The sequence below is a fragment of the Salvelinus alpinus genome, chromosome 4 (genome assembly GCF_045679555.1).
Source record: "Salvelinus alpinus chromosome 4, SLU_Salpinus.1, whole genome shotgun sequence".
NCBI lineage: Eukaryota > Metazoa > Chordata > Actinopteri > Salmoniformes > Salmonidae > Salvelinus > Salvelinus alpinus.
In genome coordinates, this window is record NC_092089.1 from 46,868,524 (window position 1) to 47,012,702 (window position 144,179).

At 41.6% G+C, this 144,179-nt stretch overlaps 2 protein-coding genes across 6 annotated transcripts; both read left to right on the forward strand.

Annotated features, from left to right (window-relative positions):
* The first annotated feature begins 12,890 nt into the window (after window positions 1–12,890).
* LOC139573760 (cysteine-rich venom protein-like) lies at window positions 12,891–21,777 on the forward strand. Of its 2 annotated transcripts, none has more exons than XM_071397576.1 (8): window positions 12,891–12,978; window positions 13,298–13,397; window positions 15,376–15,476; window positions 15,738–15,828; window positions 16,157–16,299; window positions 20,516–20,604; window positions 20,728–20,810; window positions 20,984–21,777. In XM_071397576.1, the coding sequence occupies exons 2-8, from the start codon at window positions 13,334–13,336 to the stop codon at window positions 21,109–21,111; spliced, it is 699 nt and encodes a 232-aa protein (XP_071253677.1). In that variant the 5' UTR covers window positions 12,891–12,978; window positions 13,298–13,333; the 3' UTR covers window positions 21,112–21,777. The 2 variants fall into 2 exon arrangements, with proteins under 2 accessions (XP_071253677.1, XP_071253678.1); XM_071397577.1 differs by having other exon boundaries at window positions 12,951–12,974.
* A 1,197-nt stretch (window positions 21,778–22,974) lies between these two features.
* On the forward strand, window positions 22,975–85,681 carry LOC139573761 (inactive phospholipase C-like protein 2). 4 transcript variants are annotated; one of them, XR_011674652.1, is made up of 8 exons: window positions 31,015–31,369; window positions 32,005–32,452; window positions 64,324–66,807; window positions 69,871–70,074; window positions 76,172–76,247; window positions 81,129–81,238; window positions 84,109–84,818; window positions 84,991–85,681. XR_011674652.1 is itself a non-coding variant. In XM_071397581.1 (8 exons), exons 4-8 carry the CDS (start codon window positions 64,375–64,377, stop codon window positions 84,313–84,315), a joined length of 3,030 nt encoding a protein of 1,009 aa, XP_071253682.1. In that variant the 5' UTR covers window positions 31,015–31,369; window positions 32,005–32,452; window positions 42,681–42,750; window positions 64,324–64,374; the 3' UTR covers window positions 84,316–85,681. The 4 variants fall into 4 exon arrangements, 3 of the variants coding, with proteins under 3 accessions (XP_071253680.1, XP_071253682.1, XP_071253679.1); XM_071397581.1 differs by adding an exon at window positions 42,681–42,750 and having other exon boundaries at window positions 84,109–85,681; XM_071397579.1 differs by lacking the exon at window positions 31,015–31,369 and adding an exon at window positions 22,975–23,201 and having other exon boundaries at window positions 84,109–85,681.
* Window positions 85,682–144,179: the final 58,498 nt, after the last annotated feature.

Here is a 144,179-nt window from a genome sequence, read left to right on the forward strand (position 1 = left end):
ACTGAGTGTGTGTGTGTGTGTGTGGGGGGGTGGGGGGGTGGAGGGGTTCAGGGATTAAATATGATTTAAACGGGGCGATCAGGGATTGGTACATCCATTTTAGGACATTTAAATGAATATACTGTATAGAGTCTTGAAGAATAGAACTTATAAAACAGATTGTGATTTTTTAAAAACTGTTTTACCACATCAGGACCAAAAAATACAGCAATTTCCTGAATCTGAAAACGAACCAGTTCTTCCATGGCCTGCATACTCACCAGACATATCACCCATTGAGCATGTTTGGGATGCTCTGGATCGACGCGTACGACAGCATGTTCCAGTTCCCGCCAATATCCAGCAACTTCGGACAGCCATTGAAGAGGAGTGGGACAACAATCGACAGCCTGACCAACTCAATGTGAAGGAGATGTGTCGTGTTGCATGAGGCAAATGGTTGTCACAACAGATGCTGACTGGTTCTGATTCTACTTCTTTTTAAAGGAATCTATGACCAACAGAATCATATCTGTATTACCAGTCATGTGAAATCCATAGATTAGGGTCTAATGAATTTATTTCAATTGACTGATTTCCTTATATGAACTGTAACTCAGTAAAATCTCTGAAGTTGTTGCATTTATACTTTAATTCAGTATATTTAGTTCAGACAGCATACATTGTATTTGCTGCATCCCAAAAATGTATTGTATGTAGAGAGTAACACCCAGCTAAATATACAAACATCACACGTGTTCTTTACAGAGATGAATGAGGGTAAAGGTGATATGACATTGAAAGTGTGTTGCAGATAAAAAATGTAAGAGGTTATAATGTTTTGTTACAGCCTCTAACCTCACTCACCATTATTCACTAAAAAGAAACCATGGCATTATCAGGATTCATTTAGAATTGTTCAGGGACTAGATCAAGTACTTTCATTTCTAAACTGTAAAACAGATATGCATGAAAATAGCCACAAAAAGGTGTCACCATGAAACAGTTGATCAAAAATCCAAAATGCAGAGCCACATTTGACATTTCTGCTTCTGTCCAAATACATATGGAGGAGAGTGTAGCTGCCTCATCCTTTCAATACGTGAGAATGCCCTCTAGTGTTTATTACTGAAGGTACAGCTTCACATGGCTCAAATATTCAAGAGACACTGGACACTGAGGATAGTTCAATATCTATAGGTCAAGAAACTGTGAGTGTGCGTGGGGGGGGGGTTCAGGGTTTAAATATTATTTAAAAAGAGGCAATCAGGGATTGGTACATCCATTTTAGGACTTTTAAATTAATATACTGTATAGCCATTGAGTCTTGAAGAACTTAACTTGGATTGTGATTTTATTTCAAATGTCTTACCACATCAGGACCAAAAATATAACAATTTCCTGAATCTGAAAATGACCCAGTTCTTCCATGGCCTGCATACCCACCAGACATGTCACCCATTGAGCATGTTTGGGATGCTCTGGATCGATTCGTAAGGCAGCGTGTTCCAGTTTCTGCCAATATCCAGCAACTTCGCACAGCCATTGAAGAGGAGTGGGACAACAATCGACAGCCTGACCAACTCAATGTGAAGGAGATGTCGTGTTGCATGAGGCAAATGGTTGTCACAACAGATACTGACTGGTTCTGATCCACGCCCCTACTTAAAAAAAAAGGAATCTATGACCAACAGATGCATATCTGTATTCCCAGTCATGTGAAATACATAGATTATGGTCTAATGAATTTATTTCAATTGACTGATTTCCATATATGAACTGTAACTCAGTAAAATCTCTGAAGTTGTTGCATTTATACTTTTATTCAGTATATTTAGGTCAGACAGCTTACATTGTATTTGCTGCATTCCAAAAATGTATTGTATGCAGAGAGGAACACCCAGTTAAAAATACAAACATAACAAGTGTTGTTGACAGAGGTGAGTAAGGGTAAAGGTGACATGACATCGAAAGACATGACATGGTTGCTTGGTTTCGGCATATTCTCTCATCTCTCATCTGAAAATATCCTCAAATAAAAGGTGGCATTCTGTACTGTCGCCTCATATGAAAATATCTGTTTTACCGTTTAGAAATGAAAGCACTTTATACATCTAGCCCCCCCATTTTAAGCCAAGTACTGTATTTGGACAAATTCCCTTAGTGTATTAAAATAGTCCAAAATTATTTGGTCCCATATTCCTTGCACTCAAGAACTACATCAAGCTTGTGACTTTACATTTGCAGTTTGTTTTGGTTGCATTTCGGGTCAAACTTAGCCCAAAGGAACTGAATGGTGAAAAATGTATTGTCATTCTGGAGTCACTTTTATTGTCAGTAAGAATATAAGATATTTCTGAACACTTCTACATTACTGTGGATGCTGCCATGATATTGGATAATCATGAAGGAATCGTTAATAATTATGTCAGGATACAGAGGCACAAAGATCACCCCTCTGCAAAAAAACCCACAAATGGTCAACTCACATTATTTGCAATATGAGAGGTTAGCATGTTTTGTTATAGCCTCTAACCTTCTCACTCACCATTTTTCATTCAAAATAAATAATGGCATTATCAGGATTCATTCAGAAGTGTTCAGGGACTAGATCAAGTACTTTCATGTCTAAACTGTAAAACAGATATGCATGAAAATAGCCACAAAAAGTGTCATCCTGTTCTGTTGCCTCATGAAACAGTTGATCTAAAATCCAAAATGCAGAGCCACATTGGACATTTCTGCTTCTGTCCAAATGCATATGGAGGAGAGTGTAGCTGCCTCATCCTTTTAATAAGTGAGAATGCCCTCTAGTGTTTATTACTGAAGGTACAGCTTCACATGGCTCAAATATTCAAGAGACACTGGACAAATGGAACTGTACAGTCTGAGGATAGTTCAATATCTATAGGTCATACAGCTGTGTGTGTGCGTGGGGGGGGGGTTCAGGGTTTAAATATTATTTAAAAGGGGCAATCAGGGATCGCTACATCCATTTTAGGACTTTTAAATTAATATACTGTATAGCCATTGAGTCTTGAAGAACATAACTTGGATTGTGATTTTATTTCAAATGTGTTACCACATCAGAACCAAAAATATAACCATTTCCTGAATCTGAAAATGACCCAGTTTTTCCATGGCCTGCATACTCACCAGACATGTCACCCATTGAGCATGTTTGGGATGCTCTGGATCGATGCATACGGCAGCGTGTTCCAGTTTCCGCCATTATCCAGCAACTTCGCACAGCCATTGAAGAGGAGTGGGACAACAATCGACAGGCCACAATCAACAGCCTGACCAACTCAATGCGAAGGAGATGTCGTGTTGCATGAGGCAAATGGTTGTCACAACAGATACTGACTGGTTCTGATCCACGCCCCTACTTTTTTGTAAAGGAATCTATGACCAACAGTTGCATGTCTGTATTCCAAGTCATGTGAAATCCATAGATTATGGTCTAATGAATTTATTTCAATTGACTGATTTCCTTATATGAAGTGTAACTCAGTAAAATCTCTGAAGTTGTTCCATTTATACTTTTATTCAGTATATTTAGGTCAGACAGCATACATTTTATTTGCTGCATCCCAAAAATGTATAGTATGCAGAGAGGAACACCCAGTTAAATATACAAACATAAGTGTTCTTGACAGAGATGAGTAAGGGTAAAGGTGACATGACATCGAAAGACATGACGTGGTTGCTTGGTTTCGGCATATTCTCTCATCTCTCATCTGAAAATATCCTCAAATAAAAGTTGGCATTCTGTACTGTCGCCTCATATGAAAATATCTGTTTTACCGTTTAGAAATGAAAGCACTTTATACATCTAGCCCCCCCATTTTAAGCCAAGTACTGTATTTGGACAAATTCCCTTAGTGTATTAAAATAGTCCAAAATTATTTGGTCCCATATTCCTCGCACTCAAGGACTACATCAGGCTTGTGACTTTACATTAGCAGTTTGCTTTGGTTGCATTTCGGGTCAAACTTAGCCCAAAGGAACTGAATGGTGAATAATGTATTGTCATTTTGGAGTCACTTTTATTGTCAGTAAGAATATAAGAAATTTCGGAACACTTCTACATTACTGTGGATGCTGCCATGATATTGGATAATCATGAAAGAATCGTTAATAATTATGTGAGGATACAGAGGCACAAAGATCACCCCCCCCCCCCCCCCCGCAAAAAAAACACAGAAAATGGTAAACTCACATTATTTGCAATATGAGAGGTTAGCATGTTTTGTTACAGCCTCTAACCTTCTCACTCACCATTTTTTCATTCAAAATAAACAATGGCATTATCAGGATTCATTTAGAGGTGTTCAGGGACTAGATAAAGTGATTTCATTTCTAAACTGTAAAACAGATATGCATGAAAATAGCCACAAAAAATGTGACACCCTGTTCTGTTGCCTCATGAAACATTTGATCTAAAATCCAAAATGCAGAGCCACATTTGACATTTCTGCTTCACTGTCCAAATACATATGGAGGAGAGTGTAGCTGCCTCATCCTTTTAATAAGTGAGAATGCCCTCTAGTGTTTATTACTGAAGGTACAGCTTCACATGGCTCAAATATTCAAGAGACACTGGACAAATGGAACTGTATAGTCTGAGGATAGTTCAATATCTATAGATCAATAAACTGTGAGTGTGCGTGGGGGGGGGGGGGGGGGGTTCAGGGTTAAAATTTTAAATATTATTAAAAAAGGGGCAATCAGGGATTGCTACATCCATTTTAGGACTTTTAAATGAATATACTGTATAGCCATTGAGTCTTGAAGAACATAACTTGGATTGTGATTTTATTTAAACTGTCTTACCACATCAGGTCCAAAAATATAACAATTTCCTGAATCTGAAAATGACCCAGTTCTTCCATGGCCTGCATACCCACCAGACATGTCACCCATTGAGAATGTTTGGGATGCTCTGGATCGATTCATACGGCAGCGTGTTCCAGTTTCTGCCAATATCCAGCAACTTCGCACAGCCATTGAAGAGGAGTGGGACAACAATCGACAGGACACAATCAACAGCCTGACCAACTCAATGCGAAGGAGATGTCGTGCTGCATGAGGCAAATGGTTGTCACAACAGATACTGACTGGTTCTGATCCACGCCCCTGCTTAAAAAAAAAAGGAATCTATGACCAACAGATGCATATCTGTATTCCCAGTCATGTGAAATCCATAGATTATGGTCTAATGAATTTATTTCAATTGACTGATTTCCTTATCTGAACTGTAACTCAGTAAAATCTCTGAAGTTGTTGCATTTATACTTTTATTCAGTATATTTAAGTCAGACAGCATACATTGTATTTGCTGCATCCCAAAAATGTATTGTATGCAGAGAGGAACACCCAGTTAAAAATACAAACATAACAAGTGTTGTTGACAGAGGTAAGTAAGGGTAAAGGTGACATGACATCGAAAGACATGACATGGTTGCTTGGTTTCGGCATATTCTCTCATCTCTCATCTGAAAATATCCTCAAATAAAAGGTGGCATTCTGTACTGTCGCCTCATATGAAAATATCTGTTTTACCGTTTAGAAATGAAAGCACTTTATACATCTAGCCCCCCCATTTTAAGCCAAGTACTGTGTTTGGACAAATTCCCTTAGTGTATTAAAATAGTCCAAAATGATTTGGTCCCATATTCCTTGCACTCAAGGACTACATCAAGCTTGTGACTTTACATTTGCAGTTTGTTTTGGTTGCATTTCGGGTCAAACTTAGCCCAAAGGAACTGAATGGTGAATAATGTGTTGTCATTTTGGAGTCACTTTTATTGTCAGTAAGAATATAAGACATTTCTGAACACTTCTACATTACTGTGGATGCTGCCATGATTATGGATAATCATGAAGGAATCGTTAATAATTATGTGAGGATACAGAGGCACAAAGATCAACCCCCCCCCCCCCCCCCCCCGCAAAAAAAACACAGAAAATGGTAAACTCATATTATTTGCAATATGAGAGGTTAGCATGTTTTGTTACAGCCTCTAACCTTCTCACTCACTATTGTTTATTCAAAATAAATAATGGCATTATCAGGATTTATTTAGAAGTGTTCAGGGACTAGTTAAAGTGATTTCATTTCTAAACTGTAAAACAGATATGCATGAAAATAGCCACAAAAAATGTGACACCCTGTTCTGTTGCCTCATGAAACATTTGATCTAAAATCCAAAATGCAGAGTCACATTTGACATTTCTGCTTCACTGTCCAAATACATATGGAGGAGAGTGTAGCTGCCTCATCTTTTTAATAAGTGAGAATGCCCTCTAGTGTTTATTACTGAAGGTACAGCTTCACATGGCTCAAATATTCAAGAGACACTGGACAAATGGAACTGTACAGTCTGAGGGTAGTTCAATATCTATAGGTCATACAACTGAGTGTGTGTGTGTGTGTGGGGGTGGAGGGGTTCAGGGATTAAATATGATTCAAACTGGGCGATCAGGGATTGGTACATCCATTTTAGGACATTTAAATGAATATACTGCATAGAGTCTTGAAGAATAGAACTTATAAAACAGATTGTGATTTTATTTAAACTGTCTTACCATATCAGGACCAAAAAATATAACAATTTACAGAATCTGAAAATGACCCAGTTCTTCCATGGCCTGCATACTCACCAGACATGTCACCCATTGAGCATGTTTGGGATGCTCTGGATCGACGGGTACGACAGCATGTTCCAGTTCCCGCCAATATCCAGCAACTTCGCACAGCCATTGAAGAGGAGTGGGACAACAATTGACAAGCCACAATCAACAGCCTGACCAACTCAATGCGAAGGAGATGTCGTGCTGCATGAGGCAAATGGTGGTCACAACAGATGCTGACTGGTTCTGATTCTACTTTTTTTTAAAGGAATCTATGACCAACAGTTGCATGTCTGTATTCCCAGTCATGTGAAATCCATAGATTATGGTCTAATGAATTTATTTCAATTGACTGATTTCCTTATATGAACTGTAACTCAGTAAAATCTCTGAAGTTGTTGCATTTATTCTTTAATTCAGTATATTTAGTTCAGACAGCATACATTGTATTTGCTGCATTCCAAAAATGTATTGTATGCAGAGAGGAACACCCAGTTAAATATACAAACATAAGTGTTGTTGACAGAGGTGAAAGATGGTAAACGTGATATGATATTGAAAGACATGACCTGGGTGTTTGGTTTCAGCATATTCTCTCATTGCATTGTAAGTGTGTTGCAGATAAAAATTGTAAGAGGTTATAATGTTTTGTTACAGCCTCTAACCTCACTCACCATTATTCACTAAAAAGAAACCATTTCATTATCAGGATTCATTTAGAAGTGTTCAGGGACTAGATAAAGTGCTTTCATTTCTAAACTGTAAAACAGATATGCATGAAAATACCCTCAAAAAGGTGACACCCTGTTTTGTTGCCTCATGAAACATTTGATCTAAAATCCAAAATGCAGAGCCACATTTTACATTTCTGCTTCACTGTCCAAATACATATGGAGGAGAGTGTAGCTGCCTCATCCTTTTAATAAGTGAGAATGCCCTCTAGTGTTTATTACTGAAGGTACAGCTTCACGTGGCTCAAATATTCAAGAGACACTGGACAAATGGAACTGTACAGTCTGAGGATAGTTCAATATCTATAGATCAATAAACTGTGAGTGTGCGTGGGGAGGGGGGTTCAGGGTTTAAATTTTAAATATTATTTAAAATGGGGCAATCAGGGATTGCTACATCCATTTTAGGACTTTTAAATGAATATACTGTATAGCCATTGAGTCTTGAAGAACATAACTTGGATTGTGATTTTATTTAAACTGTCTTACCACATCAGGACCAAAAATATAACAATTTCCTGAATCTGAAAATGACCCAGTTCTTCCATGGCCTGCATACTCACCAGACATGTCACCCATTGAGAATGTTTGGGATGCTCTGGATCGACGGGTACGACAGCATGTTCCAGTTCCCGCCAATATCCAGCAACTTCGCACAGCCATTGAAGAGGAGTGGGACAACAATTGACAGGCCACAATCAACAGCCTGACCAACTCAATGTGAAGGAGATGTGTCGTGCTGCATGAGGCAACAGATACTGACTGGTTCTGATTCTACTTTTTTGTAAAGGAATCTATGACCAACAGTTGCATGTCTGTATTCCCAGTCATGTAAAATCCATAGATTAGGGTCTAATGAATTTATTTCAATTGACTGATTTCCTTATCTGAACTGTAACTCGGTAAAATCTCTGAAGTTGTTGCATTTATACTTTTATTCAGTATATTTAGTTCAGACAGCATACATTGTATTTGCTGCATCCCAAAAATGTACAGTATGCAGAGAGGAACACCCAGTTAAATATACAAACATAAGTGTTCTTGACAGAGATGAGTAAGGGTAAGGGTGACATGACATCGAAAGACATGACGTGGTTGCTTGGTTTCGGCATATTCTCTCATCTCTCATCTGAAAATATCCTCAAATAAAAGGTGGCATTCTGTACTGTCGCCTCATATGAAAATATCTGTTTTACCGTTTAGAAATGAAAGCACTTTATACATCTAGCCCCCCCATTTTAAGCCAAGTACTGTATTTGGACAAATTCCCTTAGTGTATTAAAATAGTCCAAAATGATTTGGTCCCATATTCCTTGCACTCAAGGACTACATCAAGCTTGTGACTTTACATTTGCAGTTTGTTTTGGTTGCATTTCGGGTCAAACTTAGCCCAAAGGAACTGAATGGTGAATAATGTGTTGTCATTTTGGAGTCACTTTTATTGTCAGTAAGAATATAAGACATTTCTGAACACTTCTACATTACTGTGGATGCTGCCATGATTATGGATGATCATGAAGGAATCGTTAATAATTATGTGAGGATACAGAGGCACAAGGTTCAACACCCCCCCCCCCCGCAAAAAAAGCACAGAAAATGGTAAACTCACATTATTTGCAATATGAGAGGTTAGCATGTTTTGTTACAGCCTCTAACCTTCTCACTCACTATTGTTTATTAAAAATAAATAATGGCTTTATCAGGATTCATTTAGAAGTGTTCAGGGACTAGATAAAGTGATTTCATTTCTAAACTGTAAAACAGATATGCATGAAAATAGCCACAAAAAATGTGACACCCTGTTCTGTTGCCTCATGAGACATTTGATCTAAAATCCAAAATGCAGAGCCACATTTGACATTTCTGCTTCACTGTCCAAATGCATATGGAGGAGAGTGTAGCTGCCTCAACCTTTTAATACGTGAGAATGCCCTCTAGTGTTTATTACTGAAGTTACAGCTTCACATGGCTCAAATATTCAAGAGACACTGGACAAATGGAACTGTACAGTCTGAGGGTAGTTCAATATCTATAGGTCATACAACTGTGTGTGTGTGGGGGGGGGGGGGGGGGGGGGGGGATTAAGTTTGAGGACCTTAATCAGGAAAGATCAAGCTTCACTTATCTAAAAACAACTGAACAAACTGGATGGAGAACAACAAAAAATGCCTCAACCTTCAATATATAAATGCAACAAAAAAATGACCTACAGAAATACTTCTCACCAAAGGAGATTTTGAATGAGGAAGTAAAATGTTGTAAATACATTTACTATTGCCAAGTTCCTCCAACCTGACTTCACGATGAATTGTGATATCCTTCTACCAATCTTTTTAAAAACTATGTGACAAAAAACAAGATTCTTGTGAAGGTCTAATTACACAAAATTAATTATCGATGGCAATTGATTCCTTTCAGATGGGGAAAAGCCCTAGCCTGGACATTCCAATAGAGATATAAACATTTTATGAACTACTGAAAGATCCATTACTATCATGTTTTAAATTACTTATATATAAATGGCAAACTGTCCGACACACAAAAAGAGGGACCGATCTCTCTCCTACTGAAGCAGGAATCAGGGTGGCAGGACAAAGTACAACATTTGTGATTGCATGAGGCAATGTAGCATTCCACCATTCACATGCAATCACAAACTGGTTTGCAGCCCATCCAAGAATGGTTTCCCTTTTCCTCCCCACCTACTCGCCTTTTTTTCTGCCTGGAGGTGGAAAGAGTATGATCATCGGCCACATGACCAAATGTCGCTCCTGGATAAAATGGATGCCTGCTGCAGAGACATATCAGCTGAAGACTGCCAGGGGTGGATAAGGCATGTCAAGCATTTCTATCCAAGGTGCATAGCGAGAGACGACATAAGATGTGATGTGGACGAGAACATGTGGCCAAATGCTGAAGATCATATAGATTAGAACAGGACTGTGCATTTTTGTGTTTTTTTTCCCTCTGTGCCTTTTGTACTGTAATTGTGTTTTATTTTTACACATTTGGAACCAAAGGCCATGTATGTTGTTTTTTTTGTTGATCACTGGCAGCAATTTCATGTTGCTAATAAAGATTTTACTGCAGAAATTCTGTCACTTACACATTTTTTTCTACTCTACGTTCTATAAAGTAAAGATGACTCATTCACTTTTAGATAGTATGTTCCCAAAAATGCACACGTTCAACACTCAACCAAAAAATGTAGTGGTTTACAGTAAAAGGAAACTGAATTATAAAAAACGATGGATTTTGTATTGTCTATTGTATGGAGGTAGAACTGAAACATGAAAAGTAATGCCGTTTTTGTAATGCCATCAACTGTTAGTATTTTGAAAGTCGCTGTGCTATGATTGCCTGTATGTTCCTCTTGGATAGAAAACATGTGTAAGTGTTTTGACAATGATTAGATAACAAGTCGGGTTTGCCGTGTTTTGACAGAGTTAGTGTATGTAGAGAAAGTTTTTTTGTATTTTGAAATGTAGAGTTGGTGTTTAAGGAACAAAATGTGGTTTTGAGCAGAAAATGTACTATTTGGCTAATTGTGTGATGTTGCTGTGTTAAGACTTTAGAAAAAGTATCTTAAGTATAGGTAAACGCTTGTCAGCAATTGTAAAAAACTGTAAATATTATTTAAAAGAGGCAATCAGGGATTGGTACATCCATTTTAGGACATTTAAATTAATATACTGTATAGCCATTGAGTCTTGAAGAATATAGCTTACAAAATGGATTGTGATTTTATTTAAACTGTTTTACCACATCAGGACCAAAAATATAACAATTTCCAGAAGCTGAAAATGACCCTGTTCTTCCATGGCCTGCATACTTCCTAGACATGTCACCATTTGAGCATATTTGGGATGCTCTGAATCGACGCTTAGGACAGTGTGTTCCAGTTCCCGCCAATATCCAGCAACTTCGCACAGCCATTGAAGAGGAGTTGGACAACAGGCCACAATCAACAGCCTGATCAACTCAATGGGAAGGAGATGTGTCGCACTGCATGAGGCAAATGATGGTCAGATACCGACTGGTTCTAATCCACACCCCTACTTTTTTTAAAGGAATCTATGACCAACAGATGCATATCTGTATTCCCAGTCATGTGAAATCCATAGACTAGGGACTAGACTAATGAATTTCTTTCAATTGACTGATTTCCCTATATAAACTGTTACTCAGTAAAATCTAAGTCATTGTTGAATGTTGCATTTGTACTTTTATTCAGTATATTTAGGTCAGACAGCATACATTGTATTTGCTGCACCCAAAAATGTATACTATGTAGAGAGGAACACCCAGTTAAATATACAAACATAACAAGTTTTGTTGACAGAGGTGAATGATGGTAAAGGTGATATGACATTGAAAGACATGACCTGGGTGTTTGGTTTCAGCACATTCTCTCATTGCATTTAAAGTGTGTTGCCGATTTAAAAAATACTCTTCTCATAAATCTACCTACCCACTTTCTATGTGCCCTCTAGACATACTGTATTTCAGCCTTTTAGGGATAGAGGGAATCGGTTTGGAAAAAACTAATTACACCTTGATTATGACAGGCATTTGTTTATTAGCAATGATACACAGTCAATTCAGTGATTTATTTGTTTATTAATAAAAGTTAACGAGATCTTGATATAAAGTCAAGTCATAAGCATAATCAAATAATCTTATTGAGGGTGGCAGGTAGCCTAGTGGTTAGAGCATTGGGCCAGTAACTGAAAGGTTGCTGGATTGAGTCCCCGAGTTGACAAGGTAAAAATCTGTCGTCCTGAGCAAGGCAGTTAACCCACTGTTCCCTGGGTGCCGTGGATGTTGATTAAGGCAGCCCCCCACACCTCTCTGATGCAGAGGGGTTGATTTAAATGCGGAAGGCATTCAGTTGTACAACTGACTAGGTATCCACTTTATTTGTTAGGGGCCTTTCTGACCACCCATAGTCACCTTGCATCATGATAAGGTGTTTACAAAATGATATCCAACTTTATTATGTCAATTGCCAACAAGTCATGCATTCCATTTTTAAAGAAATGCCTTCTGACCTCAGAGCAGATAGTTATAATGCAAAGGATAAATCCTTCTATATTGACTGAATTTATACAACCGGATTTGGTCATACACACTAAACAGTCATTATTGTGGCCCAGACACATTGGCTAGACAGACCCCAAAGGCAAAGTCTTCAAAGGCTAATTAATCTGAAAAGTGCAAGCTAGAACAAACTCAAGGAAGACTATTTGCCATTGTGAGCTCCCTAATTGGTGTACCATTCCAAACAAAGAAATGCATCCACTCATATGCAGTCAACGCCATCCATAATGGTTCTTTTATTTACACTAGTATTTACAGAGCGCTTCTCCTTTCTTTGTGGAAGCCTGCAGAGTGGAGAAACTACACCCCATGCGCTTACAAATTCATATTTACTTCTGTCAGCTTCTCAATGCTGGTTTCTGGATGCATTGTTGTTCTGCATCCATTGTGTAATATTGACAGCCTCTGCATCATTAGTAGTGAAAAAAAAAGGTGAGCCTACCACAGTCACGAATACAGCCCGGCGTTGGCCCTATAAAAGGAAAAAGAACAGCACCAAGTGACACTCAACCTCTTGAAGACCCATGAGTAGGTAAGCCTCTTCGCTCTGCAAGAAGTACAGATCTTTACAGCATTAACTATTCGAGAAAATGCAAGTTAAAATATGATCAGTCTCCGTGATGTGCAAAGGCTAGTCTCTTGATTCTCAAAGGACTGTATATTTTTATTGTTTAGTACCTTTTTCGCTTATGGCTATCAATGTGAATATGTTAGTGAGAAAAGACATAAGTTGATGTTAAAATACGGTAACAAAAATGCAATAGATGCTATCATACAGTTGTGCAAAGGTTCTGACAACAGGTCAGCTAAGGCAAGGTACTCCATACTGATCATGTGGATTCTTATTCTAGATAGGTGCAGTCTCTCTCTCCCGGATTTCAGGCACAATGTTTGCGTTATTGGTTTGCATCCTGACACTGCATGATGTGTACTCTGCGTGCAATGTGGTAAGTACTCCTACTAATTACTGAAAAGAAAACCACATATGTAATCTGAAACAGTACATTAGATGTGAGGCCAATTACATGTTAAAGTATTTATGAAAGGTCTTACTCTGAAAGCTTTTCATTCTTTCCCTTGAGCCATCTCCTACTGCTGTGCCCACAGTCAAGTAAGTACAATGCCTTACGGACATTCTAACGCAGTGCCCAGTGAAAGTCTACACACCCCTTGCACAGTCTCCGCATTTTGCTGCCTGAACATTTAAAAAGCCATTCATTTTCATATGTTCCCCAACAGAGCTACACAACCTACTCCAGATTTTAAAAGTGGAACATTTTATAGAACATTTTCCAAATCAATTCTAAATTAATTGAAAATGTCTTGATTGCATATGTCTTGACTCCCCAGAGTTCATACTTGGTTGAAGCACCCTTGGCAGCCCTTAAAGCATTGAATCATTTTGAATAAGATTTGACCAAGAAAGTCTATATACAGTGTGTGCAAAAGGCATGAGGAGGTAGGCAATAAATAGGTTATAGGAGCAAATAATTACAATTTAGCAGATTAACACTGGAGTGATAAATGAACAGATTATGATGTGCAAGTAGAGATACTGGTGTGCAAAAGAGCAGAAAAGTAAATAAAAACAGTATCGGGGATGAGGTAGGTAGATTGGGTGGGCTATTTACAGATGGACTATGTACAGCTGCAGCGATCAGTTAGCTGCTCAGATAGCTGATGTTTAAAGTTGGTGAGGGAAATAAAAGTCTCCAACTTCAGCGATTTTGGCAATTCGTTCCAGACGGCTGCACAGTACTGTCTTTTATCGATGGCGGTTATGATATCGTTTAGTACCTTGAGCCTGGCTGAGGTGCACCCGTGACCGGCTCGGAAACCGGATTGCACAGCGGAGAAGGTAAGGTGGGATTCGAAATGGTCAGTGATCTGTTTTTTAACTTGGCTTTCGAAGACTTTAGATGGATTTAGGTCTTAATTCAGGATTGAGACTGGATCATTCAGGAACAAGTAAACACCTCTTGGAAAGCCACTCAGGTGTGTCTTTGGCATTAAAATAGTTATAATTTTCCTGAGGAAAAAAAACTACCTCAGGGTTAGTATTATGGTGGCAGATGTTAAATATGTTATAGGTATTGCTTGTCATCTGCAGCCCTTGGGGAGTTTGTCAATTTCAAAATAAATATGAAAGCCGCAAAGCCCAGGTAAACATTGACAAAAGAAACCCTCCTCAGTCTTCTGAAAACCCTGGGATAGAGTTGTATTTTTCAGTGAGACAATTATACCTAATGTTATGTGAGACACACCTGAATGGCTATCCAAGGTGCTGTGTTGCCGAGTGGTCTGGACTCAGTCCTGACATAAATTTGCTTGAAAAGAGGTTTAAATATGCTTTCCATCAATGATACCCAACCAAATTTACTGAGCTTGAGCAATTTTGACAAAACATAATTGGCATATGCTGCCCTAAGTGTTGTGCAAAGTCGGTAGAATGGTATTCTAAATGATTTACATATTTAATGGCTGCTCCACCAAGTATTAACTCTGGGGTGTGAAGACATACGCAAAAACAAAGCACCTTTGTTTTTTTGTTGTTGTGTGTTTACATTTTCTATAACTTTATTTTACTTCAGAAAGGTGAAGTAGGTTGTTGAGATCTGTACTGTAGGATCATTTTAAAAAATCCCTTTCAATTTCATGCAGCAAAACGTGAAGACTTTGCAAACGGTGTGTGCTTTCACTATGCTCTACCAACATGATTCTAAACTAATTCAACTGGATTTAGTCATCACACACAATGTTTATTCATCACGTGCTGTTTTTCAAAAGAAAGTGGATTGATTTGGGACTCATAATCAATACGTTGATAGTTGCTTTGTATTATGGTTTAGTGAAGAATTTACCTGTGGGGTAAGTAATGTGCATATAATCCCACAATATAATGTGTGTGTGTGTGTGTGTGTATGTATAGAAATTTGCCCAGACAGCACAGTAGTTCAGGCTGACATCCTTAACCAGCACAACGCATTCCGGAGAGCGGTTACGCCAACTGCTAGAGACATGCTCAAGATGGTATGCTTTCATGATTCATATACTTTCCATCAGTAACAACCTCAGAATCAATGTTTACAACATAGTATCCCCCAAAATCCATCGTAAAGAATATAATCCCTGATATGTAATTCATAGAGCAGCCCTATGGTAAACCTATATGGTTAGTTTATGTACAGGTAGAGAAAATACAGTGGCCACAAAATACTCCATTGACACTAGTATGTGGATGTCAGTCTTCTGGATGGCATTATTCTAGAGCTGTTTGTATCTGATCTGCAGAACTGGAGCGAGGAGGCAGCGGCCAGTGCTCAGGCTTGGGTTAACACCTGCTCCATGGCTCATGGCCCACCCAGCAGTCGCATGCTTGGCGGTACGGTTTCCCCTTTGTCTCTCCTGGACATCTCCTGTTTTTCCCCTGCTGTAGAGCAAACTAAGACAAATATATTTTATTGATTCATGCAACTCAAGACTTTCGCTGCAATGGTATCAATGTGTGCGCAATCTTAAGATCAAATATATTTTGAATGTCATGATTTCTTATCACCAATGACTATGGTAGCTTACCTGGTATCTTATATTTGTTGACATCTTAAATCCTGCATTCAAATACATTTTAGTCAACTGTTCCAGTTTAGTTTCACTGTTACACACCTACAGTATATAGTCAACTTTTCCACGCATGCTTTACTTATGAACAGACTACGAAATGGGTGAGAACCTCTTCACGTCCTCCGCTTCTAAGAATTGGACTGCAGTAGTTACAGCCTGGCACAGTGAGGTCAGAGATTACTCCTATCCCAATGGATCTCTCAATGGTAAACCCATCGGACACTACACACAGGTACCATTCATCTTTTGTGCAGATATATTATGACATGAAGTGCCTTCAGAAAGTATTCAGACCCCTTGACTTTTTCCACATTTTGTTACGTTAGTCTTATTCTAAAATGGATTAAATAAAACAACTGCCTCCACACACAATACCCCATCATGACGAAGCGAAAACAGTTTTTTTGAAAATGTTGCACATTTATTAAAAACGAAAAACAGAAATACCTTATTTAAATACGTATTCAGACCCTTTGCTATGAGACTTGAAAACAGGATGCACCTGAGCTCAATTTCCATTGATCATCCTTGAGATGTTTCTACAACTTCATTGGAGTCCACCTGTGGTAAATTCAATTGATTGGACATGATTTGGAAAGGCACACACCTGTCTATATAAGGTCCCACAGTTGACAGTGCATGTCAGAGCAAAAACCAAGCCATGAGGTCGAAGGAATTGTCTGAGAGCTCCGAGACAGGATTGTGTCAAGGCACAGATCTGGGGAAGGGTACCAAAAAATGTCTGCAGGTCTCCAAGAACACAGTGACCTCCATCATTCTTAAATGGAAGAAGTTTGGAACCAACAAGACTCTTCCTAGATCTGTCCGCCCAGCCAAACTGAACACTCAGGGGAGAAGGGCCATGGTCAGAGAGGTGACCAAGAACCCGATGGTCACTCTGACAGAGCTCCAGAGTTCCTCTGTGGAGATGGGAGAACCTTCCAGAAGGACAACTATCTCTGCAGCACTCCACCAATTAGGCCTTTATGGTAGAGTGGCCAGACAGAGGACACTCCTCAATAAAAAGACACATGAAAGCCCTCTTGGAGTCTGCCAAAAGGCACCTAAAGGACTCTCAGACCATGAGAAACAAGATTCTCTCGTCTGATGAATTGAACCCTGTGGCACCCCTATAGAGACTGCCAGAGGCCCGGACAACAGGCCCTCCGATTTGACACACTGAACTCTATCAGAGAAGTAGTTGGTGAACCAGGCGAGGCAATCATTTGAGAAACCAAGGCTATCGAGTCTGCCGATGAGGATGTGGTGATTGACAGAGTCGAAAGCCTTGGCCAGGTCAATGAATACGGCTGCACAGTATTGTTTCTTATCGATGGCGGTTAGGATATCGTTTAGGACCTTGAGCGTGGCTGAGGTGCACCCATGACCAGCTCTGAAACCAGATTGCATAGCGGCGAAGGTATGGTGGGATTCGAAATGGTCGGTAATCTGTTTGTTGACTTGGCTTTCGAAGACCTTAGAAAGGCAGGGTAGGATAGATATAGGTCTGGGTCAAGAGTGTTTGGGTCAAGAGTGTCCCCCCCTTTGAAGAGGGGGATGACTGCAGCTGCTTTCCAATCTTTGGGAATCTTAGACAACACGAAAGAGAGGTTGAACAGGCTAGTAATAGGTGTTGCAATAATTTCGGCAGATCATTTTAGAAAGAAAGGGTCTAGATTGTCTAGCCTGGCTGATTTGTAGGGGTTCAGATTTTGCAGCTCTTTCAGAACATCAGCTGACTGGATTTGGGAGAAGGAGAAATGGGGAAGGCTTGGGCGAGTTGCTGTGGGGGGTGCAGTGCTGTTGACCGGGGTAGGGGTAACCACGTGGAAAGCATGGCCAGCCGTAGAAAAATGCTTATTGAAATTCTCAATTATAGTGGATTTATCGGTGGTGACAGTGTTTCCTGTCCTCAGTGCAGTGGGCAGCTGGGAGGAGGTGTTCTTATTCTCCATGGACTTTACAGTGTCCCAGAACTTTTTTGAGTTTGTGTTGCAGGAAGCAAATTTCTGCTTGAAAAAGCTAGCCTTGGCTTTTCTAACTGCCTGTGTATATTGGTTTCTAGCTTCCCTGAAAAGTTGCATATCACGGGGGCTGTGCGATGCTAATGCAGAACGCCATAGGATGTTTTTGTGTTGGTTAAGGGCAGTCAGGTCTGGAGAGAACCAAGGGCTATATCTGTTCCTGGTTCTAAATTTCTTGAATGGGGCATGCTTATTTAAGATGGTGAGGAAGGCATTTAATGTTTTACCAGGCATCCTCTACTGACGGGATGAGATCAATATCCTTCCAGGATACCCCGGCCAGGTCGATTAGAAAGGCCTGGTTTACTGAAGTGTTTCAGGGAGCGTTTGACAGTGATGAGTGGAGGTCGTTTGACCGCTGACCCATTACGGATGCAGGCAATGAGGCAGTGATCGCTGAGATCTTGGTTGAAAACAGCAGAGGTGTATTTAGAGGGCAAGTTGGTTAGGATGATATCTATGAGGGTGCCCGTGTTTACGGCTTTGGGGTGGTACCTGGTAGGTTCATTGATAATTTGTGTGAGATTGAGGGCATCAAGCTTAGAGTGTAGGATGGCTGGGGTGTTAAGCATGTTCCAGTTTAGGTCGCCTAGCAGCACGAGCTCTGAAGATAGATGGGGGGCAATCAGTTCACATATGGTGTCCAGAGCACAGCTGGGGGCAGAGGGTGGTCTATAGCAGGCGGCAACGGTGAGAGACTTGTTTTTAGTGGTGGATTTTTAAAAGTAGAAGTTCAAATTGCTTGGGTACAGACCTGGATAGTAGGAACAGAACTCTGCAGGCTATCCTTGCAGTATACAGGTGTGCCAATCTTGTAGCGTCATACACAAGAAGACCCGAGGCTGTAATCGCTGCCAAAGGTGCTTCAACAAAGTACTGAGTAAAGGGTCTGAATACATATGTAAATGTGATATCAGTTTTTCTTATTTGATAACGTTGCTAAAATTTAAAAAAAAGAAAAAGTTTTTGGTTTGTCATTATGGGATATTGTGTGTAGATTGATGAGGCGAAAAAAACAATTTTATCAATTTTAGAATAAGGCTGTAACCTAACAACAACAAAAAAGTCAAAGGGTCTGAATACTTTCCAAAGGCACTGTGCAACATCTGATCAAATCACAGGTTCTATAGGCCCATTTATAGAGAAACAGTCTGAGGCCGATATAAAAAAAGAACAATAAGTTTAATGAATCAGGTATAAGTTTGCTTGTTTAAAAAATGTACAGTAAAACAATGCGAAAACACACCTCCGTTCCTTTCACTGGATAGCTCAATCATTTTCTAAATATCTACAGTGCTTCCACAGAGACAACTGACCATGTTCACAACGGACCGAAAACAGTGACACACAACTTCTGCATGAAAGAAAACAGCAGTTAGCCACTGCATCTACACAAACACTAACTATTTTAGAAATACAAAATGTATTAACTTAAACAGTCACCTTAATGGAGGACAGTTTCAATATACTGCTTGGACCCCCAATAACGTCTCTCCAAACACATCAAAGACAACTGCAGCGGCATAACTTTCAAAGTAATACATGTGCTGTCAAATTTGAATAAACAAACACCGATAGAGAAATAAACATACTTTCTGAACAGATTCGACCACACCCAAAACAGAGTGCACAGCAACAACAATATACAGTCTTAACACTGTATAGTGGACCCGCAATGAACTATGGGGTATTTTTGTCCACCACTAATTAGGGTCAGATAGGAAACACACACCAAAACTACAGTTCATATTCTGTCACGTATATTTTCAGGGATATTTAATCGCATATACCTGTTGACAGCAAAGGAGGATACTTACAAAATAGATGACTAACTTATTGACATTTCTTTTGGTAGCAATTTCAGTCATTGTATTGTACATACACTGAGTATACCAAACATTAGGACCACCTTCCTAATATTGGTGCACCTGGCACCAATATCCCACAATCTGGTGCACCTGGCACCAGACCCCATTCCCATACCCCATTCAAAGACACTTAAATCTTTTGTCTTTTCCATTCACCCTCTGAATGGCACATACACAATCCATGTCTCAATTGTCTCGAGGCTTAAAAATCTGTCTTTAACCGATCTCCTCCCCTTCATCTACACTGATTGAAGTGGATTTAACAAGTGACATGAATAAGGGATCATAGCTTTCAGCTGGATTCACCTGGTCAGTCTATGTCATGGAAAGAGCAGGTGTTCTTCGTTCTTAACATTTTGTATACTGTATATTGTTATGGACCATTGTGCTACACCTGCAATAACATCTGCGAAATATGTTTATGCGACCAAGAAAATGGGATTTGATTTGCTATGCTGTATGGTAGTCAGAGAGGTGTGTAGTTACCGACAAGTGTCATTATGGTTATTTGCCAATGAAACTCTGATAACACTAAACTGTGTTTCCTTTCATATAGGTGGTTTGGAACAGTTCATACAAGGTTGGCTGTGGTGTGGCCCTGTGTCCTGGCTCAGTCTACTTCTATGGATGCCAATACTACAGAGCGTATGTTGCACCAATCACACCCAAAATGCACCTAACACCTGTGTACAATTTCACCCTATTTACTGTAACTGGTAGTGGAAGTTAGGCATCATCCAGCGATTATTTCAATACTTTGGTTAACAGGGGAAACTACAAAGGAGTGGCTCCATACAAGGAAGGAGCTACATGTGCTGACTGCCCCGACTCCTGCGAAAATAAGCTTTGCAGTAAGTATCAGACAGGATGAAAACACATGCGTGCCGTCTAAAATCTTACCAGCAATGTTAGTGATGCCTTTTAAAAACATGTTCACACGGTTCAATGTACAATAATCGCCAAATGTAAACTGTCAATATGCAATGAATTGACTGCCAATGTTTCTTCTCATGTTTCATTTCAGCCAATCCCTGTCCTTACGTAAACAAGTATGCCAACTGTGCCGCCATGAAAAAACAAGCCGGGTGCAGCAATTCTTTGGTGTACGCCTGGTGTCCCGCCCTCTGCCAGTGCACCTCCAAAATCACATGAAACCACCAGAACCTCTTCAAAATGGTCCACTGAAAGATAACTTTGAATGATTCCTCTGTTGTTTCCTTGTCTATGAGAAGAATTTAAAAAAACATAAAACCTGGTTGATCTATCTACTGTACTTCTGGTGAAGTCAGTTCATTTGAAAAATACTAACTATCACTAATAATATCTTAATTATCACTGTAGGTCTAAGGTACAGTTAAAACATTATTCTTATTCTGGGGGTAACATAAGGTGTCTAATCTATAGTAACTAATGTTAGTTGGAAGCATAGCAATTTATTTTGTTCCCTTTTATTGATTTCAATGTCTTCATACCAATTTGACCCCCCAAAAAAATCCGTATTTGATTTGCATGCAAGTTGAATAAGAATATCTTCTACATTTTGAGAAGGCAATATTTCCATCAGTTACTGTAACAGTGAACATTTTGATAATTACATTTCTGCTAATAAACTACACAGTAATATGGTTATACAGAACTGTAATACCTCAACACATTTAACTTTAAGTTGATTCAGGGCATTATTTTATGTTTGATGAAATGCAAGGAATGCTGCTCATTATTATTATTTTTTCTATCAACATTAAATGTTTTCACATGATAGAATTATATAACCCTTATTATTTTCCTCAATCACATTAAAATGATCATGAAGATTAATTCATGGACTCTGTGTTAATGGTTTTACAACCCCCAAAGAGCAACATCTTCTTATGATTTTAAATGGGCAACTGAGGTGATGGAAATAGATCCAAAGGCCTCAGTAACAAGTCACTATCAGATAGTCAGTGTCACCACCAGATGCCTCTGTTGTACAACAGTAAATTCTGTATCAGAATAACATGACTATCTGCAGGCTTGATATACACCGTCCCTTCTCATGTCTCTTACAACATCCTGGAACTGATCAATATGTCTTTTTAACAATTTATTTATGTGAACTAATCCTTAATCAGAAAAAAGACACATGACTTTAATAAGAACCCTGAGAAGGCAACACAAGGTGGAACTGGTACACTGATATAGAGGTAAGGTATTCTGCAGTATATTTAACGTCTGGAAATTGATGCAAAACGGTTAAATTGAACCGTTTATGGTCATGTCTCATGTGTAGGCTACATAAACTTCAGCAATGCATACCCTCCTGCACATAAACTCAGACATGGTTAACTTTGACTAAAATATTATAATGTAAACTGTAAGGATCCTTTTTGAATAGCTAAAGAGAATAAGAGCTGCTACAAGCAAAACAATGAATTATACTGTTATCTGTTTCAATAACTCTATAGGCTATGCTATTGAAGGAACATATAGTCTTCTGTTGATAATTGACATAAATACAGTATATTGATAACGTCTCAGATTGACATTTTTCAGACCGTAAAATGCTATATTTTTACCCAGGAAATCATTTGGATTGACACAATCTAACATCTTGAATTAAATCCAAGATCTTAACATTTGCTGATTAACGTCCCATGCGAAAAATGTATACTTAAATATACAAAATATTCTAATAATAAGCATCAAATACGAGATTTCTCTTGTATATCTTAAGTATACTATAAATATAATATCATTACACTTATCATTACACATGTATTAAAAGTCGTCAACCTCCAATACACTTATTAAAAGTATAGTTTAAATTAATTGTTTTTCAGTCTTTTAGTATACCATATATTCAATATCTTTAAACTTAAACACACTCATTAAAACTGTACTTCAATTTGAAACGCTTGAATTGTGATTTTAGTATATTAATTCAAAATACACCTGGTTGTTTTTAAATTGAAGCATTGATTTGACTTAAAAGACACACCCTCGTCCACTTACCCTCGCCTTATGCCCTTGGAGGAATCCCTGTTGCCATCTTGGCGGGTGGTCCAAATGATTAGCCAAGCAAGGGAAGTTTGCAACGTAAGGCCCTCAGCCCTCGTTTTTAGTTGGCTTTGCGAGTGTATAATTATGTTCAATACAGGGCCTGAAACTTCCCATAATTCAATTCGCAACGATTGTACATCCGCTAAGAAAAGTCAGCGAAAACTTAAAAACAACATCAATGGAGAAGTCAACATACAAGTGTAAGTAAAAATGAATGCAAATACTGTAAATTAGAAATTGTGCTATTAATGCACATGAAGGCACAAACACGTCTCGTAAAAAGTATGTTTTTGTTTGGTTATGTTTTTGAAATTGTAGAAATAAAAAAATGTCCTTCAGAAGTTCCAGCTAGGCAGGCTAACGCCAGTTAGATAATTAATTTGCTAATTTGTAGGTGTATATTAATAATTATATATTTAATATAATGCAATCATAATTGAATGTAGAGCATATAAAGCACCCACAAGTTACCGGTGGCTGAAAACACAATCATCGCTGGATGAATGAGTGACGAATTTCTGGCCAAGGGTGGTCCATTTAAAAAACATTCCTGCCTCCCTCACCCTGCGTGTATACTCGTCAGACGCCATGATACATCATCAGAAGTGTCCACTTCATTTGAGGGCTGAGGAGATAGGGTGTGTCTTTTAAGTGTTCGGAATGCAGCCAAGGTACAGACTCGGGAGAGGCGAAGGTTGAAAGCCAAGCATCCTCCGAAACACAACCCTGCTTCTTGACACACTGCTCGCTTAACCCGGAAGCCAGCCGCACCAATGTGCGATGGGACAAGGACATCCCAGCCAGCCAAACCCTCCCCTAACCCGGACGACGCTGGGCCAATTGTGTGCTGCCTCATGGGTCTCGAACCCGGATTGAACCCGGATCTGTAGGGATGCCTCTAGCACTGCGATGCAGTGTCTTAGACCACTGCGCCACTCGGGAGGCCCCGCATTGATTAAATGTTTCGTTAAACTCTGCTTGTGAGTGATCAAGTACACTATAAGTGCCTTGCAAAAGCATTCATACCCCTTGTATTTCTTCACATTTTATTGTGTTAAAAAGTGGGATTAAAATGTATTTAATTGTCATGTGTTATAAAATACTCTAATGTCAAAGTGGAAGAAAAATAAATAAATACATAAGATGAATACAAATTTGATAACTAAAATATAGTCATTCAGCCTCTTTGTTTAGGCAAGCATAAATTAGTTCAGGCTTAACAAATCACAGAATATGTTACATGGAGGGGTTGATATGATTATTTTTATAACTAACCCTTCCTCATACGACATATGTAAGGTCCCTCAGTCAAGTATTGAATTACAAAGACCAGGGAGCCGTTCAAGAGCCTCATAAAAGGGCAGTGATTGCTAGATCGGTAACAATATCAAACCAGACCTTGAACATCTCTTTAAGCATGGTCAAGATATTAATTATGCTGTGGAATATGTATTAAACCACCCAGATACATTAAACATACAGTCGTCCTTCTGAGCTGCAGGACAGGAATGAAACTCTTCAGGGATGTTACCATGAGGCCATTGGTGATTGTAAAATACTTACTGAGTTTAATGGCTGTGATGGGAGAAAACTGATATTGTCGTGACACAATAATTATTTAAATGACAGAGTGAAAATATTAATACAAATATACAGAATATTCCAAAAAATACATATTGTATGCAGGCACTAAAGTAATACTGCAAAAAAAACTAAACGCTAGGCGTTATATTTGGGGCAAATCCAACACAAACATCATTGAGTACCTGACGCCTTATTGTCAAGCACGGTGGTGGCTGCATCATGGTATGGGTATGCTTGACATCGGCAAATACTGGGGAGTTTTTCCTGGATAAAAAGAAACGGGATGGAGCTAAGCACAGCCAAAATCCTAGAGGAAAATCTGCTTCAGCCTGCTTTACAACAGACACTGGGAGAGGAATTCACCTTTCAGCAGGACATTAACCTTGTTAGCAGCATACCACCCTGCATACCACTGCTGGCTTGCTTCTGAAGCTAAGCAGGGTTGGTCCTGGTCAGTCCCTGGATGGGAGACCAGGTGCTGCTGGAAGTGGTGTTGGAGGGCCAGTAGGAGGCACTCTTTCCTCTGGTCTAAACAAAGATCCCAATGCCCCAGGGCAGTGATTGGGGACACTGCTCTGTGTAGGGTGCCGTCTTTCGGATGGGACGTTAAACGGGTGTCCTGTCTCTCTGAGGTCATTAAAGATCCCATGGCACTTATCGTAAGAGTAGGGGTGTTAACCCCGGTGTCCTGGCTAAATTCCCAATCTGGCCCTCAACCATCACGGTCACCTAATAATCCCCAGTTTACAATTGGCTCATTCATCCCCCTCCTCTCCCCTGTAACTATTCCCCAGGTCGTTGCTGCAAATGAGAACGTGTTCTCAGTCAACTTACCTGGTAAAATAACGGTAAAATAAAAACCTACAATACAAGGCCAAATCTACACTGGAGTTGCTTACCAAGAAGACAATGAATGTTCCTTAGTGGCCAAGTTACAGTTTTGACTTAAATCTGCTTGAAAATCTATGGCAAGATTTGAAAATTGCTGTGTAGCCATGATCCCCAACATCATGACAAAGCTTGAAAAATTATGAAAAGAATAAAGGGCTAATATTGCGCAATCCAGGTGTGTAAAGCTCTTAGAGACTTAACCAAGAAGACTCACTGCTATAATCGCTGCCAACAGTGTCAATACATACTATAAACTCAGGGAGCTGAATACTTATGCAACTAATATATTTTAGTTATTTAATTTCGATCAATCTTTCAATAGAAATAGATAGAAATCTTCCACTTTAACATTAGAGTACTTTGTGTAAATTGTTGACAATTAAATCCATTTGAATCACACTTTGTAACAACAAAATGTGAATAAATCCAAGGGGTATGAATACTTTTGCAAGTGCCAATAATTAGTTTTGAAGTACTTTCCGAATTCCTGTTCAACTGTTTTATAAGGGCTAACGAGTGGCGCAGTGGTCTTAGGCACTGCATCTCAGTGCAAGAGGCGCCACTACAGACCCTGGTTTAATTCCAGGCCAGATCACATCCGGACGTAATTGGGAGTCCCATAGGGTGGAACACAATTGGCCAAGCGTCGTCCGGGTTTGGCCGTCATTGTAAATAAGAATTTGCTCTTAACTTACTTTCCTAGTTAAATAAAGGTAAAAAAATACAAATTAAATAGCTGAGTAGCTGCCATGGTCAATCAAGGTAACCTTTATATAGCTAATGTGATTAATAAGCAGAAGTGTATTGAAAAACTATACTTGAAACATTGTAAAACACAGGAATTCTAATTCAAATACCGTTTAAGTATATTTCTAATTGTCAGAAATACTGTATACATAAAATGTACTTAAGGTGTATTCAAAGTATATTTGTTATATTTATTTGTTTATCTAATATACAAAGAATATACTTAAGCACAAGTTTCCCAATTTAGATAATTTAAAATGTAGTTAATATACTAAACGCTAATAAAATTGACATTACATTACATGCAATAAATATTTAATATTTCTCCAATTTAAATATACTTAAAATATGTTAACGAAGTATGATATTAAGTATATATATATTTTTTTATTCTCGCTTGGGATGTCTACCATCCCTTGTTTTCCTTGTATAATTCAAACATTCCTTTTTAATGTATAACATTCTACAACATATTTGATGATTTATAATTGATAGGAGATGCAGAGAGAACCTAGATCGTAACCTATATTGATTTGTCTGGTTAAATTTGTGCCAACGGAGCTGTTACTTAGTGATGTTTCAGGTTCACCATGTGTTTTGATCAAATCAAATGTATTTATAAAGCCCTTCTTACATCAGCTGATGTCACAAAGTGCTGTACAGAAACCCAGCCTAAAACCCCAAACAGCAAGCAATGCAAGTGTAGAAGCACGGTGGCTAGGAAAAACTCCCTAGAAAGGCCAGAACCTAGGAAGAAACCTAGAGATGAACCAGGCCAAGAGGGGTGGCCAGTCCTCTTCTGGCTGTGCCGGGTGGAGATTATAACAGAACATGGCCAAGAGGTTCAAATGTTCATAGATGACCAGCAGGGTCAAATAATAATAATCACAGTGGTTGTCGAGGGTGCAACAGGTCAGCACCTCAGGAGTAAATGTCAGTTGGCTTTTCATAGCCGATCATTCAGAGTATCTCTACCACTCCTGCTGTATCTAGAGAGTTGAAAACAGCAGGTCTAGGACAGGTAGCACGTCCGGTTCCATAGCAGCAGGCAGAACAGTTGAAACTGGAGCAGCAGCACGGCCAGGTGGACTGGGGACAGCAAGGAGTCATCAGGCCAGGTAGTCCTGAGGCATGGTCCTAGGGCTCAGGTCCTCCGAGAGAATTAGAGAGAAAGAGAGAATTAGAGAGAGTATACTTAAATGCACACAGGACACCGGATAAGACAGGAGAAATACTCCAGATATACAGACTGACCCTAGCAGGCGGGATATAACCCCACCCACTTTGCCAAAGCACAGCCCCCACACCACTAGAGGGATATCTTCAACCACCAACTTACCATCCTGAGACAAGGCAGAGTATAGCACACAAAGATCTTCCCCACGGCACAACCCAAGGGGGGGGGCGCCAACCCGGACAGGAAGATCACATCAGTGACTCAACCCACTCAAGTGACGCACCTCTCCTAGGGATGGCATGGAAGAGCACCAGTAAGCCAGTGACTCAGCCCCTGTAATAGGGTTAGAGGCAGAGAATCCCAGTGGAGAGAGGGGAACCGGCCAGGCAGAGACAGCAAGGGCGGTTCGTTGCTCCAGTGCCATTCCGTTCACCTTCACACTCCTGGGCCAGACTACACTCAATCATAGGACCTATTGAAGAGATGAGACTTCAGTAGAGACTTAAAGGTTGAGACCGAGGCTGCATCTCTCACATGGGTAGGCAGACCATTCCATAAAAATTGAGCTCTATAGGTGAAAGCCCTGCCTCCAGCTGTTTGCTTAGAAATTCTAGGGACAGTAAAGAGGCCTGCGTCTTGTGACCGTAGCGTACATGTAGGTATGTACGGCAGGACCAAATCGGAAAGATAGGTAGGAGCAAGCCCATGTAATGCTTTGTAGGTTAGCAGTAAAACCTTGAAATCATCCCTTGCCTTAACAGGAAGCCAGTGTAGAGAAGCTAGCACTGGAGTAATATGATCAAATATGTTGGTTCTAGTCAAGATTCTAGCAGCCGTGTTTAGCACTAACTGAAGTTATTTATTGCTTTATCCAGGTAGCCGGAAAGTAGAGCATTGCAGTAGTCTAACCTAGAAGTGACAAAAGCATGGATTAATTTTTCTGCATCATTTTTGGACAGAAAGTTTCTGATTTTTGCAATGTTACATAGATGGAAAAAAGCTGTCCTTGAAACAGTCTTGATATGTTGGTCAAAAGAGAGATCAGGGTCCAGAGTAACGCCGAGGTCCTTCAGTTTTATTTGATACGACTGTACACCATCAAGATTAATTGTCAGATTCAACAGAAGATCCCTTTGTTTCTTGGGACCTAGAACTAGCATCTCTGTTTTGTCCGAGATTAAAAGTAGAACATTTGCCTCCATCCACTTCCTTATGTCTGAAATACAGGCTTCCAGGGAGGGCAATTTTGGGGCTTCACCATGTTTCATCGAAATGTACAGCTGTGTGTCATCCGCATAGCAGTGAAAGTTAACATTATGTTTCTGAATGACATCACCAAGAGGTAAAATATATAGTGAAAACAATAGTGGTCCTAAAACGGAACCTTGAGGAACACCGAAATTTACAGTTGATTTGTCAGAGGACAACCCATCCAGAGACAAACTGATTTCTTTCCGACAGATACAGATCTAAACCAGGCCAGAACTTGTCCGTGTAAACCAATTTGGGTTTCCAATCTCTCTCCAAAAGAATGTGGTGAGTGTGATGTTAGTGATGTTTCAGTTTCACCATGTGTTTTGATCAATGACGTAAAGTGCATTCGGAAACTATTCAGATTCCTTGACTTTTCCACATGTTGTTACATTACAGCCTTGTTCAAAAATGTATTAATGTTTTTTCCTTATCAATCTACACACAATACCTAATAATGACAAACCAAAAATAGGTTGACATTTTTGAAAATGTATTAAAAATAAAAACTCTTACATTTACATAAGTATTCAGACCCTTTACTCAGTACTTTGTTAAAGCACATTTGGCAGCGATTACAGCCTCAAGTCTTGGGTATGACGCTACAAGCTTAGCACACCTGTATTTGGGGAGTTTCTCCCATTTATTCTCTGCAGATCCTCTGGATGGGGAGCATCCAACCTGGAGCAGCTATTTTCAGGTCTCTCTAGAGATGTTCGATCGGGTTCATGTCCAGGCTCTGGCTAGGCCACTCAAGGACATTTAGAGACTTGTCCCGAAGCAATTCCTGCATTGTCTTGGCTGTGTGCTTAGGGTCATTGTCCTGTTGGAAGGTGAACCTTGAGCGCTCTAGAGCAGGTTTTCAACAAGGATCTCTGTACTTTCCTCCGTTCATCTTTCCCTCGATCCTGACTAGTCTCCAAGTCCCTCCCGCTGAAAAACATCCCCCCAACATGATGCTGCCACCACCATGCTTCACCGTAGGGATGGTGCCAGGTTTCCTCTAGACCTGATGCTTGGCATTCCGGCCAAAGAGTTCCATCTTGGTTTCATCAGACCAGAGAATGTTGTTTCTCATGGTCTGAGAGTCCTTTAGGGGCCTTTTGGCAAACTCCAAGCGGGCTGTCATTTTTACTGAGCAGGGGCTTCTGTCTGGCCACTCTATCATAAAGGCCTGATTGGTGGAGTGCTGCAGAGATAGTTGTCCTTCTGGAAGGTTCTCTCATCTCCACAGAGGAACTCTCGATCTCTGTCAGTGACCATCGGGTCCTTGATCACCTCCCGTACCTAGGCCCTTCTCCCCTGAGTGTTCAGTTTGGCCGGGCGGCCAGCTCTAGGAAGAGTCTTGTTGGTTCCAAACTTCTTCCATTTAAGAATGATGGAGGCCACTGTGTCCTTTGGGACCTTCAAAGCTGCAGACATTTTTTGGTACCATTCCCCAGATATGTGCCTCGAGACAACCTTGTCTCGGAGCTCTACGGCCATTTAATTTGTCCTGATAGTTTGGTTTTTGCTCTGAAAAGCACTGTCAATTGCGGACCTTACATAGATAGACAGTTGTGTGCCTTTCCAAATCATGTCCAATCAATTGAATTTACCACAGGTGGACTCCAATCAAGTTGTAGAAACATCTCAAGGATGATCAATGGAAACAGGATGCACCTGAGCTCAATTTGGAGCTAAATTTCGAGTCTCATAGCAAAGGGTCTGAATACTTATGTAAATAAGGTATTTCTGTTTTTTATTTGTAATAAATGTACACAAATTTCTACAAACATGTTTTAATTTGGTCATTATGGGGTGCTGTGTGTAGATTGAGGGGCGAAAATATTTTAATCAATATTAGAATAAGGCTGTAACCTAACAAAATATAGAAAAAGGGAAGTGGTTTGAATTCTTTCCGAATGCACTGTATATAAACCCTGGATGGCAAATACTATGTATTGGCCAATGAGACTCTTTGATGCCACTGGTCGGCCATATTGGCACTCCACAGAAGAAGGAGTCCTCCAACGGAATGAATGGATTTCTACAGTATTTCAGTTAAATGTATCAAGGACAGAATTACATGCATACGTATTTTGTTGTTGTAGTGGGGACAGGAACATGAGTACTTTCAAAAATTATACTTTAAAGATATATATTTTTTTATATAACGTATGTTTAACTCACATAATATAATTGTAAAGTATGCATTAATGTGTTTGCAATAGAATACACGGGGGGGGAAAGTGTTTAGACATTAATAAATGCATTTCTATAGCTTCCAAAATATATTTTTTCTACTGTGGTGGGTGCGTGCCAAGATGTAGGCGCGGTGGCTTCAAAACTGTGCCCGGTGCTGTCTTCTAGTGTAATTAAAGCACTGGTTTTGATCGATGAAAGCAGTTTTCATGTATTTCAATAAGACATACCTTTTTCCATGAGCAAGGTTTGATTGACAGAAGGTTCGTTGTCGTTGCTGCCTGTTACAAGTAGTTCGTTCACCTTTCGACTTTTGCTTAACGGGTAGCTCGCTAGATAAATATTTAGATAGCAAATGTATTGACAGTTGGGTTTAGTCGGTGACTACTTGCTAACTAACGTTAGCTGCATTGCAAGCTAGCTAATGCAGCAACTGGTGGTGATGCATGGACTGAACAGTAGTCTCGTCGTTGCAGCTGGATAGCACAACAGAATGGAACTTTGTTCTCTTTTGACACGACTTTATCAAGCAAGGCAAGTGTGATAACATGAAATTATGTTGGCATGTGTGGCTGTAGAACAGATACATGTGAGGGTTAGTTAAAACAAATATTTTGCTGTAACGTTAGTGTTAGTTTGCCAGGTTAGTTAATGTTAGCTAACTATTGGCAAGTTGATTAAATGTGGGCTAATTTGTCAGTTAACCTAACATGACTGAGTAAGGACGTATAACTAAGTTGGCTAGCTATAACTAAATTAGCTCTAGTCCAGATATACAACACAGCAGCTAACAAACAAGACACTTCTATCCCAAACGATCGCAAATATGGCTAACTTGTTGACTAACGCTAATTTACTAACGTTGCATAGCTAGGGAGCTAACTATCGAATGACTTACCAGACATAATTTTAAATGAGACGATGTAGCTAGCTAATGCATCCATTATGAAATATAACTTTGCAATTTTATACAGACAGCTTTGCAAATTGAAAATGCCATTGAATGCAATTGCACTGTTTGCACGTAATTAACTAACGTTCGTCAGCTAACGTTACCATTCAAAGTCACATTATTAGACATCGTGTGCATGCAATTTCAGATCATGTCTAGCATTGAACAGTTTAATCTATTGGTATTCAATGTCTCTTGTTTATGTTTTGTTTTACAGAGCACAATCCATGGAGCACGCGACATTAAATACCAGTCAAATATGGACCGAAAGATGATACGGAACGTTTTTGTGCAGTTATAACGAGGTAGCTAGCTAGCAAGCCAGGACATTGGGTAAATACAACAGCGTTGCAAGTGAAACACCTACATAGCAGCTTGACAGCTACGCTTGGTTTGTCTGTGTGCGTGGAGTGCCTATGGCGGAGTTTGGAGAGAACGGCGGCTCATCTCCATCGAATACTGGGGATTCGGTGGCTTTGCCCAGTGACAAAAAAGACGGGAAGACGCAGTGCGAAGTATCGGTCTTCAATGGGGACTGTGGGATACCGGCAGACATTGTTGGATCAGAAACGTTACCTGACAGCCCAGGGCTTGAAACGGCCAACAACTCCTCTGTCGGGTTGGATTCCAAACCCGGAATACCACGCAGGAGCAGCATTATAAAGGTAAATCATATTTGTATGCAGATTTACACGGATTTGAGAACACAAAAAGAGATCCATGGTTGTCTAGATTGTTAGCTTAGTGGATGCATCCTTAGATTTGATCTTCCACCAAGTGTACATGTTATGCACATTGGTTCAGCAACCTCGATCAAATGACCACTTGCAATCCAAAAACCACTGTTCACACACACATTGACAATGCAAACAGTTAGGTGAAAGTAGAGAGAGGTCTTGTCTGAATTTCATTGCAAGTGCCAATTCACCATTCAGAGAAAATTAAGTAACTTCTGTGTTGTCAGCTCATGGTAAATATCTGCACTATTTGACTGAATTCTGGATAGGCTACTACTAGGAGGGGATAAACCTACATTATCAGATTGAATGCTTTTGTTATAAGATAGCCTAGGCCAAGTCCTCACTGACTAATGAATGAAATTGAAGATGGGGGACTAATAAGCACCTTAATATGAGGACATAGGGAATTAGTATGGGACAACAATGTCTAGGCTACAGGCATTCTTACAAAGACGTTCTGTTCTGTTGGAAAGAATTGCTTGAATGCTTTGCATAAACTGAATTTGGAGAGCAAAGTGATCCGTTTGCGGCATCTTTCAAACAGCAATTTTGAGTGCTTGACGTTTACCATATGTTGCCATTCCAAATTTGGGAAAGTCTGGACCAATTCCTGTGGTTAAGAACAGTTTCCAAATAAAATTGGTGCCATTGTTGCTTATGAACACATTGGTTTGGTAAGCAGTTCATCACGAGACAAGGCTTTTCCTCATTAAGACCTCTCAGCTTTGAATTCCGTTGTCTTCATTTAGATAGTGTTGTCAGTTGGCCTCAATATTAGCCAACAACAGATGGCCTCATGAAGGAAATTATGCATTCACCGATTTCCTCATATTGACTGTGTTGCAGGGTTGTTTTGTTTTCCCTGAAAGTGAAGGCTACAAATCCCTAAATAGGCCTACAAATTGCATTCAATTGAAGCCTAGGTCTTGCAGACTGAGGCGATCACATTGCTAAACTCACAGCTTTTTTGTATTTCTCTTATTGCTGCTCACTAGGCAGGTTTCCATTGCTTTTGTTGAATAAACCTGGGTCAATGTCGCAAAATAACATTGTGACGTGTAATGGAAACGGCAGCTATTGAAGAAATGTTCTAAAGATCAACAACATTTTTATCCATTCAACGGGTGGATTTGTCTTGTCAAACTTTCTTCATTGCAAGAAATGATGATGGAAAAAGTTTTTCAGAATAAATGAATAATTTAAGGGACTCTGGGCACGTGATGTCACACGTTACAATAAAGCTTCACTACACATTTTAATTCTAAATGTCTACTGCTTGCAAAATACATTTTTTTCAACTATAAAAATGTTTATTTGCAGAACAAGGATTGTCTTGACTTTCAAGAATGCCTGAATTGTTTTGCCTTTTCTGGTTGGCTGGATGCAAGTTTTACAATCCAATTATTTCAGCTCTACAGGAGTGCACGTTTCACAATAGCACAGACCATGGCGATATGTTGGCACATGAGAATTATTAGAATATGGCAAAGATTAGTAAATTCTTGCATTCTATCCATGCTGGCCTTTGCGGGCTACCTGAGACATGAAACATACTGTAGGTGGGAAGGCATACAGACTGTCACATTTATTAATGCGCAAATTCCCTAAATGGATAATGGAAACAGTTCAACCACTTCATTTTTTATTTGGCACAAGGTTTTTGCCAACATTGTAATTTTGGGGGGAGGGGGTTGACGTCATTACGGTCTGCTGTTTTTGTCACAAGACAGTTCAGTAGAAACAAAGGCGGCAGTTGCAATTTCTATGCAAACTTTCTAAATGTCAACAACAAAATCGCTGGACAAGTTAATGGAAACGGCTTATGTAGGCCTAGGTCTATCCCATATTGCTATGCATCTTTAGATTTTTAAGCTGGTTATGGCTTACACTCTAGCCCAGGGATGAGCAACTCCAGTCCTTTGTGGCCTGATTGCTTTCACATTTTTGCCCCAGCTAACACACCTGACTCCAATAATCAACTAATGATCTTTAGTTTAGAATGCAATTAGTTTAATCAGATGTGTTTGCTAGGGTTTGGGGGAAAAGTGACAACCACTTTGGCCCCTGAGGACTGGAGTTGCCCATCCCTGCTCTGGCCTTCTTAGTGATAAACTTATCATATCTGCAAGTCAACTGTGTAGCCTTATGAATGGATAGTCCACACTGTGACTAAAGTTGCATCACTATCTTTAGATCAGCAAATTTCTGGACCAACTGTAGATGAGGCTTGTACTTGTTATTGTCCAAAATATCAATCAACTATGTTATTCATTGTGAGCCTTTTCATTGTGTTATTGTTGATTTGCCAGCAATGAACACGATTCTTTCCAGTTAAGCTCTTTTCCAAGCCAGGTTTTGTGGGCAGCACTTTCTTGGCACATTGAAAGCGTTGAACTTTGATGCTCTCTCTGCCTGGAGATTGATGGCGGTAATATTGACATTTCTGCCATGTAAAGTTCCAAGTAATCTCTCACCACACAAGGACCTGTCTCACTTCCCAGCTGTGAAGAACTATTTATTTTATCTGATGTCCACTCCTGTGACTCAAGGTTCAATATCCTCTGTTTTAATAGGTCAATTATGTCTATTGAAATGTATTGGAGAGCAGAGAAATCTGTATTTACCCCCCCCAAATTTACTGCACATACTTTCACTCACCAAGCTCTTGGTTGGTCCAGGAAGCCCACATTTAGGAAACCTTTTGTGTCAACAAACCTCTCATTGCTATTGAACAAAGCTTAATGCACTTGTCGTGCAAGAACTGACTGGTCCGAAGGTAATCTACTGCCAAAGGATCCAGTCAGCAAATGATCACATTTTAATTTTATTACACCTTTATTTCACCAGGTAGGCCAGTTGAGAACAAGTTCTCATTTACAACTGTGACTGGCCAAGATAAAGCAAAACAGTGCGACAAAACAACACAGTTACACATGGGATAAACAAACGTACAGTACAATAGAAAAATCTGCATACAGTGTGTGCAAATTAAGTAATGAGGTAAGGCAATAAATAGGCCAATAGTGGTGAAGTAATTACAATTGAGCAATTTACACTGGAGTGATATATGTGCAGATGAGGATGTGCAAGCAGAAATACTGGTGTGCAAAAGAGCAGAAACACAAATATGGGAATGAGGTTGGTTGGATGGGCTATGTACAGCCGCAGCGATCGGTAAGCTGCTCTGACAGCTGATGCTTAAAGTTAGTGAGGGAGATATGTCTCCAACTTCAGTGTTTTTTTTGTTGCAATTTGTTCCAGTCATTGGCAGCAGAGAACTGGAAGGAAAGGCGGCCAAAGCAGGTGTTGGCTTTGGGGATGACCAGTGAAATATACCTGCTGGAGCGCGTGCTACGGTCGGGTGTTGCTATGGTGACCAGTGAGCTGAGATAAGGCGGAGCTTTACCTAGCAAAGACTTATAGATGACCTGGAGCCAGTGGGTTTGGCGATGAATATGTATCGAGGACCAGCCAACGAGAGCAAACAGGTCGCAGTGGTGGGTAGTAGAGGTCGACCGATTAATCGGAATGGCCGATTTAATTAGGGCCGATTTCAAGTTTTCAGAACAATCGGAAATCGGTATTTTTGGACACCGATTTGGCCGATTTTTACACCTTTATTATTTAATCTTTATTTAACTAGGCAAGTCAGTTAAGAACACATTCTTATTTTCAATGACGGCCTAGGAACGGTGGGTTAACTGCCTCGTTCAGGGGCAGAACGACAGATTTTTACCTTGTCAGCTCAGGGGTTTCAATCTTGCAACCTTACAGTTAACTAGTCCAACACTCTAACCACCTGATTACATTGCACTCCACGAGGAGCCTGCCTGTTACGCAAATGCAGTAAGCCAAGGTAAGTTGCTAGCTAGCATTAAACTTATCTTATAAAAAACAATCAATCAATCATAATCACTAGTTAACTACACATGGTTGATGATATTACTAGTTTATCTAGCGTGTCCTGCGTTGCATATAATCGATGCGGTACATATCATTGCTCCAATGTGTACCTAACCATAAACATCAATGCCTTTCTTAAAATCAATACACAGAAGTATATATTTTTAAACCTGCATATTTGGCTAAAAGAAATCCAGGTTAGCAGGCAATATTAACCAGGTGAAATTGTGTCACTTCTCTTGCGTTCATTGCACGCAGAGTCAGTGTATATGCAACAGTTTGGGCCGCCTAATTTGCCAGAATTTTACGTAATTATGACATAACATTGAAGGTTGTGCAATGTAACAGGAATATTTAGACTTATGGATGCCACCCGTTAGATAAAATACGTAACGGTTCCGTATTTCACTGAAAGAATAAACGTCTTGTTTTCGAGATGATAGTTTCCGGATTCGACCATATTAATGACCTAAGGCTCGTATTTCTGTGTGTTATTATGTTATAACTAAGTCTATGATTTGATAGAGCAGTCTGACTGAGCGGTGGTAAGCAGCAGCAGGCTCGTAAGCATTCATTCAAACAGCACTTTCGTGCGTTTTGCCAGCAGCTCTTCGTTGTGCTTCAAGCATTGCGCTGTCTATGACTTCAAGCCTATCAACTCCCGAGATTAGGCTGGTGTAACGATGTGAAATGGCTAGCTAGTTAGCGGGGTGTGCGCTAATAGCGTTTCAAACGTCACTCGCTCTGAGACTTGGAGTAGTTGTTCCCCTTGCTCTGCATGTTGTCGATGTGTTCCTGGTTACCTGGTTCGAGCCCAGGTAGCGGAGAGGGAAGGAAGATACTGTTACACTGGCAATACTAAAGTGCCTATAAGAACATCCAATAGTCAAAGGTATATGAAATACAAATGGTATAGAGAGAAATAGTCCTATAATTCCTATAATAACTACAACCTAAAACTTCTTACCTGGGAATATTGAAGACTCATGTTAAAAGGAACCACCAGCTTTCATATGTTCTCATGTTCTGAGCAAGGAACTTAAACGTTAGCTTTCTTACATGGCACATATTCCACTTTTACTTTCTTCTCCAACACTTTGTTTTTGCATTATTTAAACCAAATTGAACGTGTTTCATTATTTATTTGAGGCTAAATTGATTTTATTTAGTATTATATTAAGTTAAAATAAGTGTTCATTCAGTATTGTTGTAATTGTCATTATTACAAATACATTTTTAATCGGTATCGGCTTTTTTTGGTCCTCCAATAATCGGTATCGGCGTTGAAAAATCATAATCGGTCGACCTCTAGTGGGTAGTATATGGGGCTTTGGTGACAAAACGGATGGCACTGTGATAGACTGCATCCAATTTGCTGAGTAGTGTTGGAGGCTATTTTGTAAATGACATCGCTGAAGTCAAGGATTGATAGGATAGTCAGTTTTTCGAGGGTATGTTTGGCAGCATGAATGAAGGAGGCTTTGTTGCGAAATAGGAAGCCGATTTCAAGTTTTAACTTTGGATTGGAGATGCTTAATGTGAGTCTGGAAGGAGAGTTTATAGTCTTGCCAGACACCTAGAATTTGTGGACAACTATAAATACCTAAGTCAGAACCGTCCAGAGTAGTGATGCTAGTCGGGCGGGCGGGTGCAGACAGCGATCGGTTGAAGAGCATGCATTTAGTTTTACTAGCATTTAAGAGCAGTTGGAGGCCAAGGAAGTAGTGTTGTATGGCGTTGAAGCTCGTTTGGAGGTTTGTTAAACCTCTTAGGGATCCCTTATATCCCATTCCCGCTCGAATCCCGTTAACAGGATTGATTTGACAACATCCAGTGAAATTGCAGCGCGCCAAATTCAAAAACAGAAATACTCAAATTATAAAGACTGTTGACATCTAGTGGAAGCCCACTGTAACGGTTTCCCATAGAAAACTCATGGAAAACACATTGACCTCAACATTTTCCCCCCCTGGATGGATTATGCTCGGGGTTTCGCCTGCCAAATCAGTTCTGTTATACTCACAGACAATATTCAAACCGTTTTAGAAATTTCAGAGTGTTTTCTATCCAAATCTACTAATAATATGCATATCCTAGCTTCTGAGTCTGAGTAGCAGGCAGTTTTCTTTGGGCATGCTTTTCATCCGGATGTGAAAATACTGCCCCCTAGCCCAAAGAGGTGTTAACACCGTGCCCAAAGAAGGGCCAGATTTATACAGAATGGTGTCGTCAGCGTAGAGGTGGATCAAAGAATCACCCGCAGCAAGAGCGACATCATTGATATATACAGAGAAAAGAGTCGGCCTGAGAATTGAACCCTGTGGCACCCCAGAGGTCTGGACAACAGGCCTTCCGATTTGACACACTGAACTCTGTCTGAGAAGTAGTTGGTGAACCAGGCGAGGCAGTCATTAGAGAAACCAAGGCTGTTGAGTCTGCCGATAAGAATACGGTGATTGACAGAGTCGAAAACCTTGGCCAGGTCGATGAAGGCGGCTGCACATGTGGCTTCCCACCAATGTCCCAAATGCAATAAGGGACTGTAAGACTACACAATAACAGCCTTCTCTGCCAGCCTTGACAAGTTGGTATAATACAACACTGGTCCATATGCAAATCAGCATTGAGCAAATTACCAGGCTAATCATGCTGGCCTTGTCAGACCAGAGTTAAAATGGACAACCCCCATTAGTAGCAGTGGGTTCTGCTACAGGTCTTGGACCTGTTCATAACTGTGCAGCCATATTACACGCTCACATCTCTCCATTCCACTTCCACCTTACACTTTAGCCTTGCAAATATGTCAGAGTGAATAGAAAGTGATACCACCATGCTTTTTAGAAATGACACTGAACAAAAATATAAACGCAACATGCAATAATTTCAAAGATTTTACTGAGTTACAGTTCATATAAGGAAATCAGTCAATTTAAATACATTCATTAGGCCCTAATCGATGTATTTTACATGACTGGGAATACAGATATGCATCTGTTGGTCACCGATACATAACCTTTAAAAAAAAATGTTTTTAATAAAAAGATAGTGGTGTGGATCAGAAAAACAGTCAGTATCTGGTGTGACCACAATTTGCCTCATGCAGCATGACACATATCCTTCGCATATAGTTGATCAGGCTGTTGATTGTGGCCTGTGGATTGTGGCCACTCACTTTCTGTCCTCACACTCAAAATGACTGCTGATTTTCAACTGTATTATGGAGCGCAAATCCATTTGCACAAGTTGAAAGTTTTCCGTCATTTTTTAACCTTTGAAATCAACATTGTTTTTTACATTTAGATTATTTACTCAACAAATTTTCAGAGAGAACAGCTTTCTGTGGAACGGGTAAGATATTTGTTTACATGTTCGATTGGTCAGATAAGTGCAGGCTTGTGGTAATGGCTGGAGTAGAATAAGTGGAATGGTATCAAATACGTCAAACCCATGGTTTCCATGTGTTTGATGCTATTCTATTTGCTTCGTTCCGGCCATTATTATGCCTCCTGTGATGTGGGGAGAGAGCGGGGTGGGCATGGAGGGGGCTTGACATGAAGCACTGAACATCATGATGTGAATTGGGATGTGTTTAGGATATTACATGTATTATTACAGAGTGATGCACTAGAAATGTGTAATATTTTTAGAACATGGAACAAGGAAAAACATTATTAACCGGTTCTTAAGATTTGAAAATAATGGTTCTGTCCCGAACACTAGAAATCACTTTTGTTTCTGTTCCTCAAAATGGTTTTATTCTTTTAATTTTTTTTGTTATTTGAAAAGGTTCCAATCCCTGAGTAATATAATAACCTATTTCTCTACTAAATCAGAATAGTTTTTCTGCAGTGATGAGAGGATGTGGTCAGCAGTGGTGGAAGAAGTACCCAATTGTCATACTTGAGTAAAAGTAAAGATATCTTAAATGAAAACGACTCAAGTAAAAGTGAAAGTCACTTTGGCCTAACAGTTTAAAATGATCTGTTCAGTTTTGACCAACCACTGAAAATGACTGATTTTGAATGAGTTGAATGAACCTGTGGCTAAATAATTTTTTCACAGATAGTTCACTGAACAAGGTCCCTCCATTGTTTGATGGCTATCAATTATCTTCTATATCTTGTTGCCAAACCACAGCTCAGAGCATGTCCCTGATTAGTAATCATCCAAGGAAAATGTAGGCCTAGGATTTTTCCAACTGTCCACTGCAAATAAATTCTTCTGATCTGGTCCGGGCAGAACAAAAGTAGCAATACATTCTCTTCCAATTCAGATGCTCCTTATTTCAAGGGGAGCCTTATACTGCTACTTAGTTAGCTTAGGAATCCCTTACAGCAATTTATTTTTCTCCCCTTTCTCAAGATCAGGGTTATTTGTCAATATTGAGTAGTTTACATTACACAATCCTACACCAGTTTATGATGCCTGATATTTCTTGCACCCTAGTGCTAACCAAACCCAGTTGAATGTGAAATGTCACTGGTCTCATAGACTAGATGTAACATGATAAATGTAAATCCTGGACACTGAAATTGGAATGATATGTTACATTTGCTATGGTTACATAAGATGGAAGATTACATGAGGCAAAAACGAAAGGAGGGTTTGTATGGTCGGGGTGGGTGTATAACGTGAATGTCTAGCAACCCAAAGGTTGTGTGTTTGAATCTCATCATTTATCATTTTAGCAAAATTTGACATTTTGCAACTACTTACTACTTTGTAACTACTTAGCATGTTAGCTAACCTTTCTTCTAACCTGAACCCTTTTAGCTAACCCTAACTCCTAACCTTGAGCCCTAACATCTAGCAACCCAAAGGTTGTGTGCGAATCTCATCAAGGACAATTTTTAAATACCGTGTTATGATATTTTGGCCATATCACTCAGCCCTACTTGACTGCATCAAATCGATGTAGAGAAGATAGCTAGCTGAGCAAAGTTAGCCAGCTAGTTATCCAGGTAATGGAGGCTACAATATGCTGCGCTCCCTGTCCTTGTAAACAAATAACATCATCATTCATATTAAACAGCCTACCTTGTTTGTTGTAGCCCACTCATTCTCATTTAGCTAACGTTTAATTCTGTAATTTCTTTCCATTTTGCATTGATTAGAGATCTCTCACTTCCCTTGCTACACATGGAACCTTGGACTGTAGAGCAGTTTTGATTGGCTGACAAAATCAACAAGCTACATGTGTGTAGGTTACCGGCATAGATGGCTACCAGTATGCATGTCTTTAAAAAAAATGTTTTATGGTGCACATGTCATACACTACATTTTACTTTAAAAAAAAGAAGAAGAGTTTCAAATGTCATCCTTGTACGTAACCGTGTCATGTGGATAATTTACTTAATTAAATTAGGCCCCCCAAAAAATAAGTATTCAAATACTAACATCCGTTTCAGATATTTGAATAACTGTGCCCATCCCTAGCTACTCTCCAAATGAAATAAATTAGCAGCAGACTGGCTCATGACTAAAATGTGCAAAGTTATTAGGGCTGTCCTCGACTAAAAAATATCTTGGTCGATCCAGAGTCGTCTGTTCTTTCGACTAATCAATTGGTAGAAATGTAAAACATGTATTTTTCCATATAGACACACCACACCCTATGTTTGAATACAGTCAACTATATGTAGGCTACTGAGCTTGTCTGATGCTTTAAGCACTGCGATTTAAAAATGAAGACACACAAATTACTGAAGAGGGAGCCAGAGATCAATATAGCCTAACCTGAAAGAAAAAAAAAACTGTTCCCGACACTTTTCCTCCCGCTGCTGCTGGCCTTTGCAGATTATGCCAGTTTATGCTCCTGAAGTTGCTGGTAATGGGCTACACCAGTGGTCGGCAACTTTTTCCATTTGGAGTGCCAAGTTATCATACTATTTCTACTGATCTGCATGCCAGTTATGAATTTCAAATGCACATTTTCATGGAACAGTTTTATATATCTCAATCAATGTCATGTGGTTAATCAAAATTCTATCCGAATGAAAACTATTAAAATTTAAACTTAACTTCTGTTGCCATTGCCAATATGTAAAAATAGCGTACATAAAGCCAACAAATAAAAACATTGCAGTCCGCAGGTAGAAAATATCCTGATAAAAATATCCTATGAATCACATTGGCTATGCATGGCCTCTCTGTAAGGAACTTGAAACATTGTGTCAACTTTTAGCTTGGTCCGGCCCAAAGCTCCTGCTAGCAAACTTGTAACAATGTATAAAATATTCTGGGCCCTCAGTTTCCTGTGCCAGTGAGCTCCGGAGCGACAGACACAGCTGTAGGCTGTTTGCGGGATAAGAAGTAATCAGGTAGGTCTATTTTATGACGTTTACACCGGATCAGAGCATGACATTTTTATCAAAAAGGGATAGATCTGGAAAGATTTTTCAAATAGGCTACATTGAGGAACTATTGGCATTCTCAATGGATGTAAAAACAGTCTTTGTTTACTTGCTGTTTGAGGCGAAGAAAAAATTACTTTGAGAAATAGTATCAGATCCCCAAAGGGGCACATTTATAGGCCTACATTTGCATGCAGGACAGGTAGTCTATAGGCCTACTTCTAGGCCTAATTCTAATTACTTCTATGTGTAATTAGGTGCGTGTCCTTAGTGAAGATTGACAGGAGCACTACAGTACAAACAAGACATTAAATAAATTGACAACTCGTAAATGGAATGAAATAAACCAGTGAAGCCTAGGTTGTGCACTCTGCAAACAATGTGTCCACTTCTACAATGAAAATGTGTCCACTCCTACAATGAAAATGTGTCCACTCCTACAATGAAAATGTGTCCACTCCTACAATGACAATGGTAAGACTGTAGTAATAATATATTGAATGCATTAACATAAATGACCTTAACCAAACAAACATTGTAGATTTTTAGAAATAATGGGAATTAATTAGTAAATGTACTACTGGTGATACTGGTGTGCCATCCCTGCGGCCTCTGCAATGGATTAGTCCGCTCAGACAGGCGTGAATCAGACGGGTGCCTCGTGTGCCATACATATTCTTTTATATTTGCCACTGCTCGACTAAAAAAATCTTGGTCGACCAACAGCCTATCGACCAAACAATCGACCAGTCGACTTAATGGAGTCGGCCCTAAGAGCTATGAAGGGAACATGGAGCAAATCGATTGCGGGAGCAATGCCTCATTGATCCTGTAATTACTTATCATTGGGTAGGCTATATTATGGTTGCTATTTCAGTAATCGGCCATCGGATGCATGTAGGCATACATAGTTGTCACATGCACTGTGCATCACTGTTCATCATATTTTTTGTAATTAATATTTCACCATGTTACATAAATGGCTGGAAGAATGTTAAAAACTAAGCACTGCGGCAATATTCTGCCTCGGTTAAAAGGAGAGCGCCTAGGACTCTTAGCAAATGTTGCGCAGCATACTAGGCTGAGTGAAAAGCCGGAAAATATGTGTAGGACACACAAAGTTCGAAAGCCAACCCATTTTCATGCTAAGCTACTTGGTCATAGGTCAGAGGAGCAGTAGTACATTTTTAGGGAAGACCGCAGTAGTGGTGCGTGATTCAACCACACCTTTGTTTCATCAAAACAACGGACAGCAACCTCTGTCCAGTGAAGTCCACAAAGCATATTGCATATAACTGACAGTTACATGACCTACAGCATGGTCAAGCAAAGTAATGTTTCTGACATTTTCAGACCACTAAACAACTATTGATTTAGAACCATGGAGAGTTGGCGCAAGTCACAAAGAAACGAGGAGCTGCCTCCTCTATTTCAGCACCATTTCAACTTCATCATCGTCAAATCACCTACAGTGTGCTTAGTCTAATACTGTGACTACCAAAAAAGATTTAGTCCAATCAACGTACGCTAATATGATGTGGCTGTCCATGGTTTTGATTTCTGTGTGCGTGTGCGTTCGTGCAAGTAGAGAGAACATGTTGACTCGCCCTACTTGAAGAGAAAGGCCAATGCCATCCTCCTCATTCATGTTGATGAAACAGTCTATCACTCTGTCATACAGTACACTCTTTTATTTTTTGTGGTCCTAGGCTACCTGGCTAAAATGCTTGCTCGCAAGCCTAACTTCCTTTCATGGGCAATGTTAGCTAGTTAACATTAGCCTTCTACATCTAGCTATATATTGAACTTCCATCCTCTCAGGCCAGGGGCACAATGTATGAATTAATGGTTGGTTCCATATCGCCGTTATAAGCATTGGCCAGTACGGAGAATTAAGTAAAACCACAAGTCCAATTCCCTATCTCCATGGCTAATTTAGGAAAGGGACAATTTTAGCTAGCTTGCCACCGGAGGACAATACAACGAGATGCAACAATTCAAGTTGTTTCTGTCAATGACGTTTGCTCTCAATACGATTTGTTAGGAGTGACGCCAAACCCAAACTGGCTTTCATTGACACGTATTTCTTTATTTGTAATTTTTTTGGGGGTGTGCCAGGACCATTCACAGTTGAGCTCACGCTGATTAGCTATTATTTTATACTATTTTTATCAAGAGAGGCCAAATACTTGCTGCCTTCCCTTGCATTCAATGCTACGGGCTGCAACAATGTCATACTCTTTCGGACAAGACCGCATCAATGGCCTACACATAGAGACAGAGTGGCGCTGTTTCGCTTACTCGGATGCTTTCTCAGATGAGATGCATTCAGCCTCTTGTGATTTGAAGGAAAATTATGAAAAACAAAGATACATTTTTTGGTATGTTTTCTTTCTTGGTAATTTTTTGGGGAAGTCTGGCTACCCTTCGCATCCATGAATACACACCGCTGGAAGACTGTCAGTCCCCCATGTACCATTATCATTTATTCATTCATCCACTCGGGCGTTGCTCATTTACAGGGCTGGGGACTTGACGGAGATCTACCGGCTATAACCTGTTATTTCATCGGGACCACAGATGACTTGGCAGTACTCAAGTGGCTTTACCAGGGTAGTGTTCGTAGTAGACCACCATTAATTGAAGGGAAGTGCATAAGAGTGCCATAACGCAGGTATACACATTTCTGACACCTTCAATTATTAACAGATCTTAGCACCTGTTCACTTTTAAACCCAAGTCCGTTTTTGAATTGTATAGTGGTAGGGAATAGGCAACTAGATTCAGCTGCGGTCTGATTTTTGTCCGAGTGGGTGTTTGGGGGCCCGGATCATAATTATAATTATTTGTACACTGCAAAATTGACCACAAGTAATAAGCCCAAAAATATATTGTATTTGAAAACAGTTTTGTACCTGATTTTATATTGACGCGATCACATCTCTTTTTATTTGTGGGAATACTTGATATACATTCTAACCTGAATTCCTGGTGATTTAAGTGTATTTTTTTCAGAAAAACTGAAATCCTTGGTGATATTAGTCTTGTTTTGTTTTACAAAAATCTTTGCAGGGGGGGAAATCACTCACAGACTGGTTTTGGCCCACAAGACGCCTGTTACTGACCCCTGCCATACATCTTCAAGAGTTGGCCCCGGATATGACAACTGTTCGATAGCGTACATTTTGCTCAGTCTGCAGTTACCGGCTGCAATGGAGGCTAGTCAATCTCTAACACGGCCGGCATCTTTTGATCTGTGATTGAACGCTAGAAAGGCAGTCACTGTCACGACGCATTGGCATTGTACTGTAGAACTTTAGTACAATTATTGATCTCACAAGATTTCTCTTCTCACATCCTAATTTGTTTATGATTGGCATATGGATTTCTTTGACCTGACCACATTTCCTCTGCCCCAGCACCGTTCTCTTCTCCTGTTTGACCTTTGGGCTCTTCCAGCTATGCAGCCGATAAATCAGCCAAACCGTAATCACAATAAAGTTTATGCAAGCTTTGGGCATCTTGATACCCTTGGCAAAAACTAAGCAGTAGGGCCTAATTTTATTCACAGTGCAGTACTGTGGTGTTAAGAAGCTTTCCAGCAGGATGAGTTAGGCTAGTCTAATTAAAGATGCCTAATTAGATGCTGAACTAGATTGAAGCTGTTCACTCTCCTTCATGGATATAAATTGTGTGACATGACACCTATGATTTATTGCTGCTTGCTTCTTTAAAGTGATATTTTGGTAGAGTCAGATGACTTGTGGATACCATTTTTATGTCTGTCCAGTATGTAGGAAGTTGGAGGCAGTTTTGTGAGCCAATGCTAACTAGCGTTAGCACAATGACGAAGTCTATGGATATCTGCAAGCATGGGTTTGGACCTATGCAATACGATGACTGCACATTTAGCCTTACTTCCTAGATCCCATACTGTTTTTGAATGGGATTTAAGATTATATTATCAAATTAATGAAAACACGGTCATTTGAGATGTGTATATGAATTTATATTTGTGGATTAATTTACTTCTACCTAATTCATTTTATAAATATTTTTGATTTCATCTTTTTTTTTTTCTTTGCTTGAATACCATTGAAAAAACGGAAGTGGTCACACTTTCCCATCGTAAAGCAATGTTATCACTGATATTGCACATAGGTCTACCTTTCATTTACCATATTGGCTATTGTTTCTCAAGTCACATTATAGTCTAATACAAATCTGGTTCAGGTCAGATTAAAGCAGGGGTTCCTAATTAGGGCAGGGCTCGACATTAACGCTTGTCCTCTTGTCTGGGACAACTTGAATCTGAGCGGAGGCGGTCAGTATTTTAATACTATTTTAATTATAATTGTTTAAAATCTGGATGTTTTATGTAATTGTATGAAGCATGTATTACCTTGTTTCAAAGTAGCGTAGCTACAATTCATCCTTTTATAAATGTTGATGGAATTATTTTATAAACACTTAACATGCTATTGAAACCAGCATTTTTCTCATGTTCTGTTTTTTAAAATCTATTTTGTTTTATTGTCCAGCAGGCAAAGGCATAATCCTAGTCATAGTTTTTGAGAACGGTGTTTTCCCTCTAATTGCATTTTGGAACATTTGCGTGTCGCCTACAGCCATGTGTGCATTGTTGACCTTACAATATGAAAATATAAAACTAATCAAATTTTTTTGTAAGCTAAACGATCTGATCTGTCCTCCCAGAACTGTCCCCAGAGCCAGTTTTGAATCAAATACATATTTGTTTCATCACCTCCAATTTCGAGCCCTGGAGGAACTTATTTTATAAGGCATAAAAAGTATTTGATTGTAATGTTGCAATATTTTATAGGCTACCAAGAGTGGCCAACCATCCTTCAGGAGAGTGTTAAAAGGGTTGTGTTCTATTTTGAGACAGGCTGGAATATGCAGAGAGTAGCCTACATTTTTGTCTGATTCTCTATGTTAAAAAATATACTAATGCATTTCATTTTGTAAAGTGGTTTCTTGCATCATACAGGGATGTAAAAATGGTGTTACAGACTTTTTTTTGTTGACAAGTACTAAATCAGTCATCCAAAGGACAAGTATCTAAAATAGTTCATGTCAAGCCCTTATATGGGTCTCACCCCACCACAGGTGGTCGCCAAAGTTTCCTGGTGGGTCACAGGACCTTCTTTGATTTGGGGCGGGGGACATTTTTTCTAATGTGGAAAAATAAACCTGGATTAAAGGACTCAAGCCTCTTGCTAGACTAGCTGTGAAAGTGTGTGAAGTTGCTTAGCTTCCTCACACACTAGTGATGTATCCATTGATTGCATCACTCAAATCACACTCTGTGTGAGGAGTGCATCAGGGATTGACTGGAGCTAAATCAATCAATGTGGATTTGGGTAGCTTCAGGGGCTCTATCGACGTCCTGCAGCAGTTCTCTTCTGACGGTCTCTGTTTTGTAACGCCTGTCTGATTGGTAACCCAGCTTGGCCCTTTGTCATTCTGCTTTCCTAAAGCTCAGTATATGTTCACTCAAGGGGTGTATGTTCGTTATGAAATAAGAACTGATTGGTGTAGTGCAGTGTTTCCCTAACTCTCCACGGGACCCAAAGAGGTGCACATTTAGTTTTTTTCCCTAGCACTACACGGCTGATTTCAAATAATCATCAAGCTTTGATTATTTGAATCAACGGTGTAGTGCTAAGGCAAAAAACTAAACGTGCACCCCTTGGGGTCCCGAGGAGAGTTAGGGAAACACTGGTGTAGTGGAAATGGCCCAATTCACTAGGGTTGGTAATCGCTTAGTCTTAGAACACTCTCCAGTCCACATGTGAATTTATGTATCGTTATAGTCAATGTTTTTGAAGTAGCTGTGAACTAATTGAAATGGGCAATCTGAATAATGCAGTAGAAAAGAACCAGGCCCAGATAATTACCACAACAGGGTATGCTTTGTCATGTGTGTGAGGCACCCAGTGAGGAAGCCACCCGGGTTTTGGAGCTGCTCGTGTGTTTACTGTTTTTGTTAGTTCACTTTTTGGATTGCAATTTCTTTCACCCAGGATGAGCTACTGAATATTAGGGACAAGTTACCAGGTGGTTTTTGTCCTGAGATTCTGTTGAGATTCTGCTGAAAACCCCAGACCACGAGTCGGATTTCTAACTGAGGCTATGCGACTGTGCTTCGGAGAAAGAGGGGGAGATGCGCCGGGGTTGAAGGCGAGGTCTTCGTTCCCTGCTCCTAGGTCATTTCCTCTCCAATGTGCATTCACTCACCTCAATTGACATGCTACAACTTCTGATTAGAACAAAAAAGGACTTCTGTCACTGAATCTCGTCTAAATGACGACACACCTGAAGCTGCTGTGGATATACCAGGCTTCCAGCTATACTGGGCTGATGGTGTACCAGAGCTGTGCAAAAAATCCTAAGGTGGCGCTGCATGCTTTTACGTAAAACAACGTTGGTGCAATGATGTCACTTTTCTGGCGAAATCTTTATCTCCTGACTTGGAATGTATTTTCAACAACTGCCATCTGTTTTATTCACCACGTCCCTCGCCCCCTGGATTTGGGGTTACGGGGTCCCCTCCAGATAATGTTTATGTATAAGGACTTTTTAGCAGGACATTCTATTTCAAAATGAATGAAAAATAAAATGATGCTGACATCTAAAATATAATGCCCTCCTAGAAATTATTCCAATTAAATATTGGGTTTTTGTTACAATTATTTTAACATATTGGACCATACATATAGCCTATGCATGGTCCATATTATCAGGTATGCTAATAGCAATAAGCATTACCACCTGTAGTTGGTGCTGTTGCGGTGACTGTATTACCGCCACACCGGTGGTCACGAGTCATGAAGGCAGTCAGATTCTACGTGACCATTTAGTCACGGTAATTAGGCTTCTCCAAGCTCTGATGCTGCTGATGGTCATTAGTAGCCTACCAAACTTGCTTAACTGCCTGGTACTCAGCAGTCTATTGTCCCTCTAATAACTCTGACATCAATGCAAATGTAATCGAAAATCTAATCAAACACTTCATGAGAGCCCATGAGCTCATGTTGTGCAACGTTTCTATAGGCTATGCAATTGCGTGAGAACAGAGTGATGGCCTCTACTAAAAAGAGGATGCTCCTATCAGCTTTCTATAGGCTAGGCCTACTATTTTCTCAACTTTCCTAATATTAAGCACATTGCTTATCATTACAACAGGAGTATAGCCTACCTGGCTGGCATGAAAATGACCCATGGGAAAAGCGTTCTCTATTTGCTATTTAATAGATTACATGTATTTTTTCCACTGCCCCTGTTTCGAGACAGGTGCATGATTTATTGGTCCATTCTAAATCCAAACAAATTTCACACATATTATTTAGTGTATGTAAAGACAAGATTAAATTAAGAATAGGTTAATATTGTCACCCATCAGACTATCAGTTGTGAATGATATATTATCACTGAATGATGCCCAGCATAAGGCAAGAAACAATGCCTTCTTTTTTTGCGACTTTGTCGAATCATAGTCGCACACCTCATAGTATAGCCCATAGGCCTATATGTTTTGAGAAGGTTTGTATCACAACTAAAGTGGGCAAATAACTTCTTAAAATTAAGCACATTAATCTGTTTTGCAAAGGGTGTAGAGCCTAACTGGCATGCATAAGCAGCGCGTGAGTTTCAAGGTTGGGGAAGATAATTTTCACCATTAAAAAATGCACCTTTATAATAAAAGCATTACATGTATCATCGCATTTGCGGTGACTTTTGATAATGGGGTTTTCCCGCTAATGGAACATTTTGCACTTATATCATACTGCCATGTACACATCGCTGCGCTTATAATATGAAGAAATAAACTATCAAAATTTTAAGCTAAACGTTTTGATCTGTTGCATCAGCCACATCGCGCTAAACATTTTTGGGATGCTAGTGGTTGTATTAATTTGGGATCCGAATTGGATAAGGAGGCACGCAGTTGCATCCCCGATGTGTCTGTCTTCACTTGTAACCTGTGAGAAAGACCTGATCACGTGATGGAGAGCCATATGAGTGAGCGGTACTTCAGAGCGCGCAACACTCAGGGAGAAGGGCACAACACAGCACTCCGAGCCAAGGGCACAACGGCCACTGGCTGCAAAAGGCATGGATTATTTAAAGGGTGCATTACGGCCACACAAAGGGGATGCCGCCGTGAAATTCGAGGCATTATCAAGTGCTTGTCAAATTGTGAATGAGAGACTGATGAAGTGTGTACAGCCTGCACAAAAAAACAAAGCAGAGCTCATGCCTTTCAAGCGACTTTTTTTTTCAAATCATCATGTATTAAAAATCTAAACGTATAGCCCAACGTTTGACGAACAACTAAAGTTACATTAAGAACACTAAATGAATCACAGAGAAGTACCTATTTCTTTGTTAACCACTCAACACAGAATAGCTGCATGTGCGCACTTCCTCAAATTGTTTGGAGAAAATATCCTTTCTATTTTATTCAGCTTTGTTCAATTGTATTTTTCATACTATGAAATCATATAAAATAATGCCACGGAATTCTAAGCAAATCTTGTCTGCTAAATGAACTAGTGTAGCCCGCATCCATTTGGCATAGCCATGTCAGGACCTAACATAAGGACAACTCAGAGTATGCTATTCTGTTCTTCTGAAATATACATTTTCTTCATATCATGCTTCTTTAGACCTGTCTAAAATAAATAATGGATTTATTGTGAAGGTGTAGGCTATATTACATGGATTTGTTAGACTTTTTAAAATGTAGTTGCGCCAGGAGATGCTAAATGTGTTTATGTTAATTAACGTTCAATTACCGTGAGACCGACAGTTATTTGCTTGACAATCACCGGCTGACGAAATGTTGTGAACGCCACAGCCCTACCTGTAGCCCAACTGATGCAGCATAGTGGCTATAAATAACTAGGCTGAAGCATGGGGTTGCCGATCTGTATTTATGCTATTGAGCTAATCATTAGATATATCCCAAATGTAATCTTCTAACTATTTAGCATCCTATTGATTAATTTTATGTCCCAAAAAAACGTGTATAAACACAGTGAATATAATGTAGGCCTACATGTTATGTTAACTTGGGGTCTCACGGCACATGGGGTAACATGTCCCCTGCCTGTACTTCTCACAGAAACCATTTCATGTCACCATTTCCCCCAACACTTTCCCTGGTTGCCACTACTCTTGCTCAACCAAAAATTGTCTCATCACAATTTAAGTCACTACTCAAAAATGATTCTGAGGTAGGGTGGCGTTTTAGCCCAAGTTACCCTACAATTGCACCGTGTTACATTTAGCCCCACTCCGCCCCTATGCACTCATAGTGTATTGCACCAAGGCCATGACGCTGCTAAAATCTACGGTTTTAAAATGGTGCAGTTAAACAAAGGCAATTAAAACGGCTGTTTCCCCTGCTTCCCCTGTTTCCCCTGCTATTGCAAGAATTGTTGTGCATTGACTGCTTGTCAGAATGCAGGTTTCCCTCCCTTTTGGCACTCATCACTTGAATGCGCCTTGAGAGGAATATTTCTCTTGCATAGAATACACAACAACAAGCCGACTAGGTAAATAGATAGATATAAACTATTCTACTATGGGATTGTCTGGTTTTTCTATTCATTACTTCTTTTGATTGCAGAGGAAAAGTAAATGTGGACTTTTCTAGCATCTTCATATTTTTAATGTTTCATATTATTTTAGCGTGGCGGTAATGATTTTGCCGCCAAAATGACTGCAGAGGAAACACTGTTGCTCCACCTCATCCCCTCATACAGACAGAAACTGAAACCTGCAAAACCTGTCAAACACATACAGTGAGGCAATTGGGGAGTTAAAGCACTGCCTGCACTCCACAGATTGGGACATTTTCAAGGAAGACCATATCAACATGACAACTCGGACAGGGTAGCATCTTACATCGGTGTCTGTGGAAAACTGCTTTCCAACCAGTACTTTTGTCACATTCAACAATGCCAAACGCTGTGTCAATCCAGCGCTAAGAGGTCTAAGCTCAGCCAAGGAAGAGACACATAGGAGTGGCAACATGGACCATTACAGAGTGCCCTACCTCCCCACCCCTTGTCAACAGCGTCACAAACGTCAGGAAAGCTGCAGGCCCAGGCTGGGTTTCCCCAGCCATAGTAAAGCACTGCGCTGACCAGCTCTCCCCTGTATTCACGGACACCTTCAATCCATCACTTCAACTATGCATTGTTTCTGCCTGTCTTGAATCCTACATTGTTCCCGTTCCAAAGAAATATAAATATCCTGCCTGAATTACGACAGACCTGTTGCACTCACATCAGTCATCATGAAGCCCTTTGAGTGCCTTGTCCTATCCCACCTCAAAACCATCACTGACGCCCTCCTTGACCCCCTGTAGTTCGCCTAAAGCTCTGTGGATTACGCTGTCAACATTGGCCTCCACTGCATCCTTCAGCACCTCTACAACCCAAAGGACATACGTAAGGATAGTGTTTGTGGACACCATCATCCCAGATCTGCTGCAGGACAAAAAAACTCAGCCAACGGAACATATCCAATGGGGCGGTTTTAGAGGCCATCTTGGCTGCATCGACAATGTTGCTGTTTTTAAAGCTAATTTCCTACGATTCTAATCAGTTTGCCATGGCAAAGTCAAAGGGGCCCCATGCCATTTTAGATTCTCTGACTAGTTTTTATTTTGGTGATTTGTTAGTTTTTAAAAATTATATTTATTTAAAAATGTATTGCTCCATTATATTTTCAACATACTTTAAAAGTGATTTTAGTTAAATTTGACAATGAAAACATTTTACACTAAAAACATACCGCAGTAGCGGCCAGGATTTAGCAGCGGTCATGCGCCGCTGCTGAATGCATATAGGGGAAACACTGCTTATTCATCGGCCACCTGCTCCACATTGATCTTCCCACTCAGTCTATGTACCCTGCACTTTCATACTAGACTGCACATTTGCTTTCTGCACTGGCTTTGGGCTCTGCTTCAGACTGACTCCCACATACAGTGCCTTCTGAAAGTCTTCGGACCCCTTGACTTTTTCCACAATTTGCTAGGTTACAGCCTTATTCTATATTGATTATATAGTTTTTCCTCGTGAATCTACACACACTACCCCATAATGACAGAGCAAAAACTGGTTTTTAGAAAATGTTGCTAATTGACATATCACATTTTACATAAGTATTCAGACTCTTTACTCAGTACTTCGTTGAAACACCTTTGGCAGCGATTACAGCCTCAAGTCTTCTTGGGTATGATGCTACAATCTTGGCACATGTATTTGGGAGTTTCTCCCCATTCTTCTCTGCAGATCCTCTCAAGCTTTGTCAGGTTGGATGGGGAGCGTCGCTGCACAGCTATTTTCAGGTCTCTCCAGAGATGTTCGATCGGGTTCACGTCCGGGCTCTGGCTGGGCCACTCAAGGACCACTAAGACAGCGCTACAGGGAGACAGGACGGACAGCTGATTGTACTCACAGTGGCAGACCACGTGTAACACCTGCACAGGATTGGTACATCTGAACATCACACCTGCGGGACAGGTACAGGATGGCAACAACAACTGCCCGAGTTACACCAGGCTCGCACAATCCCTCCATCAGTGCCTTGACTGTCTGCAATAGGCTGAGAGAGGCAGGTCCTCACCAGACATCACCGGCAACAACATTGCCTATGGGCACAAACCCACCGTCGCTGGACCAGACAGGACTGGCAAAAAGTCCTCTTCTCTGACGAGTCGCGGTTTTGTCTCACTAGGAGTGATGGTCGGATTCGCCTTTATCGTCAAAGAAATGAGCGTTACACCGAGGCCTGTACTCTGGAGCGGGATTGATTTGGAGGTGGAGGGTCCGTCATGGTCTGGGGCGGTGTGTCACAGCATCATTGGACTGAGCTTGTTGTCATTGCAGGCAATCTCAACGCTGTGCATTACAGGGAAGACATCCTCCTCCCTCATGTGGTACCCTCCCTGCAAGCTCATCCTGACATGACCCTTCAGCATGAAGGGTCATGCCACCAGCCATACTGGTCACCAGCCATACTGCTCGTTCTGTGCGTGATTTCCTGCAAGACAGGAATGTCAGTGTTCAGCCATGGCCAGCGAAGAGCCCGGATCTCAATCCCATTGAGCATGTCTGGGACCTGTTGGATCAGAGGATGAGGGCTAGGGCCATTCCCCCCCCAGAAATGTCTGGGAATTTGCAGGTGCCTTGGTGGAAGACTGGGGTAACATCTCACAGCAAGAACTGGCAAATCTGGTGCAGTCCATGAGGAGGAGATGCACTACAGTACTTAAAGCAGCTGGTGGCCACACCAGATACATACTGATACTTTTGATTTTGAACCCCCCTTTGTTCAGGGACACATTATTCCATTTATGTTAGTCACATGTCTGTGGAACTTGTTTAGTTTATGTCTGTTGTTGAGTCTTGTTATGTTCATACAAATATTTACACATGTTAAGTTTGCTGAAAATAAACGCAGTTGACAGTGAGAGGACGTTTCTTTTTTTGCTGAGTTTATTAACGAACTATTTTGCAGTCTTATGGCTTCGGGGTAGAAGCTGTTCAGGGTCATGTTGGTTCCAGACTTGGTGCATTGGTACCGCTTGCCATGCGGTAGCAGAGAGAACAGTTTATTACTTGGGTGGATGGAGTCTTTGACAATATTTAGGGCCTACTACACCAGCTTCAGATTCGATTTTGGTTCTGTATTTGCCTGTTTGATTGTTCGTTGGAGGGCTTAGCACGATTTCTGATAAGCGTCCGGATTAGTGTCCCACTCCTTGAAAGCGGCAGCTCTAGCCTTTACCTCAGATGTTACCTGTAATCATGGCTTCTGGTTGTGATGTGTACGTACAGTCAATGTGCTCCTAGAAAAATTTAGGATTCTAGCTTGATTACCTCAAATGTTTTTGTCTGTCTGTAACTCTGCACAGCACCATTTCAGAGTCAAATTCCAGTATAATCAAATGTACATGGTGAATGAAGCTGATTCTGATTCATTTCACCCACAATTAACTTTCCTTAACACTAAAAGCATGCATTTTGCATGAACATTTGCAAATGGGGTCTAGTTTCTTACAGGGAGAGCTGCAGAATGAGTTTTAACTAAGCCCTCAATTTGAGAGACACCTGATCCTGGAGCTTAAGCAGACATTGCAATATTCATTTCTGAAAGACCATGGCTTTAGCTTCAAAACAGGGTTTTTAAGCTAATTAATATCAGTTCAGACACACAAGTCAGGAAATCTACTCCATGGCTCCCATGCTAGTTATTTATTTTATGGTTGATTTGACTCTTGAGGTCTGATACCGAATTACAGTGTGAACAGCTGGGCATTTGTCAGGTTCCTCAGTGGTATAACAGCCACATCCAGCTGGGGATTGAAAGTCTTGTATTTTAAGCATCGGCCAATATGTTCCACCTAAAACAGGCTTTTCCTCCATGTTCCTACATCCAACACCCACCATGTTCCTAAATATGAAATATTCTTGAAAGCACTGTTTGCCAATGTGATCAACCCTGGAAATAGCCTACCATGAACATATCTGATATTTGCTGTGACTCCTAGCCTATTAATGCATCTAAATCCCCCTTTTATATAGTAAAACCTAAGCTAGCATAGTTGACTCCTAATGGCCGTTTTCAGATGTGCTCTTTAACATGTGACGATGGTCTCAATCTGCTCTGTGGATGTGAATGAGCCCTGGTGTTTGGAGGTCAGCGTGGTAGATGAGGTTGCAGTCACAGAGTGGGGGCACGAGCCTTCTCCACATAGGGAGGCTTCTTCACGTTATAGTCGGGGGGAAAGTTCAGTCCGGTCCGCAGTCTGGGCTCAGATGTCAAAGCCACGGCTCTTTTCCCTTTTGAGCGTTTGATGTTATTGAGACGAGAGCCTGGTAAGGGACAAAATGATGAGCAATATCCCCTTTATGCTATAATAAGATTTCAGGTTACACATTTACCTGCCAACCTATCTGCGCTTCTGGAGTTGAATGATTAAAGCGTTTTATAAAAGTCAAATATCGGTGTTGATGATTCAATAGTATTTAGCCTAGCATAGATGTAGACTAATATTGATGATCACATTATGCAGCAGTTGTGGTTGGTCTCTTGTGTGATGCTCAAGACTGCTAGCTCTATACAATGCGCTTGGTCTGGACTGTAATGGGTCCCCTGTGATTACTTCAGATGTACAGATAGTCCTGAACTGCTCATTGAACCAGTAAAGGGGGTTTCAGTCTATTAGGGAATTCAGAATCCTACGGGAGTTTTTGGCAGCCGAATACACTCAAATGTAATGCGGGGAGACAAAAATACTCTCCAAATCTCCCCACGCCACTAAGCCCTGCACAGGTTTAGCTAGGCCTATGTTATTACATTTATCGAACATCATGTCTCTGTGGTTTTACTTTTCCCAGAAATGCCTATGTACAAAATGACTGGATCTCCAGGTGTAGACCTTTGCAGAATCTGACCTGCCTCTGTATTAGGCCTATACATTTGCAAAGGAAATCAGGCTTTGCCAACGCAGGCCTATGTGTGATGATAATTGGGCCTGTGTCATTCTTAATTACGACAGCACCTCAGATCAGCAGACTCCTGGGATTGTCTGGATACAGCATCATCGTCGAATAACAAAACACTGAGATTTTGTGTTACTTCAGAAATTGGGACATTTTATTATCCAGTTAAAATCTATTAATGAAATGGATTGTGTACCAGTATGCTGGTAATAAAGCAAAGAAGTAAGTGTCTCTGCTGAGCAAGTAGGCTAAATTAAAACATTGGAGATTGTATGGTTGTGGTTATCATCCCTAACAATTATGTTCTTGAGGATTCTGTTTCCTTTTAGTATCAAGAAATGTTTCTCTTTCAGGATAATTTTGAGCCTTAATGAAATCATGTGTAAGTAACTAAAAACACCCTCCTGACTTTGGCCATTACACAAGACACAGAATTGTATTTTCAGGAAATAAATAACCACAGTTCAGATGGGGAGGGGGGCATTCTGTGGTATTGTTTTCTTGCTTGGGTAGCCGAAGCCAGTCCTCACTGAGTGCAAGAGGAAATCCTGATTAGTAGTCCTCGCCTGGAAGCCGTTGGCCATTCAACAGGAACAGGAACACTACTACTGTTGCAGACAGCCACACCTAAAGGCCAACACGAATGAAAACTCCCAAAGACAAAGTCAAAATTCTTGTCCAGATCACATGGATTATCTTCAATCATGCATTTTGGCTTTTTCTAAGCCCCAGGAAAGCTCCTCCAGTAGCAGTTCTGTCTGGAGTGATGTACTTATTTTGAATACTTTACTTTTAGATTAGATCCTTCCTCACAGCACAGAGATGTATGTGAAACTCTGGTTAGGTTCTGCAGGGGGTAAAAATGAAGTGGTGGGTCCCTGAGGTTAGTACCCATGTTAAAGTACATCCTGCCTTCCCTTCAATTACACCACAGAGCAAGGGCCAGAAAGTGTTCCATCAACATGGCCAGAGTCCTGTCACCAGATGTGACGTGTTGATGCAAGAGATGAATGTGTCTCTGGAATGCCATGGCTTCAAGGAATACAGTTTTCATGGCTTCATGCCGCCAAACCCTGAAGAATGTCATGGTTGAGACTTTCACCTGCATTTGTAGACTAGGCTAAATCGAACTCATAAATTCCACACACTTTGCCAGCTGATAAGTTTGACTTTTAAGATTTTGCAGATGTAAAGGCCCTGAGGTATCAAAGCTATAATGTTACTAACCGTTTATGACAAAACCAGGCTAGCCGTGATGTACGAGTATGATCCAAGTTGCCAAGAGCAAAAACAACCACTTTTTTCCCTTTCCTTAAAAGATGTCTTTGGGCTCCCAAGTGGCGCAGTGGTCTAAGGCACTGCATCTCAGGGCTAGAGGCTTCACTACAGAACCTGGTTCGATTCCAGGCTGTATCACAACCGGCCATGATTGGGTGTCCCATAGGGCAGCGCACAATTGGCCCAGCGTCATTAGGGTTTGGCCGGGGTAGGCCATCATTGTAAGTAAGAATTTGTTCTTAACTGACTTGCTAGTTAAAGGCATTTCCTGAAAATGCCAAAATAACTGAAGGCACGAGTAACATTTTAAAGAGTTTGTTCATGTAGAGACAATGTTTCTCCTTGGAAGGGCTGCGGATTTACAGGGACCTCATGATTAGATATTATCACGATACTTAGGTGCCGATATGATATGTGTTGCGATTCTATGTATCACAATTCTATGTGTTGCAATTCGACACTGTGTTTTTATTGTGATTTGTTGTTCCAAACACATTGCTCACTACATGTCTGCTGCAGAGGGACAAGAGAAAGCCATGAGAGGTAAAAGTACTCAAAACATGTTGGCTCACCATTTAAAACAATGAAAAAGATTGGTATTTATTGTCCTATAGCTAGTTCCCAGAGTTTTGGAGCAGGTACACTGACTAGTGATTGCTGACGTTACAAATCGATACTTGGAGTCACAGTATCAATATAAAATCGGCAAAGAAAATGACGCGATAATCTACTGTATTAATGTTTTTTCCTCATTTCTCACTGACTGGCTTGGCTTTGTTAAACCAGCTATGATGAGCTATTATGCAATATATAACGTGTAAAGATGTGCTAATGTGTAGCTTGTAAAGATGTGCCAACTGCTAATGTATAGGTTGTAAACGAAAGATGTGCTGATTTCTTGTTGGACAGTGTTTTCTCTGCAGTCATTTTTCTACAAGACCAGACGAGTGGGGGTTACAGTGAAGTTTAGACCTCTGCCAGTAATGGTGTTAAACAAAATAGCTCACCAGCAGTTCTTCATCACAATCGGCACTTATTCATATGAATACTGAAGCTTTCTCAAAGGTAGAAGATACATATGCTATAATCTGTGGATCATACCACCCAAACATTTTTGCGATGGTTTACGTTTTGGAATCCGGTCATACAATTGAGATGTAGACCTATAGAGTGTATTGGAGGATCTTTTCATTTCTCTGTGATGTAGTCCTATATCTCTGAACATGTCGCCCAGCACTGTTTTGAACATGAATACTTTGAGTTGCACCTTTGTTTAACCCTCTGTGTACACCTGCAGACCTATAGAATGAAAGAAAAGCTCTAGCGCTGCCTGCAGAGGCTTGTCTGTCTTTTTCAAAGTCCAATCATGGCTTACTGTGGCCTTCCCTTTGTCTCATTTGAACCTCAAGCCTGAGAGCGAGGGACAGGAAGTAGCTGACTAGAATAGATAAAATGTCAGGATGCTTGTTGCTATTCTTTCACCAGGGCGGAGAACCACCGCATCAGACGGGTCAACACTTTCATATACCGTACTAAAGAAAATATGTGACCTTTCCTACTATTGTTTGTAGGTTATGAAGTCTGTAGTGTACTCACAGCCTGTGATTGTTATTTAGCTAAATCATATAGCATAATAGAATTGGTGTCCAAACCTCAAGTGTTACAACAAAATCAACTGAAACACTAGGCTATGCAACCGTTTGACAAACATTTTAATTGAATTTTCTTCATCAGCAAAGCATGTTAGAATTTCGACTCAAACTATCTTGCCATTCAACATGGTTGATAGGAATACACTGAACAAATATATATAAATGCAACATGCAACAATTTTTAAAGATTTTTATTGAGTTACACTTCATATAAGGAAATCAGTCATTTGAAATAAATTCATTAGACCCTAAACTATGTATTTCACATGACTGGGAATACAGATATGCATCTGTTGGTCACAGACACCTTAATTGTAGAGTCGTGGATCAGAAAACAAGTCTGTATCTGGTGTGACCTCACACAACGTGACAAATCTCCTTCGCATAGAGTTGATCAGACTGTTGATTGTGGCCTGTGGAATGTTGTCCCACTCTTCTTCAATGGCTGTGCGAAGTTGCTGGAAATTGTCGGAAACTGGAACACGCTATCGTACACGTCTATCCAGAGCATCCCTAACATGCTCAATTGTGACATGTGGTGAGTATGCAGGCCATGGAAGAACTGGGACATTTCCAGCTTCCAGGAATTGTGTACAGATCCTTCCGACATAGGGTTGTGCATTATCATGCTGAAACATGAGGTGATGGTGGTGGATGAATGGCACAACAATGGGCCTCAGGATCTCGTCATGGTATCTCTGTGCATTCAAATTGCCATTGATAAAATCCTTTGCTTATGCCTGCCCATACCATAACCCCACCGCCATCATGGGTCACTCTGTTCATAAAGTTGACATCAGCAAACCGCTCGCCACACAACATCATACGGTTGTAAGGCCGTTGGACGTACTGCCAAATTCTCTAAAACAACTTTGGAGGCAGTTTATGGTAGAGAAATGAACATTTTAAATTATCTGGCAACAGATCTGGTGGACATTCCTGCAGTCAGCATTCCAATTCCACACTCCCTCAACTTGAGACATCTGTGGCATTGTGTGACAAAACTGCACCTGTGTAATGATCATGCTGTTTAATCAGCTTCTTGATATGCCACACCTGGCAGGTGGATGGATTATCTTGGTAAAGGAGAAATGCTCACTAACAGGGATGTAAACAAATTTGTGCACAAAATTTGAGAGAAATAAGCCTGTGTATGGAACATTTTTGGGATCTTATTTTAGCTCATGAAACATATTTTTTGTTCTATATATATTTGGCGTTGTTCATAGTCAATCATAGATATTAACTGCTGAATATTAAAGTTTGTCATTCAACTCTTCTATTTAAGAACAGGTTTGACAAAACTAGATACTCTACAAAAAGGGAAGTCAGATTTTTCTTGACCTGAAGATAATACATTTTCAATGGACTTTGCCCTGGGGGTGAAGAACAAACTTTCATGAGAGCCATTACTCTTAGTAAGTGCACACAAGCGCGGGCAAGATCACATGGCAGACCTTGGGACATTGAACGTCGCAGGCCATTCGATCAGGGATAACAGTGCTTTGGTTACAGGACGATGGACGCTAAAGGCTTCCCCACATCTGAAGCGCCATATGCATGTTGTTGATTTCAGTATAAACAACTTATGAGGAACTAGCCACCCGCATGTCTTTTTATGTTGAATGCCCATTTTCAACTTCCAGCTGGCCTTAAAAAAAGGCATCAATGTATTGGGTGAAAACAAATTGGAACCTCTTAGTAATGTCATGAATCTTTTCATCAGCAAATGGAATCTATTCATTCATAAGTCAGGCACTTTCAGCGTGCATTGAAGACTTCATCTGATGCTAGTCAATTGATGCAGAATAGATGTTTTATTTAGTTCAGCTTGAATCTGGATGAAGGTTGAAAATAAAGTGCTGGAACAGAACAATGACACGGACTACTTGGGAAATGTCACGCACGTGGCCAACAGAGACTACTAGATCTGTGTGGGCTATATCCTTTTTAGGGGGGGACTCATTGTGGTTCACCCATAATGCACTGTGACAGGCACCTTAAGTCGAGCAACACAATTGTTCAAGGAGTTCCTTCAAGGTAACATAAAAGATATGTCAACAACCATTGTTCTTCACATGTGACGCACCATATATATGGTATGCTGCTCTCAACTTTACTTTGACCTCTTTGTTAGCATCTCATCAAATCAGTTTATTGGATGCGTACACAGTTTAGCAGATGTTATATTGGATGCAGTGAAATGCTTATGTTACTAGCGCCTAACAATGCAGTAAAATGTCAAATAATCCCCCCAAAATGTCAGAACGAACCCGAATAGCACTGTAACAGTAATCCAAATGCAATGTATACATATATACACTTGATGAATTTAAACAAGATATACTAAGAATATGTACAGCAGTAGATACTGTATATTAGAGTGAGACATGATGCATTAATTGATCCACAATTACAATTGTTTATGTTCCCTCTCGGCCGAGTTATTTTATGCTCTCTACAGCCTATAGTTTCAGTATGAAGCACTTATCCAAGGTCAAATATTTATAGACATTAGAATAGCTCCTTAGAGGATGTAATTCATCTTAAAATGTTGTGCTGCCTGCTCCCCATAAAAAGACAGGTAGCCGACCGGTAGCCTTCAGGTGTCGTGTGTAGCTTGTTGTTTTATGTTGGCCAATCAAAGTGGCAACGAAGGCTCAATATGTAGCAAGTGGAGTGAGTGTTCACTAATTCAATGCAAGATGGAATACAATTATGGAATTAAAAGTTCGCAAAATGAGAAGGAGTAGGCAACAACGAGCAACCAACAGGTAGGCTATTGTTTTATTTGAATGGGGTTGGGGAGAAAGCGCAGCATTTAGCCTAGCTAGCTATAGCTTCTCTAGGCTGCTCCAGTCAAGACAGGTACTGTTGTATGGGATGATACATAACATTGTGGCTGCTACAAGTTAGCTAGTCTTGGCTATAGCCGAGATGTCTCTTTCTCTCTTCTCTCCTGTCTCTAATATTCCAGTCTCTGACGTTGCTCCTTCTGATATTTCTTTCTTTTTCCGGATTGTCTTTTATTTTGTATTGCTAGGTATTACTGCACTGTTGGAGCTAGAAACACAAGCATTTCACTGCACCTACGATAACATCTGCAAATCTGTGTACACGACCAATAAAATGTTTTGAGCCTCTCTCCCTCGCGCAGCAGCAGTGCTCATGTTAAAAACGTGCACATGTATTTAGAATATCCAAATATATGACAAAAATAATGATACTATTCGTATAGTGAAATTATTTCAAATCCCTACTGCCTAAGCCCAACTGATTGTATCCCATGTACTGGCCTCTTCCTCTTTGATCTGAGTGTGACTTGCTTCCACAGAGTCAAGAATTTAACTGCACGCATTTCACAGAAATGTTGTAATTATTTTCTTTATTGAGCCAAGTTTAGTTCGATAGTTCTCTCCCTCTGGGCTCTGAGAGGTAAGGCTGAAAAGGAAACATTGATGACCTCTAGACCATAAAGGCCTGCCATCACCAGCAGCAACATGGACAAAGAGAATTAGCAGGCTGCCATACCGCTGCATTATGCCCAATATTTGAACATTATGTTTTATACTTCACAAAGCTCCTCATGGCTATTTTAAGAAATTATATCAGTGTTTTTTTTGGTCATCTGAAACTGTGCTTAATTAATGAATACATAGTTCCTCAGTGGTTAAGCCTGAGCGGTAAAATACTGTTTTATAGAGATCTAGTAAATAGTTTTCGCTCTGAAAAGCAATGCTCACGATAATGCAGTTAGAGGTCAAACACTGACATTAGCCAGCTCCAATCATCAAGGAATGCTAAGGAGTTAAATAGATTTCGCACATGGCAGTGAAATAATCAACCCATTTCAATATCCAGACACATGCGCCAATGCTTAGTCATACCCCCACTCCCACGTTTTCAGTTGGCCTATAGTATATCTCAAATCAAATATTTTGCTTCCTGCTCAGAGAAGTGATTGAAAGAGTATTCAGCTCCTCTTTTTACCTCTAAATTTAAAGTGATATACTTATGTTCTACTGGTTTACAGATCAGGTTTTTGCTTTTCTCTTCCTTAGGATGGCTCGAGGCAGCGCAAAGAGAGGAAGAAGACGGTTTCGTTCAGCAGCATGCCCACTGAGAAGAAGATCAGCAGTGCGAGCGACTGCATCAACGCCATGGTGGACGGCTCTGAACTGAAGAAGGTCCGCTCCAACTCCCGCGTTTACCACCGCTACTTCCTCCTGGACGCCGACATGCAGTCTCTAAGGTGGGAACCCTCCAAAAAAGAGTCAGAGAAAGCCAAAATTGATGTCAAGTCCATCAAAGAGGTGCGGACAGGGAGAAACACAGAAACTTTTAGGACCAACGGAATATATGATCAGATATCAGAGGACTGTGCCTTCTCAATCATCTATGGGGAGAATTATGAGTCTTTGGACTTGGTTGCAAACTCTGCCGATATGGCCAACATATGGGTGACCGGGCTTAGATACCTGATATCCTATGGGAAACACACCTTGAATATGATTGAAAGCAACCAGAACAACATGCGCTCCTCCTGGCTCGGTGACCTCTTTGAGGAGGCTGATGCCAACAACAGCAAGCACATCAGTCTATGTGCTGCTGTTCAGCTAATTAAAAACCTAAACCCTGGTCTCAAAAATATGAAGATTGAACTCAAGTTCAAGGAGTTTCACAAATCTAAAGATAAGGTGGGATGTAGTGTGACTAAGGAGGAGTTCATTGAAGTCTTTCATGACCTTTGCACAAGACCAGAAATGTATTTCCTTCTTGTCCAGTTCTCTAGCAACAAGGAATTTCTAGATACCAAGGACTTAACTATGTTTCTGGAGGCTGAGCAGGGTATGGCACAAGTAAGTGAAGACACCAGTCTGGAGGTCATTCAGAGCTATGAACCTTCCAAAGAGGGGCAGCTCAAGGGCTGGCTCTCCCTTGATGGGTTTACCAATTATCTCATGTCGCCAGAGTGCCACATCTTTGACCCTGAACAAAAAACAGTGTGTCAGGACATGAACCAGCCCTTGTCCCACTATTACATCAACGCTTCCCACAACACATACCTGATCGAGGATCAGTTCAGAGGCCCCTCTGACGTTACAGGCTACATCCGGGCCCTCAAGATGGGCTGTCGTAGCGTAGAACTAGATGTCTGGGATGGACCAGATAATGAGCCTGTCATTTACACTGGCCACACAATGACCTCGCAGATAGTCTTCCGCAGTGTTTGTGACGTCATCAACAAATATGCCTTTGTTGCATCTGACTTTCCTGTGATATTGTGTCTGGAAAACCACTGCTCCTTAAAGCAGCAGAGGGTCATGTTTCAGCACTTGAAAAAGATTCTTGGTGATAAGATTCACATGGATCCACCGTCATCTGAGGACAGCTACCTGCCCTCGCCCTTTGACCTCAAGTGTAAAATCCTGCTGAAGGGGAAGAAGCTGGGCACGATCTGCATTAGCTCGGAGGGCGAAGTGACTGATGAGGATGAGGGGGCTGAGATGTCCCAAAGAATGAACATTGAAGCCAACGAACAACAGAGCATCCCACTGAAAAAGTTCCAGCTGTCCAAGGACCTCTCTGACCTGGTAACGTTGTGTAAATCGATTGCGTTCAAAGACTTCCCAACAGCTTTCCAAAGCCAGAGGCACTGGGAACTTTGCTCGTTCAATGAGGTTTTTGCCAGTCGCTGTGCCAGTGAATTCCCAGGCGACTTTGTTAACTACAACAAGAAATTATTGGCGAGAGTCTACCCCAGCCCAATGCGGATTGACTCCAGTAACATGAACCCTCAGGACTTCTGGAAGTGTGGTTGCCAGATCGTAGCAATGAACTACCAGACCCCCGGCCTGATGATGGACCTAAACATTGGCTGGTTCCGTCAGAATGGGAACTGTGGTTATGTGTTGCGACCAGCCATAATGAGGGAGCAGGTGTCATATTTCAGTGCCAACACTAAAGACTCAGTGCCTGGTGTGTCTCCTCAGCTCTTGCACATAAAGATCATAAGTGGACAAAACTTCCCCAAACCCAAAGGCTCAGGCGCCAAAGGAGATGTTGTTGACCCTTACGTCTATGTGGAGATCCATGGCATCCCTGCTGATTGTGCAGAGCAAAGGACTAAAACTGTCAATCAGAATGGGGAGAACCCACTGTTTGACGAAAGCTTTGAGTTTCAGATAAACCTACCTGAGCTGGCCATGGTGCGCTTCGTGGTGCTTGATGATGACTACATTGGCGATGAGTTCATCGGCCAGTACACAATCCCCTTCGAGTGTCTCCAGCCGGGATTCCGGCACACACCGTTACAATCGCTAACGGGGGAAGTCCTTCCCCACGCCTGGCTGTTTGTCCATGTGGCCATCACCAACCGAAGGGGCGGGGGCAAGCCTCACAAGAGGGGACTGTCTGTGCGTAAGGGCAAGAGAAGTCGGGAGTACGCCACCATGAGGGTGCTGGTCATCAAGGCTGTGGACGACATCTTCAAGACAGCCATACTGCCACTGAGGGAAGCCACCGACCTCAGAGAAAACATGCAGGTAAGGGAGTGAACATTATTTGTAATAAGGGTTACATGGAGAAAATCGGACCTCCTCTGAAATGAAACTGGATGGCCCTCCCTTAAGCAAAATATATTTTACCTAATCCCTCACTGAACGTTCAATTTCTTTTTTTAAAGTGACCATCCCCTATAACCAAAATAATAATTAAAACAAAGTGGATAGCAGAGAACATGCCTACCGTTTACCCTCATGTCTTGGAGAGACCAGAGCATTACAGGGCAACGCAGGAATTCTTTATAGCGCACAGGGCTGCGAGCCAGAAGGTTATGGGTTGGCAGACACCATGGACAACAGTAGGGATAGAAAGTTCTCCTTCATAGTAAAATCATTGCGTGAATCTATTATTGTATTTGCAGGTCCGAGGGGAAAAAAGTACTTTTTAGTATAATGTCATGCAATTCTACATAATCTTTTTTAATACCACACAAATGGTTATAGCAGCCACAGCCTATAGCCTAATTTAGTCTGTCAAACAGGTAGGCCTGGGTAACCATTCTGTACATTTCGATCCATCCATAAGGATTGACTTGTAAAACATCAATTTATGCCCAGTTTATATTGGCCAGGCTAGCCTACATTATGTCATATTTTGGGAGGAATGTGCATGCTTTAATAAAGTCGTGGATGAGCCGTTTGAATCAAGTTTATTTACTCATCCGCCTACATGGGAACGTTTTTGTTAGAATATGAACACTGACCCCTAGAGTCAAGTGGGGATCACAGCAAGATTTACTACAAAGGCTGTGTAGCATCTAAAAAGACAGCCCCTTTTGGCAAGAGAAAACAAAACCACCAAGCTTGATTTAATCAGATTTGATCTAATCCATGTGTATTGCACAACAGTCGAGACAGACTCAAGGAGACTTCGAAGCTCAGAGGCAGTCTGGTGACATCCCCACTGGAGCACTGAGGCCTGGGGCTGATATTCAGATATCCAGGTAGTGGCTTATGAGCATACCTTCTAATATATAAAATGGAAAACGTGTTATGTAATACTGCACTGTGGCGCTTATGTGCTTGTCAGTAATAATTCTAGAAGGAGATTACTGTATGCAGTCTAAAGGACAGATTACCACAAATTATGTTGAATTGGAGTGGAAACGAGTCTAGTACGTCACCTATTTTTAAAAGAGCAAAAAAACGATATGGTGTTTTACTTCAAATTTGCACTCAGTGCTGTTAGGCGCAATGATCAATATTTTATTGGTTGAAACAGGACATAGCGGAAAGATATCGACCAAAAGATGAACAGTAGGCTATTGTTACCCAGTACCCACATGACAATTTGCCTGTTCAGACTATCCATCTGCTTTTGTGCATTCCTGTGTGCTCACTAGCTTCCCACTAGGCCCCCCATGAGCTAGCCTACTTCAAACAGCTGGTATTTTTTGATCTTCACCATCTTTTTACCACTGAAGCAATACTGAGCAATGTGTCAGAAGGAAGTCGCATAATCGATTGTTCCCCCACTCTGTGGTTGGTCTTTTGTGGTGCATCATGCATTGTGTATTAGGTTTATTTTGGTCGCTCTGTTTACATTGCAGTCATTATGTGATAACAGGCCACTGGCCCTGATACTAACACATCTTGGGCGTTCTCTCTGTGAACTGTTTGTCCTCCGGGTTGTTTACACGCTGTTTAAATTGGGCCTTTCACAGGAAGGTTCGGATTTCGTGTGTGTGTGTGTTATCGAATGACTAACAAAAACCAACAAAAGTCCTCGAAGGTAACAAGTACTCTTAACTACTTCCTATCACAGGGTGTTTCTCTGTACTTGTACTTCTGCTTCTAGCCTGTTAATTAGTAACTACATAGGCCACATTAAGTTAGGTAACTTAACATAGCTCAGTTGTTATTTTCTATGTTAGATAATTGAAAACATTAGGAATCATCTAATCACTGATCTTCAGTCATAATGAATTAAATGAACCAACTGAATGAGATAATTAATCAAGTGAACTGTCACGGCAGTGAGCTTTATCTTAAATGACTAAAACAAACCAAACTGAAATGAAAACAAACAGGAACTCTGAACCGTAATAATTCACTTGTCATTCATGCCCTAATATCCTTGAGGCTAATACTGTTTTGTCTGCAATAGGGGTGTGAAAGTTTAAATGTTAAAGAAATTGGGATCCCTAACCGAAAAATATTTATTTTTATGTAGATCCAGAAAGTAAACGGTGTGAAGCGAACCCATGCATGTGTGCCGATACTGTGTGAGAGTGACGTGTTGCATCTCTCTCATCTATATCCTAGCTTATTCATTGATGATCGGCCCTGCTTTACTGAAGTTGCGAGACATTGCAGGCCAAGAAATTGCGAGATAGAGCTTTTGATTGCCGATAGATAGCCTAGGCCTGGTGCACGGTTCTGACTGTCTGCCTGTTGGTCGACCTGCCTATACTATGCCCCTCCCCTCTCTCTCTCCATCCCTCACTAGCTCGCTCTGAAAGATGCAAGTGTTTGATTAGTTGCCGTACTTCCCGAAAACACAGTCTCCTCCGTTCTAAAAAGCCAAAATCTTAGGAGTCAATTCCTAGCGGAATCGAATCTTGACACTCAGAAATGTGAGTCGAGGAATCAATTATTTTGAAGTCTACTTTCCACCACTACGTCATTGTCGTTAACAGTTGGAAAAATGGCAGAGTAAGGCAAGCGACAGCAGCAAAGTCTTGTATGGCAATACTTTGAGAAGGAAATGCAAACATTGCGAGGTTGAATTGAGGTACATTAATGGCAGTACAGGTGCCATGCTTAACCATCTGAAAGGGACTCCCAAACCGTTGCTGGCAGCAGCGCACCTGTATTGTGAATTCACATGGAATTTGATACAATTTTCTTATTGTTTTAACAAAATTGTTTAATTTGTCACATCCCTAGTCTGCAGTACAATATGCTGCATCTTGTCCATTATAGAAACCAACTCAAGCTTTCATCTTCCACTTTGTCCAGTGTTCTTTGTCTTCAATACAACAACATGCTTAGTCTTTAGTTCATCATCAGGACACCAACCCAAGCTTTCATGTTCCTTTGCAGAATGCCATAGTGCCCTTCAAGGAACTATGTGGCCTCTCGGCGGTGGCCAACCTGAAGCAGTGCATCCTGGCCCTGTCCTCCCGGCTGACAGGGGCTGACAACAACCCCCTCCTGGTGTTCAACCTCAAGGACCAGTACCCCACCATGGAGCCCCAGGGCCAGCTACCAGATGTCCTGAAGAAGGTGGTCGCCACCTATGACATGGTGAGTACAGGAGGACTTTTGTTTGAACAGTATCATGTTTTTTTTACATTTCCTTTGTTTTATAAGGTTAGTTGATCGAGGACATTCTTTTTTAGGACCAGGACTTGAAAGCCGGGATCTTACTGCATATTTGAATCTTAATAAAAGCCTTTCTCATTAAGACCACCACTAATGTGCTGATTGTAAAAACAACCTCAAAACACCTAGAACATTAGTTTGATTCTAATCAAGTCAAGAGGGGTTAGTGGGATTTGAATGGTAACATGGGGTTAAGAGGGTTAGGTAATAGGGCAGGGGAGAGTTGATTAAAACAAGTAATTTAATCAATGTTGACAAAGGACTGAAGTTATACCACACCTCCTCGGGCCTTAATTATATATGGCCAATATACCACGGCTAAGGGCTGTTCTTATGCACGACGCATCGCAGAGTGCCTGGATACAGCCATTGGCCGTGGTATATTGGCCATATACCACAAACCCCAGAGGTGCCTTATTGCTATTATAAACTGGTTACCAATGTAATTAGAGCAGTAAAAATACGTGTTTTGTCATACCCATGGTATATGGTCTCAAATACCACGGCTGTCAGCCAATCAGCATTCAGGGCTGAACACCCAGTTTATAATGCGTCATTGAGGCTATTTCAATACAGACCTATTACGCCTTACACCTCACCGTAATCAATGTACCTTAATAATACAAGAGTGTTATAGAATGCCCATCGTCCCCATTTTGAATATTTTATTACTTATCTAATGTACAGTGGGGAGAACAAGTATTTGATACACTGCCGATTTTGAAGGTTTTCCTACTTACAAAGCATGTAGAGGTCTGTAATTTTTATCATAGGTACACTTCAACTGTGAGAGACGGAATCTAAAACAAAAATCCAGAAAATCACATTGTATGATTTTTAAGTAATTAATTTGCATTTTATTGCATGACATAAGTATTTGATACATCAGAAAAGCAGAACTTAATATTTGGTACAGAAACCTTTGTTTGCAATTACAAAGATCATACGTTTCCTGTAGTTATTGACCAGGTTTGTCCACACTGCAGCAGGGATTTTGGCCCACTCCTCCATACATACCTTCTCCAGATCCTTCAGGTTTCGGGGCTGTCGGTGGGCAATACGGACGTTCAGCTCCCTCCAAAGATTTTCTATTGGGTTCAGGTCTGGAGACTGGCTAGGCCACTCCAGGACCTTGAGATGCTTCTTACGGAGCCACTCCTTAGTTGCCCTGGCTGTGTGTTTCGGGTCGTTGTCATGCTGGAAGATCCAGCCACGACCCATCTTCAATGCTCTTACTGAGGGAAGGAGGTTTTTGGCCAAGATCTCGCGATACATGGCCCCATCCATCCTCCCCTCAATACGGTGCAGTCGTCCTGTCCCCTTTGCAGAAAAGCATCCCCAAAGAATTATGTTTCCACCTCCATGCTTCACGGTTGGGAGGGTGTTCTTGGGGTTGTACTCAACCTTCTTCTTCCTCCAAACACGGCGAGTGGAGTTTAGACCAAAAAGCTCTATTTTTGTCTCATCAGACCACATGACCTTCTCCCATTCCTCCTCTGGATCATCCAGATGGTCATTGGCAAACTTCAGACGGGCCTGGACATGCGCTGGCTTGAGCAGGGGGACCTTGCGTGCGCTGCAGGATTTCAATCCATGACAGCGTAGTGTGTTACTAATGGTTTTCTTTGAGACTGTGGTCCCAGCTCTCTTCAGGTCATTGACCAGGTCCTGCCGTGTAGTTCTGGGCTGATCCCTCACCTTCCTTATGATCATTGATGCCCCACGAGGTGAGATCTTGCATGGAGCCCCAGACCGAGGGTGATTGACCGTCATCTTGAACATCTTCCATTTTCTAATAATTGCGCCAACAGTTGTTGCCTTCTCACCAAGCTGCTTGCCTATTGTCCTGTAGCCCATCCCAGCCTTGTGCAGGTCTACAATTTTATCCCTGATGTCCTTACACAGCTCTCTGGTCTTGGCCATTGTGGAGAGATTGGAGTCTGTTTGATTGAGTGTGTGTACAGGTGTCTTTTATACAGGTAACAAGTTCAAACAGGTGCAGTTAATACAGGTAATGAGTGGAGAACAGGAGGGCTTCTAAAAGAAAAACTAACAGGTCTGTGAGAGCCGGAATTCTTACTGGTTGGTAGGTGATCAAATACTTATGTCACGCAATAAAATGCAATTTAATTACTTAAAAATCATACAATGTGATTTCCTGGATTTTTGTTTTAGATTCCGTCTCTCACAGTTGAAGTGTACCTATGATAAAAATTACAGACGTCTACATGCTTTGGAAGTAGGAAAACCTTCAAAATCGGCAGTGTATCAAATACTTGTTCTCCCCACTGTATATGCTACAATACAGAACGCAAGTTAACAACAACTTGAAAGCTCTGCTAGATTATCCAATGTGGCCATGGAAAAACACTCTAGGAACATCTGATATTTCATTCTCAAATCTGTAGCCTATTTGCTCTGAATATGTATTGAATACGCTTTAAAATATTACTTACTTTTGATATTTCTATTTGACACCAGCTGTTTTCTGTGTCAGACATGTTTGCTGAGCACAAAGCATAAATCCTGGAGAAGTATTGGTGAAGCTTATTATCCACTGTAGAAACACAGTTCAAAGGCTACAGACTGCATTAGTACACCATTAGCATAGCATGTCATTTACCTAATGTATTCATAATGTCTTTCTCTTGACTTTAGAACCTCCACACAGAGCATGAAGGTAATGTGCTAACTAACCTGAGAACAAATGAGTCTTGTGTAATTTTACTCAAAAGTGTCTCACTCATTGAGAGTCATGGACAGGCGTCAGTGAAGTTTGGATCATGAGTTAAGCGTTAGACAATGACTCGTGTGTCCTCAGGAAATTTGATGAAAATGTGAAGAGAACGAAGATCCAGTCGTGTGTCGTCGTCCCCCCGGATACATTTTATGTAGAAGGACTGAGAAGCTCAGTTTGGGTGACATTTTAAAAGGACATTCTGCTCCAAAAGGAATAAATACAATTATGCTGACACGCCCCTTGCCTGTATTTCTCACAGAAACTTCTGACCAGTGGGTCAGAAGTTTACATGCACTAATTTGACTGTGCCTTTAAACAGCTTGGAAAATTACAGAAAAGGATGCCATGGCTTTAGAAGCTTCTGATAGCCTAAATTATGTCAATTAGCCTAATTGACATAATTTGAGCCAATTGGAGGTGTACCTGTGAATGCATTTCAAGGCCTACCTTAACTCAGTGCCTCTTTGCTTGACATCATGGAAAATCTAAATAAATCAGCCAAGACCTCAGAAAAATATTGTAGACATCCACAAGTCTGGTTCATCCTTGGGAGCTATTTCCAAACGCCTGAAGGTACCACGTTCATCTGTACAAACAGTAGTACGCAAGTATAAACACCATGGGACCGCGCAGCCGACATACCGCTCAGGCTTGGAAGCCGAAGAACACCATCCCAACTGTGAAGCACGGGCGTGGCAGCATCATGTTGTGGGGGTGCTTTTCTGCAGTAGGTACTGGTGCACTTCACAAAATAGATGGCATCATGAGGAGGGAAATGATGTGGATATAGTGAAGCAACATCTCAAGACTTCAGTCAGGAAGTTAAATCTTGGTCGCAAATGGGTCTTCCAAATGGACAAGGACACCAAGCAAAGTTGTGGCAAAATGGCCATCACAAAGCCCTGACCTGAATCCTATAGAACATTTATGGGCAGAACTGAAAAAGCATGTGCGAGCAAGGAGGTCTACAAACCTGACTCCGTTACACCAGCTCTGTCAGGAGGAATGGGCCAAAATTCACCCAACTTATGTGGAAAGCTTGTGGAAGGCTTCCTGAAACGTTTGACCCAAGTTACACAATTTAAAGGCAATGCTACCAAATACTAATTGAGTGTATGTAAACTTCTGACCCACTGGGAATGTGATGAAAGAAATAAAAGCTGTAATAAATCATTCTCTCTCCTATTATTCTGACATTTCACCTTCTTAAAATAAAATGGTGATCCTAACTGACTGAGTTTAAATGTATTTGGCTAAGGTGTATGTAAACTTCGGACTTCAACTGTAGATATAAACTATTCTATTATGGGTTTGTCTGGTTTTGTTTGCAGATTAAAAGTAAATGTGGACTCTTCCAGTATCTTCAAAGTGCTCCTCTGCAGAAATTGAATTAATCTTAAATTAATGTGATGTTCTTCGTGTTGTAGATTTTTCTAGAAAAAATGTAGGGAAGTACCAATGTGTTACAAAGTAGTAGTTTGTTTATGATAACCATTACCATTTTGAAGCCTTGTAAAACACTCCCAGTAGCACCACAAAATACACAAATCACCATCGCTAGTATTTAGCGAGCAAAGCCAGCGTTCAGTTCAGCTGCTTACCTCTCAATCCACTATAAATACCTCCCCATGTTGCGTTGTCTGTCACCAAGGCTGTAATTTCTTCACCCATTAGTAAAGTAATCAGTGTGCCTGACAGCCTCCAGCCCTGTTACTGCAGCTGTGGACTGTCACAAACAGCCCCCCCTCCTCCCTCACACACCCCGCCCGCCTCCCTCAGCTTAGTCACGACGTGTTACACTCATCACAGACTGTAGGAATGCTCTGGGTTGCCCTCGCAAAACTAGGTTTGATGCCCACCTCAATAAATATATAGGCCATATTATTAATTGTCAGTGCTTTCAAATAATTTTGTAAGTCACTCCTAATTTTCAAATGATGTATCACCAAAGAACATTTTCTAATTGCTTTACACCCAAGTGGGGATATTAGGTAATAGAGGGCTGGAGTCTGTTTGAAACCTTCATCTCCCTTTTCACTGCCTGAAGTGGAACACCCAGCCCAGCAGTCCACCATGGACAGGCTGTCACAGACACACAGTCACAGTGCTGCTGATCCCCTCAGCTCCTGTCACATCGCTCTCAATGCTCCTAAGTAGGTACTCTCCTCTTTCTCACTGGCTGGAAAACTGGCACAGCAACAGGGATCGATCTCGGGGGGGCCATATTGTTGGGTCACCGGCCGACCGTCAGAGATTGACTTGGCAACTGGAGCTCTGCTGAAACAGCTGCCCACGCTCCCCACCCCAAGCCCCCCGCCCGGTCTGCCTTGGCAATAGAACAAGACCGCCTGCTTTTATTATGTGACCTTGCAGTGCTCTTAAGTCACTGAGGGAATGTACAAGTCAATTACGCCAGAGCAGCGAACATAAAGCCCAGCACCCGTGGCACTAATTGAAACGGAAGGCTGCCGTAACTGTGTCATCTCGCCCCAGAATCGCATTAAGAAACCTATTCTAATTTTAGATGATACATCATTTCCTTCAGATGATCATATTAATTGCACTCCGAGAGACGGTAAGAAAGGAGAAAGAGCCAGATGGTCGTACCCGTGTCTACGCCTCCTGGGTCGTGCAGTGGGTATTTACCAGGATCCATGACAGTAAACACACGCATCATTAACCTCCCGAAATACCCCCGATGTACCAGGGATGTATTTTGGGGTGTTTATTTTTTCGTCAGGCATTAGAAGTGCAAATGGGCCTCTTATCTGTGATCAGAGCCACCATGACAATTTCAACACAGTCATTGAGGTCAGAAGTGTGTGCACTTAATTAAGGCAGGGAGCTAAATTTAGCGGTCCGCTACCCAGCTGTAATGCCACAGATAAGGCTGCGTTACGCCTCTGAACTAAGCCTCTCCTATTTACAACAGATTGCTGTAATAAACAATAATAACCTACTCTTTAAATCACATGTTTTCAGACCAACTCTGAAACAGGACTTTTATAACGGTAATATGCAATTACTGTAATACCCTAGTTGTCTTGCAACTTTCAATAACATGCTCTGATCCACTCCCCTCCCTCTGTTTTTACCGTGCCTCAGCACAACTCCCGCTACTTGGCCCTTCTATCTCTGTAATAAGGGCCTAGGCTTCTTTCTCCCCCGCACTGGATACATACTCCGCAAAATGAAGATTGCTCACCACCACAGGATGCTTGGCTGCTGTAAAGGGAATAAAGAGGTTCAAATGGACTGTGTTTTCTCCTCTCCTGACAGATGATCCAGACCAGCAAGACTCTGCTGGAGAACTCTGAGGGAGTCTACGACCGAATACTGCTAACCCAGAAAGCAGGTAAGAAAGGGAAAGGGGATACCTAGTCAGTTGTCGAACTGAATGTATTCAACTGAAATGTGTCTTCCGCATTTAACTGAATCAGAGAGGTGCAGGCGTCTGCCTTAATCGACATCCACGTCTTCGGCACCCTGGGAACAGTGGGTTAACTGCCTTGCTCAGGGGCAGAATGACAGATTTGTACCTTGTCAGCTTGGGGGATTGGATCCAGCAACCTTCCGGTTACTGGCCCAACGCTTGAGAGGGATAGAGCTGAATAAAGAGCGACGTTTAGCATGAAAAGCCCATTTCTCTGCAAAGATCCACTGTCCCTCAGATCTTCCTTTCATATACAATCATCCCCCCTCTCTGAAGTATGCCATGGAGAGCGGCAGTTAACAAAAAAGATGGACTGATTATGCCGGCCCTGTTACATAAGAGTTATTAACATTTGATTCATGCTCATTTCTGTGACCCGGCTGCTTTGAAACGCTGCTTTGGATGTGCCTGGTTTTTGATGATTCTCACGGCGTCGGCCTCGCTGCTCCTCTAATTAGGAGGGTTGCAGCTGAGGTGGTAAACACCCAGGTTCTGAACAGAACAACATCAAAGACTGGCAGGCGGCTGCGGTCTCTTTATGCCTGGTTTCCTCCAGGAACCGCACCGCTACAAGACGTGCAGAATGAGATCAATCCCATTTATAACAAATGAACGGGACTCATTTACCAGAATGGATGAACATAGTTTTAAATTTTTTTGTCTGGGCAATTGATCGGAAAATAATTGATCTCATTGTTAGGAGAATTCTGCGTTTGCACTTTGATATATTGCAGCTTGTGTGCTCTTGCAATTTTATTATATCTGTGCTCTTAGCACTGTTTATCCCACTCCTTTGGTGAGAATAGCCTTCTGGCCCTGCATAATGTGTTGACTTGACTTGGGCAGGGGCAGTGTTAATCCAGTCTGCTCTGAGACGTGGGGGATCGGGAGGATCTTGGAGCCTTGATAGTGTGATTGGCAGCTCATCAATGGAACACGCTGGCAGAGATCCCACCCCTCGCTCCAAGGTGGGAGAGTCTTGGCTTGAGAAGCTGTCAGAATGTTCACTCTCTCTTCCATCCCCCATTTATGAGGGGAACTCAACAAGGTGGATTTTTCCAGAAAGAGCTCTAGTGGTTCAAACTCTGCAAAACCAAATTGTGTGCTTTAAAAGCAGCATAAAATTGACCTGTAGATTTACTACAGTACAAATAAAATCATATTCAATCATTTAGACGTCTTTAATCTAATGCAGCGTATTTCAGCAATGTTTCCCATCTAAGCATTGTAGATGTTTCATTTATCATGGAGTAACTTGCTTGGAGCGCCGAGTGAAGAACAATCGGGCCGTCGTTCCGGGGGCTGGGATTTATTGGTTTCCAGATGGATGACATATAAAATATTCATAGTCTATTGTCTTGGCTCATCAAGGGGGCAGAGGAGTGTGTCTTTTTAACTGAGGTGTGCGTCGCAAATCAATGGCTTCTCGCCGTCGTCTCCTCTTCTTAGTATTCATCACAACACCTACAGGACCTGCCTTCAAGCTGCTGCCCGAGACATTAGCCATTGGTAGTCTGAGAGTTAAGATGTGAACTGCCTAAAGGAATGGTGCTGAAAGAGACAACAAAAACAACTCTGTCTCTAGGCAGCAGGGTGATATGGAATTGTGCTCAGATGGTTCACTTTTTGGTGTTTGCTAGATCTGTAGTATTACAGTATATTGTGTCTATAGTCTGGAACATTCCTCTTCAAAGTTGCTATGAAACCATCACACTTTTTCAATGTATGGCTATTTGCCTCTAATCTTTTGAAATGTCTATGAAAAATGAACCTAAAAGTAACTAGGGATGGGCACACGTACACAGTACTCGATTTAAAGTTTGCATTTGTTTACTAATTACTCGAATACAAGTACTCGAAATTCACAAATGCAACTATGTAGTTGGTTACATTTATAAGCACTGACAATTTCAAACTCGGGTAAGGTGTGTGTATTCTTTGAAGTATGTCAAGTGCAGTGAAAAATGTGTTAAGTTTGGTTTTCAGTTCTGTATCAGAACAACCAGCATAGCGCAAACTTTTTTGCCTTCAGCCCCGTTTCACGCTAACATGTGAGTACTCCATTATTTCCATTGAGTACTCAAACACAGAGATTCTTTCAAATTCCCATCCCTAAAATGTACCTAACTAGGCCACTCAGTTGAGCCAAAACGATAGGCTACTGAAGCTAGGAAATGCTTCATATGCATTTGTATTATTTCATTAGTTAATATGGGCACACAAGACAACTAAACAAGTTAAACATGGGCTTCCACATTAGCTGCCCAAGCCTTCTGGTCACTACCAGGCACCATATCAAATCTACTGGGCTGGATTCAACCACTGACATTTTGCAAAATAGGACACAGCAGATGTGGTAATTTCATTGATACGTATTGTCAGATGTGAGTGTGAGTGGAAAATGGGTCAATACAAACTGTATTCCCTCCGGACAGTGAGCAGAACATTCCAGCAAAAAGCTACTGGAGTTCGGAGTAATCCATCATAACTGCTCAGAGAGCAAACCGCCTCAAAAGACCCTCTGGGTAACAATAAACAAAGCTCAGTACTTATTTTACCTTTATTTAACTAGGCAAGTCAGTTAAGAATAAATTCTTATTTTCAATGATGGCCTAGTGGGTTTTAACTGCCTTGTTCAGGGGCAGAACGACAGATTTGTACCTTGTCAGCTCGGGGATTCGAACTTGCAACCTTTCGGTTACTAGCCCAACGCTCTAACCACTAGACTATCCTGCCGCACCTTTAGACTTACTGTCTAAAGCGCACAGATCAAATACAATACTCGACACTCACACAGGTACCAAATAACATCTGGGACAATTCAATAGCTGAACCTCAAAATACACCTAGTCTGGACAGAGTAATGCTTACAACATTAACTTTTACAAACTGCCTAAAAAAAACAATCTAAAGGGAAAATGTGGAACATAAGATGAATGGGAAAACCCCATTACAGTAATGGCCAGTAAATGCAGTAGGTGATTATTCTACTGGGTCAAATGTATCATCTATTCAGGAGGATTGGGGACACTCAATCAATGTGTTGCTTTTGCAATTAAATCCATTATTAATAAACCTAGTAAACATTGTAGCCTAGGCTACAATACAGGTTTGGGGAAACGGTTTCATTAATATTTCCTATGACTGGACACTCTGGTCCAAGTTCATTATGCTGAGTTATTGAGCTCCAAGCAGACGAGGGAGAAGATTACACCATCTAAAGAAGCTAATCCCTGTTGTATTGTTATTGGCCACGGCAAACCCTTTTCCTACCTGCTGCTCGGTTATGGACTGTCAAAGGTGACTGAGAACCTTTTGGTGGCTCTATACAGTCTCTGTCAGCGAACATAAGCTTGAAGAGAATTGAGTTTGAAAGGGTTTGCTCAGAATGACAGAATTAGTCCCCCGCCCCCCCAACTCTACACTGCGTTGCTAAGCAACCCCTGCTGAGAGTTGGTGTGTGTGTGTGTGTGTCTTTCCAGCACAGTCATGCTTCATGAGTACAACAGTAGTGACTGTAGTTACAGCAGCACAGCACCTGAGGGTGGGGATAATCATTCCGTAATCATTCAAATGTTTCACAGTGCACAAATTCAAAATTGCTGCGAGGAACAGATTATTAGGACTGTGTATGGTCCAACAAAAAAAAGTCTATGCCCTACGCATTCTCTGTAAGAGAATACAATACTAGCCTCAACCAGGGCCTAATTTGTGAACATTTCTTTGGCTATTTTCTGTCTCGACTCTTCATCTAGGTCAGCTATGTGCTAACTGCTGGAGTTCCAATATCACAGACCTCAGAATCTCCTCAACATCCATCCATCCATCCATCCATCCAATCCCCAACCCACACCCACCCCACTGTATATCTCACATGTATGGTGTTTGGTGTTGCCATGGAAACAATGCCAACGGGGCTGGGAACCGACCCAGAGCTGATAGAGCGCCGCGATAGATCTGAGCATGCTCAGTCCGACCGTTTCAGCGTGTGTTTGTATGTGTGTGTGTCTGCTATCAGCTGAGTCTGGTGAAACTATTAGTAGTATACCAAGCTCCCGTTACCGAGCACCTTAACGGCCAGACCCTCAGCTGTTGCTCTGATGTTGTGGACTCCACTGCAACGTGACTCAAATCAAACACACGGCAATGTTCGTCTGTGTATCCTAACGGAGAGCAGCACGCAGTCCGAGAGGAGGAGGAGGAAAGAGGGGAAGGAGAGGAGGAAGGGAGCTCCTCGGGAGACAAGTCCCTCCTCTGCTCAGCGCCTTGATGCTAATCCACAGTGAGGGGATGTCGTGTCTGCCCTGCCCATGCTAGTCTTGCTCTCTCTTTCTCTCATGCCCTCAAGAGAAGACGTCTCTCTCCATTTTGACCTCACCAGCTTTGCTTCCTTCCTCATGTTGTCTGCTGGGCAGCTGTTTTCAGGCTGGTGTAATTTCTATAGACAATGAAAACAAAAACTGAACCAGGTAGTTCTAGTACTGTATGTACACTGAGAGACAAACATACAAAACTGACAAAGAGACAGATGGTTGAATCCGAAATGAATACTTAACGTATGATCATCTAAAGTGTGTTGGTGTTTTATCATTGTCTCACACGTCAAGAATGAAACCAAATGTGTGAAGGCCTTAACTTAAGACTTTTCCCATAGTGCTGACACTTGCCTAACCCCAATTGGCATTTCATGCAAACCTAGCATATAAATGCATTGAGCATTGTACGTCAATGCTAGCCTCTGTGACAAATGTGTGTGAATACAGAGCATAAAACTCATGTGTCCCCTGACCCCTCTCTCCCCAGCGATGGAGTTCCATGAGAACCTCCATGACATGGCGGTAAAGGAGGGCCTGAAGGGCAGGAAGCTGGCCAAGGCTGTGGAGAGCTTCACCTGGAACATAACCATCCTCAAGGTAAGGATAATAACCACCTAGTTTGAGTAATTTGTTTTTGCAATCTGTTTTTTGTGACAGTTTTTAGCTTTTGTTTAATCTATTTTAGCTACCAATAAACCGTTTAAAACCGTCACGTATAAATCGGTCTGTGGACACCGTAGATCAAAATGGCTTGCATTGAGTGGTAGCCCTGATTCTCAGACACAGGAGTATGTCTCTTCTGCCTGTATGAAGCAGGATGTGAAATCTGACACCACTTGCAGCAGGGATGTCCCTCCTACCATTTAATTCGCTCTTCCGACTGTATCAACTCCTGTCTGAAGCCTATAGTGCCCTCGGAAAGTATTCAGACCCCTTGACTTTTTTCACATTTGTCAGCAATTTACACACAATACCCCTTTAATGACAAAGCGAAAACAGGTTTTTAGAAATGTTTTGAAAATGCATTAATAACAAAAAACAAATGCCTTATTTTTGTAAGAATACAGGCTCTTTGCAATGAGACTCATAATTGAGCTCAGGTGCATCCTGTTTCCATTCATCATCCTTGAGATGTTTCTACACCTTGATTGGAGTCCACTTGTGGTAAATTCAATTGATTGGACATGATTTGGAAAGACACACCTGTCTATATAAGGTCCCACAGTTGACAGAGCAGGCCAGAGCAAAAACCAAGCCATGAGATCGAAGGAATTGTCCGTGGAGCTCCGATACGGGATTGTGTCGGCACAGATCTGGGGAAGGGTACTGAACGATTTCTGCAGCATTGAAGGTCCCCAAAAACACAGTGGCCTCCATCATTCTTAAATGGAAGAAGTTTGGAACCACCAACCACCCGGCCAAACTGAGCCGGAAGGAACCGCCCGGCTAAACTGAGCAATCAGGGAAGGGCCTTGGTCAGGGAGGTGACCAAGAACCTGATGGTCACTCTGACAGAGCTCTAGAGTTCGTCTGTGGAGATGGGAGAACCTTCCAGAAGGACAACCATCTCTGCAGCACTCCACCAATCAGGCCTTTATGGTAGAGTGGCCAGACGGAAGCCACTCCTCAATAAAAGGCACATGACAGCCCACCTGGAGTTTGCCAAAAGGCCCTTAAAGACTCTCAGACCATGAGAAACAAGATTCAATGGTCTGATGAAACCAAGATTGAACTCTTTGGCTTGAATGCCAAGGGTCACGTCCGAAGGAAACCTGGCACCATCCCTACGGTGAAGTGTGGTGGCAGCATAATGCTGTGTGGGTGTTTTTCAGCGACAAGGACTGGGAGACTAGTCAGGATCGAGGCAAAGATGAACGGAGCAAAGTACAGAGATCCTTAACGAAAACCTTCTCCAGAGCTCTGACTGGGGCGAAGGTTCACCTTCCAACAGGACAACAACCCTAAGCACACAGCCAAGACAACGCATGAGTGGCTTCGGGGACAAGTCTCTGAATGTCCTTGAGTGCCCCAGCCAGAGCCCTGACTTGAAGCCAATCTAACATCTCTGGAGTGACCTGAAAATAGCTGTGCAGCAACGCTTCCCATCCAACCTGACAGAGCTTGAGAGGATCTGCAGAGAATGGGGGAAACTCCCAAATACAGGTGTGCCAAGCTTGTAGCGTCATACCCAAGAAGACTCGGCTGTAGTTGCTGCCAAAGGTGCTTCAAGAAAGTACTGAGTAAAGGGTCTGAATACTTATGTAATATTTCTAAAATAATTAATAGATTAACAAAAAAGACTTTGTTTGTCGTAGATGGAGAATATTAAAATGAGATGAAAGGCGAGTTCCTAACGAGTTCAGGAAGCCAAGCTAGAGCTCTGAGAGATGTTCAAAGTGATGGGACCGACGTTTTGATAGAGACCTTTAGAAACTTTGCACATTTTCTCTAACACTAAATATACAAATATGTATTTTACAGTTATAAGGAAGGTGAAATCTTAATGGATTTGAAAAAATGTAATTTCAAGCCTTATACATACAGTTTTGTTGAGTAGGAAATAATCAAAATATGATCTGTGTAATTAAGCTTGTGTCCTCAATAGTGACTACACCTCTGCAATTTACAACTATTTTTACTAGAAAAGTGAGAGTTTAACCTTGGAGTATGCAGCATTACTAGTTATTGTTTATCTCATGAGAAATAATTACTTTTGGGGATTACGTAGATTACATTTTTGATTACAATTAGTTACATGTAAGAGGTTTCTTAATGTTTGTTTTGAGGACAGACATAAGCAGTGAATTTAAATTCAAGAAACAACTTCAGAGCGAACACTTCAGAGATTATGATTCCACAGTGCAGTTGAGCTTCACTAAATAAGGAAAAAACGATGTTTTTTGAGAGTTTGTTTACAGAAGGGACATAAGGTAGCTAGGTTTAAATTGACATTTGTTTTTCAGCTGCAGCGCGGTGGAATAAGAGCCTATGTCTGAGCTAGTTAGATTGCACACACTGTCTGATGTATTTGTCTTCATGCCGTTCATTTAATCCCTGTGTCAATGCAAGGGGTAATTATCGAGGAATGACCTTCCGCATATTTATTTGTGATATTTGCATGCGTTAATTGCATGCTCACCTCATGAGCGTTTGGGCTCATCATTTATACATCCGTCCCCGGGAAATGGAGTTTGTGCCTGGTGAGTGTTTGGCTACGCTGCATAATTCATTATACACAGAAGCAGCGGTTACGCTCCGTGGGCATTGGGGAGATGTAGGACTCCAATGTCTGACCGCATACAACTAAGATTAAACAGTACCACACTACTCTCTCGCTTCGTGACCTTTTTGAAGGTACAATTGGTTTCACCCTTTGTCTTTCTGTTTAAACTGGAGATTCAAGTTGTTGATACATGCTCCATTGTCTCTATATTGCCATTCCTGTCATGTCCCTGCCTCCCCTCCAGGGCCAGGCGGACCTGCTGAAGCACGCAAAGAGTGAGGTCCAGGAGAACCTGAAGCAGATCCACTATGCCGCACTCACCTGTAACCTCAGTAAGGACGGGCCATCAGGGAGCACGGCAGGCTCCGAGTCCAGGACCCGACCACGCAGCCTGGATGCCATCCCTGAGAAAGCCACGGGGGAGGACGAGCTCTCTGAGGAGGACAACTGAAGGCTTACGCCCTAAACCCTTCATACCACCAAGCCCCTTGCCCTACCCTAGTGGCATACATAAACCTCCTTACCGCAGTCCCACACAAACCTGACTACAGTATACCTGTTCTAGTGCCGTTGCCACACAAAACTATTCTTATTCCAGTGCCGTATACAACCATTCCATTCCCACCCCAATCTCACTCAAACCTCCCTTTGATTAACCAGGTACCACACAAAAAGCCCTTAACCCCTCCTGCCCACCTCCAACGTCCAACAGCAAGATGTTGCAGGTCAACTAGGAGGGTCAAGTCAACTTGCAGCCACGGGACAGTCTTAAAGCAGTGACCTACTGTAGAGAGAGTGCACTTATTTACAGGCAGACCCCAGGGTCTGACCCTAGGAGAGCCGCTCTGAACGGTCCGAGGATTTCTTAAGCACAATTTACGGGTTTCTGACCAACCAGAAATTAGAGCTGTGAATGTAGTAGGAAACAGGAACAATGGAGAGAAGAAAAGGGAGGTGAGAGCTGTTTACAATAATGAACTTGCCAAAATAGTATATGTATATATGGAGTTCTGTTACTTTTTTTGCAACGTGCTTCATTTTATTATTGTATTCTTGAGAAATAAGATTTATTTTGTAAAGGAAATGGCTCGTCCATGAAACATAACTATTTTATTTGTCTGCACAGATGTGAAATTGTGGTGTCCTTTACACTTTCCCACTGGAGAGTTCCTTTGTCGAGACGAGGGACGGATAGAGACTTTAAACCTCAGTATGTGGTCCAAAGGGTGGCAGTCGAGTCTTACACAGCCAGCAACCGCTTTGGGAAGGAACCATGGAGAGAGTAACTCGTTAGGCCTACGTTTTGGGATCATTTCACCATTCTACGTGAGAGGATTGAGTAAGGTGTACAAAGTAATAATAGCTTCTCAACCCGTCCTGGTAACAAACTAGCACCCTATTCATGAATACAGTTTCATATATGACTGTGCCTCTTTGCTACAAATCAGTCAACAAAGGTGATGGATGGTGAGGAAAGAGATACTCTTCCTCGCGTCCATCCGTCTTTACCTGCTTTTCCCCACCAGTTGCTTCTAGTTTGTATTTTGTTCATTCTCCACAGTGCGGAAACAGCGTTGCTCCTGGTCAACTTTAGCCACCCCCCACCACCTCTGGATCTCACCACCAGTGTTTTAACTGGGCCCACACTGGTACAAAAAGTAATTCACAAACTTCAGTGCTGTGACAGTTATTGTATTTATAACTGTTAACCATTTTTACCGACGGAGAGATTTTCTTTTTTTCTTTTTTTTTTTAAATACCGGTTTTGCTTTTCTGTTCATTCCTGAAACCTTCTGAATAAACCACGTCAAATCGTTTATGGTATTTGGTGTCAGATTCAATGACAGACCGTATGAACATTCATTAACATTCTACAGTGTGCTGTTTTCTGTTGTATTAATGCTATTACTGTTCAAGGGCAGACAGAGACTGCAGGGTCTGGATATCCCAGCCATCGCATGGAGCTGCTGGAGGAACTGAAGGATCTCTATAGATTAGTTTACAGTGTGCTGATAGGAGTGGAAAGAGCCTAGGGATATCTAGCGAACCACAGACGTGTCTGGCACATGTTCACAGATGCACACAGACCTGCACGCACAGCTGATAACCCATAAAAACATAGACACAATCTTTTTTTTTTTCTCACTCAGTTTGTTTCCACTTTATTTCCCTGATAAACCACTACATTGTGGTCACTTGTCGGCACAGAAAAGCACCCCAACACATCAAAGGCCCGTTCTTAGAAAAGCAGAAAGATTGTCCCCTGTATGTCGAACCAGAGTACAGCACCACAAAATAGCATTTAGAATAGATCAAAGTTTATTGGTCGCGTACACAGATCTGCCGATGTGCAGTAATACCTTGCAATAAAAAAAAACATAATTAAAAAGACATTCTATAGGATACGCCATGACTAGAATACAGTATATATATATGTGTGGGTAAAGCAGTATGTAAACATTACTCAAGTGACCAGTGTTTAATGACTACAGTATGTACATAGGGCAGCAGTCTCTAAGATGCAGGGTAGAGTACGGGGTGGTACCAGGTTAGAACCATGACTGAGGTTCAGGGCATGGTAATGGGCGGAGGCCAGCTAGCGGTGACCGTTTAACCGTCTGATGGCCTGGAAATAGAAGCTGTTTCTCAGTCTCTCTGTCCCAGCTTTGATGCACCTGTACTGTCTCTGCCTGCTAGATGGTAGTGGGGTGAACAGGCCGTGGCTCGGGTGGCTGAGGTCCTTGATGATCTTCTTGGCCTTCCTGTGACACCGGGTGCTGTAGGTGTCCTGGAGGGCAGGTAATGTGCCCCCTGTAATGTTGAGGATGAACCTTTTGAACAGTATTTTTGTCATACCTTTTTATAAATTAAACATATAGTCCTCATATGGAGAGTTGGGATTCATGTCAGTTCAGCTGCACCATCTATAGCAATGACTCAAATCTGGGTATAATGTTTTTTTATTTTTATGACTACACCTGAAAACAAGGCAACCTGTGTATAAACTAATAGAAACTTTACTGTTAAACATTCTCAAAAGAAGAGAGGGGAATGGATTCCATTCGAATGCCATTCTGGATGCCCATGACAAACAGTGTCTGGTTAGTATCAGTCGCACCACAGACAAGATGGGGCCTCGCAGATCACGTCAACAACCAGTGAGGACACATTCCCCATAAAGAAATCTGAATGTTTGGAATAGATCTGCTTTGTAACATTGTGAAAGGTCTAAAGTTAGATATTTAGTGGGTGATGCGTTGGCTAATAAATAAACTATCCAATGTTTGCTTTAGGACAGACAGCCTCTCATGCTGTATGTGTTTATTTTGTTTATGCAGTTGTGCTTGCAAGGCACTGTAGACTACTGTAGACTTGTGAGTGAGATGGTCGGAGATGTACGTGTACGTGCAATCCTCTGGTCGCTGGTCTGGCCTGAGAAGCGAGTCTCCCTGTGGTCTTCGTGATGAAGCGGTAGAGGCCATTAGTCTAGCTGTGGACCAGGCCTCATTCTCGGGATCTACATCCGGCCGGCATGCCATGGCGTGATGGCCTGGAGATGCCTTGGACTGAGCTAAGGCTATGGAGCCAGTCAGCCAGTACCTTCTCTCAGCACTGCTCTGCTCCCATCGATCCACATTCATCCCTTTTCAATGCTCACTCAAAACTCCTATTCTACCCCTGCCACTGTTATGAGCAAGAGAAATTATGTTTCTTAACCCACAGAGAAAAGAGACCTTTGATCCATAACTGATTTATGGGTCAGGCTTCTGTGCAACGTTCTCTAGGAATAACCAGAGGCAGCTGAACAAACAGTAGCCCTGTATTAGAAAGATACTATCTTTTCACTGTGAATAATTCATGCTCTGCCAGTCACTAAACTGCACGTCCCAGAGCGTATTGCTCTCGCTCGACGGTCCCCTTTGTAGAAAGCCTGTGTTGGTCATCCAGAGCACTCAGTGCTATGCGCCTCTCTGCAGACTAAGCACCGCAATCATGACCGAGGGCATAAGCCTCAAGACTAGACAGAGTATTCAGAGAAAAAGGCCCACAAACAGATAAATAGAGCACTCCCAGAGCTAATGCTAACACCGGGAGCCTCCACATAAAGAGATGTGTAGATAGCGAGCTGCTTATCAGTTTAGCTAGCGGCTGGCATGTCCAGGGAATTGCTCGTCTGCTGCTAACAACGTAGTCAACAACACCCTGTTTCCCCCCCCCCCCCCCAACTATAAAGCTATACAGGAGAAATTGTGTGCTTATCTCAAGAGAAGCTTAATGGAACACATGTATACAAGCCAGGTCTGCAGGGCGTTCTGTTTATGTCATTCTTTAACAAGTTGTCTCGTTAAACTGTAAAGTGGAGATGTTCCACATCAAGAGTTAAGTTTTGCATTGTCAAAATGACATTGAACAGCTCTCCTTGTTAGCTTGACCACCCAATGTCCTCACGCTGTCTGTCTCACAGAAGCAGTTGTCACGTCGACCAATGTGTACCATACACACTGATCATAAAACAGTCATGTATTTACATATCAACATACAACCGAGATACCTGGGAAGTGGCGATGCCATGTCAGACTACCAATCCAACCCTAAAATGTGTTAGAGGAATACTGTGCATCTTTTTGGTAACTAACCCAGCAGAACCTTGACAAGGAACCCAGCGTTGACTGGTCTTCTGTTCCTTTCACTGTCACACTGCTGCACGAACTCAGTTTTATCATGGCACGACACAATAACTACCTATTCTTGCCAATGAACATCGTGCCTCTGTGTGGGCTGGTGGCTGGTGCAGTGCTGTTAGCTCTGGCTTACTTTCCCTGCGCCCTAACAAACTGCAACTTTGTTCTGTTTTTGACTTCCACATAACGCCACATTCTCAGAGGACAATGCAAACGTACAGGACATAGCATGACAACAGTTGATGTAATGGTTCGATGGTGTGGTGAAGTCATTCATCCTTCTGCCTTGGGCAAAAGCAGTAACCCGGGATTTGAACCGGGACGTGATGAACCACCTGATCCTCCTCACGTAACTTCTGTAATAGCTAGACTTGTTCTTCACAGAGATGAAGAACAATGTATTATACAGAAATAAAGTGCTATGAAAATGTCATAACACTTTATTTCTGTATAGTACATTGAGAACGGTAGAACAATCAAACCAGAGGGAAATGACCTACAGTATCAGTTACCGTTTGTGATAGTCTTGTTCCCTCTTACTCGATTAGAATGGTGGGTGAACCAATAAGCGTGAGGAAGAATATTAACGTAATTGCTGAAGCAGCTGGTTCCTGTCTGGTTTATGATCTATTGTTGTTTCAATAGGACACATTCACCAGCAGCATACCACCCTGCATCCCACTGCTGGATTACCTCTGAAGCTAAGCAGGGTCGGTCCTGATCGCTCCCTGGATGGAAGACCAGATGCTGCTGGAAGTGGTGTTGGACGGCCAGCAGGGGCACTCTTCCCTCTGGTCTAAGGAGATCCCAATGCCTCAGGGTAGTGAAGGGGACATTGCCCTGCGTAGGGTGCAGTCTTTCGGATGGGACTCTGGGCATTAAAAATCCAATGGCACTAATCGTAAGAGTAGGGGTATTAACCCCGATGTCACGGCTAAATTCCCAACCTGGCCTCATTCCATCATGGCCACCTAATCATCCCCCTCATTCCTAATTGGCATATGTCACTCCTCTCCAGCTGCTGTGTGGTGAGCATTAAGGCACAGACATGGTTGCTGTACATTGGTGGTGGAGTTTCTCTCTTACTATGTAAAGCACTTTGAGTACCTCAGTTGGTAGAAAAGTGCTATATACACTGCTCAAAAAAATAAAGGGAACACTTAAACAACACAATGTAACTCCAAGTCAATCACACTTCTGTGAAATCAAACTGTCCACTTAGGAAGCAACACTGATTGACAATCAATTTCACATGCTGTTGTGCAAATGGAATAGACAAAAGGTGGAAATTATAGGCAATTAGCAAGACACTCCCAATAAAGGAGTGGTTCTGCAGGTGGTGACCACAGACCACTTCTCAGTTCCTATGCTTCCTGGCTGATGTTTTGGTCACTTTTGAATGCTGACGGTGCTTTCACTCTAGTGGTAGCATGAGACGGAGTCTACAACCCACACACGTGGCTCAGGTAGTGCAGCTCATCCAGGATGGCACATCAATGCAAGCTGTGGCAAGAAGGTTTGCTGTGTCTGTCAGCGTAGTGTCCAGAGCATGGAGGCGCTACCAGGAGACAGGCCAGTACATCAGGAGACGTGGAGGAGGCCGTAGGAGGGCTACCTCTGCCTTTGTGCAAGGAGGAGCACTGCCAGAGCCCTACAGAATGACCTCCAGCAGGCTACATCTAATCAATTATTTATTATAATATAGCCTGGAATCTAAACTGTTGAAGTGAAACAATGGTGAAACAGGGTATTCCAGGCTAGACAGAGTAGGGGTTGAAAACACACCAATTCTTCTACTGTTTTTCATAAATCATTACTATCTCTCCTTGACTGGATCTCTGAGTGACTCATTACTGAAAACTGTGAGAGTGTCGTCCTCAGACGAGCGACTCTCTTCCTCATGACCTCAGATCGTTAAATGATTTGTCTCAAAATGACTTTGCTTGAGTCAAAAATAGACATTTTAAAAGACTTGTGAAAGCTTTTGAGTGATCAAAAAGAAATTCACTGGATATAGAGTTCTTATGTGGCCTACCCATTAATGCTTTTACAAATGTGAAAAGGAGTGTGGGTCAGGGTGTTTAGGGGAAGGATCAAAGTTACTTTGAGAGAAAAGGCCTAGATCACATTAGGCTACCATTACAACCCACCCATGGCATATAAAATGAGTGTACAAAACATTAGGAACACTGCTCTTTCCATGACAGACTGACCAGGTGAAAGCTACGATCCCTGATTGATTTCACCTTTATTTAACCAGGTAGGCTAGTTGAGAACAAGTTCTCGTTTACAACGGCGACCTGGCCAAGATAAAGCAAAGTAGTGCGACACAAACAACAACACAGAGTTACACATGAAATAAACAAGCGTACAGTCAATAACACAATAGAAAAAAAAAGAAAGTCTATACAGTGTGTGCAAATGGCGTGAGGAGGTAAGGCAATAAATAGGCCATAGTAGCAAAGTAATTATAATTTAGCAGATTAACACTGGAGTGATAGATGAGCAGATGATGATGTGCAAGTAGAGATACTGGTGTGCAAAAGAGCAGAAAAGTAAATAAAAACAATATGGGAATGAGGTAGGTAGATTGGGGGGGGGGGGGGGGGGGATATTTACAGCTGCAACAATCGGTTAGCTGCTCAGATAGCTGATGTTTAAAGTTAGAGAGGGAAACTTCAATTAATGTAGATGAAGAGAAGGTGACAGGTTAAAGAAGGATTTTTAAGCCTTGAGACAATTGAGACATGGATTACTTGTGTGCCATTCAGAGGGTGAATGGGCAAGACAAAATATTTAAGTGCCTTTGAACTGGGTATGGTAGTAGATGCCAGGTGCACCGATTTGAGTCTGGTAAAACTGCAAAGCTGCTGGGTTTTTTTTCACGCTCAACAGTTTCCTGTGTGTATCAAGAATGATCCACCACCCAAAGGACATCCAGCCAACTTGACACAACTGTGGGACGCATTGGAGTCAACGTGGGACGCATTGGAGTCAACATGGGCCAGCATCCCTTTGGAACGCTTTCAACACCTTGCAGAGTCCATGCCCTGACGAATAGAGCCTGTTCTGTGGGCAAAAGGGGTGCAACTCAATATTAGGAAGGTGTTCCTAATGTTTTGTACATTCAGTGTATAGTAGCCTACCAAAACAAACATACGAAAATGTGGGACACAACTAAACAATTAAAACAGTTGTACTTTCCAAACTAGAACATGTTTGGTAGTACCAAATCCTTGTCATGTGCCTGTGATGTTTAAGGTAATAATCAACGCTCTCCACATTCGTCGTAAGAACGTTTCAATAAGAGGTGTTATATTGACCCTCAGTGGCCGTAGGCGGTACTGCATGCATAATGTTGTCACAAGGGAATATGATAAACTGAAGGTTAAGACATCCATACAGGGGGACAGTTGCATACTGACTGGGATGTCAGTTATAGATGTGTGGGTTATATATTCACATGTTGTTCCTCTATAAAGAGCACATAGGGCATCTTATATTGTTTGGGTGCTATCTCAGAAAGAACAGAATAGCCTCATTTTGGTTCCTCTGTGAAAGACTAAAAGAAACATGATTTGCCCTGCAGATAATTATTTCTCTGCCTGCATACACAACAGGCCAACTTGTAATTCAAATTCTCACAACACATCTGTATCTGTTATAGTGTATAACAAGTATGCAGGATTGAGCCTGTCTATTAGCCCATTTTGGCCACCTAACAAGACACAGACATGCATAATTAACCTGCTCCATTGAACTCAGACCCCCAACAAATACACAGCATGTGTTCCACATAAATAATACATGCCTTTTAATGAGAAAAAAAATCAAGAACACCTCATCAACAAAGCCTTTCAAAAGGACAAACAAATGGTTTCAGTTACTCAAAATGGCCAGACTAATATCTAGTGCACAAGACCTGAGATAATAGCTTTCATATACTGTATGCACTGGTTAAAACATAAAAGCCTGAGCTACAACAATCTCTCTCACAAAAGCTCCTCTACTCCACTAGGTGGCAGGTGGAGCTAAATCAAGCGCCGTAGCATCCCTACACAAGGTGCTCATGAGTTCTGCCTTCCAATTATGTGTTATTCTACAGGGACCTGGCTCTGAGAGCTGCCTCCCGGAGTCTCACACCTGCCTGCTTCCCTCCTCAACTAACCAAAAGCAGCATCCCACAATGCACCACCTTTCCCTTCAGTGAGGACACGACTGCTTGCACCGTATGCACATATGCCTCATGTTCAAAAACCAACATCATGCTTCATCGACTAACCTTTATCATGGTACCCCTATAGGGTTACACTACTGATGGGAGGGGGGGGTTTAACCCTATAGGGGTACCAAATGATCAGCAGATGCTTATGCATCTTGAGGATCACTGATATTTTGGCATTATTTGTAAGGACACAAAACAAAATGTATTGATATTTGTGCCTATAAATCTCTGACGCAAACGTCCAAGGTGCTATTAGGCCACATAGAACCTAGAAACACAAGCATTCCGCTGCACCCGCGATAACATCTGCAAAACTGTGTACGCCACCAATCAACTTTGATCTTATTTAGCAACAGGAACCAAACCGAAACAGCTCATACTATTGCCTACTCTCTCTGTCGACAAATCCCTGAGATGCTATTGTCTAGAATTATATAAAGAAGGATGGAACAATTATCTAATGTACATCATTATACTGTTGAACATAACCCTACAATCAAATGAATGAGCAGGATAGACCTTTCTGTGTACTGCAGTGTCTCTTGTACGCCAGTAGAATTGTTTCATCCGTCCTTACTTATCTAATTTTAGGCCATTGTTTACAGAGAGCCGCAGAGAAACACTGCATTGTTTGCCGGGGGGAGGGGGGGGCATGATGGAATCACTGCTCAAAGTACATTAAAATGGAAGGCGGCGTCGAGGTGACTTTAGCTCCTAATTAAAAACAGATGTGTCCATTTAATAGTCTTAATACTTTGAGGGAGAGAGACAATCACTGCAGAAATATCTATTTGCCTCATTAAATCGACAGGCTTGATCATGATGGGGAGGAGAATAATGAATTAAGACAGACATGTTTACCAGGTTGTTTAAATAGTATTTGCCAGAAGAAAGAGAAGATCTAAATAGACTGTTGTTGTGTTGCACAGATTATTGGCTATTTAAGTGACACGATGAATGGCAAGGAGTAAACTAGGAGCAGAATGGCAGTGAAACCTTATTATGGACAAATTCTATATCAATCACAGTATAGATAGCTTGAACATCAGTTAAACGAAAGAACGGTAACGCTTTATTTGGATAGTCCCAGTATATGGTTTGTAGATGTTCAATAACTGTCAACAACATTTCAACGAACTATCCACGAAGGCTAGCCCTAACCTTAACCCTTATCCTAACCCTAACCTTAACCCTTAGCCTAACCCTAGCCCTAACTTGAACCCTTACCCCTATTCTAACCCTAACCCGAACCGTAACCTTAGCGAGCATTTGCTTATCAACAGATAGTTTGTTGATAGTGTGACCATCTGTAGATCTACGTGGCATATTCTATGTGGGACTATCCAAATAAAGTGACTGAAACAACTTCAAATTCAGTTTACTGTGGAATCCTCCCCTTATCATTAGAAAAAGACCAATGCGATAGTGTCAAGACAAAGCTAGAGATTATGTTTGAAAAAGTTCTCCACTACAGTATGTAATGGTGTTATATCCAAACATAAACATTTCACTAGTAGTACAGTAGCTGTTTGTGTCTATCCACACCACACATACAGTGGGGCAAAAAAGTATTTAGTCAGCCACCAATTGTGCAAGTTCTCCCACTTAAAAAGATGAGAGAGGCCTGTAATTTTCAAAATAGGTACACTTCAACTATGACAGACAAAATGAGAAAAAAAAATCACATTGTAGGATTTTTTTACGAATTTATTTGCAAATTATGGTGGAAAATAAGTATTTGGTCAATAACAAAAGTTTATCTCAATACTTTGTTATATACCCTTTGTTGGCAATGACAGAGGTCAAACGTTTTCTGTAAGTCTTCACAAGGTTTTCACACACTGTTGCTGGTATTTTGGCCCATTCCTCCATGCAGATCTCCTCTAGAGCAGTGATGTTTTGGGGCTGTTGCTGGGCAACACGGACTTTCAACTCCCTCCAAAGATTTTCTATGGGATTGAGATCTGGAGACTGGCTAGGCCACTCCAGGACCTTGAAATGCTTCTTACGAAGCCACTCCTTCGTTGCCCGGGCGGTGTGTTTGGGATCATTGTCATGCTGAAAGACCCAGCCACGTTTCATCTTCAATGCCCTTGCTGATGGAAGGAGGTTTTCACTCAAAATCTCACGATACATGGCCCCATTCATTCTTTCCTTTACACGGATCAGTCGTCCTGGTCCCTTTGCAGAAAAACAGCCCCAAAGCATGATGTTTCCACCCCCATGCTTCACAGTAGGTATGGTGTTCTTTGGATGCAACTCAGCATTCTTTGTCCTCCAAACACGACGAGTTTAGTTTTTACCAAAAAGTTATATTTTGGTTTCATCTGACCATATGACATTCTCCCAATCTTCTTCTGGATCATCCAAATGCTCTCTAGCAAACTTCAGATGGGCCTGGACATGTACTGGCTTAAGCAGGGGGACACGTCTTGCACTGCAGGATTTGAGTCCCTGGCGGCGTAGTGTGTTACTGATGGTAGGCTTTGTTACTTTGGTCCCAGCTCTCTGCAGGTCATTCACTAGGTCCCCCCGTGTGGTTCTGGGATTTTTGCTCACCGTTCTTGTGATCATTTGACCCCACGGGGTGAGATCTTGCGTGGAGCCCCAGATCGAGGGAGATTATCAGTGGTCTTGTATGTCTTCCATTGCCTAATAATTGCTCCCACAGTTGATTTCTTCAAACCAAGCTGCTTACCTATTGCAGATTCAGTCTTCCCAGCCTGGTGCAGGTCTACAATTTTGTTTCTGGTGTCCTTTGACAGCTCTTTGGTCTTGGCCATAGTGGAGTTTGGAGTGTGACTGTTTGAGGTTGTGGACAGGTGTCTTTTATACTGATAACAAGTCCAAACATGTGCCATTAATACATATATATATATATATAATGGAGGACAGAGGAGCCTCTTTTGGTCTGTGAGAGCCAGAAATCTTGCTTGTTTGTAGGTGACCAAATACTTATTTTTAATTTTCCACCATAATTTGCAAATAAATTCATTAAAAATCCTACAATGTGATTTTCTGGATTTTCTTTTCTCATTTTGTCTGTCATAGTTGAAGTGTACCTATGATGGAAATTACAGGCCTCTCTCATCTTTTTAAGTGGGAGAACTTGCACAATTGGTGGCTGACTAAATACTTTTTTGCCCCACTGTAGGTGTGAGAACAATGTTACAGAAATCCTATCACAGACTGTTTTGTCGTGTACTGCCAGGTCACCTCATTGAGAGTTTGAGTATGACATGGGTGACATATCAGATTAGATTTAAGTTGTATAGACATGCAGTAGATAACTTAAATCTACTCGACACATCAGTCTGTGTGATGGGGACAAAGATGTGTCTGGACACTTCAGCCTTGTTCAGGGATCTACTGTCATATTCAATCAGATCTGTGCACTGTACCAGCCTCCACTGACGTCCGCCCAAGCCTCCAGGAGGGATCAAAGAGTGAGTGGCATCGTGGCACTCCAGGAAAACCTCTCAGAGCTCTATGGTACTGTTCTATTGTTAACACCTAGCACAGCTTTAACAGTATGGGCTTATTTGAAGTACAGTAGAGGTTGTTCCTTTGTCACAGATATTCATTGTTTTACTGAAAGGAGTTGGCACCAGCACTTTATTATATTTTTCATAAGCTGAAATAAAAGATCCCAGACATTTTCCATATGCAAAAAAAAGTGTATTTCTCTCAAATTTTGTGCACAAACTTGTTCACATCCCTTTCAGTGAGCATTTCTCCTTTGCCAAGATAATCTATCCACTTGGTAGTTGTGGCATATCAAGAACCTGATTAAACAGCATGATCATTACACAGGTGCGCCTTGTGCTGGGGACAATAAAAGGCCACTCTAAAATGTGCAGTTCTGTCACACAACACAATGCCAGAGATGTCTCAAGTTTTGAGCGAGCGAGCAAGTGGCATGCTGACTGCAGGTGCAGGAATGTCCACCAGAGCTGTTGCCTGAGAACTGAATGTTCATTTCTCAACCATAAGCTGCTTCCAATATAGTTTTAGAGAATTTGTCCAATTGGCTACACAACTGCAAACCATGTCTAACCACGCCAGCCCAGTACCTCCACATCCGGCTTCTTCCCCTGCGGGATGGTCTGAGACGAGACACCTGGATAGCTGATGAAACTGTGGGTTTGCACAACCGAAGAATTTCTGCACAAACTGTCAGAAACCATCTCAGGGAAGCTCATCTGTGTGCTCGTCGTCCTCACCAGGGTCTTGACCTGACTGCAGTTCGGCATTGTAACCAACTTCAGTGGGCAAATGCTCACCTTTGATGGCCACTGGCATGCTGGAGAAGTGTCCTCTTCACGGATTAATCTTGGTTTCAACTGTACCAGGCAGATGGCAGACATGTGAGTGAGCGGTTTGCTGATGTCAATGTTGTGAACAGAGTGCCCCATGGAGGCAGTGGGGTTGTGGTATGGGCAGGCATGAGCTACGGACAACGAACACAATAGCATTTTATCGATGGCAATTTGAATAGAGAGATACCGTGATGAGATCCTTTGGCCCATTGTCGTGCCATTCATCCGCCGCCATCACCTCATGTTTCAGCATGATAATGCACAGCCCCATGTCATAAGGATCTGAACACAATTGCTGGAAGCTGAAAATATCCCAGTTCTTCTCTGGCAGGCATACTCACCAGACATGTCACCCAATGAGCATGTTTGGGATGCTCTGAATTGACGTGTACGACAGAATGTTCCAGTTCCCGCCAATATCCAGAAACTTCGCACAGCCATTGAAGAGGAGTTGGACAACATTCCGCAGGCCACAATCAACAGCTTGATCATCTCTATGTGAAGGAGATGTGTCGCACTGCATCAGGCAAATGGTGGTCACACTAGATACTGACTAGTTTAATGATCAACTTCCCTACCTTTTTTTGAAGGTTTCTGTGACCAACAGATGCATATCTGTATTCCCAGTCATGCGGAATTGATAGATTAGGGCCTAATTCATTCATTTCAATTGACTGTAACTCAGTAAAATCTTTGAAATTGTTGCATGTTGCACTCATATTTTTCTTCATTATATATAAATTCAATTGTTGCATAAGATCAATCAGAACACTTGATGTCGGCCTCAAAAGCTTGGTTAAACACTTTTCGGCTTGGGCAATATAACAAGATGTTTGTCCTGTCCATTGAGCATTTTTAATCAAAAGTAAACACGAGGTAAGTAAGCAATAAAAAATGCTTTCTATGGAAATATAACACTTAATCATATATCTTACAATGAATTTGCAGTGGCAAGAAAGAAGGCCACACTGCTGAGGCTGATGATGAATTAGTTGGTGGAAATTATGAGATAATTGGCACTGGATGGATCTGCTGTGTGAACAGGAAAATAAAAAGACCCAGAGGGGCAGAGTGATCTCACGAAAAAGGAGGTGGGGGGGGGGGGGTCTCCCTGGAGTCATTCTCACAAGGGGAGCGAGGGAGAAATGGAGGGAGTGTCTACTACAGAGACAAAGTCAAGAGTAACCTACACAGGTGACATCAAAGGAAGACCAACGAGCATAGAAAGAGAGAGAGGGAGGTGGGGTGGGGGTGAGGAAGAGTCAATCTAACAAAGCAGGAGGGGATCAGGGGATGAGGGGTTGGCGCTACTGTGCATTGTGTGGACGAGACATGCCGTTCCCTGGGGGAGGGCCTATTGGCGCACAGGACCCTGACTGAGACACTTCTTTAGCGGGACTGTGTACGTAGGGACTGGGATAGTGTCTTGGGGGTCATTATTATTATTAACGCAATGTGCCCCGATAGTCCCCATTCCCCAATAGCACAGAACAGACACACATAGGGGTCCAATGAGAGTGTCCCATAAGGGCAGCAGGTGGGCCAGCGAGGCGCTAATATCTGGGCTAATACTGGCTGTAAAGTGCGGCTAATGGCAGTGGTGGGGGACACAGAGGTGACACTGGGGGGACGTCTCAGACTCAGGCCGTGTGGGGACAGGGCCTCAGGTTGTAATTAGTAGCCAGTGAAAACACAGCTCACCAGAGGAGCAGGGAGAGGTAAACAGGGACACCAGGGTCTCAGCAACAATAATAATTATCAATCACCAAAACAATCAACCCAGGATATTCTATTAGACAAGCTATCACTGCCACCACTGACCCACTGATTCAGCCATGTGGTTAGGCCAGGGCCTCAGGGCTAAAGTCAGTTGCATCCAGGAAGATAATGTAGAAGAAGGTATGGATTTTTTGCCATGCCGATTTATTTACTATTTTAAAACAGTTTGGGACATCGTAGGAACATCAGGGAACACAATTTGTGTAATGTCAGGGAACTAACCATGAAAACTCAAACATTTTATTGTCCTCAACGCACATTTTATAGAATGTCATATGTTCTGCAGTGAAATGGTATTTCACAGCCTTGCTGATATCATTTAGATGAATGCTGAACAAAACAGGCCCTAAATTGGAGCCTTGGGGAACCCCCTTTATAATATTCATTTGAAACGCTCACATCGTATGTACATTAGAACGCTCTTTCTTGTGATGTGAAAGGTAAAGAGAACAGGATTTATCTCTATAGTAAATCATTCTGATTGTGCGCGACAAAATACTGTTTTATTTGGGATTTATTGAAGCAAGCAACTATGGACCACTATGTACCATTGAGTACAGCTGGTTGGTGTTGTATTCTTTGAATAAGTATAAGTATCAGCAGAAAAAGGAAAGAGAGCATTGTCAATGTCAAGTATACAGTTAGAGTATGAAAATGAGACCACACCCAAGATGTTATAATCTCAACTCGGCACAGCCAGAAGAGGTCTGGCCACCCCTCATAGCCTGGTTCCTCTCTAGGTTTCTTCCTAGGTTTTGGCCTTTCTAGGGAGTTTTTCCTAGCCACCGTGCTTCTACACCTGCATTGGTTGCTGTTTGGGGTTTTAGGCTGGGTTTCTGTACAGCACTTTGTGACATCAGCTGATGTAAGAAGGGCTATATAAATCAATTTGATTTGATGTCAAAACAAAGGAACAACATTGAAATATTCAGAAGGCCTCTCTGCCCTTACCTTAAGAACCAATACGCTTCCTAGAAGCATAGTTCAAATGTTAATATGTATATATTACTTTACTCAACAAAAGAAATAGACTGAGTCTATATGTGAAAAGGGAACTGACAAACAAAATAATACAGGAAATCACATCCCACTGCGACCTCATGTACGGCTGTTACAGAGTATCTAAAGTCGACCTCTCGCTGCATGGAGCCCAGGGCAGGGGCTGATGGCAGATCTCGGGGGAGCCATTAGCGCGTGGATCGGCGGTGGAGCACAGGGGGGAGATAGCACAAGTCATGGGAGAGCGCCGGAAAACTCACAACACACTAACAACACCTGTCACCCCTGCACCTAATGAGAAACACAATTAGCAATTAACGGTGTGATCTGTCAGTGCTAATACCTGCCTCCCAGTACTCACACACACTGAGCTGTATCCCCTTCATCAGCACAGACATACATACAGGTAGGGAATGAACCCAAACAAGCAGACCCATTATAACAGGTAAGGTGACGTAATGCAGGCTTTATTACCTCTGTCTCAGGTGGTCTGAGGCAGCTCGTATTAGCTCAATACCAGGCAAATGCACAGATAGGGCTCAGTCAGTGCCCTTTGGCCCTCTTACGAAAAAGTGCCCTCGCAGCTCGGTGGATTTTATTTGATCAATTAATTTTATTTTTATTTTGAGTCTCCTAAATGTTTTTATTTTAAAGGTAACGAATTACACATTAAACTAGCTAATTTCATAAGCTTCTGAATCTTTGAAAATTCCCCATCCCTGCCCTCCCGCCCCAAGAGTGCACTCGTCTGACTTGCATGCAGTGGCCACTGATTGTGGGCGCTGGGCGGGTAGACTTGAATACCGGTAGGAGGCTACTTTTGAGATGGATCTGTCATGTGTGTCTTTCCCTGTTAGCGACAAAGAATGGGGCAATTCGACTGCTTGTTAGTAAGATGCAGATCTCACAAGCAGAACAAACTCATATCAAATAAAAACTAGTTTGTTTCAAGCTAGCATATTTACATAGAACAAAAACTCAACATGCAACAATTTCAAAGATTTTACTGAGTTACAGTTCATATAAGGAAATCAGTCAGTTTAAATAAATAAATTAGGCCCTAATCAATGGATTTTCTGAGGTCTTGGCTGATTTCTTTTATTTTCCCATGATGTCAAGCAAAGAGGCACTGGATTTGAAGGTATGCCTTGAAATACATCCACAGGTACACCTCCAATTGACTCAAATTATGTAAATTAGCCTATCAGAAGCTTCTAAAGCCATGATATCCTTTTCTGGAATTTTCCAAGCTATAACAACAGCAAAGGACCTTGTGAAGATGCTGGAGGAAACAGGTACAAAAGTATCTATATCCACACTAAAATTAGTCCTATATCTACATAACCTGAAAGGCCGCTCAGCAAGGAAGAAGCCACTGCTCCAAAACCACCATAGAAAAGCCAGACTATGGTTTGCAACTGCACATGGGGACAAAGATCATACTTTTTGGAGAATTGTCCGCTGGTCTGAATAAACGAAAATAGAACTGTTCGGCTATAATGACATTGTTATGTTTGGAGGAAAAAGGGGGAGGCTTGCAAGCCGAAGAACACAATCCCAACTGTGAAGCTGAGGGTGGCAGCATCATGTTGTGGGGGTGCTTATCTGCAAGAGAGACTGGTGCACTTCACAAAATAGATGGCATCATGAGGTAGGGGAAATTATGTGGATATATTGAAGCAACATCTCAAGGTATCAGTCAGGAAGTTAAAGCTTGGTCGCATATGGCTCTTCCAAATTGACAATGACCACAAGCATTCTTCCAAAGTTGTGGCAAAATGGCCTAAGGACAACAAAGTCAAGGTATTGGAGTGGCCATCACAAAGCTCTGACCTCAATCCTATAGAAAATGTGTGGGCAGAACTGAAAAAGCGTGTGCGAGCAAGGAAGCCTACAACCCTGACTCAGTTACACCAGTTCTGTCAGGAGGAATGGGACAAATTCACCCAACTTATTGTGGGAAGCTTGTGGAAGGCTACCCGAAACGTTTGACCCAAGTTAAACATTTTAAAGGCAATGCTATCAAATACTAATTGAGTGTATGTAAACTTCTGACCCACTGGGAATGTGATGAAAGAAATAAAAGCTGAAATAAATAATTCTCTCTACTATTATTCTGACATTTCACATTCTTAATATAAAATGGTGATCCTAACTGACCTAAGACAGGGAATTTCTACTAGGATTAAATGTCAGGAATTGTGAAGGTGTATGTAAACTTCCGACTTCAACTGTATGTATATATATATATATTCACGAATGACGAAGTCTTTTTGTGACAGCAAAGAGGTTATACCAAATGTGCCTGGAACCAGAACGATGCACTATTGGTGGCGTTTTGATCATGTGATAGTGACTAAGAACTTAAAGTCACATTGGACAGTTATAGCCATATATATATGGTATATGGTATATATATAGTTATATATATATATGGTTATAACTATCCAATGTGACTTTAAGTCACCAATAGTGCATCGTTCTGGTTCCAGGCACATTTGGTATAACCTCTTTGCTGTCACAAAAAGACTCCGTCATTCGCGAATCACAAAAGACGGGGGGGGATTAACACAAATTCTTCCTTCAGATGTGACATCAAAAGATAATTGTACCCTTCAATTATTTGGTCATTGAACCACTTGTTGTCATTGCTTAATATGTTATAATCCTCTTTAGTAAGTGGAGATGGAAGAGTTTTGGTTGTCTTTGGAATTAGAAGTTTAGACACAGATGAGTAATTCTTTGTGCATTTGTCAGAGCACAGATGACTTTTGTCTTTCTAAAGAAAATGTAGTACCTTTTCACTGTGTTTCTTTTCGTATGACACCAGATAGAACACAGCTTGCTTCAGGAATTCTTGGACCTTGTCTAAGGTAAAGCCCACACTTGATTCTGATACTTGAGTGCAGTCGATATATACCAGAGCTTGCCATGTAGTGTGTACGATTTCCCAAATGGGTAATTATCTGAAAATGCTATAATTCTAGATAATTCAGAGAGGTGCATGTTATATATGCAGGATAGATTGAAGCTCTTGGGTAAACAGCTCTCTGCTGGCCTGTCTATCTTCACAGGGAATGTCTTTGGAACATGGATGACATTAAAGCTTGACCACGGAAAGTTGGTAGCAGTATTACATGTTTTACAAATCTTGTTTTCTTGGGATGCTTGCAGTGAAAGGAATTATTTGATGCCTCTTTCTGAAATATGCCTTGGTTGAACTATTTGTTTTTTACCCTGGCTATTCATGGCTTCCTTGAACTGACTGCAATTTTGAGAGCATAAACTGTGAATGTGGAGGATATCATTGGCTAAGAAATGTGCAGGTAGCATTTCATTCACAAAATATTTTATAATGTCACACATTTAAGCAATGGTGGTGTAGTCTGTCCAGTTTTCACTGCAACTGTGAAATGGCTTTGCAGCATTGCTGATTTGGACTCATACTTTTTGTTTTAAGTAATCTTTTGTGGCATTCCTTGAAAGCAAATGTTTTCCTCAGAAATGTCACAACAGGAAAGGCTTTACCCTCAAGATGATTGAGGGTACCAGTCAAAAATGTCTTTATTTAGACTATTTTCTACATTGTAGAATAATAGTAAAGACATCAAAACTATGAAATAACACATTTGGAATCATGTAGTCACCAAAAAAACGAATCAAAATATATTTTATATATAAGTAGCCACCCATTGCCTTGATGACAGCTTTGCACACTCTTGGTATTCTCTTAAATAGCTTCATAAGGTAGTCACCTGGAAATCATTTCAATTAACAGGTGTGCCTTGTTAAAAGTTTATTTGTAGAATTAATTTCCTTCTTAATGCGTTTGAGCGAATCAGTTGTGACAAGGTAGGGGTGTTATACAGAAGATAGCCCTATTTGGTAAAAGACCAAGTCCATATTATGGCAAGAACAGCTCAAATAAGCAAAGAGAAATGACAGTCCATCATTACTTTAAGACATGAAAGTCAGTCAATGCAGAAAATTTCAAGAACTTTGAAAGTTACTTCAAGTGCAGTCACAAAAACCATCAAGTGCTATGATGAAACTGGCTCTCATAAGGACCACCACAGGAAAGGAAGACCCAGAGTTACCTCTGCTGCAGAGGATAAGTTCATTAGTTAACTGCACCTCAGATTGCAGCCTAAATAAATGCTTCAGAGTTCAAGTAACAGTCACATCTCAACATCAACTGTTCAGAGACTGCGTGAATCAGGCTTTCATGGTCGAATTGGAGTAAACTAATGGACAACAACATTTGGCTTCTATTTCCAGCTTATACTGTACATACTATATACATTTTACCGAGACAGTATATTTTGAAATAGTTGTCTTTTGCTTGTTTTTTGTCCCATCCCATCTATCTCTGAAGACCATCCAGTTTTTCTATTTTCAACTGTGCTGTGATGTTTCACAAAGGTTCTGCACCTTTCTATTCTCATAGTTCCTACAAATTGTAAATTAAAGATAAAATTTTTTGTTATGAGTATTATTATATTATTGATCGATTGACTGCAACTTTTCAAATCAACCACCAGTGCTATTTGCAGAGTTAGCTCCAGGTAAATGTTGCAATTCTTCAGCCATTCCTGAACATATGACAAAAAAACAAGCTAAATATGAACAGTACCTGTCACGTATACTCCCTCTCCGGTCTCTAGGTCATCAGGCTGCTGATTATCCCGCACACCTGTCACCATCGTCTTGCACACCTGTGCCTCATGACACTAACCTGGACTCCATCACCTCCTTGATTATCTTCCCTATATCTGTCACTCTCCTTGGTTCTTTCCTCAGGTGTTATTGACTCTGTTTTCTTGTCGGTGCGTTGTTTGTGTTTCGTGTTCATTGTTTCTTTTATTTATTAAAACATTCACTCCCTGAACTTGCTTCCCGACTCTCAGCGCACTCGTTACAGTACCAAAACAAATGATCTAATGAGTCTGTCTCGTCGCAGCTAAATCTGCAGGTATGGTTGTATCCCCCATATATAATATTCTATTGGTTGTAAAATGTTGTACAATAATTTAAAGTTTTGAATCCGGTGTCGTTTTGTGTATAAATTCATAAAGCATGTGCCATGGAATGGGTACATCGCAAATCTCTTCCCAACTATTTTGCAATCTATATGGCACAAATTAAACTGGTATACTTCTTTATTTATCACAATTTTCTTTAACCAATTTTGGTCTTTAATAGACAAGTTCCTTACGTTCTCCCTCTTCCACTTACCTCTTACATTTTTGCAGTAATGTTGCAATTAGTTGGGTAGAGCAGACATTTCCATATATTTTTGTTAACTGCATGTGTGACATAACTCCACCAGTCCTATTTATGATATAATTTACAAAGATTCATGTTTTTATCAAATCAAATACAATTGGTCACATACAGATGGTTAGCAGATGTTAATGCTAGTGTAGCGAAATGCTTGTGCTTCTAGTTCCAACAGTGCAGTAATATCTATCAAGTAATCTAACAATTCCACAATAACTACCTAATACACACAAAGCTAAGTAAAGGGATGCATATGTACATATAAATATATGGATGAGCGATGACCGAGCGGCAAGGCAAGATGCAATAGATGGTATAGAGTACCGTATATACATATGAGATGAGTAATGCAAGAATGTAATCATTAAAGTGGCATTATTAAAGTGACTAGTGATCCATTTATTAAAGTGGCCAATGATTTCGAGTCTGTATGTAGGCAGCAGCCTCTCTGTGTCAGTGATGGCTGTTTAACAGACTGATGGCCTTGAGATAGAAGCTGTTTTTCAGTCTCTCGGTCCCAGCTTTGATGCACCTGTACTGACCTCGCCTTCTGGATGGTAGAGGGGTGAACAGGCAGTGGCTCGGGTGGTTGTTGTCCTTGATTATCTTTTTGGCCTTCCAGTGACATCGGGTGCTGTAAGTGTCCTGGACGGCAGGTAGTTTGCATTGTGCAGACCGCACCACCCACTGGAGAGCCTTGCGGTTGCAGGCGGTGCAGTTTCCGTACCAGGCGGTGATACAGCCCGACAGGATGCTCTCAATTGTGCATCTGTAAAAGTTTGTGTGGGTTTAAGTTGACAAGCCAAATTTCTTCTGCCTCCTGAGGTTGAAGAGGCGCTGTTGCATTGGAGATGTTGTACCCACTGTGAAAACCTACCCTAACCAGAAACTTTTACAGATGCACAATTGAGAGCATCCTGTCGAGAAACTTAAAACTTTACACCTTCTCCACTGCTGTCCTGTCGATGTGGATAGGGGGGTGCTCCCTCTGCTGTCTCCTGAAGTCCACAATCATCTCCTTTGTTTTGTTGATGTTGAGTGAGAGGTTGTTTTCTTGACACCACACTCCGAGTGCCCTCACCTCCTCCCTGTAGGCTGTCTTGTCGTTGTTGGTAATCAAGCCCACTACTGGTGTGTCGTCTGCAAACTTGATGATTGAGTTGGAGGCGTGCATGGCCATGCAGTCATGGGTGAACAGGGAGTACAGGAGGGGGCTGAGTACACACCCTTGTGGGGCCCCAGTGTTGAGGATCAGCGAAGTGGAGATGTTGTTTCCTACCTTCACCACCTGGGGGCAGCCCGTCAGGAAGTCCAGGACCCAATTGCACAGGGTGGGGTTGAGACCCAGGGCCTCAAGCTTAAAGATGAGCTTGGAGGGTACTATGGTTTTGAATGCTGAGCTGTAGTTGATGAATAGCATTCTTACATAGGTATTCCTCTTGTCCAGATGGGATAGGGCAGTGTGCAGTGTGATGGCGATTGCATCGTCTGTGGACCTATTGGGGCGGTAAGCAAATTGAAGTGAGTCTAGGGTGGCAGGTAGGGTGGAGGTGATTTTTTTTTTTTTTTTACTTTGATTTGATTTGATATGATCCTTGACTAGTCTCTCAAAGCACTTCATGATGACAGAAGTGAGTGCTACGGGGCGATAGTCATTTAGCTCAGTTATCTTTGCCGTCTTGGGTACAGGAACAATGGTGGCCATCTTGAAGCATGTGGGGACAGCAGACTGGGATAGGGAGAGATTGAATATGTCCGTAAACACACCAGCCAGCTGGTCTGCGCATGCTCTGAGGATACGACTAGGGACGCTGTCTGGGCCGGCAGCCTTGCGAGGGTTAGTCCTTGGTAGCGGGCCGCGTTGGTGGCACTGTATTATCCTAAAAGCGGGCAAAGGTGTTTAGTTTGTCTGGAAACAATACGTCGGTGTCCGCGACATGGTTGGTTTTCTTTTTGTAGTCCATAATTGCCTGTAGACCCTGCCACATACGTCTCGTGTCTGAGCCGTTGAATTACGACTCCACTTTGTCCCTATACCGACATTTCGCTTGTTTGATTGCCTTGCGGAGGGAATAACTACACTGTTTATATTCGGCCATATTCCCAGTCATCTTTCCATGGTTAAACGCAGTGTTTCAAGCTTTCAGTTTTGTGTGAATGCCACAATCTATCCACAGTTTCTGGTTAGGGTAGGTTAATAGTCACACTGGGTACAACATCTCCAATGCACTTCCTTATAAACTCACTCACCGAATCAGCGTATAAATCAATGTTATTCTCAGAGGCTGCCCGGAACATTTCCCAGTCCACGTGATCAAAACAATCTTGAAGCATAGATTCCGATTGGTCAGACCAGCGTTGGATTGTTCTAGTCATGGGTACATCCTGTTTGAATTTCTGCATATAGAACGGTAGAAGAAAAATGTAGTCTTGGTCGGATTTGCCGAAGGGAGGGCGGGGGAGGGCCTTGTATGCATCGCGGAAGTTAGAATAGCAGTGATCCAGTGTATTGCTCGCATGAGTGCTACAATCAATATGCTGATAAAATTTATGTAGTCTTGTTCTCAAATTTGCTTTGTTAAAATCCCCAGCTACAATAAATGCAGCCTCAGGATATGGTTTCCAGTTTGCATAGAGTCCAGTGAAGTTCCTTGAGGGCTGTTGTGGTATTGGCTTGAGGAGGGATATACAAGGCTGTGATAATGACTGACAAGAATTCTCTTGGGAGATAATATTAATTATTTTGGGTCGCTCCTCTTTTCAGTTCTCTGCAGCTAGCGACTGGAACGAGCTGCAACAAACACTCAAACTGGACAGTTGCTACCATGTTGTTGTCATGTTGTGTTGCTGCCTTGCTATGTTGTTGTCTTAGGCCTCTCGTTATGTAGTGTTGTGTCTCTCTTGTGATGTGTGTTTTGTCCTATATTTAGATTGTATTTATTTTTTTAAATCCTAGGCCCCCATCCCAGCAGAAGGCCTTTTGGTAGACCGTCATTGTAAATAATAATTTGTTCTTAACTGACTTGCCTAGTTAAATAAAGGTTAAATAAAAAAATCAATAATAATAATATGGTCGGCTTTTGATTGTAAGGAATTCTAGGTCAGGTGAACAAAAGGACTTGACTTTCTGTATGTTGTTACGATTACACCATGAGTCGTTAATCATGAAGCGTACACCCCCGCCCTTCTCCCAGAGAGATGTAAGATTTTCTGGGCTAACAATGTAAGAAATAATATATATATTTAAAAAAAATACTGCATAGTTTCCTAAGGACTAGAAGCAAGGCGACCATCTCTGTCGGCACCATCTTGTATATTTCAGTTTAACCATAATATTTGTTGTATTATTCGTTCTGTCTTTTCTGGTAGTTTAAACTGAAATTGCAACCAACTTTCTTTGGCTTGTTTAAAAATATCTATATTTCATTTTCAAATAACCGAAAGTGAGAGGTTGTAATCTAAATAAAGTGAGGGGGTTAGACATTCTTACTAATCTGCTAGAGAACCCGTTCAGATTTAAGTATAACTTTTGTATGACTGAAGCCTTTAGTGAGAGGTCTAATGTTTTAATATTGAATAATTTATGCCCTCCGAATTCATATTCATTACATAAATATGCCCATTTAATTTTGTCTGGCTTGCCGCTCCAAATAAAATTGAATAATAGGTGTAAGCAAGGCCATACACAAATAGGTCAACTGGGATATGACTAAAGAAATAGACATTTTAGACATTTTCCTTTCCATAGTTATCAGACCTCAGGATAAGACCCAGATGCAGACAGTTCGAATCACAGATGTTTATTAACAAAACAGGGGGCAGGCAGACAACAGGTCAAGGGCAGGCAGAGGTCGGGTAATCCAGGGCAGAGTCAGAAAGGTGCAGAACGGCAGGCAGGCCCAGGGTCAGAGCAGGAAGAGGTCAGTAATCCAGGGCAGTGTCAGACCGGTACAGAACGGCAGGAAGGGCTCGAGAGAAACAGGAGTATGGGAAAAATACCCTGGTAGGCTTGACGAGACAAGACGAACTGGCAACAAACAAACAGAAAACACAGGTATAACTGCACAGGTGGCCTCCCAAGTGGCGCAGTGGTCTAAGACACTGCATCGCAGTGCTAGCTGTGCAACTAGAGATCCTGGTTCCAGTCCAGGCTCTGTTGCAGCTGGCAGCGCACAATTGGCCCAGCATCGTGAGGGTTTGGCCGGCCCGGCAATTCCTTGTCCCATCGCGCTCCAGCAACTCCTGTGGCGAGCCGGGTGCATGCACGCTGACACGGTCACCAGGTGTACGGTGTTTCCTCCAACACATTGGTGCGCCTGGCTTCCGGGTTAAGCGGGCTTGGCTAGGTCGTGTTTCAGGGGACGAGCGGCTCTTGACCTTCGCCTCTCCCGAGTCCGTACGGGAGTTGCAGCGAAGGGACAAGACTGTAACTACCAATTGGATACCATGAAATTGGGGGTAAAAATAAATACATAAATAAATGCACAGGGGATAATGGGGAAAATGAGCAACACTTGGAGGGAGGTGGAGACAAGCACAAGACAGGTGAAACAGATCAGGGTGTGTCAATAGTAGCAAGATCTTATCTATTTTTGCCAACTTTCTGTTAAAATGTATTGTAGTGAGATCTTTTTTTATCTCGGGATATGAATACAGAGTATGTCCACTTCACCATCAGACCATTTTAATGAGTAGGTGTGTCCAAACTTTTGACTGGTACTGTAGATACATGCGTTGTGCAAACACTTGGTGAGACTGTCCACAACATGTGATGTTTATGGTTCCCTCTTTTCCATGATAGAATCACGTGTAACAGGAGCTAGACAGAGATAAATGGATGAGATATAGCAGATATCTCCATCTACTGCCCGTCTACGGCCCTGTAGACACATGGCACTCATTCTGGCATTGGTTCTGTTTATGAAGTAGAGGACATTGATCATTTAAAGTAATTGATTCTTATCAGCGAGAAATTGCTAAAGTTCCCTTGCATGGGGAAACCAAAGTGCCACAGTATAGAAGATTAAGAACAGAATAGATAAGAATGAAAGAGAGAGGGGGAGAGAGAGAGACAGAGAGAGAGACAGAGAGACAGAGAGACAGAGAGAGAGAGAGAGTACCAGTACCAGACTCTCCCTCTCTCTTAATCACACACACACAAATACACACAAATACACACACGCACGCACACACACAGTGGTTGTGTTCTAATTGGATTAGGCCTGTGTGTGTGTGGCATCTCCAGGATGGTAATTGTGTCAGCCGTGCTGGTCAACGGGGAATTCAAGTGTTAAATCCAATTTCGAATTTGTGTCTCTCGTTCAGGGGGGGGATGTACAAGAGTACCAACCATATGTCACCATCCCCAATTCCAAGGGATGAATATGGATGAGCGCAATGTTAGGCTCCCGTGTAGCCCTACGAGGAGCTGGCTACGTCTGTGACAATGTGTACTATTTGTTATGGCTGAGGACGTGCAGTACTGCAAGACATCACCAAAACTAAGTGTGGAAGACAAGATATTTCCAATGTGTCCCTTTTCTAATAAAATTGAACCGCAGGCTCTGAGTTAAATACTGTGAGATTTTACCGTGTACATAATACGGCATTTTAGTGGTAGGCCTAAATTATGGCTCTTACATCGTAAACGTCAAATTGCATCTACACTAAGCTAAGAAAGTGTAAAGCACTATAATAACTGGAATGTACTGTACATGTGTTAGTTAATGAGTGTGGGTGGTTGTGTATATCAGAACTAATATAGGTGGTACAGCTCAAGCACACAGTCTGTCCAACATTAGCAGCTTGCTAATTACCCATGTCAATTACGCCTAGTTTTGATGAGTTACAAAACATGCACAACATTCTGAAATTAGATTATTAACAAGTGCATGTGTCTATAACAGTCCTGCAATCTTTTGGAGACTTGATCACATCAATTACTGTCAAAGTCAGCACAAAAGTGGCTTCCACACACACACACACACGCACGCACGCGCACACACACGCACGCACGCACGCACGCACGCGCACGCACACGCACGCACACACACGCACGCACACATCACACACGTGTGTAAGCTCTCAATTCATGTGCACAGGTGCGCACGCACGCACGCACACACGCACACACGCACGCGACACAGGGCGGCAGGAAGCCAAGCAGTTAAAGCTTTGGGCCAGTAACCGAAAGGTTGCTAGTTCGAATCCCCAAGCCGACAGGGTGAAAAAAATCTGTCGATGAGCCTGATTGCTCCAGTGTGGCTTTTGATAATGGTAGACCCTGGCCGTGACCCCACTCTCTGAGGGTGTCTCAGGGAGAGTCGGGATATGCAAAAAAAAAAAAAATCAATCCACACTTGCATATTAATGTACACTTGTACATGTGTGAAATTGAACAAATATAAGCACACTCCAAAGTATTATTATTACACGCACGCACACACACACACACACACACACACACACACACACACACACACACACACACACACACACACACACACACACACACACACACACACACACACACACACACACACACACACACTCCAGAGAAGGCTTGCCTACTAATTAAATCAACAAGCGGTTGCTTTTCATAACTCATAACTAGCATTATGCCTGTACTTCTGTGGAAACCCAGTGGCTCCATGTGAGGGGAAAGTTTGCTTTTGTAATTGTCCCTGCACACAGACTGTTTGACAGGGGCAAACAGAGGTGCAGCTCTATCCTTGATGTGTCTGCGAGTGCCAGCCGGTCCCCAGAGGGCCAACTATACTAAAAAGACTATTCACAGTTAGGATGAAGTGCAGAAAGAGAGAAGAGAAGAAGAGAGAGAGAGTAGCACTGTAGCCTGCAGGTGCACAATAACATCTGGTGAGACAGGAAGCCTAGGACACCCAAGATTTCTTCAAATGACAGCTTTTAATTGGGCTGTGAATGTTAGTGTGTGTGTGTGTGTGTGTGTGTGTGTGTGTGTGTGTGTGTGTGTGTGTGTGTGTGTGTGTGTGTGTGTGTGTGTGTGTGTGTGTGTGTGTGTGTGTGTGTGTGTGTGTTTGCGAGATAGAGACAGAGAGAGACCCATATTATGCAAGGACAATTGTAAACGCCACAGTTATATGCATTGTAAAATGTCATTTTTCAGTTGTACGAACTTTGAGAAGCAGAATGTTGGGTATTTCGAGGAAGTTGCAGCAATGTCGTACCAAATGGTGCTTTTAAGACAACTTGAAACTCGGGAAAAAGTTAGCTCAAATCATGACGTCAGTGATCTTCAGGTCAGAAAGTCAAAGCTCTAGAAAGATGTTCCTGACTTGGAATTCCGAATTGGATGACCATTCAAAAACAAAATCCCAGTCGGAACTCGTTTTTTCCCCAAGTACCCTGTTGTTTTGAACCCAGGATCAGTTGACTTTAAATCACTCTTCTTCCTCTATCATCCTTACCTCAGTTCAACCCTCTTTAGAGAAACCAAGGCATCACTGATGAGACCGTGAACGCTCCTTTCTATCTGCATGGCCCGCTCTAGCCTGGAGAAGACTGGTGATACATCTTTGTGTAGCTAATGAACTGCATTTAACAATAAAATGCACTGGAAATGGAACATTTCATTTACAACAAGATCAATGGCACTGACAAACTCCCCTCTCGCAGAGTTAGCGGGATGATGTTCCGCAGGCAATTCAATCAATCACTGAGCACCAACGCCAAGATCAATCAATGCTCAGGCTTTAAAAAAGCAGAGGAGGGAGGAAAAGGAGGGGAAAAGACGTGAAGTGTTTCTCTCCCCTCTTCGTTGAGAAGGGCCTTGTTAGGCTCACTAATCACTCGTTTGAAAGGTCCTCCTCCTTATCACCCTGCTCGCTTGTATTCCGGGATGATTCTTTTTGTGTTTCAGAGGGGGGAAACATGTACAAGTCGAGGGCTTGTGAGTGAGCGATCACGATCATCATTGTACGCTCCATCTGCGACACAAACAAATTCATAATGCCAGGCATCTGCTTTCATTTATAAAAGGCTCACTTAGCCAGCATTGCTCTCCTTCACTCCGCCTCTCTCTCTCGTTCTCTCTAGCCACATCAGGCTCCATGAGAGCGCCACTTGCCCTCTTCCTCACCTAATCCTCCCCCTCTCTCTCTCTCACTCTCCATGCGTCCTTTGTTTATTTTTTCCCCCTCGTATCCCACTCTTCTCTCCCTCTCCCGTTGTCTAATCATCCAAGTCTGACTCAGGTGATTAGAACACAAGTGATAGAATGCACAAGCACACATACCGGCGTAGGAGTTTGATGGAGACCTGTGAAAAGTGTTCTTCGTCAAAGTCCTTGAACTACTTACTCAAAGGTGTGAAGTTGGAGGTTTTATTACTCAGACCCAATACGTTCCTGTACAGAATAGTTGTTTCATCTGATTCAGATTGAATCCAATTTCAAATGAGCAAAATGCTTAATAATTTGATTTAATAACATTAATTGAACACATTGATTTTATCACATATTTTCTTGATTTGTGTCAAAGAACATGTTACTGATGAACACCAGTGGGATAGGCCTATCAAATTCAACATCACCTGATAACAGTTTAATTTGCAGTATCAACATTACAGATAGCATGATGACAGTTCACATAGTAGGCAAACTAGGCATACAGTACTCACAGCTCATTCAAACTTTGTTTTGATCGATTTCATTTCAAATCAGGGCCATCAATATAAGCAGTCTTGGTATTGACAGAACAAAGTTAAGTGCAATTTACCACCAGTAGGTGGGGTACTTCGCTCGCTATACTTGAAGACCCTCACCCGCACGCACACAAAATAACGTACAATACCCATTATGAAGTACATTTTCAAAAATGGGTTTTTATCATGAAAAATGAAATGCAACATCTGTTGTAAATATATTTGGATACATTAGTGTGTCCTTTGGGATCTGCATGAAGCACATAGCCCGTGGTGATGGCTGGCAGTGTGTGGGCACTGATGCAGTCCACAGACTCCAATGTCCACACTATTTCAAGCAAAATACAGAGTGGGCTAAGATGGAATACTACTGCAAAGAGGATATTTTTGTTCCGATGGCTTTCTGCACTTTGTCACAGAGTAACTTTATTTTTCAAGTAAGAAGGTAACCAGCCCTCGGGAACTAAACAGGGTACAGTGCAGGTGGTTGTGGATGCACAGCTGAATCCTGGGTAAGCATGTTATTTATTTTAGCCAACAACATTGCACAACGCACATATTGATGTCACTCAATATTGCACTGCCCTTAAAAAGGCACAAATATTACATTCTATGATGACAATCGCTTAACCAGAAAATATTCAAATGCATTTTGAAATCCTGCAAGTGTCTATGAAATGCATTAAGCACGCCTCAAATTACCCCCGTTAAAGTTACTAAAATAAACTCAAAACAATAACTAAAAACGAATATCCATTATTTCCCCATACAACCGTACCATATCTCTATATGAAACACACTAGCATTGCCAGAGTGGTCATTTATCCCAGCTAAATGTCCCTCCGTGGCAGCCTATAGTCCCAGGGAGAACACCCTCCCATGTTGTCCTCCAGCTGGCTGGCGGTAACCGTAATGGCAGTCCCCAGTAGGAGTGAGCAGAGCAGGTCGTGGCTGTCTTTACCGTCATCATTAAGCACCATTGGTTTAATGAACACAGCATTTAGCAGTGCTTGGACCTTCATGCTCCGCTGCCTCATTAAGTGGAACGCAAACTAATATGGGGAGGCACCTAGAGCTCACCTCTATAGAGAAGAGCTGCTATCTGTATGGTGAACACACAGGCCTATCTCTCAGAGCTGACACTCAACAGCAGACGGAAAGCCTTCCCATGTACTCTCAGAGCTACAACTCACTGTCCAGCCTTGAACATGTGAATATCCCTATTGGTTGAAGCTTTTACAGTGAGATTACTCAAGATCTTTTAACCTATGCGTTTTGATATGCTGGATGATGCACTCTGTAAGTGAGTAAGTGCACTCTGTAAGTGAATGGATAAACATTGAATCTTACCAAACTACAGAACATGTAACAAAATATGTTTCATACAAAAATGCAAGCATCACAGATTAAAGTTTACATTTAAAATGGTTAAGGTAAGGCTTAAGGTTAGGGTCAGGTAAGGGTTATGGTTAAGGTAGTGGTTAAGGTAGGAATGTACCAAGGATCCCAGATAGCACTAACCCTCTCCCAGGGGAGGTCTTTGTTGGGGATCTTTCCCGCTCTACAGAGAAATAATTAAGGGCCCAGCTCTCTGGTTTATGGTCAGAGAAGCAGCTGCTTTGACATTTACTGTCTGATACAACAGTGAGGGGAGAGAAGAGTAGCACTGGCCCTCCCTCCAGTTGTGTGTTACACCCTCTTTCTGCTTATTCTGCATAATCCACACCTCCGTTAGTCAACCATAAACAGATCATGTCACCGACAAACTGCAGTGGGTTTTTCCCCTTCAGACGACAGGAGCAAAAAATAGGGCTTTGGCAGCATGGTTTGAAGTGTTGATAAGAGATATTGAGCAAGATGTGAATGGTGTTAACAAGAGGCCTTGGGGATGGGACTCGTTTAAATGAAGAGTTAAGTCATTAACGAGACCTCAAGTGATTAGAGACAACAGTGAATGTGGAGCCAAAACTACTTTTTCAATCAAATGTAATCCTAAATCAGTGCCTTGCAGGATGAGTTTAAAAAGAATGGCTTCAGAGGGTTAACTCTCTTACTTCACATTTCATTTTGGAGAGTAGATAAGCACAAATGGAAAACATACTGTACACTCATTTATTGCTCTCATCCGAGTATCAAACTATGTGATTTGGTAATAACTTTGACAACAAACAATGGTTAAATCATTTCCTCATAATGTATCCACTGTAGACAGCAGTACTGTATTCTCTATCTCTGCCTGACCTCTCCTACAGAACATTATAATGGCAGATGCTCTCTATCTTCCTGTGGCTTATTGCTCCTTTTACCCTTTTACTTCACTCTTCTGTAACAGTCTCTCTCTCTCCCGCAGCTCTTCTATCTCTCCCTCCCCTCTCTCCCTCTCTCTCTGTTGGTCTTTTCCATCTATCCTAACCCTCCTCTCATTATTTCCAGACATAGGTCGTGCAGGTCAAGGGAAGATGTCTTCATTACGAGTGAACGGAAAAAGTTGGATCTCTCTCCGGTTATTTTGGCAGAAGTAGCCATCAAGGACGGGAATAGAGCTGTAATGCTACAGATGTCCTATTGATTGACTCACTGTCAGAAACAATAAAGTTAGGCATTTAAATGGCCGTTTGAGTAGCAGAGACGTTGAGGCTGCTCCTGCACAAACATTGAGAGATTTTACAGTGGCATTACCTCAAGGATCTGAATGTTTCCTTGCACTATTAATCATGGCCTATATACGGCCAGTCTGAGATACTAATGTCTTTAGAATGTCCATTGAGATTCACAGGCCTTTTATTACCATCACAAACATACAGGGCACATACTGAACAAATGTGACAGCAGTGTACTGGACCAGAAAGGGTTAAAAGTATCTCCTCCATTGTCTATATGTGGGACATGTGGCCTCATTCAGCTACTGGAGATGCCCACACCACAGCCCACAGCTAGCAGCAAGTTAGCAACCAAGGTCCTCGTAACAGGCAAGGAACTGTATTCATTAATTACTCCCTCCATTCCTCACAGCAAAACTGTAAACAACACGGGGATATGGGGAACTAGAGAGCGATTAGTGAGATAAAAGAGGAGGAAGTGGAGGAAGGGAGGAGATGGAAAGAGAGTAGGAATGAAGGAAGGATAGAGGTAGGTGGAATAGAGGAGGGAAAGACAATAATATGATGAAGGGGAAGGGGAATAAGAAGGGCCAAGGGAAGACAAGGTTAAGGGTAAGGGGAAAAATGACATACTGTGTTTTGCAGGTCTGTTTTTGGCAAGCAGGGGACATTGTCGCAGAGGCATCCCAGTGCCTTCTCCCTCTCTAATTATTCCAATTATCATGGCACGCTATGAAAACGTGATTAATAACACAGAAGATATTGTTGTGGCAATTAGCCATATGGTGGTGGGACTCTGCTCTGTCACGATTTTGCCATTAGCATCTACTTATGTTTGTCAGGAGCGTGGAGCCATGACAAGCTCAAGTTCTGCTCACCTTGCACTCCCCACAGAGAGACACACACTGGGGGACTGGGTATTCCTCCTGGCTCCTTGCTTGACTGCATTTTTCATGCAGCATCCAGTTCAGAGTGGGGACAAAATGTCAACTAGCGTCTGGGACGACTCATCAAACTCTGGTGCTCTTGGGGAGGAAGAGGGAAGGAGGAAGAGGGGTACTTAGTGGATTATCTGCTGTGGTGTGACATTCAAACACACACCGTTTCTCTCTCTGTGAGATTATTAGGAGATTCAAGTGATTTTAACCTATGCTTTTTATTCTCTCTCTCTCATACAGGGTCTCGGCCAGTCAAATGACTGCTTTACGGTAAGCAGTTTTTACAGCGAGTCCTCTTGTTAAGACCTGTTGGAATTTTCCAGATGGCAATAAAAATGCATGAGGTCTCCTGGAACCGTGGAGAGCTCCGCCACTTAAGAGAGAAAAACAAAAACACCCAGAGAAAAGGAAGCAGGTAGCTAGTTTATGCTTGGAATCTGATACCCCAAGGACCAGGAGGAGACATCTTCACAGGAGAGTATTGCACTGCTTGGAGAACTGAGGGAGGCAGTGCATTTTGTTATGCCAACAAACACTCATAAACCTGTTGACAGACAAGAGAGTCCAAATGCTGTTTCAAAAATGCTAGAAATGTTTTACACAAGTGAGGAGAGATATAACTTGTCTTTAGCCTTCAAAACCATGTTTTTAACCTTCAAAATTAATACCAAAAATCATATAATTTACACTTAAAGCAAGAAAAAGAGTAGGCCTATAGAGGTCTATTCATGTTACATATGGTCGAACAAATCCTGCAACAAAGCAACTGCACTGATTTACCATTAATATCATTTATAACAGATAAAAATGACATTATTGTCATTAACCCGTGTAAGACAGGTATAATTTTTTTAAAGCTGCAATATGTAACCTTTTGGGTGTTTGCATACTGTAGAAATGTGACTTATATATCTGTTTCATTCTCATTGAAAGCAAGTTTAAGAAGCAGTAGATCTGTTCTACTGTATGTGAAATATTTCGATGTATTCCATTCTTACGTTTCCTTTTTGTGTCTGTTACTTTCGGTGTTGTACACCAGCTTCAAACAGCTAAAAATACACTATTTTTGGTTATTGAAAATATATTTCACAGCGGTTTGGATGGTACAATGATTCTCTACACTATACTTTGCTTGTTATGAAAATTAGGTGAACTATTAGAATTTTAGCAACCAGGAAATGGCGGATTGATTTCTGCATATTGCACCTTTAATAGTTTTATTCCAAATCCTCCAACCTTAGTCGACTCACTTCTGAGCAACATAGAAGCACCTGATAACAACATTGCTATGCCATCAGGGGCCTTAATACGGGCTGAAGAGAGGAGTCGAAGAGGAGGGATATGGGCTTTTCATAGGATCATTAAAACAGCAAGATGGATTCAGTAATTGAATGAAAAAGCAGGATCTGAACAACATCTGTGCCATCCACATAAATCATTGCAATGAGAGGCTCAAACTACAATAAAACCCTCAGCCTTGGAGTCAGAGAAGCTGTCAAATACATCTTAGGGACGCACACAGATGACAAGATAACAGTCCATAGACGCAGCAATTCAACTCAGTATTCAAAATAAAGTGGTGGAATGAAAAAGAGGCGTACATGACAGGAATGTTACTCAGTCACTTCTTCTCCTCTTTCTTACTCCCTGTGGAGCATAAGGCCCCATGACAGGAATATAACACAGCCCCTACACAACCTAAAGGACAAACGCGTTTACCAAAATAACTCGTAACGCCCGTCAAATGAATTCCTCCACATGCCATTGTGAACTTATTGAGTTGTTTCATTAGTTCTTATATGTAATACTTATTCTTCAGCTTCCACACCATCATCTGGAGTCGACAGGATCAGGAGATGACCATTTTGCTGCTAATACAAAAGAATGTTTTAAAGATAAATGGAATCCAACAGAAATGTCCACCTAAACCAGGGACAGTATTCTGTAATGCGATTCAGTTTCACTCTGGATGTCACCTGTACCTGCCTTTGTTTTTGCAGACGTGGCCGACGTACAAATCTAAAACGTCCATTTACTTCCTGTCAAAATGCATACTTTTTGCACTAACAGTTAAAGTGCAATATGAGGGGGGTCTTTGTGCAATATGAGGGGGGTCTTTGTGCAATATGAAGGGGGTCTTTGTGCAATATGAGGGGGGTCTTTGTGCAATATGAAGGGGGTCTTTGTGCAATATGAGGGGGGTCTTTGAAGCTCAAGCCCTCAAAAGAGGTGACATTCTTGAGAAGTTGGGAGGGTGCAATTGTCTACCAATATCTCACTGGTGTAAACCACAAACTGTCAAATCTACTCACAACCGACAAACTACTCATGAATGGATTTTGGCTAAATGTATGCTGACATCCACTTGACAGACGTTTTCCACATAAAATACCATTTAGTTCATTCTACCTTGATGGTGTGGCAGTGGATGGTTTTAACGATAGTTCCTTACCGTTTCAGGCTGAATTTAACCTGAAACAAAGTGCAGAGTTCATTAATAAAATATCCTTCACTGCCCAGAACAGTATGTGAGTCATACTGTAGCTAACAACTCATTTAGAGCCGTCCTTCAGTCCAGTAAAGAGAATGTTCTGTCTGAAAGCTACATTAGTGTATTGATACTATGTGATATAGCAATCAAACATGGTCTAGAAAGCCTGGTTCAATCCAACTTATCAATGTGGTTGACAAACAATCAGACGTGTATGAATGATTGTTAACCTTCTATCTAATCTATTTTTATGCTTGTCACGTGAATATTCCCACTGGCTTTGACCTCTGTCAAAACAGCTAAGACAGTGGAAATGCATGCTTTGTGTAGTCATGATCAACCCACTAATTATTCAATAATCTAATAACACAATTGGTCATGGTGAATGACTAAGGCATTGACACCAGATGGTGGCTTTGTCGATAAAACCCCACACACACCCTGTGAGTATTTCTCAGCCAAGAAGGCGGTCGGTCAACAGTACCTTTTGAATCTTAGAAATGATCTATGGCTCTGTATTGGAAGGATGTCTGAGACAGCTACCTGCGGAGTGCTGGAAGGCATGACGATATGATGTCAGCAAGGGTTTGTGCATTATTGTGTGTGTGTGTGTATGTGTGTGTGAGTGTGCGTGCGTGCGTGCAGCTCATCATTTGTGATGTCCAGTTCAGTATTTGTATAGTCAACAAACAATATTTCCAGTGTCATTCACTCCAGGATGTACTGAACGCCACACATTCATGTTTTCTCTTCAGATTGAGAGGGTCTCTTGAGGCTGTTTCATGGTGCAGGTAGCCTAGTGGTTAGATCGTTGGGCCAGTAACCGAAAGGTTGCTGTATCAAATCCCTGAGCTGACAAGGTAAAAATCTGTCATTCTGCCGCTGAGCAAGGCAGTTAACCCACTGTTCCCTGGGTGCTGATGTTGTGGATGTCAATTAAGGCAGCCCCCCCAGAGAGGTGCTCTCTGATTCAGAGGGGTTGGGTTAAATGCAGACGCATTCAGTTGTACAACTGACTAGGTATCTCCATTTCCTTACTGTCCTCAGTGTGCACCTGCCTTCTTTCATGACCTTTTGTTTAGCTATGCAGATATGCCTCATCATTTTAGTAGTGAAAGACTGGCAATACGCTGAACTTTGTTGTAGTAAACATAAAAATAAATGGATGTTGAATGAAATTCGGAGTATCAGAATAAAGAGAGTCGCACACTCCATATATAAACTCACAGTGATTTATTGAGTATTTACCAACGTTTCGGCATCACTGTGCCTTAGGTATACATCCTATTGTTATGCTGATGAATGAGGACCCAACAGCGACGTAATAGTAACAGAGTCTTTATTCCAGTATCAAACAAACAATGATTCTCCTGGATATATCAAAGGTAAATCCAAAACAGGAAACTGAAATCCTCTCGTCAGTAGAGAGGAACGACAGGAGACGCGACCACAGACTGCAGGTCGCTTCAGGAAGGCACAGGCCGTAGCTGACAGACACCTGCTCACACGCAGCATCTGAAGAAGGCAAAAACACGACAGGGCGGAACAAGGACACAGGAACAGCAAACATCAAACAAGAATCCGACCAGGCAGAAGCGGAAAACAGAGGGAGAAATAGGGACTCTAATCAGAGGGCAAAATAGGGGACAGGTGTGAAAGAGTAAATGAGGTCGTTAGGAGAATGAGAAACAGCTGGGAGCAGGAACGGAACGATAGAGAGAGAGAGCGGGAGAGGGAGAGAGGGAGGAGGAGAGAGAGAGAGAGAAAGAGGGAAAGAACCTAATAAGACCAGCAGAGGGAAGCACAGGGACAAGACATGAAGATCAAAGACAAAACATGACAGTACCCCCCCACTCACCGAGCGCCTCCTGGCGCACTCGAGGAGGAACCCTGGCGGCAACGAAGGAAATCATCAATCAACGAACGGTCCAGCACGTCCCGAGATGGAACCCAACTCCTCTCCTCAGGACCGTAACCCTCCCAATCCACTAAGTACTGGTGACCACGTCCCCGAGAACGCATGTCCATGATCTTTCGTACCTTGTAAATAGGAGCGCCCTCGACAAGGACGGGGGGGGGGGGAGGGAAGACGAACGGGGGCGCGAAGAAAAGGCTTGACACAAGAGACATGGAAGACAGGGTGGACGCGACGAAGATGTCGCGGAAGAAGCAGTCGCACAGCGACAGGATTGACGACCTGAGAGACACGGAACGGACCAATGAACCGCGGAGTCAACTTGCGAGAAGCTGTCGTAAGGGGAAGGTTACGAGTGGAAAGCCACACTCTCTGACCGCGACAATACCTAGGACTCCTAATCCTACGTTTATTGGCGGCTCTCACAGTCTGCGCCCTGTAACGGCAAAGTGCAGACCTGACCCTCCTCCAGGTGCGCTCACAACGTTGGACAAAAGCCTGAGCGGAGGGAACGCTGGACTCGGCGAGCTGGGACGAGAACAGAGGAGGCTGGTACCCAAGACTACTCTGAAACGGAGATAGCCCGGTAGCAGACGAAGGAAGCGAGTTGTGAGCGTACTCAGCCCAGGGGAGCTGTTCTGCCCAAGACGCAGGGTTTCGAAACGAAAGGCTGCGTAATATGCGACCAATCGACTGATTGGCCCTTTCTGCTTGACCGTTAGACTGGGGATGAAACCCGGAAGAGAGACTGACGGAAGCACCAATCAAACGACAGAACTCCCTCCAAAACTGTGACGTGAATTGCGGACCTCTGTCTGAAACGGCGTCTAACGGGAGGCCATGAATTCTGAACACATTCTCAATGATGATTTGTGCCGTCTCCTTAGCGGAAGGAAGCTTAGCGAGGGGAATGAAATGTGCCGCCTTAGAGAACCTATCGATAACCGTAAGAATCACAGTCTTCCCCGCTGACGAAGGCAGACCGGTAATAAAGTCTAAGGCGATGTGAGACCATGGTCGAGAAGGAATGGGAAGCGGTCTGAGACGACCGGCAGGAGGAGAGTTACCTGACTTAGTCTGCGCGCAGTCCGAACAAGCAGCCACGAAACGGCGCGTGTCCCGCTCCTGAGTAGGCCACCAAAACCGCTGGCGAATAGAAGCAAGCGTACCCCGAACGCCGGGATGGCCAGCTAACTTGGCAGAGTGAGCCCACTGAAGAACAGCCAGACGAGTAGAGACAGGAACGAACAGAAGGTTACTAGGACAAGCGCGCGGCGACGCAGTGTGAGTGAGTGCTTGCTTTACCTGTCTCTCAATTCCCCAGACAGTCAACCCGACAACACGCCCTTCAGGGAGAATCCCCTCGGGGTCGGTAGAAGCCACAGAAGAACTAAAGAGACGGGATAAGGCATCAGGCTTGGTGTTCTTATTTCCCGGACGATAGGAAATCACGAACTCGAAACGAGCGAAAAACAACGCCCAACGAGCCTGACGTGCATTAAGTCGTTTGGCAGAACGGATGTACTCAAGGTTCTTATGGTCAGTCCAAACGACAAAAGGAACGGTCGCCCCCTCCAACCACTGTCGCCATTCGCCTATGGCTAAGCGGATGGCGAGCAGTTCGCGGTTACCCACATCATAGTTGCGTTCCGATGGCGACAGGCGATGAGAAAAGTAAGCGCAAGGATGGACCTTATCGTCAGACTGGAAGCGCTGAGACAGAATGGCTCCCACGCCCACCTCTGAAGCGTCAACCTCATCTGGTTAATTGTTAATTGTACATTTTCCACGTAAATGACAACTCGAGAGGCCATTAAGTGTGTGTGACTTATCCTGATGTCCATATAACAGATGTTAATAATTCTCCTATAATTGAGGACGGATAGAGGGGAAGAATTCTGTTCAACTTGATCAAAAAATGCTTGTGGATATGAAGACAGCTATGCTTTAAAAATATTTTTTTAACTAAGTAGATAACCAACCAGTAAATAACTGTTTAAAAATGAATTACTACAATGCATCATTGACATGTTTATATGTGTTTGTATAGTTGCTAATTTAATTGCATTTCATCTACATGGCAAGGTATAGACTTGTACAACCTATTTTGACATGTCATTAGTTAATGGGGAGGTGGAGGAAGCCATCTTGTTTTGCTTGAGTTTGTACCAGAGAGTGACTGAATGGCACTTTGTAAGGTGGTGGATAAGGTAGGTATTTACACCTCTAAACAGGATTAGACACAACACAGAAGATTAACACTTCCTCTATCTGCATTTGTTCTCCTTCATTTGTCTGCTGGTTGTTGTTGTTTATTTGCGATCCTAATGGCAGATATCCATGTTGAATTCCCATGTAACGTTGTGTCTGATTATCCCTCTAATGTGACTTCTTTATTTGGAAATAATTGGTTCCACTGGCAGTGAAAAGCAGTGGGATTGTTGTATTCGATCTGTATCCTGCATCTGCCAAAGATTACATTCATGTCGACTTCACTTCATTTCAAGGGTTAAACAAATGATGACTCCAGCCTGCATTACCATCTTATCAGTGAACATGTAAAATAATGACTACCCCTTTCACACACAAAAAATTGCACTGTCACATGTTGGTCCCATGTTTCATGAGCTGAAATAAAACATCGCCGAAATGTTCCATACGCACAAAAGGCGTTAGTGAGCATTTCTTCTTTGCCAAGATAATCCATCCACCTGACAGGTGTGGCATATCAAGACGCTCATTAAACAGCATGATCATTACCCAAGTGCACCTTTTGCGGGGGGACAATAAAAGGCCACTCTAAAATGTGCCATATTGTCACACAATACAATACTACAGATGTCTCAAGTTTTGAGGGAGTATATAATTGACATGCTGACTGCAGGAATGTCCACTAGAGCTGTCGCCAGGGGTGATGGTCCTGGCTCCCAAGTGGGTAGGCATATGCCCTCATAGGCCCACCCATTGCTGCACCCCTGCCCAGTCATGTAAATTCCATAGATTAGGACCTAATTTATTTATTTATATGAACTCCTTATATGAACTCTCCTTATATGAACTGTAACTCAGTAAGATCTTTGGAATTGTTGCGTGTTGCATTTATATTTTTGTTCAGTATATATTTCTAATTGTCTTAATCTTACTCATCTAATTTTTTCACGTGTTGACATGTACACTGGTTAAAGAAAGTGGCACCAGAGAAATTAAACAATATCCCGTGTATTTTCCCAAATTTGAATTTCCATCATAATTAGTTACATCAAAACTTCTGACAATTTTCTATAATAATCTGTGATATCTACCGGTAAATTTAAAAACAACTTTAAAGGCATCGTTCCATCTTTGTTCATCATTACAATATTGCTTACTTTATGTGAAGTTTTGTTTATATTACATTTTCTTCTGATCTTTTATGATTGGAGTTGTAATTAGAGTGTAGATTGCAGTGGCGGGTTATGGGATGCACTGCTTTATATGGCCTACTATAAATCAAGTTTATTTATGTTGCTTCTGTAATTAATTTTAAAAAAAACAGACCTTTATTGGCAGAAAGCAGAGTGAAACTTTCTTTCAAGCCTTTAAAAAGGAAGCTAGGGTAAATAGAAAATGTAGTGAAATGTTAAAATATGCCAAAAAGTAAAAGGTATCTGATATTGTAGTGAATCCTTTGTCCTGTCTTAAGACTATCCTTGTCTTGCAGACTAACAGTAACAATCAGTTTAGGGCTATTTAACGTCTTCATTCCACATGACTAATTCCGGTATTAGGCCAGTAATGCTAAGTGTCACTCATTTCCTTGTTACTCAACTTGCAATACAAACTAAGGTCATTAACTTACATAGAACAGCTTCACTGAAAAGATTAGCAATTAAACCAAATTCACAAAGCGTAAAACAACCTTGACATTTTCCCTGTCTCTGTTCAAAGACTAGACAAAACAATTCCATAACAGTCAAAACTGTCCAAACATATGTGCTTTGATTTTCTCTGTCTCCATGCTTTGTTTTGTCTATTGAAGCTCTGCCAAGACAACCACTGATGTTTCAAACTGTGACATTTCCCACTATAAAGTGATTATCCGTTTTGATTCATTAGCTTGTAGGATGCTGCACATGAAGAGAAAGTTCACCTGAACATTGAAGTATGCTCATTTTGAGGAACAATTTCACAAAACTGCAGCTAGTTGAACAGAAGTGATGAAAGTCACGCAGAAGAAAATGAATTCTATGGCCCTCATTTTCAAACAGGTAGTTACTTTAACAACAACTTACAGAGACAACACTTACAGGGAGAAAATTTCCCAAATGACAGAGTAGAAAAAACATTTCTGGATGTAGAATTTTGAGGAAGCGTCCATTGGTTCATAATCATGATCTGGTTGACTGTCACAGTCAACAAACAGACAATAAATACTGTACACATTACGGATAAGTAAAGAAAATGAGTGTTGAAAGATAAGCTGGAAGTTAATATGACCTTAAATATGCTTCACAAAAATGACATGGTCGCTGTGGTAGAAATGATTTTGACTGCCGATTTTCTGCATTTATCAAAGTCCCATCAGGTAGCCTGATTTCAGATGTGTTCATGTAAATAGGATTACTAGGGAAATCGTTCCTCTTGCAAAGCATGTAAATGTTTAAATCAAATTTATATTAATCTGACTATTCACAAATCGTATTGTGTGCATGTAACAGTACTCACTGTCTGAATCACACACCATCTGTGAGAGCACCTCTTCTTCTGGCATCAGCATGACTTTTCATTCCCTGTACTTCTAAATGCCTTACAGTACAGAGCTGAGACATTTCGAAAAACAGGTCTTAGCGAGCATGTGGATTAGCAGTGTTCTTTGAGGATGCGCTCTTTGAAAGGAGGTAGTTGTGTAGCGACCCTGGTTTATAAGTGCAGATGTCAACTCTGCCACTCGAGCATGCTTTTGTGGCACAGTCGATGGTGCGCTGGGCTTCAGGCCAAAAGGTTGAGGGTTCGAGCCACGCTCCCTACCTGTTTCATTACAGTATACAGTTCATTTGGAAAGTATTCAGACCCATTGACTTTTTCAACATTTTGTTACATTATAGCCTTATTCTAAAAAATATTTATTTTTATTTTATTCTCATCAGCCTACACACAATACCCCATAATGACAAAGCGAAAACCGTTTTTATTTTTTTTATTTGCACATCTAATAAAAATAAAAAACAGAAATACCTTATTTACATACTGTAAGTATTATAGATCCTCTGCTATGAGACTCAAAATTGAGCTCAGGTGCATCCTGTTTCCATTGATCATACATGAGATGTTTCTATAACTTGATTGGAGTCCACCTGTGGTAAATTCAATTGATTGGATATGATTTGGAAAGGCACACCTGTCTATATAAGGTCAGAGCAAAAACCAAGCCATGAGGTCGAAGGAATTGTTGGTAGAACTCCGAGACAGGATTGTGTCGAGGCACAGATCTGGGGAAGGGTACCAAAACATTTCTGCAGCATTGAAGGATCTCAAGAACACAGTGGCCACCATCATTCTTAAATGGAAGAAGTTTGGAACCACCAACACTCTTCCTAGAGCTAGCCGCCTGGCCAAACTGAGCAATCATTGGAGAAGGGAGGTGACCAAGAACCGAATGGTCACTCTGACAGAGCTCCAGAGTTCCTCTGTGGAGATGGGAGAAGCTTCCAGCAGACAACCATCTCTGCAGCACTCCACCAATCAGGCCTTTATGGTAGAGTGGCCAGATGGAAGCTACTCCTCAGTAAAAGTTTTTCAGTGGCAGGGACTGGGAGACTAGTCAGGATGGAGGGAAAGATGAACAGAGCAAAGTACAGAGAGATCTTTGATGAAAACCGGCTCAGGACATCAGATTGGGGTGAAGGTTCACCTTCCAACAGGACAGCGAACCTAAGCACACAGCCAAGATAACGCAGGAGTGTCTTTGGAACAAGTGTCTGAATGTCCAAGCCAGAGCTCAGACTTGAACCCGAATGAACAGCTCTAGAGAGACCTGAAAATAGCTATGCAGCGACGCTGCCCATCCAACCTGACAGAGCTTGAGAGGATTTGCAGAAAAGAATGTGAGAAACTCCACAAATACAGGTGTGCCAAGATTGTAGCATCATACCCAAGAAGAATCGAGGCTGTAATCGCTGCCAAAGGTGCTTCAACAAAATACTGAGTAAAGGGTCTGAACACTTATGTAAATGTGATATGTTTTTCATTTTTAATACATTGCAAACATTTTATAACCCTGTTTTTGCTTTTTCATTGTGGGGTATTGTGTGTAGATTGATGAGGGAAAAAAACGAAATAATCAATTTTAGAATAAGACTGTAACGTAACAAAACGTGGAAAAAGTCAAGGGGTCTGAATACTTTTCGAATGCACTGCATTATTGTAAGATTTGATACACATTTTGATGTTTTATCGTTTTTGTTAGTCATACTGCACGATTCCTAGCTTTTGTCATTTTGAAGCGTCTGCATCTCGTCTATAGCATACCACGATTCCCAGGGTGCATTTCGTCTCCCGTGATGCAATACTCTGCATAGTTAGCCTGCAGTCAGCTTACTAGCTGGCTATCAAGCTCAGATGAAGCTTACTCTAAATATATTGCTTATTATGTCATAAATTATCAGTGCATTTCACAACAGTCCAAACAACATGTAGCCCTGTTAGAAGAACATAACCTTTATTATGACATTTACAGGCAAATCATTACAGAATCCTAGTCTCTTAGCCTGTATCTTTGGCGCTAACGTTAGCAATGCTAGCTAGCTAAGCAGCTAAACCTGCTGCATCTGATTTTTTATTTTTTTTACGATAACAGACAAATATAGCCTCATAAATATTCCAAGTAACCATCCAACAACAATGGAGGCCTATTGTAAAAAAAATAGGAAGGCCCGCACACTGTTTATGCTCCCAATTCACCACTTTATTGACTACAATACGATCAGAAACGGCACTTCGTCAGGTCAAACAGACTGAGTGCTTGCTCCCCAAATATACACATTTCACCTCACATGACCTATGGCCTATTGTAAATAAGAAAAGGTATTATGTTTACAAGTAATTCAATATGAAAATATAGGCTACTTAGAAAGAGCACAATGGCTGTTGGAGCTACAAAATATTAGAGGAAGCTGACTATAAATATCATCCCATAGGTTTTTGAATATCTAAAATATTGACAAATGTTATTAGACAAAGACAACCAGAGCAACATAGCAGGGAGTTCCAATATGATCCGAAAACTAGAGCGAGGTTATATACAGTAGATCGCTGAAAATGACTGTTGCTCATCACTAAACAGTCAATAGATATGAAATCATAGAATTACACTAAAACTGTGTAGGACACCACTGAATACTTCATAATAACAACTCACGTGTTAAAAATTGTGTCCTTTAAGCTTGGCCCACCAAACACTGAAGGAAAAAGTATTTGTCTATTCAAGATGGTGCCGGAGGGGATGGCTGCCGTTTTATGGGCTCTTAACCAACCGTGCTATTTTGTTAGTTTTTTGCATTGTTTGTACATAATTTTGTACATAATGTTGCTGCTACCGTCTCTTATGACCAAAAAGAGCTTCTGGACATCAGAACAGTGATTACTCACCTTGAATTGGACCAAGTATTTTTCTTTAATGAGTCGGACGAGAGGGATTTACTCCAGACAGGAGGCCCTCATCCCCGTCAGTCAGGAGAAAGAGACTGAGGTTTCGCGGAAGGAGATCGGGGTGCCTTGTGAGGATCCGGTGACGAGTGGCTAATCTGCCTTTGCCATCGGTACTATTGGCCAACGTACAAGTGCTGTATAATAAGGTGGACGAACTAAAAGCACGTATATCCTACCAACGGGACATTAAAAACTGTAATATCTTATGTTTCACTGAGTCATGGCTGAACTACGACATGAATAATATACAGCTGGCGGGTTATACACTGTATTGGCAGGATAGAAGGGGTGGCGGTCTATGTATATTTGTAAACAACAGCTGGTGCACGATATCTAAGGAAGTCTCAATGTTTTGCTCGCCTGAGGTAGAGTATCTCATGATAAGCTGTAGACCACACTACCTACCTAGAGAGTTTTCATCTATATTCTTCGCAGCTGTCTATTTACCACCACAAACCGATGATGGCACTGAGACTGCACTCAATGAGCTGTATACGGCCATAAGCAAACAGGAAAACGTTCATCCAGAGGTGGCGCTCCTAGTGGCCAAGGACTTTAATGCATGGAAAATTATATTAGTTTTACCTCATTTCTACCAGCATATTAAATGTGCAAACAGAGGGGAAAAAAACTCTAGACCACCTTCACTCCACACACAGAGACGCGTACAAAGCTCTCACTCGCCCTCCATTTGGCAAATCTGACCATAATTATATCAAACTGATTCAAGCAAAGTTAAAGCAGGAAGCACCGGTGACTCGGTCAATAAAAAAAGTGGTCAGACGAAGCAGGTGCTAAGCTACAGGACTGTTTTGCTAGCACAGACTGGAATATGTTTCGGGATTCTTCCGATGGCATTGAGGAGTTCACCACATCAGTCACTGGCTTCATCAATAAGTGCATCGATGACGTCATCCCCAAAGTGATTGTACGTTCATACCCCAACCAGAAGCCATGGATTACAGGCAACATCCACATTGAGCTAAAGGGTAGAGCTGCCGCTTTCAAGGAGCGGGACTCTAACCCGGAAGCTTACAGTGGCAAGAAAAATATGTGAACCCTTTGGAAATACCTGGATTTCTGCATAAATTGATCATAAAATTTGATCTGATCTTCATCTAGGTCACAAAAATAGACAAACACAGTCTGCTTAAACTAATAACAAACAAACAATTATAGATGTTCATGTCTTTATTGAACACACCGTGTAACATTGAAAGTGCAGGGTGGAAAAAGTATGTGAGCATTTGGTAGACCCTCCTTTGACAGCAATAACCTCAACCAAATGTTTTCTGTAGTTGCTGATCAGACCTTCACAATGGTCAGGAGGTATTTTGGACCATTCCTCTTTACAAAACTGTTTCATTACAGCAATATTCTTGTGATGTCTGGTGTGAGCTGCTCTCTTGAGGTCATGCAACAGCATCTCAATTGGGTTGAGGTCAGGACTCTGACTGGGCCACTCCAGAAGGCGTATTTTTTTCTGTTGAAGCCATTTTGTTGTTGATTTACTTCTGTGTTTTGGGTCGTTGTCCTGTTGCATCACTCAACTTCTGTTGAGCTTCAATTGGCGGACAGATAGCCTAACATTCTCCTGCAAAATGTCTTGAAAAACTTGGGAATTCATTTTTCCATCGATGATAGCATGTTGTCCAGGCCCTGAGACAGCAAAGCAGCCCAAAACCATGATGCTCCCTCCACCATACTTTACAGTTGGGATGAGGTTTTATTGTTGGTGTGCTGTGCCTTTTTTTCTCCACACATAGTGTTGTGTGTTCCTTCCAAACAACTCAACTGTAGTTTCATCTGTCCACAATATTTTGCCAGTAGCGCTGTGGAACATCCATGTGCACTTTTGCAAACTTCAGACATCCAGCGATGTTTTTTTTGGACAGCAGTGGATTCTTCCATAATGTCCTCCCATGAACACCATTCTTGTTTAGTGTTTTACATATCGTAGACTCGTCACCAGAGATGTTAGCATGTTCCAGATATTTCTGTAAGACTTTAGCTGACACTCTAGGATTCTTCTTAACCTCATTGAGCATTCTGCGCTGTGCTCTTGCAGTCCTTTTTGCAGGACGACCACTCCTAGGGAGAGTAGCAAAAGTGCTGAACTTTCTCCATTTATAGACTGTTTGTCTTACCGTGAACTGATGAACATTTAGAGATACTTTTGTAACTCTTTCCAGCTTTATGCAAGTTAACAATTCGGTCTTCTGAGATCTCTTTTGTTCGAGGCATGGTTCACATCTGGCAATGCTTCTTGTGAATAGCAAACTCAAATGTTGTTAGTGTTTTTTTATAGGGCAAGGCAGCTCTAACCAACATCTCCAATCTTGTCTCATTGATTGGACTCCAGGTTAGCTGACTCCTGACTCCAATTAGCTTTTGGAGAAGTCATTAGCCTAGGAGTTCACATACTTTTTCCAACCTACACTGTGAATGTTTAAATTATGTATTCAATATGACAAGAAAAATAAACTAATAACACACCAATTATTGTAAGCACAGTATCTTCGTCTATTGTTGTGATGAAGATCCGATCGAATTTGATGAGCAATTTATGCAGAAATCCAGGTAATTCCAAAGGGTTCACATACTTTTTCTTGCCACTGTATAAGAAATCCCGCTATGCCCTCCGACGAACCATCAAACAGGCAAAGCATCAATATAGGACTAAGTTCAAATCGTACCACACCGGCTCTGACGCTCGTCGGATGTGACAGGGCTTGCAAACTATTACAGACTACAAAGTGAAGCAAAGCCGAGAGCTTCCCAGTGACACGAGCCTACCAGACGACCTTTGAGGCAAGTAACACTGAAACATGCATGAGAGCATCAGCTGTTCCAGACGACTGTGCGATCACACTCTCCACAGCCGATGTGAGTAAGACCTTTAAACAGGTCTACATTCACAAGGCCGCAGGGCCAGACGGCTTACCAGGACGTGTACTCCGAACATGCGCTGACCAACTGGCAAGTGTCTTCACTGATATTTTCAACCTCTCCCTGTTTGAGTCTGTCATATAAACATGTTTCAAGCAGACCACCATAGTCCCTGTGCACAAGAACACTAGGGTAACCTGCCTAAATGACTACCGACCTGTAGCACTCATGTTTGTAGCTATGAAGTGCTTTGAAAGGCTGGTCATGGGTCACATCAACACCATTATCCCAGAAACCCTAGACCCACTCCAATTTGCATACCGCCCCAACAGATCCACAGATGATGCAATCTCTATTGCACTCCACACCTTCCTTTCACACCTGGACAAAAGGAAAACCTATGTGAGAATGCTATTCATTGACAATAGCTCAGCGTTCAACACCATAGGCCCTCAAAGCTCACCACTTAGCTAAGGACCCTGGGACTAAACACCTCTCTCTGCAACTAGATCCTGGACTTCCTGACAAGCTGACCCCAGGTGGTAACAACACATTCGCCACGTTGATCATCAACATGGGGGCCCCTCAGGGCTGCGTGCTCAGTCCCCTCCTGTACTCCCTGTTCACTCAAGACTGCACAACCAGGCACAACTCCAACACCATCATTAAGTTTGCCGATGACACAACAGTGCTAGACTTGATCACCAACAACGACAAGACAGCCTATAGAGAGGTCAGAGACCTGACCATGTGGTGCAAGGATAACAACCTCTCCCTCAACGTGATCAAGACAAAGGAGATGATTGTTGACTACAGGAAAAGGAGGACCGAGCACGCCCCCATTCTCATCAACGGGGCTGTAGTGGAGCAGGTTGAGAGCTTCAAGTTCCTTGGCGTACACATCACCAACAAACATGGTCCAAGCACACCAAGACAGTCGTGAAGAGGGCACGACAAAACCTATTCCCCCTCGGGAGACTGAAAAGATGTGGCATGGGTCCTCAGATCCTCAAAAGGTTCTACAGCTGCACCATCGAGAGCATCCTGACGGGTTGCATCACTGCCTTGTATGGCAACTGCTCGGCCTCTGACCGCAAGGCACTACAGATGGTAGTGCGAACGGCCCAGTACATCACTGGGGCCAAGCTTCCTGCCCTCCAGGACCTCTATACCAGGCCCTAAAAATTGTCAAAGATTCCAGCCACCCTAGTCATAGACTTTTCTCTCTGCTACCGCACGGCAAGCGGTACCGGAGCGCCAAGTCTAGGTCCAAGAAGCTTCTAAACAACTTCTACCCCCAAGCCATCAAACTCCTGAACATCTAATTAAATGGCTACCCAGACTATTTGCATTGTCCCCCCCCCCCCCTCTCTTTTACGTTGCTGCTACTCTCTGTTATTATCTATGCATAGCCACTTTAATAACTCTACCTACATGTACATATTACCTCAATTACATAAACTAACCAGTGCCTCCGCACATTGACGCTGTACCGGTACGCCCTGTATATAGCCTCGCTATTGTTATTTTACTGCTGCTCTTCAATTATTTGTTACTATTATTTCTTTCTTTTTTTTAGGTATTTTTCTTAAAACTGCATTGTTGGTTAAGTGCTTGTAAGTAAGCATTTCACTGTAAGGTTGTAAACCTGTTGTTTTCGGTGCATGTGACAAATACAATTTTATTCGATTTTTTGATGTGATTGGAAATGGCTTTCGATTGTCAATTATACCCAAACAGGATCTTGAAAAAATACACAGAGGCATGATTACACATTTGTGTAATTCTGTACTCTGAAACAAGTTGTGAGACAAACAGGCATAAACAATGAAGGTAAAAATAGCACACAAAAAACAGGATGGGGAAAAACAGAATCATCTTCCAAATGGATTTGGAGGGAGGCGGGGGCTAAATCGGTCTTGTTCATTTGTGACGGACTTGGCGTGAGACTTGGGCTTGGATAAAGAAAAGACGGTTACACCAGAAATCGGCAGTTCCTTGATTGTTGCTGTACACACAGTTTCGCTCTTCTTACCTTCTAACAAACGGTGCAGAACCTGATGCACCACAATCACCCATTAATCCCTCTCTCTGCCGGATCCCAGCCAGGTAATTACTGTTTAAAAATATTTCATCCCATTCTCTCCAGAAAAGGAGACAAGTGGAAACAAAGACGACACTGTTCTGAACAACGACAAAGGGCCGCTTTAAATTCTCTCCCTTTCTCTGGAAGAATTGGTGGCTTTGTTTGCACACAGTACAAGGTGTCTGAAACAAAATCTGTTGCTATTTTATATTCAAATGTTGCAGTCACGCTCTAGTTTCTACACTGAGAAGTTGGGTCTCTGTCTTTGTGGGGGAGGTACTCTTTTCTGCTCGCTGCAATGTTCTATGAAGCCACTCCGTGGACTTGTCTTGCACAACAGTTGAAACCAAGCGGAAAGCTACATTTTTACTCATAATTCTCATGGCCAAAGATCTGTTCACATTTTGGTTTCCTTTATTTCAAACAGTTGCAATATGAATGTACTAATATGTATGATACTGTCCTTAGAGAGTAGCATGTTCATCCATTCACAACCTGTCCTGTTTGTGTGTACAGTCAACCCTCAAACAGTGACCTCTTCCTGACATTGTAACTATTGAAGCCATAAACAAAGGCTGTGCTGTTTAGACTGTTGAAGATAAGTGTAGGTGACATGGATTAATGAGATAAACCAGACCTGAGTGACATGACAGCTGTATTGTGGGAAGGTTCTGAATCTGCTCAGAGATATGGCACGATCTGATTATGATCATCTACAGCATTTGACCTGTTCTGCACCACCGTAAAAGAACATCTGAACTACCAAATTAACTATTCCTCAACCGCTTGTAAAATACCATAGAGGTGATGTTTGCACGCTGAATCTGTTATACTTTTCTAGAGTGGTTTGTGCAAAGAATGGGTATCAGTCTAACTATCAAAAGGGCAAGTTAAGTCGAATAGGAAAAAATATGCTAGACCACAACATTATCTCAAAATATTCCACCTCTCAGAGATTTGATGCATTGAAAATATCTATTTCTCAGGTTCTTAAATTTGTAAATTAGGCCTATAGAGTTGGTTCATGTTAACAAGGACGTGTTGGGTGTAGTAAACACCATGTTCTTTCACAAATCAAAGTCTTGGTTATGTTGTGACATTTTTCCCCTAAAAATAGATGACAATGCTACACATAGTTGTGAAATGCTGGCAGTGGCAGGAGATGTCATGATAAGTAAGTAGGCAATGCTCAGAGGGAACATCAAACACTCCGTTTGACACTGTATGAACCCTGCACGTGACAGCATAATACTCTATAGCCTATGTCTTTACACATCCATTGACTAGCCTCAGAATGTCAACATGCTGTACATTCACATACAGTGTAGTGGACATAAATGACATCTTAATGATATTTACTGAACATTGTAGAAATATTCTCAGAATAACTTACTCTTATTCTTCTTTGTGAGGCTTTCCGGCAGACTAGATGCTGTGTTGCGTATTGCTGCCTCTCACAGGTCGGAGTTCGTGTTGCACATTTTTGGTCACTAAAAGAACAACTTACTCCCTAATTCAGCATGCAGTAAAAACTGTACAGCACCATACAGGGTCACCACCCCCCCTGGTGAGTTAGTTAGAGCCCCCTTAGAGCCCTATGACCCTCTCAAGGCAACTTTGTGCCTGTTAGTATTGCCGGTTGTGTGAGCACAGGCGGTGGAGTCAGCGATACTGCTGGGTAATGCAGAAGAGAGGAGCTCAGGTGTGCTGACAGGTAGTGCTAACGGGCCTCAGGGGCCCCATGGGAAATCAGACGCTGTGCTACTCTCACCAAATGAGTGTGTTTACCGCTCGGGAAAAACAAACACACGTACACAGAGAATGGCTGTTCCTCTGTGTGAGTGGAGAGGAGACAACTACCAGGGCATAGTAGGAGTGAGAGCGAGTATCAAGTAGGGTCGTGAACGAGGGTTTCGCGTCATGTGTCGGCCGCACAGGGACAGAACCCACCCTTTATGGAACCAATGCATTTTATACCAACAAGAACATTTTATGAACAATAGTTGTTTTATTGGAACAAATTAAAGGGAAGGTATTCACACTATGCGGTCTACCAGCCTGGTCTCAAAGACTAGACGTAACATAGTAAATGTAAATCTGCAACACTTCAATTAGTATGATATGTTACGTTTGGTATGGTTACATAGACAGATGGTTACTTAACCCTTAGGGCTAGGCGTCCCGCTAGCGGGACAACTTCCGGTGAAACTGGAGGGCGCGCAATAAAATAAAGTATCATCAAAATTATGGATATTAAACATTTAGGTACAGTGGGGCAAAAAAGTATTTAGTCAGCCATCAATTGTGCAAGTTCTCCCACTTAAAAAGATGAGAGAGGCCTGTAATTTTCATCATAGGTACACTTCAACTATGACAGACAAAATGAGGAAAAAAAATCCAGAAAATCACATTGTAGGATTTTGTATGAATTTATTTGCAAATTATGGTGGAAAATAAGTATTAGGTCACCTACAAACAAGCAAGATTTCTGGCTCTCACAGACCTGTAACTTCTTCTTTAAGAGGCTGCTCTGTCCTCCACTCGTTACCTGTATTAATGGCACCTGTTTGAACTTGTTATCAGTATAAAAGACACCTGTCCACAACCTCAAACAGTCACACTCCAAACTCCACTATGGCCAAGACCAAAGAGCTGTCAAAGGACACCAGAAACAAAATTGTAGACCTGCACCAGGCTGGGAAGACTGAATCTGCAATAGGTAAGCAGCTTGGTTTGAAGAAATCAACTGTGGGAGCAATTATTAGGAAATGGAAGACATACAAGACCACTGATAATCTCCGTCGATCTGGGGCTCCACGCAAGATCTCACCCCGTGGGGTCAAAATGATCACAAGAACGGTGAGCAAAAATCCCAGAACCACACGGGGGGACCTAGTGAATGACCTGCAGAGAGCTGGGACCAAAGTAACAAAGCCTACCATCAGCAAGGGCATTGAAGATGAAACGTGGCTGGGTCTTTCAGCATGACAATGATCCCAAACACACCGCCCGGGCAACGAAGGAGTGGCTTCGTAAGAAGCATTTCAAGGTCCTGGAGTGGCCTAGCCAGTCTCCAGATCTCAACCCCATAGAAAATCTTTGGAGGGAGTTGAAAGTCCGTGTTGCCCAGCAACAGCCCCAAAACATCACTGCTCTAGAGGAGATCTGCATGGAGGAATGGGCCAAAATACCAGCAACAGTGTGTGAAAACCTTGTGAAGACTTACATAAAACGTTTGACCTCTGTCATTGCCAACAAAGGGTATATAACAAAGTATTGAGATAAACTTTTGTTATTGACCAAATACTTATTTTCCACCATAATTTGCAAATAAATTCATTAAAAATCCTACAATGTGATTTTCTGGAGAGAAAAAATTCTCATTTTGTCTGTCATAGTTGAAGTGTACCTATGATGAAAATTACAGGCCTCTCTCATCTTTTTAAGTGGGAGAACTTGCACAATTGGTGGCTGACTAAATACTTTTTTGCCCCACTGTAAGTGTCTTATATCGGTTGAAAGCTTAACTTCTTGTTAATATAACTGCACTGTCCGATTTCCAGTAACTATTACAGCGAAAACATGCCATGCGATTGTTTGCGGACAGCGCCCCACAACAAAATATTTTTCCACCGGCACAGGTTTCATACATTCACAAATAACGATTAAATACTCACTTACCCAAAGGGTCCCAGCTATAACATGTAGTGCCATTTTGTTAGATTAAATCATTCTTTATATCCCAAAAAGTCAGTTTAGTTGGCGCCATCGTTTTGAGTAATCCACTCGTTCAACATGCAGAGAAAGGAATCCGAAAATCTACCCCTAAACTGTGTTTCAACAAGTCAAAATACATTTCTATTGACTCCTCAGATACCCTAAAATGTAATCAAACTATAATATTTCTTACGGAAAGAAGTATGTTCAATAGGAAAACGATTTTAGCAGGTGCGTCCTGTCTTCATGGCACGCACAAACACGAATTTCCAAGACTGTGTCCCTGTACTGAAACTGATATTTCTTATTCGTTTTTGAAGTTACAAGCCTGAAACCTTGAACATAGACTGCTGACACCCTGTGGAAGCCATATAAATTGCATCCAGGGAGCTAATTTTCAATATGACCTTTTACTTGCCATTCTAAGAGGATGGTCTCTCAAAACATTATCCTACATTATTTTAACATTTCTACATTTCTACTATTTAACCTAACTGCTAAACTTAACCCTAACCCTAACCTTAACCCTAAACCCCAGCTAGCTTCAGTTAGCCACCTAGCTGGAATTGTCACGTCCTGGCCATAGAGAGGCTTTTATTCCCTATTTTGGTTAGGCCAGGGTGTGACTAGGGTGGGCATTCTAGTTTCTTTATTTCTATGTTTTCTATTTCTTTGTGTTTGGCCAGGTGTGGTTCTCAATCAGAGGCAGCTGTCTATCGTTGTCTCTGATTGAGAACCATACTTAGGTAGCCCTTTTTTCCACCTGTCTTTGTGGGAAGTTGACTTTGTTTAGGGTACATAGCCTTTAGCTTCACAGTTTGTTTTTGTAGTGTTTATTGTTTTGTTCGGCGTCTTTTTTTCCAAATAAAGAGAAAATATACGCTCACCACGCTGCACCTTGGTCCTCTTCTGTTAACGGCCGTGACAGGAATTCGTAAAATACCATAGTTTTGCGAATTTGTACCATATTGTACGTTTTGCAATTTCGGAACATATAATACAAATTGTAAATCGTAACATATCATACAAAATGGAGTGTCTCGGATTTGTATACAGAATAATACGAAATGCTCTGAGATCAGGTTGTGAATCTACAGGCTATAAGGCCCATTGGATTGTAGATGGACCGACTTTGCAACAACTTTAATAACTATTACTTCATCATCAATGCACATCCAAATGTATAACGGATCAAATCAATTATCTAAATGATTCAACAAAATTCCAAATCAGAGGACGGTTGGAGAACAAATTGGCGGTAATGTTTTTTAACCTCTTTTAGTGGGATTATTGGTTTGCACTATGTGCGCCATACTACAGAGAACCCATAGTAGAGTGTTTCTCAACCCCAATGTGCAGTCTCATACACTACAAACACAAAGAATTAACTTCTGAGGGTTTAATGCCTAAACGCAAGAATATGGATGTGAAATTATCATGGGGAAACAGCAGGGTGTGAAAAAAGAGCCTCTTTAAGCCCACAAACACACTGCTTCTGACATGGAAACCTGGCCAAGTCCATGGTCTCCTTTAATCCCAGCTACAGACTGATGCTATAGGTGTGTGTGTGTGTGTGTGTGTGTGTGTGTGTGTGTGTGTGTGTGTGTGTGTGTGTGTGTGTGTGTGTGTGTGTGTGTGTGTGTGTGTGTGTGTGTGTGTGTGTGTGTGTGTGTCCGTGTGTGTGTGTGTCCGTGTGTGTCCGTGTGTGTCTGTCTGTGTGTGTGTGTGTGTGTGTGTGTTCTCCTTTTTAATTAGAATTCTTTCTGCCAAAATATGTGTTTTGTTGTAGTGACCAGTAAAAAAAAAAAAAAAATCTAACATCATGGTTGACAGAAAAATATACAATGAATCAGCAGAGTGCCAAGGTGTCTGGATTCACTATTAATTGAATATGTGATTCTGATGTCTGATATATTGTAAAAAAATGACCTCACACTAAGCAACACTATAAGATCATATACTTTAAAGAAAACTGTAATAAAGTTACAAATATAGATAATAGAAATAACAATACAAAATGCAAAAATAACACCTCAAGGAAATGACAGGTCTGATTCATCTTTACATGGTTGCTTTTCCTCCTTGTAGTTTAGCTCTTATGAAGCAGAAATCCAAGAGGGCCGTGCTCAAAGGACACGCAGGTTGACGCTCCCTTAACCTTGAGCAATAATATATCATTACCTCCAATGTGTGTAGGTAGAAATAAACAGACTGTATAGCAGCTATACAAACAACTTGTATTGCTACTCCAGGGCTTTGCTGCATGTTTATCTGCACCCCCATAATCACAAAGATTGCCAAAGTTGAACTGATTCCTTTCCCTACAATTATGTAAAAACTGTTTTGTACAATGTTGGCTATAGATTATAAAGCAATGGGGTGTTTTAATGTAAAATGGTGTTGAAATCTATTCTATTTATCTATTTGGACATGCTTTCTCATTTCATTTCTATAACGTCATATTGACATTAGGGGGTGCTGGAATACTTCAGAGGGGAAATGTTTAGGAGAGTTTGATTTGAGTTGTGATGATACAGAGAGCTTGAAATCTCATATCATTTTAAGAACTGTATAACACTTTTAATTTAAAGAAGGATTTAGATGAGTAGAATAAACACATCCAAATCTAAATCCTAATACTATACAATCCACAGTAAAGTGCATTTAAAAATATTCTGGAAATAATGTTTAGTCCATATTTAAGAGGTATTTTGCATTTGACCTTCTACAATATAGTAAAAAAAATACATACTTGTTCCTTAAGAACAAAAATGCTCATTTTGACATACTGTAATCTACATGTATATCCATTTGAATGTATGTAAAAGCAACATGCAAATATTTCTACATTACTATTAGACACATACTCAGTCCATCATCCACATAGGGTGAATATAGCATCAAATCTTCCATACAAGCTCAACTCAAACTTCTACCAAGTAACTTATTCAAAGTAAAACTCATGAATTATTTAAGAGAACATATTTCCCCTTGTTTATTTATATATACATATGTATAAAATATCATTTATTCTAAGAGGGTCTATAAATCAAAAGTATTCCTGGAGAATAACAGATAAGTGAGGTTATTGTGCAATGAGGCCAGCTGGTGGTAATAATTTAATGACGTTTTACAGGCGCTATAAAGACAGAAAACAGATGTGGCATTAAGGATTATAAAGTTGGTAAAACTTTTAACAAGTGAGATGTATTTCGGCAGTACAACAACACAACCCCAGAATAAAAGGAATTTACACATCCTTCAATTCCAAAGCTATCAATCACACGCATGTTATTCCTCTGGGAGCGTCTTTACATGCATATTTATCAGCTCAACATGCTAATTCCCGCTGCTATACGCCCGCCAGGCACGTCTCCAGGCGTGTTTATGACTCATAATTGTTGATATCCTTTGATATATTTCTCTCAACTAAGACATCATTTGGCTTTTGTGGTCTAAAGTCAATGAGGCACAATGACCCGGGCTTTCAATTCAAATTTACAGTTCAATATCTATTATATGCTATTCAGAGCCTGCAGAGGGACCGCTCAAAGGATAGGAGTTGACAGCAATGTATTGTAATGCTCTTTGCTAGGAATACAATAAAGCTCAGGTCAAGGTTAGCTAATTGAATTGAGAATCTGGTTAATAATGGAGGTGGTTTCTGCTGCATTTGGTGGTGTAAATGTCCCTGGTGTTATCTATAGCTGTTTCCTTAAGTATCTTGAATTAAGACTGAGAAAGAATGTGTACCTGGAAGCAACATATGCTAGTATTGCACTAGAAGTTGCACTTACAAAACAGTATTTTTAGTAGTTTCTCTCCTCCTGCTAAACAATTAACGTTCTAGGCCTGTAAGAGTGCCACATTGGAAATGCAAGATCATCAGCATGCATTTACATTGCTAAGGAGCATCTATGGCAGATGTATGAAGCATCTCAGCATAAATTCAACCCTGTTGTGGGGAGTGAGTGGGAGATCTTTCTCGCTCTCTCTGTTCCTCTTTCTCCCCCCCTCTTTCTCTTTCCCGCAGACACCTGCCGCCAAGCGCACACCTCCAGGGAACAAACATCTGAGAAATGCAATTTGAGTGTTTCAGCGCCACAAAGAGAAGACAAACAATGCTGGGAAAAACGAGGGGATAAACACGCGCAGTTTTGACGCTGGACAAACATGTCGCGTTCTTCCAATTCACAAACGGCCTTGCCATGTTCCACGCGCACAGGTGTGGAAATTCAAGGACAAACTTGATTGCGGCTGTGGGCCGTTGTTGTTGGTTTGTTTGCTTGTTTGTTCCATCATTGTTTCACAGGTTGGCTCCTTGAGGGATATAGTCCTTTAGCTTGACAGCAGGAGGACATGGTTCCTAGGCTGTGAGGACGAGAGTCTATCTTGTTAAACATAGGGTTAGAAGATGAAATGGACAAGCAGGGATCGTTCATTCACCTGCATTCAAGAGCATGCCAAAAAACACGAACTGATAGTTTTGGCTAATTCGATGTTTGTCTCTTACACTCGCCTTCCTAGAAATATTTTTTATGCATTTATTTTTTACTTCAGTTTATTTCAGTAAATACTTTCTTAACACTTGTTTTTCTTAAAACTGCATTGTTGGTTAAGGGCTTGTAAGTAAGCATTTCACTGTGAGGTCTAAACCTGTTGTATTCGGATCATGTAACAAATAACTTTGATTTGATTTACTAGTTTGGAGTTCTAGAAGTGAGGTTGGTAGAGAAGAAATAACTTGTCTCCTCTTTTCAAAAACCTGAGAAATGAAATGAAAAAAACATTTTTGGCTCGAGCTTTCTAGTTTCTCTGAACCATATGATGCCGATGACCCTCTGAAGGGTTAGAGCTAATATTGTGAAGAGTTGTTCATTTTCCCCCTAATCTGTGAATGTGAAGAACAAGTCACTTGTGTCATGTTCCATTTATAAATGACAAATAATAATAATAATAATGTGGGTGTCAAAACTGTCAAAAGTCATTTTACATAATGTAGTTAACAGCCATCCCCTGCAATGTCACTGCTATAGGAAACATCTTAAACCCACTTAATTCAAATCAACAACAACCCAGGTGTGTGAAAAATGGAAGGGCTGGAAGAAATATGAATTATTAATGGAGAATTTAAGTATTATAACAGAAAATCAATGAACATACCTGGCTTAATTAACATGCAAAATGTTTTCCATAATCCAGCACAGTATAATTATGCCTCGCAATTCTGGAACACGTTAGCTTTAGCTTTTTCTAAAGTACACAACACCTGTTTACTTTGTTTGCTTGTTCGCTCTTTTTTCCCCACTCATAATGACAACAGAGCTCTTAAATAATGTTCAGCCATGAGTTTATACTGAATCTGGACCTAATCATTTGAAGCAGGATGTGAACTTCATGTCCAAGGTCTGGAATAACATAGTAATATGACTTAAGGTGGACTATTAAAAAACGGTAAACCTAATGAGACTTTTCACGACTGGTTATGATTGCTAGACATGTTTAATCACTGAACATGTATAGGATCTTAATTTGATCCCTCTTTTGTTTCTGAGAATATGTGCAGGAAATGCAAACTTGTAATGTATTCTAGTTTTAAAAAGGCTTCTAAAGTTTGTAATTTCCACTTTAAAATGTCAGACTTGATTTGCACGAATGAAAAATGTATCAATCCCAACACAAAATGTCCATTAACTATAATCCACATAATAATTCACATTTCCTCTTGCTGCTGGACTATTTTCCTGCTGTAGCAAACTGGCTCAAATTAAGATCCTACATCTATACATAAAGATCAATCTGTTATTTATTGAAGAAAACAGGGGTATTTACTGTAACATGTCTAGTAATCCCTGATTAACACAGACACTACGAGTGTGACCAGTAGCACTGAGCAAGACTTCCCATCATTCCTGAAGGAGAACGCAGAACAGCTTGAGTGGGCACCAACGTGGGACTGGGACTTTTTGGCAAGTCCAACTTTATCAGCATAAACACACATTAACGAAAACAAACACAACCCAGACTGCT

Excerpts from the sequence above, each read along its gene's own strand:
- LOC139573761 (XM_071397579.1), top strand. The coding sequence starts at position 32,204 with ATGGCGGAGTTTGGAGAGAACGGCGGCTCATCTCCATCGAATACTGGG. Across the intron at positions 70,075-76,171 it reads TGGTCGCCACCTATGACATG|ATGATCCAGACCAGCAAGAC; the intron begins GTGAGTACAGGA and ends CTCTCCTGACAG. Across the intron at positions 76,248-81,128 it reads ACTGCTAACCCAGAAAGCAG|CGATGGAGTTCCATGAGAAC; the intron begins GTAAGAAAGGGA and ends CTCTCTCCCCAG.
- LOC139573760 (XM_071397576.1), top strand. The coding sequence starts at position 13,334 with ATGTTTGCGTTATTGGTTTGCATCCTGACACTGCATGATGTGTACTCT. Across the intron at positions 15,829-16,156 it reads CAGCAGTCGCATGCTTGGCG|ACTACGAAATGGGTGAGAAC; the intron begins GTACGGTTTCCC and ends ACTTATGAACAG. Across the intron at positions 20,811-20,983 it reads CTGCGAAAATAAGCTTTGCA|CCAATCCCTGTCCTTACGTA; the intron begins GTAAGTATCAGA and ends GTTTCATTTCAG.